The sequence below is a fragment of the Lissotriton vulgaris genome, chromosome 6 (assembly GCF_964263255.1).
Source record: "Lissotriton vulgaris chromosome 6, aLisVul1.2, whole genome shotgun sequence".
NCBI lineage: Eukaryota > Metazoa > Chordata > Amphibia > Caudata > Salamandridae > Lissotriton > Lissotriton vulgaris.
In genome coordinates, this window is record NC_141694.1 from 299,954,354 (window position 1) to 300,098,532 (window position 144,179).

Here is a 144,179-nt window from a genome sequence, read left to right on the forward strand (position 1 = left end):
CATCCTGTGCAAAGTATGAAACCATTAGGGTTTGTTCCTCTCACAGGTTGTGTTCCATCATGTACAGAGAGCCAGCAGGTACTTATGCAGCGCCGGACAAGTGCGATAAACATTAATGTGAAAGTTAACGAACGCGGCAGCCTCTGCAGTTGCTTGCTGATTGTAATCAGAAGCTAGATTCCCCAGGCTTCATGAAAAGGCAAGTGACTTGGCAGTATTGTTTAACTCCTTGGGTTCCGGAGCTGGTTCCTTCCATTATATTCTGTATCCCTCTGACAACACTGTGATCTGTAGATGGGCTTGGAAGGTACAAGGAACACTTCATATTTGTATCTCGTGATACAAGCTACCGCAGAAGTTCTCTTTATATCATTTGCAACTTTCTACTTGAAAGGGAAGGGATTTTTTATATGAACTACAAAATGAAAACATACCCAAAGAATAAAATTGGACTTGTTTGCATGTTCTGTGACAAAGTTCTTCCTGTAAAATGCACTTCTGTTGACAATACTTGCACCAGGGGTGCAGTTCCATGACTGGGTATCAACAGAATGAACCCTATATTATATACAGTTATTGAATGAAATTGATCTATAGGAGTTGCTGGGAATTATAAATGAAGGGGTCGCTTGCTGTTTCTAATCAATGGTCCTTTGGTCACTGATCTGTCCTGTAAAAATGTCTCAAGAGGGCGAAATGGGGACATGTGGTGTGCTCGTCATCTATTACACTTCAGTGTGTCTCGGGCTGTCGCTTAGGAACACAGCATGTTATTTGTTGGTGGTTTCAGTTTTGAGTTAGTTAGCATTTGGACTCAATTTTTAATTCGAGCCTAGTCAGCTAGAAGGAATTTGCAGCCAAACAGAGGGGCATATTATCAAGGACCGGTGTTAAAATTATCGCAGTTTTATCGGCAGAAAACTGCCGATAAAACAGCGATAATGGGCTTGATAATACGCCCTTGTTAATTCCCATAGAAGCCCATGTTCTGATGTTAACATGGGCTTCTATGGGAATTAACAAGGGCGTATTATCAAGCCCATTATTGCCGTTTTATCAGCAGTTTCCTGCCGATGAAACAGCGATAATTTTAACACCGGTCCTTGATAATATGCCCCATAGTTCCTCCTCAACCCCCGAGCCACCAGTATCCCCTCCTTCCAAAGGCCATAAAACACCAACTCCGACATGAACTTGTCAGCGATGCTTGCTGCATAAACCAAGTGGAATCTAAAGTTCATAAGTTAAAATTCTGCCAGGGTAGTTAGTGTTTGCCTTCCATCTTCTGGAACTAAAAAAAAACTATTGCTGGTTTCGCTGGTAATAATACCGGGTGACTAAGTCTGTGAGTGGTGTTATGTTGCTGGTGTGAGCACCGTTGTAAAGCCTTGCTGAGCTGGTAAATCATTGTGCTCGCTCTTTATGCATCTGTGGCCTGCTCCATTCCCTACGAAAACACATAGGTAAAACACATTTACATTTAGCAGCAAAAGCTCCCACTCTCCCAAATGCGAGACCTATTGCATTGAAAATTATTGTTAAAGGCAGCATTGCTTTACGGAGTATCTTTAAAAATAAATTACATGCAAATTCCATTTTGATGGTACGGGGGGTAATCTATCTTATTTTTACATATTGGTCACCCCAAAGGTCTCCCCTAGGTGGCCCAGGGGTGGGGTACTATAAGCGAGTATTTTTAAAAGATGATTTATAAGCCCTGATGAGGAAACATATGCTAATTCCAATTTCACCATTGTAGATTTTTATCTCCATAGGCTAACATTGGAATGTTTTCTTTAAATGTAACTATTGCTGGCAAGGGGCTTAAAATGTCATTCAAAACTTGAAAGATTGCTAATGATAAGTCCAGCTACTTGCCACTGTTGAATTTATCATAACTGGTACAGAAAAAAGTTATAGAACTTTATTTTATGTAAGTCAAATTCTAGGAAAAAAATATGCAGAAGGGCAAGAGGAGTACTGCTGGATATGAGTCACACCAGTGGGTTGGTTTGGCCAGGTCTTATTCTGTTGGAGAGGATTCCTCCTCTTGAGTTTCAAAAGTAAAGTGCTTCCTGGGGCAAGATTATCCCACACTTTGGAGGAAGCTGCCATGCTTTCCGGTGGCACCATGCAACCAACCTGTTGGATTGGGGTGCCCCCCTGCTTGTCGCCACAGATCATTGAATACAAATCTGAGAGCTGCCGTGCAACTCAGCTATGAATTTGAATTACCTGCCTGAAACTACAAAAATAGGCTTGCCTTCTGGAACACTGGTCTGCACCACACATGATTTCTCCCTGACGGACTGCTCCTGTTAGCACACCTGGAACTACAGCCCTGAGGACTTTGCTGTGCTTTAAAAATTATTAAGGAGTGGGCTCCTTGAAAGCAACAAGTTAAAAGAGCTTGCCTTCACCATCTCTTCCAAGAATTCCCCAGCCTGCAGTATGTCCAGTGGACTTTAAAAGGATTTGGCCACGTGCATTGTGGAACTATAGTGAAAACTTGCAAGGACATTTCAGAGCTTCTAGACCCTTGGATTTGTGTTTCGGACACTTTGGGCCCTTAAGAGGAACGGCAGAAAGAAGAGCCAGATGTTTGGATAAGTTTGGAGCATCTTTTGGAAAAAGCTCCATAAGTGGTCCCGCACAGCGATGAGAGTCCTACCTTCAACTGCGCACTGGCCTGGATTTCAGATTCATCCCGCTGAAAGATCTAGAGCTGCAGAGGACCATGATTTGACCGGGACTGTATGAAAATCTAGTTGACAACGCTGCATCGAAATCGGCCTGCTAGGAGGGACCACACAGCGGTGACATAAAATCCTCCTGAAAAATTACTAAGTGGACATGGAGGAAGTCAATGATATAACGATAGGTTAATTATGCTGTGCTAGGTAGCCTGGCACTCATGGACAGTTTTTAGCCTCATGTCCACCACCTTGGTAAGCTGACTCAGGTCAGTTCTTTGGTCATCAAACGTTCCTAAAAATTTCTGTTGTCTATCCAGAATCTGACTTCACGCAAACATGATGGTATTTGAGTAGGCCATGTGTTGGGCTTGCATACAATCAATGCATGAGAGCTCAGTTTATATCAGATGCAAAGGTCACTCATGAGTGCCTATGTTTTTTTGGACTGTTAATGGTGAGGGGAAGACAAATGACCCCCAGAAACAGCTGTGCCTTTTCTCTACATCATCACTCTTTCCTTAGCAATAAAACCAGCAGCCCAACTGTCCTCTTCCACCATGGTCATGATGAGGTTCCTCACAATGTGTAGGGGGCATTAACTTTTGTGTCTTATTCATCCTGTACCCTCTCCTATGTATCCATGAACGTGGTAGTTGCAGCCCACCATGCAGCTGAGGTATTGCACTGTATAGGTGTATTTTTTTCACCTTTCCCTACGTAAATGCTGCCTACTGTTTGAAAACTGAGAATGGAACATTAGTCAACCTGTGACAGATTACATGTGGAGAAATTATTCATAACAAACATGTTAAATGGAATAAGCCAATTTGTGTGACACTCCCAGTTTTTTGCTTTTATGAGAAAGGATTTGCTGGCCCAGTTCGGCTTTGCATTGGGAAACAACTATAAAGTTCGAAACGAATGTGCTCTGACGCATAAATATGGTGAAAGATTGGCTCATTTTAATTGCCACAGTTAAATGATATAAGCAAAGTTACACATGTAAAATGAAACAGTATTTGCCATGTATAAAAGCCTACCTTTGAAATTGACTAAGTCAGCTCTAAGCAGCACCTTGAAGCCCACACGATTTGGGTGCATAATGTACATGCCTAACATTTAGGTTTGTATGTCCCTGCAGTGAAGGGAAACAAATGCTCTTTTCCACTGTATAAGCTATAGTAGCTGTAAACTATGGGGGAAGTCTGCATGTAAATAAAATTAATTTATTTTCATAAGTAAGATCACCTGCACACCGTTATAATAATAATGAAATCATTTGATCATAAACATTTGTTTGTCTCTCATCTGAAGGCCAGGAAAATAACTAGTTACTGCTATTTTAAACCTTTTCAGTAACAATTCTGAGCTTCTTGAGGACATGGGTGGGAAATACCTTACGGAGAAAGAACAAAAGGCCTAGCTCAGATGGCCAAAATGCAGTGAGGAGTAATTACTGGCTAGATAACGTATGAGAGTGGAGAGAGCAGAGCAAAAGATGGTATCTAAATGACCTGGTTGAAACCTTCAAGGTCAGTAGAATAGGTGGCTTAGAAGGTGCTCTGTTATCAGCCAGCTTGCTTCTGCTTGCAAAAGGAGTTAACGGAAGCTCAGAATTAGTCTGGGTTGTTTTCCAGGGAAGATTCCTCATGTTAATATGACAGACTCAAAGTAAAGATTAAGGGCCTGAGGTAGGTCGCCCAATACCGGTCGGTAACGGCAGAAATTACTGAATTTCGGTCGTTACCGACCAGTATTTGGCTTTTGGCTCATGCCACCTACATTTGAGATGGAGGTGGCATGATTCCTGGATTCGGTATTTTACCGAATCGGTAATTTAAGGAATCTGTAAATTACCAAATTCTTAACATACCGATTAGATAAATTACCAAATCCGTATTGTAAGGAGCACTCAAGTTAGTGCATTCCTGAGTTAAGGATTTGTTATCTACCACCAACTACAAGTTTGTGGTAAATATCGAAATCCTTTGTGAAAGCAATTATTTTGCTTTTACCACAGTGTGATGTGGCAGACATACATGCCCTTTGGGCATGTATGTGTGCCACATGTGCACCCATGCACTATTCAGGGGTGCAACAGGGTGTCAATGTGACACCCTGCCACCCTTGAAAATGTTCCCCCTATTACCAATTCGGTATTTACCTGAATCGGTAATACTGAATGGCTTCTCATTCATTGCTATGGCCCTCCAGGCCCATAGGAATGAATGGGAATTACCGAATCGGTAAATACCGATTCTTAATTACCGAATCCTACCGATTCAGTAAATTTACTGAATAATTATCTACATCCTATTTACCTATTCTTAAATACTGAATCGGTAAAATGTGGTATTTAAGAATAGGTAAATTGAGATTACCTACATCTGGCCTTCAGAGATTTGGGGCCCGATGTAGGTAATTCAAATTTACCACTTCTAAAATACTGAATCATATCGATTCGGTATTTAAGAAATGGTAAATTAGAGGGGGGGAAATGTAGGTAAATCAGAATCAGTAAATACCGAATCGGTAAGATTCGGTATTTACCGATTCTGTAAATACCGAATCGATATCCCCCATTGATGCCTATGGGCCTTGAAGCCCATAGGAATCAATGTAGAATACCGAATCGATATTTACCGATTCGGTAAATTCCGAATTTTGCGAGGGTGCAGGGGGTGTCACTTTGACACCCTCTAGCACCCCAATTCCGGACTTGTGTGCCATGTGGCACACAGACATGCCCTAAGGGCATGTCTGTGTGTCACATTGCACAAGTGTGCATGCACAGATGTGCATGCACACCTGTATTCAGTATTTTACCACCCAATAGGATTGGGTGGTAAAATACCGATTCTGACTGGCCTTTGGGACTCAGAAGAGTCCCACCTACATATGGAAGTTACCGAATCGGTAAAAATACTGATTCGGTATTTTACCGATTCGGTAAATTTTCCGATTCGGTAAAATAGGGCCCCTACATCAGGAATGACCATTTACCGGTCGGTAAATGGACACCTACATCGGGCCCTTGATTACTTGTCACAAGGATCATAAATATTGAAAGTTCTCCAGAGAAGGGGTTTCTGTGTTTGTTTGCAATGAAGCTGACAGGAACATCTGCAAAAGAAGGCTAAGTAGATTTTAGACATGCTATTTTTTTGAGTTATGACTTATAACCAATTACTGGCCAGTTGGTGTTATAAAATGGATTTCCCACTAGCAGCTCTATGTAAATTGACAAGGCTTGGTGAAGTCAGAAGACAAAGTATTGCTCTTGAGACTTTTGCCCACTTGTATCCAATGACTGGATCTGATTCTGAAGGCCAGAACATCTGTCTTTCTGTAGTTTAAGAAAACCCAAGGACAAAGATTGTGTTCTGAGTGAGCTGACTAGTTGCAATTGCATGGGACTGTACTGTAGTCCTTTCTGGAGTGAGTGGCTGGTCTTGCCTCCACTGCCATCTGTGGCCTAGTGTCCTAGAAGCCGTTGCTAGCATTCTTGGAGGTTTCAGAGTTACTAGGAGAAAGATTCTGTAAAAGCTTGGTCATAGCCATTTTGACCTTCAAATTACAAGTTTTTTACACAAAGGAAAGGGCTGCTGTTGGACACTAAAGAGAAGGTATCCCATCAGGCTTCAGCATTCAGAGATGTCCTGCTGCAGCATTTCAAGCCCCAACAAAGTGGATAAAATGGAGCCTGAAACCCAACAGCAGGCAAAATACGTCAATGCAAAAAGCCTAGTGCTGAGATGATTTATGATGGCTACATTTTAAAAGTATGTTTCCATCTGGGATTAAGATGCCCCAAAAAAATATATGTTCCTGCTGTGGGGAGAGGGTTCAGAATACAAAACAGTTTTTTAGTCTCTGTGCACACTTGTTTTTAGGATTTATTCCGATACTTAATGATGCTTAGTTTAGCGCTACGCGTTGTCACACGACCTGACCCGAAATGCATTGGGCAGAGTTGTAAGGATATTATGATTACTCAAGGATATGAAATGTCAAATATTCATGAATGAATCAAGAAAAGTATCTGACCAATAAAACTCTAAGCAAAAGAAAGAAAAAATGGAGTCATGAACTTTTGTAAATAATGGTTTAAAACAGGAGAAGAAACAAGTTAAAGTTTCAAGTTGAACCACAGCGCATGGTTAGTGGAGGTTAATCAACCTCCGCACAATTCGCCTGCTGTGGGGAGAACATATTGTTACATGTATTTACCTTTAAAAAACAAATCTGTCTAGTCAGTTTATGCCTCACATCTGTTTGGAGAATTCCCTTACTGCATCTTTGATCAGATTACTTCATTAGTATATACTCACATTTATGGAGAGAAAGATTATAACACAACATCACTGTTAGACCTTTCATCTTTAGGGTGGTCTTCCCAAAACTGTTTGCCTGCTTACCTCCTTGTTTATGTTGTATCTTTTTGTTGTCCTCTGGGCTCTAAGCACCTTCCCACTGCTAACTAGTGCTGAAGTGCATGTGCCTCTCTCCCATTCTTGGCAACATTGGCATATTTAATTTACCTGCAAAACCCTTGCAAACTGGTACACCATTTACCCCGACCTGTACTCTAAATGCAACTAGTGAGCCTGCAGCACTGATTGTGCCACAGACACAAGTAGCCTTTCAAACCTATCTCAGGCCTGCCATTGCAGGACCTGTGTGTGCATCTTAATGCCGCTTCAACTTACTCCTCTTTTAATACATATAGGTCACCCCTAAGGTAGGACCTAGGTAGCCCTAAGGGCAGGCAGCCGTATAAGTAAAAGGTAGAACATATACTTTTAAGTTTTACATGTCTGGGTAGTGACAAACAGCTACATTTGTTTTTCACTACTGTGAAGTCTATTCCTCCTACTTTATAGCATTGGGAATTTCGTAAAACACTTTTAAGCTGTAATCTCTGATTAATGCCACTTTTACAAGTGGACATTTCTCTACTCTGAACTTTCCTCTGTGTGCCTGCAGCCAGTCTCCAATACACGTATGGGGTGGGCGATAGCTATACTTTGTGCATTTCTTCTAGACTGCCACAAATACAGAGGACTCGTCTGCATTCTGATAGCCTTCCTGGGCAGGAAGGGGAGAGGCAGCTCACATGTACATCTGATAATGCTGTGCCCTGGCCCTATACAAAGGACTGACTATTCCCAACAGACAGGGCTGGGATGAAAGGGGACCTGTGCACTTCAAGGGGCTGCTTTGAAGTCACCCCCCACTTCAAAGGGACATTTTTGTATAAGTACTGGGGCTCTGACCCTAACAAATCAGTACACTACTGGACTCTGTTGGAGTAAATACTGCTGTGCTGTTAGGATTGCAACTTTACCTTGAGGACAAGGACTAGACCCATCTCACTTGAACACTGAGTGACTCCAATTGTTTGCTTGCTTCTCACATGTTTTCTGAAGTCTCAGGGAAAGAAAAGACTTCCTGCAATTCTCCTGGTGCTTCTGGACTCAGCCGTCTTTGAGCTCTACCGTTGCCTGAGGTGCCCCCTCCAGTGCTGTGCCTCAGAAATGGGGTCTACAGCTGATTTCCTACAAAACCAATGCATCCCCAGCACTGCGCCACTTGGAAAGAATGCATTGCCCTTCAGCCCAGATGCAGTGCTGATCCAGAGACATCCCTGTTTTAGTCAACCATGGCCCAGCACTGATCTGAGGTTCGATTACAACACAGCACAGATCCGAGGTCCCAACTCTGAGGCTCGAGTTTGAGGCATCGACCAGACAGCGTATATCGGAACCAATGCATCAGACTCTTGATAACAACACTTTGCTCCATCCAATGGTATTGTTTAAGCAGACCCTGCATGGGTCCTGTAGCTGGCCTTCCCTCAATCGTGGTCAGCCTGAACTTAAAATTTTCCCAGTTCCCTCGTGACCTCAAGTGAAATTTTAGCTCAATTTACTTTAAAGCACTGTTTTTGCATTTATTCTTTTTTGTGGTGTATTCATTGTGTTAATGTGTGTGTGTGTATTCAACAAATACATTACAGATTGCCTCTTATGTTATGCTTTCCTGCTCTTTTCCAAGCTACCAGAAGGTGAGCACAGGATCATTTAAAGTCGGTATCTAGCTTACCCTGACTAGGATTCTGTTCCCCACTTGGACAGGGTGCAAATCCTCTGCAAACTACAGATACAGTTTCAAACAACCACCGTGTGATATTTCGTCATTTGACTGTTGCTAGTGCAGTCTATCCTCAGCACTTATATTATTCATTCATTAATCCTGACTGGATCAGCATTGTAAGACATTTTTTAATTATGTGTTAATGGGGAACATGGGCTCTTGCTACCATACATTTGAAAAGTTCTATGTCTTATGCAATGCCGGCAGTTAGTTCTAAGGCTGGCCATAGAAAGAGCGGTTTACTCACTTTGATTAGTGTTACCTCATATGTTACAGTGTTAAAACGTGTTGATATTTGGTACTCATACATTTTTTGATTAATTTCTTTCATAACAACTTTCACTAACACCACTTAGACATGGTGAATTATCTAGCATCATCACTGGATCATTCTATTATGGACTTAAAATGCATTTGTTTTTATTATTTGGGTGACTGATTTTAATGCAGGAACATGTTCTCTTACCAACACTCCTGTATGTGGCATTACATTAAGAACCTCGACAAGGAAGATTTCCAGCATTTTGAGTGTAATCTGTGTGCACATGTTTATAAGTATATAAACTTTTATCTGAATATTTGCACCTGATTTATTGTCATTGGCCCATGCTGCGCATGTAACTTTCACAGGTAGTTGGATGGGTATCATGATAGACTACATCATTGTCTCGGAAGAGGGTGGGTTCCTGTTTTTACATTTTCTTAGAATGCCTGACGGCATGAGTGACCATAGCCTATTGGTACATTCTTAAGCACTGAGCAATGTGTCAACCCTGAACAAACTGACTCTAGTACTTCTTGAGGCCCACAGGAACAAAGGAATATTAGAAAAAATGGGCCACAGTTGACCATCTGCAGTTTTTGTCTACATTGCTGTATCTGAATCTGAGAAAACGTTTAGTCTATTTGGAGTAAGAAGGAGATTAAGTTGAGCTCCTTAGTTATGTTATATTTATTTATCAGACAATTAGGATACTTATGATGATCCCTTCCAGGTCTGGGTACCACAAAAAGGAGGAATGATTTGATGTGGTTTGCTGGCTAGTTTGTTGCCGGCTTATTGCCACCCTCAAGAATACCCTGCATGTTCCTGAGGAAATCAGACTATGTAGGCTTTATATAAAGATGCAATTTTTAAGTGGAAAAACTGTATTAGGCAAGAAGCATGGGAGAAGTTAAGTGATGCCAGTAGCAGGAATTATGCCATTTTGTTTTGGAAGACAGTTTTTTAAAGTTTAAAGTTTAAAGTTTATTTATTATGATAAGGAACTCTTTACGAGGTCCACATAAAACAGCATATACATACAAAACACAAATACTTAAAAAAAGAAAAAAAGATATTTTCATCACAATCACATGAAATATCTTAATACAGGCCCAAGAAACATTTAAAAAAGTTGTACAGTTTAAAAACAAACATTTCATTAGGAGGGTTAATCAGGGCTGCCTTAAACGAAGACGCTGATAATATGTTAAGTTGTAGGCAGATTGATCTTAACCATCTACGCCTGCAAGGCATCAGTGTAGGGCAAACGAACATCACGTGATCTAGATCCTGATCATGTAATTGGCAAAGATCACAGCGTGCCGAACAACCAAACCAGCTGGCTTGTAAAACTTTTAGCGGAAGCAAATTATGTCTTAATAAGTACACCAGGCGTCTCACGCCATGGGAGATGTTCCAGTACATATATGGTTGTGCTTTCCGCAGGGTATAAGATTCAATAACAGGCGTACAACCTTTTTTCGCTAGACAGAAGTCTCTATCAAGGCAAAACCCCAATTCCCAAGAGGCTGACTTCAAAACTGTTTTTAATTGATGAGAGGACAGTAAAAATAAAGTCTCCTCATTCAATTTCAATTGTAACACAGCAAGTCTAAAGTTTTTTACAATTGATGAGAAGTCATTAAAAGAACCTAGTAATTCATTTTTTATAAGGTCTCTTAAGGTATTGGGTTCACCTTTAGATAAAGCTACTACCCAACGTATGATACTAGCAAGACCTTGAACCCTGCTGCTACGTAAACCCAATTCCTGTCGCAAGGAAGCAGTCGAGTTTGCGGTGCCTACAGACATTAAACTCCGAAGAATTTTTCCTTCCGCAGAGTTTAGAAAACTCCATTTTTTTAGATCAACTAATTCAATTCCATATAACAGGGAGGCTGGAACTTTCGCTCTAAAAACATCTAAGAGAATAGAAAAATGCCTTCTACCTGTGGCTTTATATAGGGAAACTAAGCTCTTTCCCTGAGAAATAGCCTTCCGGGAATTATTGTCTATGTGTGATTTGTCACTTAGATTGTGAGTGACAATTTTACCTAAAAAGGTATAGGATTTCACACATTCTAGTTTTTCCCCCCCCACAACCCCCCACAACCCATGGAAAGTTAGAACATTTAGGCTTCTTTCTACCAGAAAAACAAATCACCTTGCTTTTTGCCGTATTTATTGATAAAAAATGACTTTCAGCATATTCAAAAAGTGCATGCAACCGATTATTTAGGCCCTTTGGGGTGAGATCCAAAATTAGGATGTCGTCTGCATGGAAGACAGTGAATACATTCAATTTTAGGGTTTGCCTCAATGAGTACAGATGGGTAACATACCTTTCCTATGTCTATGAATGTTCTGCCAAGGAAGGAAACACTGATCCAACCTCTGCTGTGAGTGCAAGGGAAATCAATGGCAAACAAACTTTCAATTTAGCAGAAGTTAAAACAGCCATTTTATGAAGTCCTTGGAACAAGGTGCCATACCCTGATGGGTCCTTCATTCAAAATTGAAATGTGAGGATTTATATCTCATAGACTGGTGTGTCTTGAACCGCTATAGTCAGAAGCATTGTTGAGCTTCCTTAGATCCTCAAATTCTAACTGAAAGCGTATATAAGGATCATAAGATGGTGTCAGTGTGAATTTCTTTATGCACTCTTGTTGTGTACAGAAATGTTATTTGGACTATAATGATATATAGTGCTTAATTTGTGGTGGTGCTTTCCGTGCTTAGCACCAGTACTTTTTTCTCATCTCCGGGTCTACATACTGATTGAGTCCACATGCAGTATGAATAATAATTTTATTGGCTGCGCGCCTGCACGCTGCTCAGAGTAGGTGCCACTGACTGTCCAGTCTCCTCCCCCCGCCCTCCCATGAAGAGCTGATATCTAACATTAATGCGGGTGCCTTAAACGTTTCAAATTGGATGCAGGGGCTCCGCTGCTGACCTAAATATGAGCCACATACATTACTGCCAGAAATTGAAGATGCATGGGACCCTGCCTCGGCGTAGATCACAAACACCGTCACACCCCATTTCCATTTTGCAATCATTCATTGGTAGCGCCACTCGCCCTAGCATAGTGCACTACCAATAAACGATTGCAAAACATATTAGTAGCCTGCCCAGTCCCTCCTTATCGCATCATCATGTTTGTGCCCCGAATCAGACCAATGAGAAGTGTTTTCACCCGCGGCCCACCCAGCATACTGCGCAGCTGCCGCCTTAATTATTACCCGAAGTCAGAGGCAATCAGCGTGCTTCATCCCTCGCAGGTTAATAAAACAAAAAAGACCGTTCCGCAGTGCCAGTAAGTAGTGCCTTTCACCAGCCTTATATATGTCTGCAATGTTATCTTTGAAATGTATCATTATGCTAAATAACGTTTTATAGTGTGGGACCCGTGGCTGCAGCTCTTCCTCCACTGCTGCTGGCTTTTAACTTTTGCAGCAACATTTCTTTTTAAAGTTAAAGCAAGCTGCAGTGGCGGAAAAGCAGCGGCTGTGGGCCCCACATGATAACATGTTATTTTGCTAAATAAGTAAAGTTGAATGCCTTGTAGATAGATAGGCGTGGGCAAGCAGTCCGTCCGGTGGCCCTGTGTGATGTCAGGGGTTTCTGCAGAGAGGAAGAGGAGCAGCAGGCCGCAGCAGGCCTGGGGGCAAGAGGAGAATCAGAGTTTGCTGTGAGCCCGGTACTGCTCTCACCTTAAAGCAGCGCTGTGCTGCGCTGTTCCTGCCTGTGCTGTCACTGTCCTATCTGTGCTGTCACTGTCCTACCTGTGCTGTCCTCATTAAGCGGTGCCCGAATCATGCTTGATCTTTCTGTGCTGTGCGGCCTGTGCCTATCTATCCTGCACTACACCTTCTGAGTAGGCGCTGTGCCAGCTCTGTCCGTGGTGTCATATTGTTCTGCCTTCACTGTACTTGTCCGGCCAAGGTTGTGCCTGCTCTGTCTGAACTGTGCCTCTAGGGCCAGTGCTGCGCCTGCCCTGCATGCTCTGGGCATATGCCCTGTCTGCTATGTTCCTCTCTTAGCTGCACGTTGCCTCCGTGTGCCCTGCCTGCCCTCTCGATCTGCCCTACATCTGCACTATGCCCAGTGCTTAATTTGTCAAATTAGCGTTTGTTTGGTTCCACGGGCACAGTGATTTTGTGTTTTTTGTTATAGCCACAGAATCAGGACCACTTTTCATATTTTGCGCAAACAGGGGCCTGGAAGCCTTATTTTTACTATGGGTAGCGCTGGTACTTGTGAGCGCTGCACAATTTTGCGCTGCTCTTGCATACTTTTTAATGATAAGTATATCGACACGTTTTGCATTGTTTTTCGCACAGTGACAGCCTGTGCAAAACATAAGTATATACAAGCCCACCCTCAAAGAGCAGTGACTTTGCATACCCTAGAAAAACCAGCACAAGTTCTTTAAATTACAGGGCAAAATTTGGGGAGAATATTTATCACCTTTTGGGAAAACTCTGGACATTGGATTTGTCTTTCCCTGTTAATGGACTGATTATTTCACTGTTCTGATTGAATGTATCTGTTTTTCAAACCACTACCGGTGGAGAAAAAAAATCCACAACAATAGAATTTGCACATTGCCTCTGTGTGCCCTGCCTGCCCTCTCGATCTGCCCTACACCTTCACTATGCCTGCTCACACAGTTTGCCCCACTAACGCTACAAATGTCCGGCCTGCTCTCTGCGGGTGTTAATGCTGCTGCTGTGCCTGCTTAGGCCGTGCTATACCAGTCGTGCCTGTCCTGGCCCACTCTGCTTGTAATATACCTGCCATGCCTGTGCTGTGTCTCCCCTGCCTGATCCTTGCTCTGGATGCTCCCCCTAAAGCTTTTTCAAAGTCTCTACAGAAAGGAAGTATTTTATTAGTTAAAAAAAATGATAATAAAAATGCAGTAGGGCTGGACTTCTAACCAAGCAGTCTAAAGGTGACCCCTGGACTTCTAACCAAGCACTCTACAACTACTGAGATTAGCAGGGTCTCTCAATAACCTGTGGGCTCCTAACAAAGCACATTGTCGCTGATCTAGAGAAGCCGCTCTGTGCACTATGGGCCCGATGTAGGTAGGCAAATACCGGTCGGAAACAGACGAAATTCTGTAATTTTGGCCGTTACCGACCGGTATTTGGAAAATAAGATATAGGGGCATGTTAAATTACAGAATCTGTAATTTTAACGAATCTGTAATTTTTCCGATTCTGTAAAATACCGAATCGGTAAAAGTACCGATTCGGTAATTTTACATGTAGGTAGCACTGTAATCAGTGCTACAAGGGTTTAATAATTCGTTATTTACCACCAACTAGAAGTTGGTGGTAAATAATGAAAACCCTTCAAAAAGCATTTTTTTTGCTTTCAAAAATGTGCCATGTTGCAGACATACATGCCCTGTTGCCATGTTGCAGACATACATGCCATGTTGCAGACATACATGCCCTGTTGCACCCATGCATAATTGAGGGGTGCAACAGGGTGTCAAAGTGACACCTTGTCAACCTTGTAAATTCGGTAATTTTACCGAATCGATATTTACCGATTCGGTAATACGCATTGATTCCTATGGGCCTTGAGCCCTTAGGGCTACCTAGGTCCTAAGGTAGGACCTAGGTAGCCCTAAGGGCAGGGAGCTGTATAAGTAAAAGGTAGAACATATACGTTTAAGTTTTACATGTCTGGGTAGTGACAAACAGCTACATTTGTTTTTCACTACTGTGAAGTCTATTCCTCCTACTTTATAGCTTTGGGAATTTCGTAAAACACTTTTAAGATGTAATTTCTGATTAATGCCACTTTTACAAGTGGACATTTCTCTACTATGAACTTTCCTCTGTGTGCCTGCAGCCAGTCTCCAATATACGTATGGGGTGGGCGATAGCTATACTTTGTGCATTTCTTCTAGACAGCCACAAATACAGAGGACTCGTCTGCATTCTGATAGCCTTCCTGGGCAGGAAGGGGAGAGGCAGCTCACATGTACATCTGATAATGCTGTGTCCTGGCCCTACACAAAGGACTGACTATTCCCCACAGACATGGCTGGGATGAAAGGGGACCTGTGCACTTCAAGGGGCTGCTTTGAAGTCACCCCCCACTTCAAAGGCACATTTTGGTATAAGTACTGGGGCTCTGACCCTAACAAATCAGTACACTACTGGACTCTGCTGGAGTAAATTCTGCTGTGCTGTTAGGATTGCAACTTTACCTTGAGGACAAGGACTGGACCCATCTCACTTGAACCCTGAGTGACTCTAATTGTTTGCTTGCTTCTCTCATGTTTTCTGAAGTCTCGGGGACAGAAAAGACTTTCTGCAATTCTCCTGGTGCTTCTGGACTCAGCCATCTTCGAGCTCTACCGTTGCCTGAGGTGCCCCCTCCAGTGCTGTGCCTCAGAAGTGGGGTCTACAGCTGATTTCCTACAAAACCGATGCATCGCCATCACTGCGCCACTTGGAACGAATGCACTGCCCTTCAGCCCAGACGCAGTGCTGATCCAGAGGCATCCCTGTTTTAGTCAACCATGACCAAGCAATGATCTGAGGTTCGAATCCAACACAGCGCCGATCTGAGGTCCCAACTCTGAGGCTCGACATTGAGGCATCGACCAGACAGGGTATATCGGAACCAATGCATCAGACTCTTGACAACAACACTTTGCTCCATCTAATGGTACTGTTAAACAGACCCTGCATGGGTCTTATAGCTGGCCTTCCCTCAATCGTGGTCAGTGTGAACTTTTAATTTTCCCCGTTCCCTCGTGACCTCAAGTGAACTTTTAGCGCAATTTACTTTAAAGCACTGTTTTTGCATTTATTCTTTAAAAATCATATCTCAGATAAATATTCACTATGATTGTAAACCTGCATGGAGTCTTTTTGTGGTGTATTCATTGTGTTAATGTGTGTGCGTGTATTCAACAAATACATTACAGATTGCCTCTTATGTTATGCTTTCCTGCTCTTTTCCTAGCTACCAGAAGGTGAGCACAGGATCATTTAAAGTGTGTATCTAGCGTACCTTGGCTAGGATTCTGTTCCCTACTTGGACAGGGTGCAATACCTCTGCCAACTACAGATACAGTTTCCAACAACCATCGTGTGATATTTTATCATTTGTCTGTTGCTAGTGCAGTCTATCCACAGCATTATATTATTCATTCATTAATCCTGACTGGATCAGCATTGTAAGACATTTTTTAATTATGTGTTAACGGGGAACATGGGCTCTCGCTACCATACATTTGAAAAGTTCTATGTCTTATGCAATGCCGTTAGTTCTAGGGCCGGCCATAGAAAGAGCGGTTTACTCACTTTGATTAGTGTTACCTCATATGTTACGGTGTTAAAACTTGTTGATATTTGGTACTCATACATTTTTTGATTAATTTCTATCATAACAATTTTCACCAACACTACTTAGACATGGTGAATTATCTAGCATCGTTACTGGATCATTCTATTATGGACTTAAAATGCATTTGTTTTATTATTTAGGTGACTGATTGTAATGCAGGAACATGTTCTCTTACCAACACTCTTGTATGTGGCATTACATTAAGAGCCTCGACAAGGAAGATTTCCAGCATTTTGAGTGTAATCTGTGTGCACATGTTTATAAGTATATAAACTTTTATCTGATTTTTGCACTTGATTTATTGTCATTGCCCCATGCTGCACATGTAACTTTCACAGGTAGTTGGATGGGTATCATGATAGACTACATCATTGTCTCAAAAGAGGGTGGGTTCCTGTTTTTAAATTTTTTTAGAATGCCTGATGGCATGAGTGACCGTAGCCTATTGGTACATTCGTAAGCACTGAGCAATGTGTCAACCCTGAACAAACTGACTCTTGTACTTCTTGAGGCCCACAGGAACAAGGGAATATTAGAAAAAATGGGCCACAGTTGACCATCTGCAGTTTTTGTCTACACTGCTGTATCTGAATCTGAGAAAACATTTAGTCTGTTCGTGGTAAGAAGATGATTAAGTTGAGCTCCTTAGTTATGTTAGATTTAATTATCAGACAATTAGGATACTTATGATTATCCCTTCCAGGTCTGGGTATCTCAAAAAGGAGGAATGATTTGATGTGGTTTGCTGGCTAGTTTGTTGCCGACTTATTGCCACCCTCAAGAATACCCTGCTTGTTCCTTAGGAAATCAGTCCATGTAGGCTTTATATAAAGATTCAATTTCTAAGAGGAAAAACTGTATCAGGCAAGAAGCATGGGAGAAGTTAAGAGATGCCAGTAGCAGAAATTATGCCATTTTGTTTTGGAAGACAGTGAATGCATTCTATTTTAGGGTATGCCTCAATGAGTACAGATGGGTAACATACCTTTCCTATTTTTATGAATGTTCTGCCAAAGAAGGAAACACTGATCCAACCTCTGCTCCAAGTGCAAGTGAAATCAATGACAAACTAACTTTTAATTTAGCAAAAGTTAAAACAGCCATTTTATGAAGTCCTTCATCCAAAATTGAAATGTGATGATTTATATCTCATGGACTGGTATATCTCGGACTGCTATAGTCAGAAGTATTGTTGAGCTTCCTTAGATCCTCAAATTCTAGCTGAAAGCGTATATAAGGATCATAAGGTGGTGTCAGTGTGAATTTCTTTATGCACTGCTGTTATGTACAGAAATGTTATTTGGACTATAATGATATATAGTGCTTAATTTGTGGCGGTGCTTTCCGGTGCTTAGCACTGGTACTTTTTTCTCATCTCCGGGTCTACATACTGGTTGAGTCCAGATGCCTCAGGCTGCCAAGCACGCTCTCTATGATGCAATGGAGGAGACACTCCCATTTCAACCAATAACTCTACCCCTGAGTTGCAGTAGCAGCACCCAAGAGAACAGCTTACCTTTTCCAGGCTGGTGCTTAATGTTGGGCGAGTGCTCTTGACTCTGCTCTGAAGCATGGTTCTAGTCGCCATAGGTCCTGTCTTCTTGGTGTGCATCGGTGTTGGCGTGACCCATGAGTACTGGCGGCAAAAAATTGCCTTGAGTGGCACGTTCAGGTAAACTTGTTTTTCTCTAATCAGCTGTGTGCGAGTGTTCAGTGTTATATTTGTCTACAAAGCATTCAAGTGGCTTATTATTCTAAATAACATGTTATAGTATGGTGTGCTCACGGCTGCAGCTCTTCCTCCACTGCTGCTGTCTTTTAACTTTTGCAGCGAAATACATATTTTTTCAAGTTAAAGGCCGGTAGCAGTGGCGGAAGAACTGCAGCTGTGAGCCCCACACACTATAAAATGTTATTTAGCATACTAAGCCATTTGAATGCATTGTAGACAGATATAACACTGAACAATGGCACGTTCAGGTAGATTTGGTTTTCTTGTGTTTTTTTACATCAGCTGTGTACTAGTGTTCAGTATTATATTTGTCTGCAAAGCATAGAAATGGCTCATTATGTTAAAATACTTTTTATAGCATGGGCCCACGGATGTAGTTATTCCTCATGCTAGTTTTTCAAAGTCTTGAATTGGCTGAAGGTATCATACATTATGGGTCGATTGGCCGCTATTCAGAAAAGCCCACCCACCTAGCTTTACCATAATGCTGCTACATAAACTACACAGGCAGTCGTCACTGGAGTTTCACCTTCCTGCAGAGCAAGCTCGCATCTATTGGTGTGCTTAACTGAGTTTTGTGAGTGGTTTTGGAAGTGGTGAGCTGCCAACTGGGAGTGTCTTGTGCAACTGCTTCCTCTGCCAGTCTTTAATTGTTCGCTAATAGCACTTTGGATTCAGGGAAATAAGTGGGTGGAGCCAGGGGAGGAAATGGGTGGAGCCAGTAGTGGAAGTGGGTGGAGCCGGGGACATGGGTGTGGCCATCACAGCTGTTGCAGCCATCACAGCCACAGCAGGGAGAGCAGGGCACTACATCCCCCACAGCACATCCTGCTCGCTGCCCCCAACGCCCTTGTTTTCATGACCCAAGAGGCGCTTGTAATCAGCTCGGGGCTCCCTCAGTGCAGGAGCCCATCACAGCAGTTGCACCCATCACAGCCACAGCAGGGAGAGTCTGGGACTCCATCCCCATAGCACATTGCGGCCGCTGCCGCCAACGCTGTTGTTTTCGTGCAAGGAGGCACTTGTAATCAGCTGAGGCAGGAGCCCATCACAGCCGTTGCAGCCACCACAGCAGGGAGAGCAGGGAACACCATCCTCCAGAGCACATCGTAGCCGCTGACGCCAATGCCGCTGTTTTCACGCCATGAAGTGCTTGTAATCAGCTTGGGGCTCCTGCAGCGAGGGATGCACGAGAGCACGCCCGGGCGAAGCTCGGGCCACGGGTAGGCCCATCTGCGCCCGTCCACGGGCAGTAGAGGCTGGGTTGTGCCACCCCTCTAAGCTGCTAAATATGAACTCCAGAGCCATGGCAAGACTGAATACAAAGGATATTTAATAGCATTATATACCTTCCTGTTTTGCCTTAGTGGTTTCATCCATTTCCAATCATGGGAAAATGCAAACTTGTAGTTGTTTCATTAGGCAGCCCAAAAAAAAATGCTAGACTAAGCGCCCTCATAATGAACAACTGAAACACCAAAATGGGATTAATTAATAATGAGATTGTTAATGTAGAGGAATGCTTAGCAGCTACAAGGACAGCTCTAACCGCAGTTGCAGAAGAAACTAGATCGGATGCAGTAGCACTGGAGACAGAATTGAACATAATTTTGCCACAAAAGGGCACAGCAGATTTAATGCAAAACATTACTAAAGCACCCTGTGTATCAACCATACCACTAGAAATATCAGTTTTAACCCCTTCGATGCTGATGACGGATGGGAGCCGTCATGGCACACAGTGCTCTTGTTCTGATGACGGCTCCCAGCCGTCATGACCACGCCCGAGATCGGAATGTGCCGCACTGGAGCGGAATTCCGGTCGCGGGCAAGGGGCTAATCGAGAGTATGGACCTGATAAACCCCTGTAAATAAAAGTAAACAAACATCGAAAGTTAAAACAAAAGAACCTCATAAACAGATACAGTTATTGCCTAAGAAAATGAGTAAGGGTACAGGAAGCGCATCAAGCTCTAATCATACCTTTAACCTGGAACTCGTTTTTAAAAGTTTACACAGCAAAATCGACACAATTGAAATGAACTTATTATCAGAAAAAAAAATCAGAACGATGTAGCCCAGATTGCAGAATTAATCACAGAATTAATATTATCTGAGAAACTGTCAAGCAGGGCCGGACTGGCCGTAGCGGGCACCGGGCAATCCCCCGGTGCGCCGCACGGGTGTGAGGCCGGGTTGGGGCCCCTGGGGGGCATTTTTGTTACAGGCCCGTTTTTGCAGCATAACTGCCAAATCGTCCCTCTAACAAAATCGGCCGAAAACCGGCCCTGGCAAAGAGCTCGGCGGCACCCCCAACCCCCCGGGGGGTGGGGGAGGGGGAATGGCCAACACTTTCCCAGGGCCGGTTTTGGTTCCTAGTCCGGCCCTGCTGTTAAGCGCTACCAACTTGAATACTACAATTGGTAGCAAGGTTAGAGGTTATGACCAACTAGCTATGTCGAAAGCTACACTACCAGGTTTAAGAGTACAGAGCGTACAAAAAAGCATTATTGACACTAAGACTAAGACTAATAGGCAATTGGCCCTGTCAACTGCTTCTAGTGAGACAAAATCGATGATCACAAAAAACAAATAAATGGACACATCCCAACCCACCTACCAACTGTTAAGAATTCATCAGAGATCCTTACATATACCACCTGATGCAACACCTTATACCATCATTCTGAAAAAAGTTCCAGAGTTAATGGACGGGGCAAAAGAGGAGTGGGGGTACTTGAAGAATAAGACCGTGCATTGGTTCACTAAAAATTGTTACAATAACTTGAACTCATTGTTCCAAAATATCATCATGGTAAGAAGGGTAAACTGGGTGAGGAAATTTCCAAAGCTCTGTGAAGGGGAATGCATTGTTATAACCTTTCAACATCCAAAAAAGGTCAGAGTACTGGTTGAAGAGTTATGCACTAGAGGGGCAACGTCAACAAGTCCTCAGAATGGAACCATTGCTGCAGTTCCCTTAGGGTTTTTCTACAAACCAAGTATGGAACACTCTAGCCACCCAGTAAATGGAGAGGTACACACCAATCATATTAACCAACAGATTTCTACCCCTCAGAAGATGGAGGGGCATATTACCAAGGGGGGCGATAGGCAATTATGGCCGATTTAGGGGCCGTTTTCGGACGCTAAGCGGCGATAATTCTATCGCCCTATTAGCAAGCTGTAGCTAACTGATGCTAGCGACAGCTTTTAGGCGATAGCGAGCGGTTTGGGGCCTGCTTTGCATGTCAGTGATGTCAGTGATGTTTATTTCTAATGACATGCAAAGTGAGCGTACCCAACCAGTTAGCGACTGAAAGCAGTCGCTAACGTCGCTATCGCCTATTAGCAAGGAAGGCGTAGCATTGGAAATATTTGTGCTAAGCGCGAATATCTCCAAATACTAACACCTGTCCAGACCAGTTCTTAGCCATGTTATCCAATGGGAGGTGGATAACATGGTTAAGAGCATTTTGTCGCTAATGCGTGAATATCGCTGTATTCTCTGCGATATTCACGCATTTCGTCGCTATCGCTGGATATTTTAGCACAATGGAGAAAAACGTTGCTAATAGCATGTTTTCTCCGCTAACAAATCCATCGATAGGCAGCGATAAAAACTTTGTCGCTAAGCCTATTTAGCGATAAATATCGCTACTTTTTGGTAATATGCCCCGTAGTGACTTAAACTGACTTCACCAGTGCAACATGAAACCTGGCATATGGAACCTTTTCATATTGATGGTTTTTCAACAATTGACACAATAGCAACTTCCTCCCAGAATGGAAGGGCTAAAGGAGGTTTAGCTGTTTTATTTTCGGTTACTTCCCCATTAACTCTTAGGAAAGTCTATACTGATTCACCCCATTTTCAATTCTTGTGGTTCTTAACAATTGATCATCAGTGTTTTGTTTCAAGTTTCAAGTTTAAGTTTATTATGTTTTTGGCTCTCAAAAGAGGGCCACATAAAACAAACACATAGTTATACACCACTAATTACAAAAAAATCACAAAGAACAAAAATAAAGGAATCACTTCATAGTCACTGGTCGAACAATTATCAATCAATCAATCAATGACACTTGTAGAGCGCGCTAACAATATCTCTTGGTATCATTAATAAATATCTAAAAACCCTTTAAAAAAGTTAAAAATTTTGAAGCAGAACATTTCGTTTGGTGGACAGTAAAGTGCATGGAAAAAAGTTTTTACATTTAAGATTCCTAATTGTAGACAAATAGGTTTTAACCATTTAGAGCGTAGTGGACGTAATGCAGGACAAATAAACAGCACATGATTTCGGTCCTGCACTGCATTATAACAGAGATTACATACTGGAGATGATCCATACCACTTTGCTAAAAGAGGATTTAGTGGAAGCAAATCATGTCTTAAAAGGTACCCAAACCTACGGACTCTATGAGGAATATTCCAAGTGAGATATTGCTGGGCCTGCTTTGGTGAGTACGTGCTTAACAGTAAATCCCTTCCTTTTTTTCCTTGTTGGGCAATCATATCCAGTTTAAAACAGAGCTCCCAAGATGCACATTTTAGTTGAGACTTTAGTTGAGAAGGAGAAAGTAAAAACAAAGTACTTGCATCCAACTCTAACAGTGTTACCGCTTTTCTAAAGTTTTTTACTAGTAGGGAAAACTCGTTTAAATTGCCCAGAAGTTCATTTTTGATGGATTCCCGTAAGAAACCCGATTTACCTCTGGCCAAACAGGCCACCCACCTTACTAGGGCAATCAACCCCTGTACCCAACAACTCCGGAGTCCAAATTCCAGCCTGCATGATGACACAGAGCAAGCTGTATTAAGGGAAGAGATTCTTCTTAGTACCTTTCCTTCCATTACCTGCAAGAATCCCCAGTGTCTTAACTCCACCAATTCTATTCCGTACAGTAGAGTTGCAGGGATCTTTGCTCTATATACTTCCAAAAATCGTGCAAAGTGTATTTTCCCTGTAGCAGAATACAAGGAACATAACCCCGTACCATGAGCCGATGCTTTGCGCAAATTGTGCTCAATGTGGGGTTTCTCACTTAGGTTTGCTGAAATTATTTTACCTAAGAAGGTGTAAGTTTTAACCACCTCTAGTTTCTGTCCTCCTATAGCCCATCTAAAGTTTTCAGACCTACATTTTTTCCTTCCAAAAATGCACATGATTTTGCTTTTAGAAGTATTGATCTTCATAAAATGTGCTTCTGCAAATAAATGTAATGCTTGCAGGCGGTTAGACAAGCCCTTCGGAGTTAAGTCTAAGATGAGAATATCATCTGCATACATTAAAACCGAAATAGGTGTCCCTCCAATTATCGGGGCAAGCCCACCACAAGCTGCAATGGAAGCAGGTAGGTCTGCAGTATATAATGAAAACAATATAGGGGCCAATATACACCCTTGTTTTAATCCATTCGGAGAAGGGATAGACTGTGAGAGGCCCCTTTCTCCGCCTTGTAATACCTTACACCATGTGTTCGAATGGAGGGATTTTACAAGTTCGAGTAACTGTGGTGGCATACCCAATGCAGCTAGCTTTCTCCACAGTGTTGGATGGTCCACCTTGTCAAACGCTGTGGAGAAGTCTATGAATGCCGCATATATTCCACCTTTTCGAACACGTACATATTTGTCCACAATCACCTGAAGAGCTGTTAAATTATCAAGTGTACCATGCTCTTTACGGAATCCGGTTTGTTCCAAGGGTAAGATTCCATTTGACTCTACCCAATCAGTGATTAATATTAAAAGACATTTAGCAAAAACTTTCCCTATTGAGTCCAATAAAGCTATTAAACGGTAATTCATTGGTTTATCCCGCTCTCCCTTTTTAAATATAGGTATTAGTATACTTCCCTTCCAAGATGTGGGAACTAATCTCGATAAGAAGCATGCATGAAACACTGGAAGGAGAATCCTACTCCATGAGGTGACATCTTGCTTCAGTATTGACATGGGCAACTCGTCTGGACCCATTGCTCCGGATGAGCGCATACTCTTTATCACGGAAGCTATGGTTTTCTCGGACGGGAGCTCTATATTGTGCTCACTATTCACGACAGAGTCACTGTCATCACCCTCTACACCGTTGGATGCGTACAGACTCGATATAAATGAAATCCAGACATCTTCAGCAATAGAGATGGGAATGGGGGAAGTTCTTGCACCACATCCCTTACCAATTATGGACCAGAATTCTCTAGATTTACCAAAGACCGATGCCTCCCTTAAACTAATCCAGAGTGAGTCTTCTTTTTCTCTTTTTAATTTTGTTCTCAGTCTGGCCCTCCTTCTTCTTAGTAAGGCTAACTTATGATCATTTTCCCTGGATCTACATAGGAACTGTTGCCTCACAAGTTTATTTATTTCTTTATTTAAGGGTAATAATATACTAGGAACGAAGTTCAACTTCCTAGGATATCTTGGCTTCTTTGCAGACGAAGTAAGCTTCTTCATAAAGATTTCAAAATGTAAGAATTCCCTACCCTGCCATTCTTCTAATTCAAGTGAAGTTTGTGCAAGGATGTTTTGCACATCCTTCATAGTGGTAGTGTCCCTACAATGAATAGAAACTCCTCTATTACTTAAGGACCAAGAGTCAGTGTCCGGAGGTTGTAATGAGACAGTTATACTGATCACATTATGGTCACTCAAGGAGGATTGAGAAATCATTATGTCTCGAATAAAAGAGAACGTATCATAGTCCGTAATTGCATAATCCAGGATGGATTCACCCCTAGAGGACCTATGAGTGAAATTAGCGGGAATATCAGATGGCATCCTACCATTTACAATTAGCCCCTCTAAATAGCTAAGTTCTTCTAGCAATATCTTTCCTCTTTTATTAGTTTTTATTATATTAGGAAAGATTGATTGGGGTATATTATATGCTTCTTCCTTAGATTTATTTCTAAACAAATCTATGCTTAAGTTAGACACTTTGCTATTTAAGTCACCCATGAGTAAAATATAAGGGGGCTGGTCAAGCTCTAATAATTGTTTAACATAGGAAAACATTCGCTTCAAAACAGCACTAAAAATATCTTCGGGTGGAATGTATGCATTTATAATTACCAGAGAAGACTGGCTACCTACACTCGCTAGATTATTAATAGTTATTGATTGAAAAAGATTACTTGTGTCCACATAATGGGAGAATTGCCATTGTAGTGAATTAGATAAGAGGCAAGCAATTCCACCTTTTGCGTGACCTTTTTTCGAAGGTGTAGCTGCAGCCTCAAGGACAAAATAATCTTTCCCCCCGTATAGGATATTTTTACACCAAGTTACTTGAATACAAATCACGTCTGCATTCAAGGAGAATAAAAAATCGAGCTTCTCTGGACAATTATGTAGCCCTGCTGCATTCCAGGATATGACTTTTAAATGGCTGTTAAAGATGATGAAACAGTCTTGGGTTATTCGATGTATTATTAGATAAAACTCCTGGCAATCAGTTCCACCGATGATTATCTTCTGTTATAGGAATAGTCAAATTCACGGGGATAGGGAGTACCTGGGAAACCATACGTTTACCTCTAGAGACCCAGATTTTTAGGTCTTTATTGTAAGGGGGCGGGTCTTCCTGCCTAAAACCCAACTTTGTGGCCCCTTCTCTAGAGAAAAAACACTTTCCATTATTAAAAAAGGGTAACACATCAATCCCTCTACATTGGAATGCTTCCGCTTGTTGAAGGACAAGATTAGAAATTATTTTAGAACAGAATTTTACCCGAACTGGTTGCCCATTTTCAAATCTTATTAAGGAAACCAAGTCAATATCACTTGACAAAATAAGTTTTAAACTTTCAATATCCTTAAAGTAATTAAGCAACCATGACCTGTTTAAGTTTAGGTCTGAGTCAAATAAGGGTAGAAAGTCCAGTGTCAAGGTATCCACATATGGATTAGGGGCTTTTAAGGGTACAGGGGATAAGTTCGTGGCCACAACAACCGGCAGCCGAAAAATAGGTGCAGATGGATTGAGTGTCCCTGTTACAGCAGGCATAGTTCTTATAACTTCATCCACTGGGGCTGGGGGCACTGATCCATTATCCTCTTAACAAGGGACTCCCCCAACCATGGCGCTGACATCGAGGGGACCTTCGACTACAAGGCTAGTAGTACAAACAACAGCCTCATTAGAAGAAGCGTCCAATAATGAATTATCTGCGATTTCTACAACATCAAGCGCTTCTGTATTTATGTGCTTTTGGAAAATAATTTGCCTCTGTCTTTTCTTCTTATACTTGCGAACAGGTTTCCTATTTTTCCCTTTGTTCTTTCTACTTTTTTCTTTTACTGCTCCCTTTACCACTAGAGTTCCTTCAGGTTCTTTTTTATCCTGGTTGAAGATGGGAAATAATTCATTTCCAGCGTTCTGGTTAACCTCCACCAAACTTTCTTCCTTTAAGGATGGTTCAGATTCCTTCCTGCGATTTGAGGCGAATGGGGTAGGCATCTGTGAGGGCTCATGTATATCAACCTTTATTGGGATCCCCACAGGTAAATTTTTTCTCAGTAAGTTATTGCTGTCTAGGACATTCTGGACAACAGTCTCCATGGGGGAAGTAGTCCCATTCACAGTGTTTTTAGCCAATAGTACTTTCAATATCTCTGTAACTGAGTCCAAGATGCAATCAGAGCTCCCAAAAAATGTGCCTAATAAAAACAGTATGGAAGCCAGTAAATGTTCAAGTGCTATCAGGGAATCAGAAATAGGTTTATCATTTTTAGGGTACCCGGATGCAGTGAGAGAGCAGATACCAGATAAATTAAGTTGTGGAGACCTCGAATCATTCTGCAATGAGGGAATGTCATTAGGAGTTATAGATGGAGTACTAATATATAGCAATAATCCTGATGGCGTAGCTCCGTTTGGTGTTTTACAAGGATCAGGATGTTTCAAAATTCTCTCGTCCATATAGCGACCACATAATTCAAGATCGATACTGGACGGAATAGACTCTTCTTTTATATCCACTTCCTGATTTTCTGCGTCCTTAAGAATGTTAGGCTGAGGGACTTTCGTATCTGCTATCATAATATCAGGGTGGTCTCCTTTTAGTGAACGTACTGGGAGGTTAGCTTCAGTAGTTAGAGACAGAAAAAGCAAGTTTTTTTCCGAAGTCGGCTCGAGATTAAGATCTTTCACTACTTCAGTCTGTGCATCCGTCAATATTATCATCTCGGCATCAGCAACTATCGGGACTGCCATAGACTTATCAACAGGTTTTTCCCATAATTTCAGTAACTGCATCTGTCCCTTCAGTAATACACTATTATCATGTTTATTCCTCAAGGGGTTAGATCTAGTTTTTATACATGACCTCCCCCCTAGGACTCTTCCAGAGCGTAATTTCTTTGCAGTCATGTTGAACAGAAGAGTAACCAACCAAGCAGCGGGCTTTTGCACAGAAAATATATTTAAATTACAATAAATAGTCCATAAAAGTGAATCTACAGAGAAATTGAGATAAATACTCGGCCAGTATACAGAAATATCTCCTTCACAGGTTACACTCCTCCAGTTACTAATAAGGGTTGTGTAGAAAACAAAATACAAATAACGGGGCCCAGCCCGGCCTACCTCGGCCACTGAGGGCCACAGAGGGCCCGCCCTTTGCCCGGGCTTTGCCCGGCGTCCCGCGAGACGGGGGTGACGCTGTATTCCAGCGCCTCCTGGCGCGCAAATGTCGCGGCGGGTGCCGCTAAGGATAGGGGGATTGGTAGTTTTTGGCCCTCGCGCCGCGCTCCACTCGGCGGTCTAACCCCGAGATGGCAAAGGGGTCAGGCGGCGGGAGGCGGGTGGGCAGGGAGCTGGTTTTGGCAATCCTCGTCGAGCAGAGGCGTTTCAAATAGCAACAAGAGTCACAGCAGTGTGAATAGCAAAGTGCTCAAGGATCACTCCCTCGACCGGGGTGACGCTGTATTTCAGCGCCTCCTGGCGCGCAAATGTCGCGGCAGGTGCCGCTAAGGATGCTGGGATTGGTAGTTTTTGGCCCTCGCACCGCGCTCCACTCGGCGGTCTAACCCCGAGATGGCAAAGGGGTCAGGCGGCGGGAGGCGGGTGGGAAGGGAGCTGGTTTTGGCAATCCTCGTCGAGCAGAGGCATTTCAAATAGCAACAAGAGTCACAGCAGTGTGAAAAGCAAAGTGCTCAAGGATCACCCCCTCGACCGGGGTGACGCTGTATTTCAGCGCCTCCTGGCGCGCAAATGTCGCGGCGGGTGCTACTAAGGATGCTGGGATTGGTATTTTTTGGCCCTCGCACCGCGCTCCACTCGGCGGTCTAACCCCGAGATGGCAAAGGGGTCAGGCGGCGGGAGGCGGGTGGGCAGGGAGCTGGTTTTGGCAATCCTCGTCGAGCAGAGGCGTTTCAAATAGCAACAAGAGTCACAGCAGTGTGAAAAGCAAAGTGCTCAAGGATTGTTTTGTAATAATACATTTTTATAATAATGTATTTGATAATACTAGAAATCAAGTTATATTGGCACTCTAAAAGAAGCTAGACTTATTCATCAAATATATTAGAAGCAATTGTTTTTTAATCTGAACCGGGGATTTTAACACCAGGAAATTTACAATTTTAGAAGGGAAATACTGTGGATATGGGGATGAGTCAGGTGAAAATTATTCCCAATTCCCACATAACTTATGTGGTGATTCTATCAATGGGGCAATGTACAAATATAACCTAGTATTATTGGACCACTCGATTGCAGAGGGACAACTGCAGTTATCAACCTATGAAGGTCATAGACAGAGCTCAATTATAGATCATTTAATTTCTGAATCTGGAATAGGACATATTGTGAAAAGGGAGGTAATTTAAAGCTGTTTTAGTGACCACCACCCGTTATTCTTAACAGTTAGACTTAACGAGACCCCACAGTGGGGGCCTTGCTTAGCCCCGTCTATAGCAATGCAAGGAGAGAATGGCATTACCAAATGAGGAAATGCATGACTGCAATTACAATATTGAAATCTGTAATAAGGTGGACTCTTATGACTATCATATCATTGGAGCCTCCTGTTATGTTACCTCTGTAATCTCTGGGGGACTGAAAACTATGAATGAACAGAAAGCCCCTAAAAATGTTAGCTGGTTTGATTGCCAATGCACTGAGGCTAACCAATTTAAAAAAAAGCCTTTAAAGTTAGACTCAGAGATAGTGAATGTATTAAAAAGCAGAGGTGGATACATAAACAGACCCTTACTAGAAGGAAAAGGGAGATACAAGAACAAAGGTGGGAGAAATTAACTCAGGCTGCAGATACAAAGGATGCCCCCTTATGCTGGAAGATCATTATTCACCCTTATTTTAATGATTATTCTGCAGTAAACATTGAGGGGCATATTACCAAGCAATAGCGATAATTATCGCTATTGCTTGGTTAGAGACAAAAATTTACTGCAGCGCTGCGGCGATTTTGTACCGCAAATAAACCTTGGTATTACCAAGGTTTAACGCAAATGCGGTAAAAATCGCCGCAAAGCATGAATATCGCTGAAAAGTCAGCGATATTCATGCATTACTGAGCTAATGCTCTTAGCCATGTTATCCACCTCCCATTGGATAACATGGCTAGGAACTGCTCAGGGCAGGTGTTAGCTTTTGGAGATATTCCCGCTTAGCGCGAATATCTCCAAAAGTTGATAATAGGAGATAGCGATGTTAGCGACTGTTTTCAGTCGCTAACATCTTGGCACGCCCACTTTGCATCTCATTAGTGATAAATATCACTGACATGCAAAGTGGGGCCCAAGATGGTCGCTATCTCCTACTAGCTGTCGCTAACTGGTGTTAGCGGCAGCTAGGTAATAGGGAGATAATTTTATCTCCGCTTTCTTGGCTTTTAAAGCCAAAAAAGCGGAGATAAACCCCCTTGATAATATGCCCCTGAGTTAGGTCCAACCCTTAGAATGGATGAGTTACTTTGGACAGGTTTTTAACTCAGAAAGCAACCCCCCCGCACTAGTAGATAATAGTGTTTTTAATGATATTTTAGCACCACTAAATAATAAAGATGTTATTACTTTTGACTCCCCAAATTTGGCCTTTATATCTTTGAATGAGATTATTCTGACCCTAGAAAGATGTGCTAACTGAAAGGCACCAGGCCCCAATGGGGTTCCAATAGATATTTTTAAAATGGACATGGACCTTTGGGCCCCAATTTTACAGAAAGTGTTCAATGATGTAACAGGTGGCCTTGTGCCGAGAACTTGGACGTAAGGTATTATAGGTCCGATTTTTAAGAAGGGCAATAAAAGTGACGCTTATTGCTACCGCCCTTTTTCTCTTCTGGACACAATGTCAAAATTGATGGGTAGAATTCTTTTGGAGAGATTGGAAATATGGACAGCTGAAAACTCAATACTTACAGAAGCACAGTATGGATTCAGAAGGGAGGTAGGGACCATTGAACACTGTTTTAATCTGCATCTAATAATCAGTAAATATACAATTACAAAAAAGGGCCATCTACACTTTTGTTTTGTTGATCTTACAAGTGCCTGAAACTATGGCAAAATTTGACTCTTATGGGTGCACAAACTGACTTTATTGTATACCTGTCACAAATATATAACTGACTGAGTACAAGAGTCCGCTATGGGACAGAAGGAGAGTACACTACTAGTTTCATAGTTACACAAGGTATAAGGCAGGGATGTGTTCTTGCTCCACTCTTGTTTTCCCCGATATATAAATGGAGTAGATGAAGGTTTGCAAAAGTTAAATGCTGATGTCCCTAGAGTTGATAAGAGTGCTGTCCCCACTCTGCTTTATGCGGACGATTCAGTTATTTTATGCAGAACCGCTAATGGGCTCCAGTATTTAATCAGGAAATTTACAGAATATATGCAGGAAAAGGCCCTGGTACTCAATTTGAAAAAGACATTTACGATGGTTTGTGGCAAACGGAAAGTAAAGACTAAGGCCCACCATGTAAATAGTGTTCTTATTGCAGAAACAAATTCATTTAGATATCTAGGTTTGGTATTCACAGCAAATGAGCATTAGGGAGACCACATTGATTACTGTAAATTAAAATTCACTTGGATTACTTAGGCAATCTTTAGATTTTCAAAGAAAATAGGTAACAGAACCATTAGGTAAATTCTGACATTGTATAAGAGCAAGTGCCTTACTGGAACTTGCTTTGGTGCTGCGCTCTGGGGAGCTGATAATCACTCTTCAGACTCAAGAAAACATTGCTTTAAGAAGATTGCCAGCTGTCCTCAACTCTATCCCTACATACAGCGTACACAAAGAGTTGGCTGCATCTCATATTAATGATTCTATTAGTGTAGCAGGTCTTACTGTCTGGTACGGGATATGGAGTTGGCAAGGGTACAAAATGTACCCCGGAAATTATTACAGACTGCCTAGCCCTTGAGCATGGCAAAAATCCCCTAGCTAATGTATATTACTAATCTTTCAAACGAATGTGCTGAAACATTGATTTTAACAATCCCTTGCAAATACTTGATTATAGTAAAAATTTTCTAAACATGTGTCTATTAAAATCAAGGGAATGGCGAAGGGAAGCTAAGGCTAAATCTAATCCACTGACCAAGGCATACTGCGATAGGGTCATGCTTTCAGGATTCATTCTTATTTCAATCAGGTCACGAATACAAAACACAGATTTTACCTTACATGGTTAAGAAAGGGGACTGCCCACTTTTTAATAGCTTTCTTAACAATGGGCAAGTGAAAACAAAATCTCCCAAAGTGTCCCTGAGATGGAAATTCAGATCAGACAACTTTGCACTTTATTTTATTTAGTGACTTCTATAGAGACATTAGGAAGAGTATTTTTTGTCCATTATTTTTAAAGAACAGATTGTTTACATATAAAATTGCCTTCGAAGATATTTGTAATTTAGTTAACAACAGAGTTTGTAATGTAGTGGCGGTCTACATTCAGAAAACAATTAGAAAAAGAAAAAATAATTCACATCTTGAGACCCTCATATATGAAGAAGATAGGATGCATATGTACTAATGATGCTCAGGGTCAAATTTTTGTTCTCACATTGTATATTTTGCACATGGCATTTTATGTATAAAGTGTCTCTTGGGATTGTTTTTATGTCTTTATGGTATTGTGTTTTCTACTTATACTCATGTATGGTTGACATTTTTTTTTACTTTAATGTCTTTTATTATATACACTGCGATGAAATGTGAATATGATTTTAACTTTAGATGCTTATATGGCTGTATTTTACCCGAATAAAGCTTGATTTGATTGATTGATTGATTGATTGCTATATAATGGATATGATGCTATAGTGATGTAATTTTACAAAAAACTAAATGATGAAATTTTCATAAAAAATTATGTTTTATTGTTTTCGGACTTACGTCATTTATATACATGAATTTTTCATTGATGTTATTGGAACATTTGTCTGACCAGCAAAAAAACTGAAGTTCCCGATTGTGAAGTCAGACGAACAGGAGTCCGTCCGACATCACTCTGGAAATGGAACCGAACGACCTCCTGTCTTCAGTTCCAGCCCAGCTATTTGGATGCGACTCAACCCTGTTCGGTCGCAATCGTATACTTTGCTACGGGAGCATGCATTCCGAATGAAATGCACGCTCTCATAGCAAAGTGCAGACGTGCAGTTCATCCCTGCACCTGGAGGCAGGCACCTCAACGTGCCTGCAACCGGGTGCAGGGATCAACATGGGGCCATCATTTGGTGGCCTGTCACCCAAGGGGGCCATGCTGGAGACCCCCAAAGATAATTTCCAAATGCCTTTCTGTGTCTGCAAGGCCGGCACAAAAAGGCAGTGGGAAACTGCCATCGTAATCCCTCGGCCGGAAAGAGCCAGCAGAGGGATTACTGAAATTATGTTTTATTGTTTTCAGATTTATGTCATTTATATACATGAATGTTTCATTGATGTTATTGGAACATTTGTCTGACCAGCAAAAAAAACTAAGGGCCCAATTGTGAAGTAGGGATTACAGATTACTGATTACTGAAATTATGTTTTATTGTTTTCAGACTTACGTCATTTATATACAATAATGCTTTGTTGATATTATTGGAACATTTGTCTAACCAGCAGAAAAAACTATGGGCCCGATTGTGAAGTCAGACGGACCGGAGTCCATCAGACATCACTCTGGAAATGGAACCAAATGATCTCCTGTCTTCGGTTCCAGCCCAGCTATTTGGATTCAACCAAACCCTGTTTGGTCGCAATCGTATAATTTGCTACGGGAGCATGCATTCCGAATGGAATGCATGCTCTCATAGCAAAGTGCAGACATGCAGTTCATCCCTGCACCCGGTGGCAGGCACCTCAAGGTGCCTGCCACCGGGGTGCAGGGATCAACAGGGGGGCACCACGGGTGCCCCCTAGACCGTCATTGTGGCCTGTCACGCAAGGGGGCCGTGCTGGGGGAATAAGATAATTTCCCAATGCCTTTCTGTGTCGGGAAGGCCGGCACAAAAAGGCAGTGGGAAACTGCCATCGAAATCCCTCGGCCGGAAATAGCCAGCAGAGGGATTACAGAAGGCCTTCCAAATGGCAGATGGGCTCTACGAGCCCAGTTATATGCCATTAAGAACTCCAGTTTGGAATAATTTCTGACCGACTCCATCTAAATGAGCCGGTCAGAAATTATTCCAAAGAGGAGATTACAAATTGGTAAGAATGGCTCCAACTGACGGTCAGAGCCATTCTTACTGCACCGTAATAGGACCCTAAATTGGGTGGAAATAAATGCTCCAGGAACATAGTTGGTTCGGTAGATTACAGTACCCAGTTTCATGGGTGCATATTGGTTTGCCCAGTCCAAATAGATACTTCCAGAAAGTGGGATTTCTCTGCTCTTAAAGCCCTTTGTGCCTGCAACCTGTCTCCAATATACATCTGGGGTAGGTGACAGCTTGGCTTTGTGCAGTCCCGCTAGGCACCACACACAAATGATATTTAGGTGTGTCTGAGTATCGGGGAAGGAGCTGACACTCACACCTGAATAGGCACTGTCCTTTCACAGCACAAAGGCTTGATTGTCCTCTGTAGTAAGTCTGGAGCCAGGGCTTGAAAGTAAGGACCTCTATGCATGTTAAAGACTCTTCTTTGAATTCACCCCCATTTCAAAGGCACAACTAGGTATAAGTACTGGGGAACTGACTACACCAAATCAGACACTTCGGGACCTGTAAAGAACCTCTGTCCGAATAACGGCTGTGTGGCTACAAGGACTGTCACTCTGTTGGACTGCTGCTCTAGAAGAACTGCTTTTCTGCTGTGCTGCCCTGCTGCCTGATGCTCCCAGACCCTGCTAAGGGAGAGCTGGACTCTGCCTTGAACCCAGAGTGACATCCAAGGGCTCGTTTGCTTGCCTCCTGTTACTTGAGACTCAGGGATATGAAAGTCTTATCACCGGCTCCTGTGCCTGGTCCATTAGAAGTGGACCCAGGTGCTCGCTCCAGTGAAATTGATGCATCTCCAGTCTGCTTGTAGCAGAATTGGCGCATCAACCCTTTTGCGGAAGCAGAATCAGTGGATTGCAGTCAGAAAAAGCGCATTGCCCTAATGAACCAACGCCTTGGAACCAACACATCAATGCCACTACAGTCTGGGAAGATCAATGCATCCCCTCACTTATGTGGAGACACATGTGCATCATCTACAGAACCAACACCACCCAGCCCAGCACATTGTCTTCATAACCGACGGATCACCACCACTGAGTAAAGAAAATCAACATATCACCTCGACTGTAGGATTAACACCAACACATCGCTCTGCCTCACCTTGCATCTTGCTGTTGCAGTCAGGATCAAGGTACTGTGTTCAGCAGGCCTGCGTGGCTCTTGCATTCGGCCAATGCTCCATCTTGGTCAGCCTGAACTCTTGACTTTGCCCCGGTCCAGCACAACTAGATAACCCTCATATGACTTATTGCTTCTAAGTGCTATTTTTACTTGTATTCTTTAAAAATACATATCTCAACTTCTACTCATTGGATGTTTGTCACTTTGTTGTTGTTATATTTATGAACATCATATCTATTTCCCTGTAACTTGATGAGGAATTGTTTTGTAGTGTTTTCATTGTATTACTGTGTAATATGTTGTCCAAATAGATAACACATTGCCTCCTAAATTAGGCTTTTCTGCTCAGTGCCAAGCTACCACAGGGTGGCCACAGGATATTTTATGGTGTGTGACTGACTTACCCTGACTAGGACTGTGGTGCCTACTTGGACGGGGTTCATACCTCTGCCAACTAGATACCCAATTTCTAACATTGGTGATCAGCAGTGAGGCTGAAACTCGTGTTTGTGCAGTACCATTCAGTAACTTAGTAAACACCACTACTCCATCCCTAAGACCAATTCAAACCATTTTCAATTCTTTTTGAATTCTTTCTAATTTAACTTTTTGATTTCTTTGCAAAAGCCATGCCTCTGCCTGTAGAAGCAGCATCTGCACCTGCATAGATGTATTTGAACTGGCCAAGCAGGTGACCTACAGGGTGGTCCAGCTCAAAGACTTTTGTAAGGGGGTTGACCTGTCCACTAAACGCTTCACCAGGAAGGGGGAGCTGCAAAAAGGCACTGAGGTCCTCAGCAGAGGCTCACACTGCAGGCGCCTGGGACCCCAAAATAGGAAGAGCATGAGATTGAGGAGGATTAGGACCTGACCCTGTATTTCGAGTTGGATCTTGGACTGCCTGAGAAGAGGCAAGCCTACATCCGGTGAGGAGCAGTGATTGTCTCTAGAGCAGGAGCAGCGCCTCATCAAAGAACCTGACCCAAGTGCAACTGGAGGATAGGAGTGAGGAGAGGAATTTTAAGTAGGAGCTTGCTAAGTTGGAGAAGGAGTAGACTTTGGCTGAGAGGAGGCTAGCTCTAGAGGACAGGAAACGGGCCCATGAACTAAGCTTCTGAGAGCTGGACATCAAAGCACTTCAAGTGGAGTTCAGCAGTAATTGTGGCAGCAATACTACAGTATATGCTGGTGAAGTAAGGGTTTGCATTCAAAAAGACTCGGTGTCCAGTTATGTGGTGAAAGAGGACATACACAAATAGTTGCAACCTATAAAGTGACGCTAAGGGTGCACAAGTTTCCTGAGGAGTCCTGGTGGGGTAGCCTGTGGAGGTGCATGCCTACAGTGGGGAGGGACATATCCTTAACACAGGAGGTGGGGAGATCATATACACTACACTGCACAGCTTCATGATCTGATCACAGACATGGGTGGATTTTTTGGATTATGCCAGCAAGGCATTAAAGGCAGGCCTGGGCGTAGTTTATGGAGTTTTGCTACGCTAAACTCCGCAAAGTTACAAAAAAACTCTGTGAAGTTTTGCGAGTGCAGTGTGAACTGCAGTTTCGGCTGGTATTCTTGCTGCTCAGGTAGAAATTCCACACGAGCGGCAGCTCGCGCTCCCGAACTTAGTGAACTTACCATTCACGATCACGCCCAGGGAAAAAACTCTGCTGCACATCGGGAAGCGGAGTTAACTGTACTCCGCGAACTCCGCGGAGTGCGAAGTGCAGAAAACTCTGCAAACTCGGCGAACATAGCAAAGTTCACCACCCAGGCCTAATTGAAGGGCTGGGTGAGGGGCAGCCAGGTTCATGATTATTGAGGGCTGTACAACTTTATTTTGAGGGAGGACATGCTTGATATTTATTTTCCAGAGCTGCATCAACACATGGTTGATAGCAAGCTTATTGCCCCAGGAAGCTTGCTGAGGAGGCGGCCAGCTGGGTCAGTACCAAAGTGTCCAAGAGCTTATCTGGGGGAGACTCCCAAAAGCATGATCAGGGTCATCATCAGAAGAAAGAGGGGAGAAATAAAAGAAGGAGTTCTCTAAAGGCCACCAAAACAACTCTCACAGGGGTAAGGGCCCAATTTCCAATCACGCCACCAGAAGAAGAGCATTCCTGACCAGAGTCAGCAGCCAAAAACTCCCAGGTGCTATGTGTGTTCTCAGTATGGTCACTACAAGGGGCTTCTCAGGTGCCCAAACAGTTTACAAACTCTGTCACAACACCCTCATGTGCCCTCTGTGTAGTAACCCTAGCACGCAGGGCTCATGTTGTATTACCCCAATGGCATTTAATGGCACGCTATGATACCATGACTGATGTCCTCCAGAGCCCTTGATTCCATTGTGCTTGAAGCCCATGCAAGCATCACCCAGAACCTGTGAACTAATAGAGTACCTAGTACCCGCTGTTAATAGGACCTTTGTGTGGTTTCCCATTGAGTCTCTGCATGCTTCCACCAAAATCCTATTAACCAACAGATTAACTTGCACTCGCAGTTGCTTGTGTCTTGGGGTTGTGTTCCATTATTTATGTCTGAGCAAAAATGATACATTTGTTTCCTGTTATTTGGTTCCAATCTTCAAATTACAACTGCCCTTCATGTAAGATCAATGCAAGTGTACTAACACGTGTTCCCTACAATGGTTCAACACCCTTCCAGACGGCCAAGTGCTCCACGTGCCGCACGCGATCTACCTAAAATCTGTTGAGCTTTCAAGAGGGTATATAAACCCTGCCCAATCCCGAGTCGTGGCGTATTTATTTATTTATTTTAGAGAGCACAGCATTTGCCCAAAGACATCTTGGCGCTAGTGCCTGCTTAGAGGAGGACACCATGGTTAAGAGAGAAATGCAACTAAATGGAACATTGGAAGAGCTATGTTTTGAGCTGTTTTCGAAAGATCAGCAAATGTATGTATTTTCTCAAATGCTCTAAAGGCATTTTCCAAAGCTGGCAGTCGAATGGACAAAGCTTCTTCCACCACATGAGGCGGTGTAAATTCTCTGAACCTGAACTGTTCTGGAGGTGGCAGAGCGTAGGCACCTTCTAGGGACTTACCAAGAGAATGTATTCTTAAAGTAGCCTTGGCAAAAGCCTTGGAGTGCCTTTACAGGGAGCAAATGAAGCTCCACCAAGACCTTAGAAACAGAGTCAACATTTCTGATATTTTTAATCAACCTGACGGCTGCGTTCTGCACCCTCTGCATTTTCTTGAGGGAGTCTTGTTGAATGCCCAAGTTCAGGGCATTGCAGTAATCTAGTCTAGATAAGATTAGAGAAATAACAACACTTTTTCGCAGTTCTGGTGGGACAAAAGGCAAGCTGATAGAAGAAATGTGAGGTGGGCTTGTCTCTCTCTTCAGAAAAGGTAAATTTAGAGTGAAAGATTATACCCATATTTCTCACCTTGGAGACTGGAGTAGGAGGAGAACCTCAATTCTGTGCCCACCATCTGTCACTCCAGAAAGAAATCCCCCTCCCAAAAAGAAGTACTTCAGTTGTATCCAAATTCAACCTGAGACAATGTTTGCTCATCCAGCTGAGCATGGCCTGCATACAGTTATTAAATCTTGGTGCCATCTCCTCAATGTTATTCTTAATATACACAATAATCTTTGTGTCATCGGCATAAGAGATCGCAAAACATACCAAAAGATCCTATAGTTTTTGCAAGAGGTGCAACATAAATAGTAAATAAAGTAGGAACAAAATGACAATACTTGTGTGACGCCACATGGTAAGAAAAAAGGATTGGAGACAAAGTTTCCTAATCTAATCTTTTGCTCTCTTTCATAGAGAAAAATGAGTGGCAGAAATTGTGGGCTAGGCCACCAATTCCAATTTCCTTTAGTCTGTGCAACAGAATCAGGGGACTCACAATGTCAAAGGCTGCAGATAGGTCCAATAAGACCACCGCAGCCTTGTCGCCTTTATCCAAAATATCCCTTATTTTAGTCTGTGGCTACCAGCAGTGCCAATATGGGACTGTGAGCCTTTCGGGAAGCCAAATTAGGCTCTGTCCGGAAACTCATTCTGATTCAGATAATGCTCTGTTCATATGTCTTTCTGAACTTTTTGCAGGAAAGGAATACGAGACATGGGAAGATCGTTTTTCTGCTCATTGCAATCCAACATAGGCTTTTAAACATTGATAAAAAGGAAGTTTTTTTTCCAGTCAGATGGACAAATGCCAGTGTAAATGATAAGATTCAATAAGGTGGTGAGGGGGGAAGACACAGTTCTAGCCATCTCGTGAAATGTTTTAGGTGGGCAGGGAGCTGATGGCGCACCTGATTTGGTCTGTTTAACCCGATCCAGTGTCTCTCACTGGAAAGAGAAGGGAATGCAAGGAGCTTTGAGTGATTAGAGACTTCCAACTCACTGTCTACAAATGGGGAATTAACATTTGTAGTAGTATTGCATTGTAAGTTATTTTTGGCCGGGTGCTATCGAACTACTAGCGGGTGGACATGAAAGAACGGGAACCATTTTAAGTAGTTCTCAAATCATGTTTCATTGTGTTGATTATTTCTGTAAAGAGATTTGGGGGCAGATTTATGAAGGGCTTGCGCCACGTTTACGCCGCCGTTGCGTGACGCAACGGCGCGGAAACGTGGCGCATCCCTGCGCCCTATTTACAACGTGACGCATCTATGAGATGCGTCACGTTGTACAGCACTGCGCCATGAGGAGGCGTTCCTGCGCAGGGGGGGGGGCGTTCCTGCGCAGGAACGCCTCTTGAAAGTGGCTGAGTGAAATCTATGAGATTTCACTCAGTCACTTTCAGGGCAATGCTGCGTCAAAACCCTGCGCCTGCTTGAAGCAGGCGTAAGGCTTGAGGCAGCATTGAAAGAATAGGCCCCCCCAGCTATGCGCCACATTTCCGGCACAGATGCGTGACGCATCTGGGCCGTTTTTGCCCCATGGTGCGCCGCATCATAAATGCGGCACACCATGGGTTGCGTAGCTGTGGCGCACTGTGGCGCATGTTAACTGGCGCATCCCTCGGGATGCGCCAGTTAACATAAATCTGCCCCTTAGTTTTTTTCATTCTTGACCTCATTTTTATAAACCTGGATTAAAGGCTTGTATTTCTCTTTCCTAATTGTGGAGTAATTACTCCTCAAGGCTTCCTCCTGCAATTCCTTTTCGGTTCCCTAAGTTTGGGCGAGAACCAGGGTGCACTAGGACACATTCTAAAGCTTTTAATTGACTTAACTTGAGCAAGCTTATTGATTAATTGATTAATCCATTTGTCGCAGCTGGTGGTAGCGCTGTTGGAATTGCCTCTCAAGGAATTGCCTCTCAAGGATGGCTGGATGAGTCTAAGTTCAAAGTCAACTCCTCCATATTAACTTTGTTCCATGCCCATGCTAGTCTGGCCTGACCTAAGTTTTCAGTCATTGGTCTTGCTCCCTGTGGAAAACACTTCACCCTTTCCACTCACATGAAGAATCGAGCGGAAATTAAGGAGTGCTCCAGTCTCCTTCAACCCAAAGCTTAACCGGGGTTCTTGTGGCTCCAGCTCTCTCGACTGCTCTTTCAGCTGTTCCTCCTGCACAGCTACTCCTGTTCCCCTGCGACTCCCTGAGTCAAAGCTTCAAGACCTTCTTCAAACTTTAGACAAGTGGAAGAACAAGGCTAAGTACTTGATATTAGGTTAGTGTGCACTAATCCTCATATAGTAGTAAGCAGGACCGAGCACCAGTATCTTCAAAGACAATAGGCTTTTCCTCCATGTCCTCTGTGTGATTTTCTCCAGAGCTTATTGAATGTTCATGCTCGGACCCCTCCTTCAACCTTGGAGCTGAAACTGTGATTGAGCAAGATCTAAAGACTTAGCTTCTAGCTTCTCTAATTAACAGTAGTGCCTAGAGAAAGCAATTCAAAACTTTTGATATATGTATGAACCTTGTACCAATCTGTGTTCCGAGTTGAATTTGTGGGAGTTCTATTAACTCCAAACTGTGTTCCAATTTTGATCCTGTGGAGTGCCAGTAATTCCAACCTGTATTCAGTTTAGCCCTAGTAGCGCCAGTAACTCCAATCTGTATTTCAAGTTGATTTCTGGGAGTGCCAAAAACTCCAATCTTGATTGTTCTGTTCTCAAGCTGTGTTTGCTGATGATATCTGTAAGTGTATGTTACTGATGTCCAAGTATGGTCATGGCATGTTGAGCCCTGTTAGGTGATTGATAGTAACAGCCTTCTCTTTTTATTTTTGCAGTGCATTGCATCTTCCCTAAACCATAGGTTTTGGTCCAGTGCACATCTACCTTACAAACACAAAGGTCACCGAGTGACAACTCCTGTTATGCAGTGTTTCATTAGCTACTGAGCAGATCCAGTACCGCAAGTCTCTTTTCTCTTATTTTATACCAATTCCCCCCTCATTGCCCACAGGGGCTGTGCGTGATCTCAGGCGTTCGATCCCATGATCTAGTGTGGGCCCGAACTCCACTGGTGTCTCCTCAGTTGGGACCAGGTGAGTGTATGGCAACTTCCCAATGAAGGAAAAGTCCCAGGGGTGGTGAGTGTGGCGCTGGGGGAGGAGTTTGACCCAGTAAGTGGGAGGGATTTCAGTGAGGCTACCCTAGTGTTCCTGGGTGACAGTGATATGGTTCCTAAATCCATGTGCCATCAAATACTGCACAGTATAAGCAATGGGTTACCATCAATTGGCAAGGTGTTGAGGCTCTCTCATAGGGACAAGTGTGTCAGTATGACTATGGTAAAGAATCAACTGGTGTCCCCAGAGTAGGTGACACCCAATGCATTCCACCAGGTTGTGATGGCTGACAATGGGGAGGGTCACTATCAAGTTGCCCATGTTCCATTTGAGTTGGGGGGGGGGTTCCATTTCTTTTAAAGGTTGCATTGAACCCTGCCATGTTTGTGGACTGTTTGTTAGGTAATGACCTTGAGTTTACTACCTGGAAGGAACTGGAGCTCAAGACACACCTGGAATTATTCGGGTTGTCTGAGTCGATTTGTGCAACAATCAGGTCGATGGCTGCCCAGGATGGGAGTCGAGATGGGATGAAGCCTTGAAAAATGGCCCATGCAGCTGCTAAGAAGGGGAAAGGCAGAAGGTGTAAGAAACCAGCTTTTGAATGTCTGCCAATTGAGGTTGATGCCCACTTTGGAGTTCATTGCTTTGCTTGGTGATCTGCCAGAGCTTGCTGGATGGCAAGTGGAAGTGGTGCACTACAAACAGGTTCAGTTTCCGGAATTACAGTTGCTAAGATCCTGCAAGATCTCGGCAAGTCAAGTAAGCCGCCTTGGGTGTGGCGCACGTAGACTGGGTATTTAAACCCCGCCCTTGGCTCCAATACCCGCTTTCTTGCGTATTCCCCATGGCAGCAGCTCATGCTCCACTGTGAAGAACAAAGAAATTAGAACTTACCTGCTTCATCAAAGCATTGAACTCCAACTCGCCGCTGCATCTGGTAACGCAACTCTCTGCCAAAAAAAGGAAAGAAAGATAAAGGTATTAAAGTACAATAAGGAGGTACTGTCTTGCTCAAATCTTTGCCAAAAATTAAGAGCTATGCGGCATGTATAGGAGCTCAAATTTAAATCGTGCACAGAACTGTTTGAGCAGGGGAACTACGCATGAAATTCGGGTTCTCTATTAAGTGCCATTACCAAAAACACATTCAAGCTTCACTATTGTACGCAAGTACTAAATGCTAGCACAATTCACAAGAAGTGCACTTATCCAGAAAATGCGCAGTAGGATCCAGTAAGTTATAACTGGTATTGTTACGCTCTGAACTTAAATGGCACGTGCAAAGACTATGGACTAAATTTGGCAATGCACTCCAGTGTTCCTTAAGAGCGTGAGTATAACATTCGCTACAGCTGCTGCACGATGTATCCTTATTGTAAATGAAGAGGTTTCTATGACAATATAACAGTGGTGATATCAGATTATTATTCATATGTTTCTCTCCCCATGGTTATTTGGTATACCTTGATGTGTGCATTGTTCTTACATTGAGAATGTGTGTTGTATATCTAGAATCTTCATTTCCTGGACCTATTATGGATCAGTTCATCAGACACTGCATCACACAATAAATCAACAATCAGGCATGCCTTCGTGAGTGCCAGTGTTATTGGAAGGTAGACACTTAGTTGTATTTCAGGGTGAGGTCACAAAAAATTCTTCCCATTTTTTTTAATGATTGATGTTTGATGATTGTTCCTTCATTTCAAGGTGTAATAACTGTACGCATTGAAGGACCTCTACACTGGAAACCCAGGACCTCCTCCCCGTACCCCAGCTTTCTTCTATGTTAAGTTTGATACACACAAGTAAGAGGGTAGGGACTGTGGAGTTGGCCGATACCATGAGCTTAAGGAAAGGGTGGTGGTGAGTCTGACACCTACCAAGGAGCTGTTCTTTAAGGCACAGAGAGAGTGTTCAACCCTGGATGGTATGGGCGACAGGCTGAAGCCCAAGCAGCAGGTGATGCCTCTTGAAGTCATCACATTTCCTGGGAGGGCAACCTCCTTTACAGAGAACCTAAGGCTCCTGTGCATGAGACAACAAGGGCCCTGGGGCTCCCCCAATGCTAATAGGCTATCTTACTGAAGCTGGCTCACAATATAACCCTAGCAAGACTCCCAGGCCAAGACAGGATCTTTACAAGGCTTGTCCCCTTGAGGGATAAAAAATAGATTTCCCATACATAAGGAGTATCTGACCTATAATATGTTAGCATGATGCATCTAATGGTACCCTCTTTTGCTAAAACTATATGTATATATTTTATATGTACTTGTAGGGGGAAAACTTTTATTCGCTCTTTGCGTATCTTTTGCTAACAGAGTAGGCCGAGAACCATATAGACGCCATTTTCCAAACCTATGCTCGAACACGGACTGTGATCACATGTTAGTCTCCGACAGTTGTCAAGCCCCAGTCATCTGAATTACTGGGAGCAGCTGAACGTAGGCTGTTTACTCGACTGTCCTGAGACTCAAGGTCGCATCTGGCTTTGGGTGTGATAAGCGCATCTCTCGGGCACCAAGATGGAAGGGAGTCACCCCTCCTGACCTGTCCAGTAACAAATAGTTAAGCTTTGAACTAATCATGTGTGCCATATATGATCTTTTCCTGGAGCTCGAGAGCCAACTGGTGCTTTTCCTTTAACCGTGATTATATGTCTTGAACTAGAAGTATATAACCTCATGTTTGAATGCGAGCCAACAGTCTTCTCTGTGCACCTGATGTCAGAGGGTTGGATAGGCTCCTCTATAGAGTATTTTTGCTTAATAAATGATTGAACTTTCTTCACTTCCAACGGACTGATTATTTGGTAAATGGGATTGGGGCTATTTGTAGGTATAGCCTTTTATATTATTTTTTTGGTACTTCAGTTGGTGACTCCGGTGGGACTCCGTGATAGGGTCGTCCTCCCGTAACCGGGTAGAAAGGACAAAGAAAGGGGAGCTCTGGTCGAGCGGGTGGACTGACCGAAAAATTTTTACTTACTCAGCTCTCGCGATCAGAGTGCCCCAGCTGCTAGTAACCCTTCGCCGGAGTGCTACGGGCGTAACCCAGGAGCTGACAGTGTTGGTCTTCAGGAGTTGGCAGTGGAGAATACACAATTATACCTGCATGCACCAGGTGAGTGGATTGTTTTTGGTGTCTTTTGGAACGCGCTGTTGAGCAGTGCTTTTGAAGCAGTTAACTGTGTAGGATTTGGTGGTCGGTGTACCACGGAGAATCTTGGGAGTCAGACGGGGCAGCATTGTGGCTGCACGGGTAGATGCTCTACGGACTTGTTTTGTGAACAATAGAGACGCCTATCGGGCGCCCTGGTGTGGCTCGTGTGGTGCACACCTGGCCGGACTGGTCTCGGAAAGGCCTGTGGTTGAACCTGGGAAGCCTTGGGGACATATCTGAAGCGGTGCTAAGGAATCAGGCTTAGTCAGAATAGTTCCAAGGGTGAACCAGGAAGACTGCAGGATGGTCTGTAGGACAGTCTGTGTTTATACCTGTCCAGTGGTCTTTTGGTAGTCTTTGGACTGCTTGAATTTGGTATCTGTTGGTCTGGAATCTGAATTGATTGATTCTCCATGAACAGGAGTTGATGGGCTCTGTTCTTTGTTTGGAAAGACAGAAAAGAGACATGTTGTTTTGAATATCTTTGTATGTACATATATTATTGTTCTGTGTATGTTTGAATAGGAGTGAGGTTGAATATGTTGTGAAGTGAACATTTGAACATGGCCATGTTTGGAAGTATGTTTTTTTATGATTGAATGAGAAATACGTGACAACAATCACTATGCCATGTGTTAGCAAATTGAGTTGTTTTGGATGTTGTTGTCGCCCTAAGGATACGCGATTAGATGAAAGTCAACCTGCCCCGCCTGAGGGCAGCCCGAGTTATGATATGTATGTAAAGCACGGTGTTACACCTATCTTGTTTAACACACTATGGCTTAAATATACGAAGTATAATGTAGAGTTGCAATTGCCTTTAACCGGGTCTTTTGATGAGAAAAAGATCAATTCCTGCAGAATCGATTGTTTTTTAAATGTAGTCGACAGTCAATGTTTGATTCCCTAAACCTATGGCAGAAGGAAGCAAAGCGTAGACGTATGCAGGAGGAGAAATTATGCAGAATGAAGGGAGGTCAGACGATTACGCAGAAACCCATTGCTTATGATAAAGCTCAAACCGAACACGGAATTGACTGTGCAGATAGGCAATTTAAATTGCAAGTGGATAAGACCTATGTGGCTAGGACTGAAGTGGAGGATGGGATGGAGGATTTATTAGATACTCGTCCCCCTCCACCTTATGCCCCACAACATATATACCCCGTTGTTCCCCCAGCTCCAGTAAAGGTCCCTTTAGCCTCTGCACGTGTTGTTTCCTCTTCCCCTGTCTCTCCAGGAACGTCCTCTATTTTATCTTCCTCTGTGTCTGAGACAGCTACCTTATAGTCTGTTACATTGCCATCTTCAGTCATGTTCACAGCTGTTTGTCTCCCCCTACCCTTGCGTGGGCTTCCCATTCCGCAAGCATGACCCCATCCGTAGCTGTTTCAACTCCAGCTCGTGCTCCGTGGGATTTTGACACACAAAAGTTGTTTACTCGTTCGACTGTAGGATTAAACGAGAAACAGATTATTGAAATCAGTGATCCCAGTAGATGCGACAGCCTATTTATACTATAACTGATATATGGAGCAAGCTCCGAGACTTTGAGCCTGTTATGCAGCAACATGCCCTGAAACACATGGCCACATGTTTTCTTACTTTATGGTAACAATGTTTTGCAGGAGGGATGGCCCCATAAGTGATGTATGATATTCGGGACAGGGCTTATAAGTCTGAGCTTAGACCAGAGGAAGTGTACAAAAATGTTGAAGTCTTATTAAGCTATCAAGAGCGGATGCACCAAAAATGTTCCTTATTGGGCTCTCAGCGCCCTATGCGAGAAGTCCATCCTATCTTTCACCCTGATATACCGGAATTAAAAAATTATCGGGATGTAGTGACTAGACCTCGTGTAGAGACATGAGTGCAGGAACAATGGGTTTGCCCCCCCTGGAAGAGGAGTGAAGTCCTCTCGCTAAATTCACATCTACCTGACCCATGTAAGAATCCCACGGTTTATTATAAAGAACTCACAGAAGCGGCTTCCTCAGCTGTTATGACCCTAGCTGACTAGACCATTTTTTTTGCATTGCTTGTCCCTGTTTATGTATGGCGTCAGGTGCATGATCAGGACCATGTTCAGGAGTTGGGCGGAACATGGGAAAAGATAAAAGATTGGGATAAGGAACGTAAGCCTGGTGATAAACCAAAACCCGAACTATTGGCGTTACCTGGCCGTATTATTACTTACATGCATTCCTTAATTCTGCCTCGTAAGATGGATTGGGATAAATTGACAGCATGTAAGCAGAAGAAAGATGAGAGTGTTTTCAATTTCTTCACTAGATTTGAAGGCATGTTCATTGATTTTAGTGGACAGGATTTATCATTGGAAGGCGGTATACGATTATTTGTTAATTGTTTTGTGACCAATTTGTTACCGGAAGTTTCTGTGCGGTACAATCCGCTGAAAGTACTTGGACCACGTCTACGCCCTCGGTAATATTGAGTATGGCCCAATATTACGAGCATAGAGAAAATGAGAGTAACGATAAGGCAGAAAAGAAAACAGAAGATCTTAAGACGCAGGTGTTTTTGCAACAAGTCGTTCGAGGACGAGGCAGAGAGAGAGACGGTGGAGGGATCATGCTGAGGGGGGCTGGAACCAAGGTGGAGGGCCAACTGTTGTTTTGGGACCAAACTAGGCATGGGCGGATTTTGCGGATTCGCAATCCGCAAATTTGCGGATTGCAAAAATCCGCAAAATCCGCAAATTCTCGCGGATTTTGCGGATTTTTTTTTTTGTGTTCGCACGGGTTTCTGCAAGTTCGCGAGGGTTTCGTACAATTTCGCAAATTACGAACTAACTTGTTGTGTCGCCAGTTTTGCGAACTTGTTGTTTCTACGTGCCCAGCCTGTTTGCAAGCCTTTCTTCATCACTGCCACCCTCTGTCACCACTGGCACTCTCTTTGTTCACCCATGCCACCCTCTGGCTCACCCATGTCACCCTCTGTGTCATCACAGCACCCTCTGGTTCACCAGTGTACATTATTGGGGGAAAGCAAAGCACTGCCATCCTCTGTCTACACTGGCACTCTGGTTCACCCATGCCACCCTCTGGCTGGCACACCCATGTCACCCTCGGTGTCATCACAGCACCCTCTGGTTGACCAGTGAGTGTACATTTTTGTGGCAAAGCAAAGCACACCTGCTAAGTGCTTTATGTTTTGCAAAATTAAATTACAACAACACCTGCCCTGCCCCAACTGACATTAATGAAGGCTGGCACCTGTTTGTCTGCTCCCTTTACTTTGTGTTGCAATGTAAAAATTTTTTAACAGGATCTTTGTTGGCAATGGCATACTTGTAACTATTCTGTGGCTGTCAGAGCAGGGTCACACAATAGTTACAAGCAGGCAACCGAATTCTGGAGGGCCCCTTCAGGAAGCACTACAGGGAATGGTTACAAATGATGAGGTTGAACTTTTGCACCTGCTCATTGCTTTTGCTTTTGCAAAAATCGTTTTTCGGTAATTTTGCGCTATTCGCGAGGCGCGGCGTCGTGCGAAATCGACCGTGGAAGCAGCGAACTCGTGCAAATTACCCCAAGGTCGAGTATGGGCGCCGCCATTTTGTTTGCGTGACGTATTTCCGTTTCCGCCCGCTATGTGTAATCTCGCGGAATGAGCGCCTTGCGAATACAAGTTCGCACGAGTTCGCGAGAGAAATCGCGTGCGAACTTACTTACGCGCACGTGATCGGGCCGCCATCTTGTTTTTCATTCATTCCTATGTGTCTGGGCATGGTGTTTCTATCCTCTCTATATCTCTGCCATCCTTTGCTTGTTTTAATATTTTTTGAATCTATTTAAATTATTATCTATCCCTCTAGTTTTCTAGCTATATATTTTTGTGTTTTAGGCTACTTTTTTTTACTTTTCAACTACTTTTTTAAACTTTTATTTTCTTCTTCCCTAGTCTTATTCTTTTTCATTTTTTCTCCTTGTTGCTACCACCTGCCCAGACCATGGTAAAGCCAGCAGTCAAGCTGCCCAAGACGGGCCCCGCAGCCCGTGCCCGGCTCCCGTGTGGCCGTTTGAGGGCGGAAATGGTGGTGCCCAGGGACATCTTCAGCCCTGAGGAGGTGGGCGCACTGGTCTACTATGTACAGCGCCGCCTCCCCAGGACCATCGCGGCAGGCGGCAGGATCGCTGCTGGCTACAACAACCGCCAGGAGCGACGGAAGCGGTGGGAGCAGGTGTGCCGGGCCCTGTTTGACATCTCGGGGGTCCAGCGCACCTACAACCAGGTGACCCACCGCTGTACGGATATCCTGGACAGGGAGCGCGACCTGCTCGACCTGCTGGGAGTGGAGGTCCCCGGACTTGGTGAGTAGTAGTAGCAATTTTTTCATCACTCACTACTCTGTTTTTTCTCCTGCTCTGTGTGTTATATTGCAAATGTTTGTTTGAACTTTTTTCAAAGAGCAATAATGCTGCCGATTACATTGATAGTAGAGGTAAATTAATATTTCAAAATCTTCTGTGCATTTCAGGTGCACTGCTCTCCTTCTCTGTGGCGGTGCCACTGCTTATTTGTTTTCTATTTTGTGTTCATTTAATTGGGCTGAGTAATGTATGAGTGTACTTTACAGAACTGCGTAATGCTAGACACAAAGGGGCAGATTTACAAGCCCCTTGCGCCACGTTTACGCTGCCTTACCTGACGCAACAGCGACGTAAACGTGGCGCCTCCCTGCGAGTCATGTACAACGTGATGCATCTAGGGAGATGGGCCACGTTAAGGCCTGGGCCCGCGCCACAATGGGTGCGTTCCCACGCAGGGGAGGGGGGGGGGGCGGGGCGGTCAGGCAGCTGTGCGCCTCGCAAAAGTGCCTGCGTGAAATCTACGCTGCTACGTCAATTCTTTATGCCTGCTTGCTTGAAGCAGGCGTAAGGACTGATGCGGTATGTTGAGTATTGGGCAGCCCTGAGCATTGCTAGAGTTGCATCGCGCCTGCGACGCGACTCTAGAGATGCGCCCCTCTTTCGTCACAAGATGTGTCACGCATCTGCCTACCCTTGCGCCAGGGTGTGCCGCATTGTAATTGCGGCGCATCTGCCGTGACACAAGGTTAGTTTTGCGTTACGCATTTGTTCTGGCACACCTCTGGAGGTGTGCAGCCCAGAACTTGAATGTATGCCCCTAAGTGTCAGATTTTCAATTACCTGCGCATCCCTGCAAAGTGTGCGGCACGCCAGCACCACCCATGGTGCGCCGCATTTACAATGCGGCACACCATGGTCGCAAAACGTCACCGAAGCGTTACGCATCGGTGCCGTAAAGGCGGCTCATTGATGGAGTTGCGTCACAACAATGGCGCAGCTCCAGCAATGCTGCGTCAAGCCGTACGTCTGCTTCATGCAGGCGCAGGGTTTGAGTGACGCATCATTGTCCTAAATGACTGATTGAAATTTTATATATTCCCCATAGCCACTTTTAGCATGCGTTCCTGCCCTCCCTTGCGCTGGAACGCTCCCTTATGGCGCAGGGCTTTAGAATGGGATGCATCTCCCATATGCGTCACATTGTTAATATACGCCACAACATGGCGCCTCTCTTGTTGTGGCGCTGCGTCACAAAAGTGACGCAAGAACGGAGCAAAAGAGCTGCAAGGGGCTTGTAAATCTGCCCCTAGAGTAGAGGCTCAGGTGCAGTCCTTGCTTTGTAGCCCTCTTTTTGGCTGAAATAGTTGGTTCTTGTTCTTTCTAAATGTTTGATTTGGTTGACAAGGACATCGACAAGCAGCAATCATCAATGTTTTCTGTTCTTTCTTTCATGTTGTACGTCAGGTCCCCCCAGGGGCAAGCGGACGGAACAGGAGGATGCTGTGGCTCCAAAGGAGGAGGATGCAGGCCAGGGCGGCGAGTGCTCCTTTGCTGGCCCAAGTAAGTTTACAATCCATAATACTACTGTTGCAGGGACAATTCTCCACAAACCGAACTATGGACACTAAACACCAGAGTAATAATATTTGAGAGTGGCATGTTTGGCGCACTGTATAAACCTGGTAGTGTCAGAGGCACGGACTCCTCCTTGCAAAAATTGCAAAACTTTCGCTCAGTCACTGTAGTCTGGAGGACCAAAAACCACAGAGTCTATTCAAGTTTAAAAGCTTTATTAAAAGTAAACACATATATTAAAATTAAGTTAGCTGGAAATGGAAAAGTTCTTGGTGCTGAGTTGATGAGTAATGGAACACATTTCTTGTGGTCGAGCCGAGGTTTCACCTGGTTTGACGTTGATGTTGCTCTTGTCCTTAGAAGTCCAGCTTCTGTCTGTTCAGAGAAAAATGGTGTGTGTTAAAATTAAGCAAGCATTCATCAATTGTGACAAAAAAGTGCAGCAAGACAACAGCCTTCCCTGGAAGAAGGGACATTTTTAATTTAGAGTAGACAGTCAATTACTTTTTCTGTTGTTTTCACATTTCTTCATTCCTAGACCAAATACTAGTGAGTGGTGTAATCTAACATTCTTAAATCTACTTTGTAGGTGGAACATCTGGTGGCGGGGCCAGCTCGGATGTGGTGGTGGTGGCCGACTCCGAGGACAACTCTGGGGAGGAGGCGGCGCAAGTGGCACAAGCAGATACTGTGAGGAAGCAGACAGTGGTGGTGGCGGGTAGAGGTAAGCTAAAAATGCCAGAAAAAAACAGGGTCAGTGGGGGAGGGGGGTGGATCTAGAGCAACAAAAAAAACTATGACCACTGAGCCACCAGACCTGGCATACACACATCTTTCTTTCTCTCTCTCTCTGTCTCTCTCCCTCCCTCTCTCTGTCTCCCTCCCTCTCCCTCTGTCTCCCTCCCTCTCTCTCTGTCTCCCTCCCTCTCTCTGTTTCCCTCTCTCTCTCTCTCTCTGTCTCCCTCTTTCTGTCTCCCTGTGTCTCCCTCTACCTCGCTGTCTCTCTCTCTCTGTCTCCCTCCCTCTCCCTCCCTCTGTCACCCTCTGGCTCCCTCCCTCTCTCCCTCTCCTTCTGTCTCCCTCTCCGTCTTCCTCTCTGTCTGTCCCTGTCTCTGCCCCTATCTGTCAGTCTGTCCCTGTCGCTATCTGTCCCTGTTTCCCTCCCTCTGTCTCCCTCTCTGTCTCTCTGTCTGTCTCTGCCTGTCTGCCCCTTTCCCTGTCTCTGCCTCCATCTGTCTCTGTCTGTGTCTCTCTGTCTGTCTCTGTCTCCCTCCCTCCCTCTCTCTGTCTCCCTCCCTCTCTGCCTGTCTCCCTCTCTTGCTCTCTCTTCCCCTCTCTATCTCTCCCTCTGTCTCACTCACTCTGTCCGTCTCCCTCTCTCTTTGTCTCCCTCCGTCTCTGTCTCTCTGTCTTCCTCTGTCTCCGTCTCTCTGTCTCCCTCTCTGTCTCCCTCCCTCTGTCACCCTCAGTCTCAATCCCTCTCTCTCTCTCCCTCTGTGTCCCTCCCCATCTCCCTCTCTATCTCTCTGTCCCTGTCTCTGCCTCTATCTGTCTGTCGGTCCCAGCCTGTTGTAATTACCATATTGTCACTGGATGGACCTGCGATCCAGAGGGGGGCAAGCGCCCCCCCTTGCCCCTCCCTGCGGACGCCCATGATACTGGCCTCAATAGTTTTGTACTGCGCTGGCTAGTTGCTAGTTGTACTGTGACACAACTTTCTGCTGAATCATTTTGTGTTAATCATATTCTTAAAGAGCATTGGTTACAGATTATGTCTTTCTTTCTTCATATAGTTGGTCGTACAAAAACATCCAAACGATCCTGGAGTATTCAGGCTCTACTGGCCCGGCAACGGGGGCAGGATGCCACTGTTGCCGAATATCGGCGGCTGGTGGAACTGGAGTGGGAGGACACGCAGTCCAGTACATCTTCTGGGACACCTGCATCCTCCTCTGCGCCCCCACGTTCTGCCGGTCAGCACAGTGCTCCGGCGGTACGGAGCCGGGCTGGCAGACGCCACCGCCGAGCAGCAAAGGCTGCCCCTCACAGTACTCTCAAGGCTCGCTTGCGCCGTGCAACCCACAGAGTGTCCGACCTGGAGGCGGAGGTCCGCAAGTTGAAGGGAAATCAAAATTTGTTGGAGGGCCTCCGCTTAGACCACGCCATCCTCCGGGAGCAGTACGATGCCCTGGCCCTAAGGCATGATGCCCTGGAGGTCAAAGTCCACAGCATGCATCCCTAGAGTGTCCCTTGCCCCTTTTTTAGAGACTTTTGGGGGGTGGGAATTGGGAGTTGGGGTTTTTGGGGACTTTTGAAGGACTATTTATTTGTTGGGGTTAGGGAGGGTCTTGCGGGACATTATTTTGTTAGGGATATAAAAATATACTTGTTCAAACTTTATCTCAGCATACCTGTTTTTTACTACTTTTGAGCCTGGTGGGTGGTGGTTTTGCAGTAAGTTCGTTTTACTGAACACTATCATCGTGTTGGTTCACGTGTAATTGGCCAAATGTTTTCCAAAGTAAATGCCTGTCACAGAGTAAGTTAATTCAAGAGTCCTAGGACTTTACTAGTACCACTGTCACTCTCTCGCCTCTCCTAATACTCCATTATACTACCTCCCATCCAAACGCTTATCTTACCTGTAATACTAATTTGTGTTTGAGGGCTGGCTCCACCTGGATATCACAGTGTCCTAAAGCGTTCTGCAGCAGGGCCCCAACTGGAGTTTCCCGGCGTGGATTTGCTGCAAAACAAAAGCAATCAACATTAGAAATGTGGCAGCGGTGCTCGCAGACCCCAAAACCCACACCCAAAAACCTAGAAGCCCCACAGACAGCACCCCTAAGACAGGCAAGCGAGCAATAACGCCTAAACGTTCACGTGTAATTGGCCAAATGTATTCCAAAGTAAATGCCTGTCACAGAGTAAGTTAATTCAAGAGTCCTAGGACTTTACTAGTAGCACTGTCACTCTCTCGCCTCTCCTAATACTCTATTATACTACCTCCCATCCAAACACTTATCTTACCTGTAATTTGTGTTTGAGGGCTGGCTCCACCTGGAATTCACAGTGTCCTAAAGCGTTCTGCAGCAGGGCCCCAACTGGAGTTTCCCGACGTGGATTTGCTGCAAAACAAAAACCATCAACATTAGAAATGTGGCAGCGGTGCTCGCAGACCCCAAAACCCACACCCAAAAACCTAGAAGCCCCACAGACAGCAACCCTATGACAGGCAAGCGAGCAATAACGCCTAAACGTTTTCACCTCCCATTTCCTCCTAACCGATTTCAACCCTTATAAGACCTTGCCAGCAATGGCCCAACCAAGACCCGTAAACCCAGACGCAAACAAGTTTGACACCCCCAAACAGCCAAAAAGCAAATCCGTGAAAAAAGCCACATTTAGCAAAATGTATTTAAATGAGGACTCACTACTTCCAGTCCCTCTTTAGGTGACTTGTCAACATAAGTTTCTTCATTGTGCGGAATCCAGGCATCAGCATTACGGGAAATGGATAGGGTGAGTCTGGAGGAGGAGGATAGACTACCAGGACTGAGTTCTTGTCAACCAACTTGTGAACCTGAGGAATGCTGCGGCATCAAAATCAAGACAGTTCTGCTGATGGGCTTTTTGTTGTGAATGGGTGATTACAGTTTTGTTGTGAATGTGATCAAGCACTTGCTAAACAAAGAAAGACAGACACACAGGAATAAAAGTGAATAAGGACGAAAAATAAAGTTAGTGATTCATTGACTCATTTTCAGAACTCGCTGCCAGGGAAGCAGAACTCGTCCTCAAACTCTGCAAATTGAGTCGGTAGTACTTCTGGTAACTGAGGAAAACTTCCCTCAGGTAGGTCGGTGTCCTCTTCTTCCTGCGTGCATTCTCGTACTTTGAAATCTGGTGGTATGAAGTGCTGGTTCATCTTTATCATGGTGAGCCGCTCCACATTTGCGGGCAAGAGGCGGGACCTTTTGGAAGTCACAATGCCACCAGCAGAACTAAAAACACGTTCTGAAGACACGCTTGCAAGTGGGCAAGACAAGTAATTTATAGCCAGGTTGGTGAGCTCTCGCCATATGTTTCTTTTCCCATGCCAATACGCCAATGGGTCCTCAGTAATATTGACCGCTGTTGAGTCATCCAGATAGGCCTGCACCATTGAAACAATGTTCTCCAGGATTCCGGTACTTTGCACTTCTGTGTCCTTTCTGGGACAAGGAAACCCTAGCTGACTTAGCCAATCCTCTTCAGACATATCGCCTAGGCCTGGTGCAGATGATACGGTTGCTGGTGTGGTTAACGGCTCAGAGGAAAAGTCACTCACTTCTGCCACAGGCACAGATGCAGAAGTGCTTTTTTGGGACGCCTGATGGCCTGCTGATTCACTAGTAGTACTGTCTTCTCCTACAGTTTCCTTCCGCTCTCTTTCAAAACGAATGGCTGACTGAGCTAGCCAACCTTTGTACTCTGTCACATCTGATGTTTCAAAAGGAATTAATACTGCCTTGACTTGGTGCTCGAGCTTCAGCAACAATGGGATAGCTTTTCCCAAATTACAGTCCTCCCTGCTGACTTCACGCGTGAAGACCTCAAAAGGACGAAGCATGTCTGTCAGGCTTTTAACTAGCTGCCATTGCTCCACCGCTAGCATCATTTCTGTCGTAGCACCACCCAGGTTGTAGACATACTCATTGACTACTGGAAACAGCTCATGCAGACGCTCAAGCATGTAGAAGGTTGAGTTCCAACGTGTTGCCACCTCCTGGATAAGTGCTTTCACTGGCATTCTACGTTCATTTTGCTTGCGCCTCAGCTCCTTCCTGGCCTTAAAAGAATGGTTGAAATGTGTGCATATTCTTCTGCAGATGGTCAGTATTTTGTCGACTGCAAGTTCTTTTTTCAAGAACTTTTGCACGACCAGGTTTATACAGTGCGCCAAACACGCCACTCTGAAATAGTCACCGTCCTCCATGGCCCTAACTACATTGCTGCCATTATCAGTGGCAACATAACCAACCTTGCATTTTCTTGGGGGCAGCCATTGCGAGACGTTTTTGTTAAAGTCATCCAAAATGTTGTCTGCAGTATGACTTTTCTCCAAGCCAAACATGGCTAATGTTGCATGTTTACGAGCACCCTTAAAAATCTCGACCAAGTCACCACCTGCATTTATCTGTTTTGCAACCCCTGAAAAAGAGACCCAGTGTGCAGTGATGCACATGTAATCAAGGGCTTGGCAACTGGTCCACATGTCTGTTGTCAGGTGTATAGTGTGAACAGCACTCTTCTGCAAAGCTTCCCCAATCAACTCAAGCACCTCTTTATGTAGTGCTGGAACAGCAACCCTGGCAAAATAGAACCGGCTAGGAACCTTCCATTTAGGGGCCAGTGTTGCCACGAGTTCAAGAAAACCCACACCTTCGACAAACGAAAAAGGGAGAAGGTCCACCGCTAGCATTTTAGCCAGCTTAGTGTTATACAGGCGCACAATTGGGTGGTTGCGTTGAAATGGCGCATCTGAGGAGAACATGGCTCTAATGGTGCACTGGACAAATTTACTGGATGATGCTGATGACTTCTTCGACCCAGTTGTGCTCAGTGTTGACATTTTCCGCATTGGTGTGTCTCCCAGACTCTCAGTGTGGCTCCTATGTGTTGCGGAGGGTGTGGTGCTGCCAGGGGTACTGGGTGCAACCGGACAAATGTCTGACGCTTCTTCTACCTCCCCGTCATCTTCAGATGAAACACCTAGTACGGGTATATTTTGGCCACTTGCCCTTTGGGATTGCTTTCCCTTGATGTTTGCTAGGTGCGCAAACCATTCGACAGCGTGCCTTCTTCTAAGATGACCTATCTGGCCTCCGGTACCATAGTTGGTACCAGTCTTACCACGGCTAACTCTAGTCTTACAAATGGAACAAATGGCTATGTAATCATGCTTTGCATGGACACTAAAAAAGTTCCAAACTGGGGACTGGAAACTTCTGGTTTTGCCGCACAAGGTGATACTGCCAATGCCAGATGAAGCAGTGGTGGATGAGCCTTGCAGACATCTACTGGGTTGTGCAATTATTGCAGCAACCCTACTTGAGGGAGTCGAGCTGGATGGAGGTCCCCTCTGGGGAGAAAATATGGGAGCTGTAGGTTTTGTTGAACTTGTTGTACTACTTGACTGCGTTGGTGGTGCTACCAGTGCCACGTCGCCAGGGTCACGCTCAGCATGACGTCGGGATAGGGTATAAATGTCTGTCTGCTGCATGGCCGGTGTGGCTGGAATGACGTGTGTGATGACTAGGTCATTGCTGTCATCCTGTTCATCAACATCAGAATGCACCACTTCATCAAGTCCGACGTTCAGATCCATAAGTATGAGCTTTCAGGGGCCCTTCCTTTTAACATTTGATACCTTTCTCAGCTCATGGTGTGCCTCCCTCTCAGACGTCGGAGATGGTTGCCAATCTTGATCCAGATCATCTGATGGAGCGGGGCTTGAAGAGGAACTTCTACACACCCTCCGTGATCTTTTCCTTGCTGGGGAGCTGGGAGAAAATTAATCAGGAGGAGTGGCTTCGTCTTCCTGACATGATACCCCGGCTCCAAAGTCAATTTCCTCCTGTGCCCCTACTTCTGGAAGAACAACCATTGTGGGCACTTGCACCGCTCCATGCGCCGCTATATGGGCCTCTTCACCGACCTCTACTTGCAACTCTCCATGGACCTCTCCTTCTCGGCCCTCTCCTTCTCGGCCTTCTCCTTCTCGGCCCTCTCCTTCTCGGCCTTCTCCTTCTCGGCCTTCTCCGTCTCGGCCTTCTCCTCCTCGGCCTTCTCCTTCTCGGCCTTCTCCTTCTCGGCCTTCTCCTTCTCGGCCAGCTCCTTCTCGGCCAGCTCCTTCTCGGACAGCTCCTTCTCGGACAGCTCCTTCTCGGACAGCTCCTTGCGCATGTACTTGTGCTTGTACTAGTAGCCCATGCAGTTGTTGTTGCGGCTTTGGTTGTTGAATAGTACTTGTGAGATGAGTTACAACCTGTGTTGATTGTGTGCTGCTACTTTCTTGCGATGAGCCAACATCACTGATCGTTGGTGATTGAACCACTAAACAGGCTACCTGTGCAGCACTCATGGTGGACTTTTCTTTTTTCCACAAAAATTTAGTGGTCGAGGCACCAGTCTCCTTGGTAAGTGGTGCCACTTGCTTCTTCTTCTCCTTAGTAGAGAGATCTTTCTTGCTAGAGGAGCTACGGGCACCTCTTTTTGGAGCCATCTTCTTCAGATGTCGGAACAGCAGGCCGCAGCAGGACTTCTTCCTGGCACTGATGCTCAACGATGATGCGGAGTTCTTGACTTTGTGCACCTAAAAGCAAAAGAAGATAGAGGAACATCAGTTAAATATATGTTGCATATGTAGCGCTTCAATTAATAGTTTGCAAGTAGGCATTTATGAATACACACGTGCACACCACAATATGGAAATATCAAAAATAAGAATTGCTAAATTTTTGGGAAACAGGAATTTAACATTGATCCAAGAGAGCCCACAGAGAGGGTTGTAGTTTCATGTACCACTGACTCCCCCTGGGCACAATGGGTGAAAACAAGGCAAAATGGGTGCAGGCCTATGGCACAAAGCTCACTGCCTGCCTTCAAAATGGCCGCTTCACCCCCATCCACATGGCCAGGACCATGCCTCAAAATGGCCCCCACCAACATAGCCAGCCCCCAACCCCTACTCCAAAAAGTCAAAAAACACAACACAAATCACCACAATCCAATGCCATCCATCAAGTTTTAGAAGGTTTATGCTGCCTGCTGGTGGTTTTCGGGGGCAGAAGTGCAATTTTTGCAATTTCGCGAGTGCAAGATTGTTGCTTCACGACGCGAACGTGGCAAAAGACCCGCAAAATCCGCAAACAGACCGATTCTGGGCCCCCGGGGCATAATGAATGAAATCAGAGCACACTGGGTGCAGGCCTATGGCACAAAGCACACAACCTGGCTTCAAAATGGCCCCTAGACCCCCACCCACACGGGACCAGGCAATAACATGGCCCCCACCCACATAGCAAGCCCCCAACACCACCCCAAAAAGTCGTAAAACACACAAAAATCACAACAATCCAATGCCATCCATGCCCTAGGCAGAATCATGTTAAAAGTCAACAAAACAGTTGTATCATGCACCCATAAAAAATGGACAAAGCAATAGGAGGAACTTGCTGGACAGGAACAGGAAGAACTTGGTGACTGGGGCACTTCCTTCACCCCCCCACCCCCCACCACCCCCACACAAAATGAACTCCTTGCAATTAATTATGAAGCCTGGTGGTGGTTTTCAATTCATGTGCAGAATTGTAATTTTTGCAATTTCGCGAGTGCGAGATTGTTGCTGTGCGGGACGCGAGCAGTGCGAACACAAGCAAAACAATCCGCAGCTCGCGAACTTGCAGATTTTCGGTAAATCCGCGGGAGTTGTAAGCCCCCTGGGCATAAAAATTAATGAAATCAGAGCAGACTGGGTGGGCCTATGGCACAAATCACACTGCCTGACTTCAAAATGGCCGCTTGACCCCACATGGCCTGGACCTGCAGGACCATGCCTCAAAATGGCCCCCCACCAACATAGCCAGCCCCCAACACCACCCCAAAAAGTCAAAAAACACACACAAAAATCACCACAAACAAACAACAACATCAACCTATCAACTTACTTGTGAAATCAAATTTCGAATCCAAAAGTAATCCAAAAGGCCTCAAATCCAAATATCCAGCAGCATCCACAAAAAGTAATCCTTCCCAGTCAAGATCGAATTCAAAGTGGCCAAGAAATGGACTAAGCAATGGGAGGAGCTTGCTGGACAGGAACAGGACGTTGCAGACTGGGGCACTTCCTTCACCCCACCCCAATGGGAGGAGCTTGCTGGACAGGAACAGGAAGATGGAGACTGGGCCACTTCCTTCACCCCTCCCCAATTGTAATTTTTATAATTTCGCGAGTGCGAGATTGTTGCTGCCCGTGCCGCGGGCCGCGAGCAGTGCGAACACAAGCAAAAAATCTGCAGCGCGCGGATTTGCGGATTTTCGGTAAATCCGCCAGAGTTCGCAGATTGCGGATTTGCCGAAAATCCGCAAAATCCGCGAGCGTAACGGATTTTCCGCCCATGCTTAGACCAAACCAGTGTGCTTACTGTAAGGAGTAAGGGCATTGGCGATTTCAGTGTCCATTGTTGCTGGCTCAGAATAGGGCTATAAGAGGAAGAGGTCGAGGTGGTGTGGATCGCAGTGATATGCGACGAGAGGAGGCGACGCACGTCAGATCAAAAAATAATTTTTTCGATAATCTGAGAGGTAGGCAGTACTATAATGAGGACTGTGCGATGGATGCAACCGAAGGGTATGCCTATACATAGGACAGCCAAGGACAGAGTGGGAGCCAGGTGTCAGTACCCGTTGATCAGCAAGGTCCTTATGTAAAAGCGCATTTGATGGGGACATCTGAAAAGTGTTTAGTTGATACAGGTGCGATGAATAGTTCTATTTCTCGTTCTCTGGTCTCAGGGGCTGCTCTATCCGGGCACAATAATGTTTTGGTGAGATTCTCGGGAATTCCGGTGGTAAGCCCCATTTCCAAACCTACTCCGTTTACAATTGGTCCAGTAACGAGGGACTCCCTGTTTCTGTTGACTTCCCATTGTGGTGAAAATGTATTAGACTTGGATTTTTTAAAGAAATTACATGCAAAAATTAATTGTTCACCTGATGGTGTTTATTTGACTGTCAATCCCCTTGGCAAGCATACTTTGTAGTGTTTCACCAAAAATGAACCCCTCCCTCCTGAGTTTGCTGCTATCCCAGCAACTCTGTGGGCCACTGGAGACACAGATGTAGGATTATTAAGGATTCCACCCATTTTCATTACTCTGAAACTAAATGTTTTGCTTCCTCGTATACCTCAGTACAAAATTTCTCTGGCGGGCAAGAAAGCTTTACTCTCCATCATACAAGACTTGATGAAAAAGGGTGTGGTGGAAGAGACAGCTGCTAATATATGCAACAGCCCCATTTTACAGATCTTAAAAAATGCCCCCGTTGGAAGTGATCCTGACTATGTTGATACTTATCGTTTTGTGATTGATTTGCGTGAAATTAATAAAATAGTGGTGCCCCAATACCCTCTGGTTTCTGACATCACTACTATTCTTACTATGATTCCTCCCACTGCAAAATATTTCTCTGTGATCGATTTAAAGAATGCTTTCTTTAGCATTCCGATACATCCTGATAGTCGTCATATTTTCGGCTTCTAATTATCTAGTCTCAGCTTCCGGTTTTGTCGCGCTCCCCAGGGGTACACAGAGAGTCCTAGTATTTAAAGTCCAGCTTTGAAGATGTTGTTGGATGATTTGGTCCTACACCCTGGTAATGTGCTTTTGCAATATGAAGATGATCTGTTAGTGGCCTCTGATACTGAGGAGGGTTGTAAGGAAGCCACTGTGCAATTATTGTCTCATTTGGCGGCTAATGGCAATAAAGTATCTCTTTCTAAATTCCAATATTGTCAACAGGAGGTGACCTATCTAGATCATATACTGTCAAAAGAGGGGAGGAGACTAACCCCTGAGCGTGTGACTACCATTTTTAATATGTCTGTACCTCGTACTCAGTGTGATGTCCATGCATTTCTCTGCATAACTTCTAACTGTCGCCAATGGATCCCTAATTTTTCCCTTCTCACTAAACCTCTCCTGTATTTAACCACTAAAGATGTGCATGAATCTTTACCCTGGACTGATGATTGCCAAACTGCTTTTGACTCTTTGAAATCTGCGCTTTTCTCTGCACCCATTCTTGGTACCTCTGACTACCAAAAACCTTTTGTGCTTCATGTACATGAGGTGGACGGTTGCTCACTTTCTGTGTTAACACAAGGATTTGGTGGTAAGCAGAGACCTTGTGCTTATTTCTCAGCGGTGTTGGATAACGTCGCCAGAGCACTCCCTAACTGTTTAAGGGCTACTGCTGCGTGCGCAGTGGCTATTCGACAGTCAGAAGGGGTCGTTCTGAACACTGATCTCACAGTGATGGTACTGCACACTTTGGATACATTATTGAACAAAATGAAGACCCAGCACCTTACGAGTGCTCGTCTTACAGGTTACGAATTGACTTTATTTGCTCCCCATAATTATGATTAAACAATGTGCCACTCTGAACCCTGCCACGTTACTACCCCTCCCTTCAAAGGAAAAGAACGATGATGTTCATGATTGTATATTTCGTACGGAGGAAGAGACGAAGGGACGGGTAGACCTGACAGATATTCCTCTATATGATCCTCAAGGGGAGTTGTATGTCGATGGCTCTTGTTTCAAATTACCAGATGGCACGACAACTGCTGCATATGCGATAACTACTCTTCACACTGTAGTTGAGGCTTCTCGAGTACCCTATCAATCAGTTCAGGCAGCTGAGTTAGTGGCATTGCTTTGGGCCTGTGGATTGAGAGTAGATATTTACACCGATAGCCGGCACGTCTTCGGCGTGTCTCATAGTTTTGGACGACTTTGGGCCAAAAGAGGTTTTCTCACTTCCAATGGTCAGCGAATACAGCATGGCCCCTTGATTTTGCGATTGCTGACTTGAATGCAGATTCATCAGTCACATTTGTAATGGACTACAGATTAAACAGAAATTCCATGCAGCTCGAGACCCCCGGTCCGCTGGGTTGGTTGAGAAGTATAATGGAATACAGAAGCTCAAATTAGCAAAAATTCAAGAAATTACCGGATTGAAGTGGCCAGATGCTCTGCCGCTGGCATTAATGTGGGTTACCCCACATTCTCGTTCTGGCTTATCTCTGTATGAGGTCGTTTTTGGGCGCCCTGCTGATGTTTGGGGCGTCCCGAGACCCAGAACGTTTCGTGATATAGAGTATCCTATGTTGACAGACTATCTGCATGCTTTGACTAAAGATCTTCGTTCCATTCATCAACAGGTCTCAGCAGTTTTACAGCCCCTGCTGGAGGGTCCAGGACATCGCTTGGAGCCAGGACAGTGGGTTCTGGTCCGTAATTACCAGCGAAAATGCAGCTTGGATCCCCGTTGGTCTGAACCATTTCAAATCTTGTTGGCCACGCGGACAGCGGTAGAGGTGAATGGAAAGCGACACTGGATCTATGTGTCACATCTGAAAAAACTACCCCTCCCACTTCCATATGATCAGCGAATCCAGAAAGGGGTTCTGACCCAGGAAAGTGAGTGAGTTTCTCATTTTGTCCATTTTTCTGATGCCCAGGTAATTGGAGAAGGGCAAGGAGAAGGTGGTTTGGGTTTGGAAGGGGCTTTGCCATCAGCACAAGTGATTTCCCCATATTCTGTTGCCCCTACAGTCGAACAAGAGGCTCGCAGTACCCCTGTTGCACTGCATTCATCATCCTCTGTTTTGTTCTCTGATCAGGAAGTGCCTGGCCATGCTCGATACAACCTGCGGCTCAGAAAATAACGCGGTATCCCAGGTGAATATGGTAGGAGGTAGGGAGAGACTTGAGTGATAGGGTACAGACTTGTTCCACGAATGTCTGTTAGATGCGTTTCTGGGGTACTGAGCGAGACAATGGACTGAACGCGCTGAGAGCTTTGAACATTTGCTTGCTCTGTTCAGAAAGAAAGACACAATTTCTTGTTTGAAGAGGCCCAGGTTGTTTTTTCTTCAAGGGTTGTAGGAGAAGATATCTCCAACGTGAGAGGCTTGCTTTGGTATTATTTGTGATGAATAGGAGCCTGCCTCTGAGGCTCTAAACGGACACAAGAAAGAAGCACCCTCTGGCAAGTTGGACTATATCGCCCAAGTTTATTTTTGGACTTTTGGTTAGCATGTATCCCTTTGCTCGTTTTGTTCCTGAAGAGGAACCTCCTTTTGTACCACGTTATTTCCCTGCATATATGCCTGTATTTTCTAGTTGGACCCAACAAGTTAAAATTGCATTTATAGTTATCCTAGCAATATTATTAATCACATTGATGGGAGTATTCATCTATTTAGAATTTCGCCACTCGATGCATACTATTTTAGGAACAAGTTCCCCACCTCCGGAACACGTGTTTCCCACATAAGGAAAGGCATCGTCAGACGTATGTGAAAAATGTATTTGTTGAAATGCTTCATCAAACACACAGCGCCACCAATGCTTCAAATTGTTGGGTTTGTGGTCTTTTACTATCTGTTATGCACAAGCACGACTTATTCATATCCCTACCCTTGTCTCATCTGGGGAGTTGTGAGGCTTGGTTTAAATTACTTTCAATGATGTATATGCATTATACAGTGGACACTCAAAGGATTACGGTAAAGGATTATGAAATGATTTTAGCATATATTGAGGTTCATCAAGGATTGGACCCCGAGGGGAATAATGGAGAGGGAACCTTAGATCGGAACGCATGTATAAATAGGTACACAACCCATGAAAATACCACTTGGTTGAAAAATGAGATTTGGGATTTTGTTGAGTGTAATTTCACTCAGTATGTTCGACATTTTCAAGACTGCAATGTTACTGAAGATAGGGCTATTCCAGTGCCTATACTAAATAGTACCTCTGCATTCTGTGTTAAGGGAGTAGGGTACATATCAGTAGGATAATGCTGATGTAATTATACTTATCGTTGCATACCTTTAGCAGCCCCCCATTGTTAACCCCTCCTAATGTATATTTTGTTTGTGGAGAAAATGCCCATACTTGGCTTCCACGAGGTTGGGCTGGACGTTGCTACCTGTCCTTCCTGTACACCCCAGTCTATATTGCACCTTCTAATTATTACAAGGATCATCGCTTAGATAAACGAAGTATGCCTGTTAGGAGAAATGAAAGAATGATAGATACTACCAATATAGATCAGACAGTCCTGAACAGCATTTTATCGACATTATAAAAGGAGTATTTCCCATGTGTGGGCCTATAATCACCAGCAAACAAGTACGCCGTTTGTCCAGAGTAGTTGAAGGGGTAATTAACACCACTGCAGGAATATTGACTAATCTGACCGTAGAGCTACAAGAGACCAGGTTCGTTTCGCTTCAAAATCGTATGGTTTTACGCATTATCTTGGCAGATCAAGGAGGAACATGCCGTGTGATCGGCAGTTCTTGCTGTGTTTGTATCCCTGACCCCGCCCCCTCTGTTCATTTGGTTATCCAGAAGCTACATCGTCTGGCTTCCGAAATACATGTAGAGACTGGTACGTGGTCCCTCTCTGTTTGGTTCTGGGGTCTGTTGTCTACTTGGGGACGGAAAATTTTGATAGTGCTGGCAGGTATAGCCGGTATCATATTCACGTGTTGCCTTTGTGTACAATGTGGTCCTGCATGTTGCTCTTATTGCGCAACTAAACTCACCTCCTTCTTGACCGGTCCATCCCCAGCAGCAGTAAAGGCTCAGTTGGTTCAGCAGGAGCTCAAAGATTTAATGCAGATTGATAAAGGACTATTTGAAGATTGAGCTGTTTTAGTTAGCTACATCATGCTAAAAGGGCCGTTCTGAGGGATAAAAAAATAGATTTCCCATACATAAGGAGTATCGGACCTATATTATGTTAGCATGATGCATCTATACGTACCCTCTTTTGCTAAAACTATATGTATATATTTTATATGCACTTGTAGGGGGAAAACGTTTATTCGCTCTTTGCGTATCTATTGCTAACAGAGTAGGCCGAGAACCATACAGATGCCATTTTCGGAACCTATGCTCGAACACGGGCTGTGAACACGTGTTAGTTTCCGACAGTTGTCAAGCCCTAGTTCATCTGAATTACTGGGAGCAGCTGAACATAGGCTGTCTATTCGACTGTCCTGAGACTCAAGGTTCCATCTGGCTTTGGGTGCGATAAGCGCATTCCTGGAGGCACTGTGCCTACACTCCCGGGCACCAAGACGAAAGGGAGTCACCCCTCCTGACCTTCCCAGTAATAAATAGTTAAGCTTTGAACTAATTATGTGTGCCATATATGGTCTTTTCCTGGAGCTCGAGGGCCAACTGGTGTTTTTCCTTTTACAGTGATTATATGTGTTGAACTGAAAGGTACATAACCTCATGTTTGAATGCGAGCCAACAGTCTTCTTCACGCACCTGATGGGTGAGGGTTGGAGAAGTTCCTCTATAGAGTATTTTTGCTTAATAAATGATTGAACTTTCTTCACTTCCAACTGACTGATTATTTGGTAAATGGGATTGGGGCTATTGGTAGGTATAGCCTTTTATATTTTTTTGGTACTTCACCCTACTTTTAATGGCGTAGGATCAAGACTTCCTCAGATTCTTTCTATAGGAGTTGTGTGACGCCCCAGCAGTGGGGATTTTTACCAGAGTGGGTTTCCCCGAGGAAGTGGTGTCTGCCCGGGGCACCAAATTCATGTCTGCCTGTGGAAGGAGTGTGAAATGACTTACAAGTTTTCCATTCCCTACCATCCACACACTAATGGGCTTGTTGAAAACTTCAACATGACCCTAAAGGGCAAGATCAAAAGTCTTACCATGTCCCCTCTTTTCTTACAGAGAGGCACCACAGAAAGGAGTGGGCGTCAGCCCTTTTGAGCTTCTTTATGTACAACCTGTATGAGGAACTCTGAGTTTGGTGAAAGAAGAGTGGAAGCAAGCTCACAGGAAGATTCCCAAGATGTAGTTAGCCACATGCTGGCCTTCAGCATCCAAATGGCTAGGTCGTGGAAGTAACTTCAGACAACTTAGAAGTCAGTCAGGAAGAAATAAAGCAGTGGCATGATCAAAATTCTACCCATGTGGAATTACGACCTGGACAGAAAGTGTTGATGATGAAAACTGTGGAGTCGAGGGCTCCCGTGGACTGCTGGACTGGGCCCTAATAGACTGTTGAGAGGAATGGTGAGGTCACATACCTGATGGACCTCAAGACCCCTGGCACCCCCACAGGGTGCTCCATATCAACCATCTCAAAACCCACTTAAAGAAGTCTGATCTCTCCATGCTATTGGTAACAGATGGAGAGGAGCAAGGGTAGAGTGAGCATCTCCCTGACCTCCTAGCCTCCAAGAGGAAAGATAGGTCAGTGGAAGGAGTGATCCTTTCCCCAAGTCTGATCCCTGAACATCAGTGGGACTATTGGGGCAGTACAGCTAATTTTATTCCCACAAACCTAGGACTACCCATGTGTGAGTGTACATGATTTGCACACAAGAGACAGCCTCTTACAGGATGTCTGACAAGATGAGGGCCAGCATTAAAGATGACGTTTTTTTAAATGCTGGAATAGGGGGTGATGGAACCCTCCAGTAGCCACTGGTACAGTCCTGTGGTACAATTACCAAAAGCTGCCCCAACGGACACCACACTTGAAACCAGGTTATGTGTGGATTACAGGGAGCTCAATTCAGTCACCAAGACTGATGCACATCCCATGCCCCGGGCTGGTGAACCTATCGGCAGGTTAGGGCCTGCCCAGTACTTATATAACTTTCATATTACATCTAGGTACCTGCAGATTGCCCTAACAGAAGGAGGAAAGGAAAAGTCAGCTTTCTCCACTCCCAGTTTAGGATCATGCCCTTTGGACTCAAGAATGCCCCTACCACCTTCAAGAGGTTGGTGATCCATGTACTGGAATGGAGGCCATCATTGCTGCCTACTTGGATGACATTGTGGTCTTCAGTAGCAGCTAGAAGGACCACCTTGTTCACCTCCAGGAAGTGCTGGCAAGCAGAATCGATGCATATTCTCTGCTGAGTAGCACATCCCTGACCAGAACCGGTGAATCTCCTAGGTTAAGCAGTGCATCCTTGAGCAAAACACATGTATCACTGCTGCTGCATAGATAGGACTCATCACAAAGACACATGTCACCCCCACAATGCATTGCTCCTACAGTACTGTGTAGCCACAGACCAGGTCATAGCATTTCTCATTGACGACAGCCTGGATTACACTGTACTCCACATTGCAGCCTCACAGCTCACCAGAACTGATATATTGCTTCTGCTGCACAGCACATCTTCCAAGCAGATCAACAAAATGCTCTGCAACCAGGATTTAGGGCATTTTGTTTCGCTTTTTGGGTCCCTGTATTCGGCCCGTGCTTCATTGTGGTTGACCTGAACTTGTAGCTTTGTCCTGGTCCGGTGGAATCAGATATCCCGGGTTGCCGCTTTGTGCTTTTTAGCGCTATTTTGACCTACAACTTGAAAGTTGAACATCTCCGGTTCTACTGATTGGATTTTTGTAGCTTTGGTCTTATTTTATTTATTTAAGTTTACTTAATTTTTCTAAACCTGGTGTGGAATCTGTTTATGTGGTGTTTTCACTGGTGCACTCTTTTAAGTTTTGCACATCAACTTTACACACTGCCTTTAAATTAAGTCTGACTCATCTGTGGCAAACTAACAGGGAATTGAGCACATGGGCTTGAGCACAATTTAATTTGGGGTTTGCTTGTCTTACCCTGTCTAGGTTTTGTGGCTGCTGCTTGAACAGGGCTCGCACCCCAGTCAACTAGTAACCCAATTTCTAACACTAAGCGTTTTTTATTCATTCATTTCAACACCTAAACTATAACGTTTCAGTCAATGCTGTACAGTTCCACTTAAGTCAGAGTTCCCATAGGAAGAGCATTTTTTTGTTTTGCTAACGTTGGCACAGTTTGAAAAATCTTCAAGAAACTTTAGAAAAGAAATGCAAATCCACCTCAGCTCCATCCTAGAAAGATTTGGACTGATCCCTCTAGTGTGGTCCAAACATGTACCATGTTTATTAAAGCAGCTACAGAAATGGGGCATAATTTTCTTTTTTTATGTTAATCTGCTTAGACGGGATTAAAATGTTAGGTATAAAGGGACAGTTAGTTATTATCAAGAACGGCGATAAAATTATCGCCGCTTTAGCAGCAGGAAAGTAGGGGGCATATTATCAAGGGCCTTATCGTCGCTTTAGCGGGACCTTTTCCCGCTAAAGCGGCGATAATTTCATCGCCCTAATAGCACCTGTCTCTAACAGCAGTTATCGACAATTTGTAGGCGATAGCTTTGCATGTCAGTGATATTTAACGCTAATGACATGCAAAGTGGGCGTACCAAACCTGTTAGAAACTGAAAGAAGTCGCTAACATCGCTATCGCCTATTATCAACGCAGGCACAGCCATAAAAAAAATTGTGCTGAATGAGAATATCGCCAAAAACTAACTCCTGCTCAGACCACTTCTTAACCTGTATATGAAATGGGAGTTGGATATTCAGGTTAAGACCCTATTGGCGTTAATGCCTGAATATCACTGGATTTCCAGCAATATTCACACATTGAGCCGCTATCGCCGGATATTTTATCGCATTTGAGATAAACGTTGCTAATAGCACGTTATTTCTGCGATAAAATCTGGCGATGCGCAGCAATAAAAAAAATATTGCTAAGCTCATTTAGCGATAAATATCGCTAGTTGTTGATAATATGCCCCTAGCTTCCTACCGCTAAATCAGCGATAATGTTATCGCCGTTCTTGATAATATGGCCCAAAGTCTGGAGGGAGTCCCATAGGAAAGTTGAGATAGCTTTTTCTACCGTTGGCCTTTTTCTACCGTCGGTTGTACCAATCAATCTTTGGTACATATTAGTACCAAAGATTTGATTGGCTGACCTCAAATCAGGAAAAATGATGCAGCTGAGATAACAAAATTAGGGAACGTGGTCGGTGCACAGAGGGGGCCTCATTTATGAAAAGTGACGCATCGCTGCGTGAAAACAGCGATGCGTCACTTTTCACTGCGCACCCCTTGCGACACCAATGATGCGTCATATTTAATGTATGACGCATCATGTCGCAAGGACTTACAGATACGTCAGTATTTCTGACGCATCTGTAAGCGCAAAAGTGACGCATTGCTGGAGTGTGTCACAAAAGTGACGCAACTCCAGCAATGCGTCCTTTCACATGGGGAAAGCCCCATGTGAAAGGGCTTGCGTCAGTCTTACGCCTGCTGTGAGGCAGGCGCAAGATTTTGACGCAACAGCATCCTAAAAGTGACGCAGTGAAATCTCATAGATTTCACTGCGTCACTATTACGAGGCTTTTTGCGGGGGAACGCCCCCTCTGCATAAATTATACCTGACGCAGGTATAATGTGGCGCAGGGGTTTAAAAAGTGACGCATCTACCTAGATGCGTCACTTTTTAAATATGGCGCAACAAGGCGTATTTTTTACGCCGCTGGTGCGTCACAAAAAGTGACGCACCGGCGGCGCAAAACTGACGCAAGGCCTCATAAATAAGGGCCAGGGTGTTTGGCTGATCTGTTTGATAATGAGAAGCTGTTTTATAAAAAGAATATATAAATAAAGAAGAAACTTTTTGCATACAAATATCGCTCTCTTTGGACTTTCTTTAATACGTGCACCCTTAACCAAAATTACAAATATGTAAAATGTGTTGAATTGGGAATTAGTGTCAAAATCTCACCACCTTTCATCTGGGATGAAATTGAAAGTCTTTTTAATAGTTTCAACAATCAAAATATATTGAGTATCTATGCGTCAGACTCTAAGCTCAATGATACTTATGATACATCCATTTAAGTTCAAGATATAATAAAAATGCTCTTTTTACAGTGCAATGACACATCTTCCTAGCGTTCCATCTGATGTTAGCTAAGAGGCAAAAAAATACATGTTTTCGCCACTCTGCTACCTCCTATTCAGGTTAATTAGCCTAGAAATAGCAATCACCAGACTGAAGAACATTCTTGAAGAATCATGATATGTAATCATCTTTTCCTTAATATACATTAGCCTTCTATACGTTAGTGTGCGGAAAGGAAAGAGAAGTGTAGCATTTTCAAAAGGGTCCTCTCGCTGGCTGCCCCTTTTCACTTACAGAAGCCTTTCCTTGCGGCGCACGTGCCTGGCGCTGCGTAGATAACATTCACGTCCCACTCCGGAAGCAGGATGATTCATGCCAGTTCACGCAGTCCACTTCGGCAATAATTAATGCTGTTGAAACTCAGGTGTAGCGTATGTGCTTTTACTGTTGGGTACAATGTAATTAAACACAGTTTCCTGTGTTCAAGCAGTCTCTTTGCAACCCACAATTCTCGTATCGTTCTGGGTTATTATATTCACAACGCAGCATTTTCGAATGGAAATGGTTATGCGCGTGATGCTGATAAAGCAAATGTATGTAAATACAATTTACATAACGCCAAGGATCCTTGGTGGAGCAAAGTGTCACTTCTTTTTATTATTATATGCAATGATAAAGGCAGGATATTATTTGTAAAACAAGGGGGCATATTATCAATGGGGTTTATCTCCGCATTTTTGGCTTTAAAAGCCAAGAAAGCGGAGATACAATTATCTCCCCATTACCTAGCTGTCGCTAACACCAGTTAGCGACAGCTAGTAGGAGATAGCGACCATCTTGGGCCCCACTTTGCATGTCAGTGATATTTATCACTAATGACATGCAAAGTGGGCGTGCCAAGATGTTAGCGACTGGAAACAGTCGCTAACATCGCTATCTCCTATTACCAACTTTTGGAGATATTCGCTAAAAGCTAACACCTGCCCTGAGCAGTTCTTAGCCATGTTATCCAATGGGAGGTGGATAACATGGCTAAGAGCATTAGCTCGGTAATGCATGATTATCACTGACTTTTCAGCGATATTCATGCATTGCGGCCGTTTTTTATCGCATTTGCGATAAACCTTGATACCAAGGTTTATCTGCGATAAAAATCGCCGCAGCTCAGTGGTAAATTTTTGCCTCTAACCAAGCAATAGCGATAATTATCGCTAAAGACCCCTCGGGCTCCGGGAGTCCTCTGTTAAACAGCAGAATGTTGATGCTCCGGGCTTCTACTGACCATTAGAACCCCGGAGCACTCCATTGTTTTGAATCGTGCGCTCAACATTCCAATGTTCTAATAATGCATATGTAAGGATGAAGTCGCTGACGACCTTCTCAGTCGTCCCTTCCATCACTAGACAATTTGCTGAGCCCCTGACCTGAAGAGCCCCTCAAACTGGGTAATGGTTCTACTCAGGGTCCATCTAATGGGGGCAGATTTACAATAACTGGCGCATCCCCAGGGATGCGCCAGTTATTGTGCGCCACAGCTCCACCACCCATGGTGAGCCGCATTTATAATGCGGCGCACCATGGGGCAAAAACGGCACAGATGCGTGACGCATCTGTGCCGTAAAGGCGGCGCATTGCTGGAGTTGCGTCGCAAGCGCAACGCAGCTCCAGCAATGCTCTGGGGGGCCCTATCTGTCCAATGCTGCGTCAAGCCTTACGCCTGCTTCAAGCAGGCGCAAGGTTTTGACGCAGCATTGGCCTAAAATTGCCTGCGTGAAATCTTGTAGATTTCACGCAGGCACTTTTGTGAGGCGCACCTGCCCCGGAACGCCCACCCTGCGCCGGAACGCCCACATGTGGTGAAGGGCTTTACAACGTGACGCATCTGCGTGACGCAACGGCGGCTTAAACGTGGCGCAAGTCCGACATAAATCTGCCCCTAGGTGTATATTGAAAGCAAAAAAATTGGCCTCCCTCCCATGTAGTCTCAGTGGCTAACCCAGCTTTGACCTTATCCTCACTATCTCTTATTAATGGCAGCAAATAGATAGTTTTTGGGGTGCACATCTGCACTCAGGAGCGATGATCACTGGCCTCCCCATGTGAAAAAGCAGAGGCTTGAAGGATATATGTTTATTATTTTTTGCATTTGGAATGCTGGCGAACATTAACAGCATACATATTGTAATATTGATTGCAATTATTGGAATGTGGACAAAAGCCTTGCATTTGCCAAGGGGGTTACTGGTAGCTGTTTGTGAACATTTACTTTTGTAAGAATGTTTTGAAAGCACGTTTTATTTGTTGTATTGATATACATGTTGCAATATAGCACCATAACATCAAAACAAGACGCTGTACTTCCCTAGTCCTTCCCCCAACAACCCTTTGAATCCTGCCCCACTCGCTAGTGGTGGGGCGCTCTGCCCATCCTACATCAGTCCCTCTGACCCCCCAAATACAGCTTTGTGTCTCTAACAGGCCCGGACTGGCCGTTGAGGGCACCGGGCAAATCCCCGGTGGGCCGCATGGTTGGGGGCCGGTTTTGGGCCACTGGGGCCGTTTTTGTTACAGGGCTGTTATGCTGCAAAAACGGCCCTGTAACAAAAACGGCCGAAAACCGGCCCTGTCACAGAGCGCGGTCGCACCTCTCCCCCCTCCTCCCCTCTCCTCCGGAAGGGGGGGAGGGGGGCCGGCCGAGCACTTTGCCAGGGCCGGTTCTGGTTCCCAGTCCGGCCCTGGTCTCTAAAGTAGTAATGCGAGTAGCTCTCTGTGTGATGGTGATCCCGCTGTAATGCGCCCACCTCTGCCAGATTTTTAGGTAGTTTTGAGGGCAGACCATGGCCTCATAAGCTGGTTGGTCCGTGGTCTTGCACCAGGTCAGACCTTTCTTCCACTCTTCGATAAAGCGTGGTGCATCAGCTTTCCATTGGCGGGCAATGTCCATTTTAGCCACAGTCAAACCCAACTTCAGCAGGGCCTTCTTATAGTGGTTTTACTCGACATCAGTGGAAATATGCAGAATGATCAATTTATTAATTTGGGGTCATGTGGTGTAGGTTGCCCTAGCATCTGAATTAGAGAGCGCCTTACTCTAATGTGTACATTTTACTACAGACCATACAGTGTGTGAGGCATAGTCTGGTAGCAATCACTCAATGTCTCGGGGATACCCTGGTTTCCACCCAGTCCTTGTCTCTAAGAGACCTCAAGTCCTGCTCCAAGGCAGCGCACACCATGGCACAGATGTCAGGCATGTGGTATATATTTGTTATATTGTGGTGTCCTAGCTCCCCAAGAAGTAGTTTATTTTCCAAGGGATTATATTCAGGTAGTTCCCCCAGTCCTGTTATATATGGGTCAGGGTATGTAGCAGATGGAGGTACCAATAAAGTTGGCTATGTTGTAGGTTGTATTCACTCAGTAGGGCCAAATACCACTTTAGCGTGTTGCCTTCCATTTTAGAGTATTGAAGGTTTTGTAGTTGGTATTGGTATTGGAGCATCAAGACCATTTTGAATATAGCAGAACAGCCTGTGAGAGACTTGGGGAGTGCACACCATGCCTTGATTTCAGCCGCTAGTGTGTCCAGTAGTGGTTGAATATTCATCTTCCAGTTTGCTGAGGACATGGAGTGACATGTACTTCAGAATATTTAAAGCTACAGGTGACCATCTACAAGTTGGATTCCCACTCCAGGTTCTGGGGATATGAAGGAATCGGAAAGACTAAAGACTTTTTTATGTTAATGGAGAGGCCTGATGTCTCGCCAACAATCTGAAGTATCTGAAGTACTGGTGGATCCGAGTTTTCTGGTTCATTCAAAAAGATCAGTGCATCATCCGCATATAAGGTTATCCTATTCGAGATACCCGTTCAGATCCACTTACTGGCGCATCAATGCTACGCCAATCCACCAAAGGCTCTCTAGCTATGGCAAAAAGTAGTGGGCATCCCTGCCAATGGTCTCGCTGAATATTGCAGGGGTCAGTAACCTTGGTTCCTGCTTGGATTTCGGCCGATAAGTTGGTGTATAAAAGTCTTACTTAAGCGATGAACTTGGGTCCAAAGTTAAGCCTCGGAAGGAGGAGAAATAGGTATTTACAGCCCACCAAATTGAATGCTTTTTCTATATCTGCCATCAGCATCGCAATCGGGCCATACAAACAATCTGCTAAAGCCATTACATTGTTCAGTTTTCGGATACTATGCCAGGGCATAAAGCCAGTCTGATTTGGATGGATAGGCGAGGGAACAACCTTAAGTAGACGATCAGCCACAGCCTTGGCTATGATCTTAAGTTTTCTATTTAAGAGCAAACTGGGGCAGCAAGAAGAGCACAGGTCCAGTGGTTTCACCAGCCTAGGAAGCCCACAATCTCTGCCCTTTGGAAGTCAGGGCGTAGATGTCTAAAGTTAACTGCTTCCTTCAGGACCGCATTGAGAGGACATCTAAGCGTACTCATGAATAATTTGAAGAAAGTTACTTGTAAATCCATTTGGGCTTGGGGCTTTCCCCGATCACAGTCGCACATAGCTGCCATTAGCACGTCAGTCATGAGGTCCTCATCTTATGTCTCCCTCTCAGTCCTGGAGAGGGTCTTAAGGGGCAGATCTAATACAAAGTGGATTATATGCAGTTCTGGCAGAGAGTCAAATAGAGCATATAGATCAGTGCAGTAGTGCACAAAGTAGTTTGTGACATTTTTAGTTACCAGTTATTTTAGATTCAGTTGCATCTGGTAGAAACATGTAAATGCCATTTGTAAAGCGTACAGCTACCTCCAACGGAGTGTCCCGGCGCTGTCTGTGTACCGCTTAGGAACACTTCCTGGTTTTTCCCTGTGGAATGTCCACTCCTGGGCACCCCCAAGGTGAAGCCAGGCGTCCCAGCGCTGTTGGGGCCATTGTGGAGATTAAGCAAGCTATTGCCGAGAGTTGCAGAGTGGGACCAATGATTAGAATAGGCACTGAGGCGAGAATTATCAGGTCCGAGGAAATTGAGCCCAAGACCCTCCGAGGCGGGTATTGTAGCCTGGTCCCGGACTAGACCTCTGCATCAGGGTCTGCCGCTCTAACCATTTGAGTCACACTTCTCCAAATGATTAGGACTTGTTGTCTAATGCTTTTACAGAGGTAATGTAGAAGTCTAGTCACTTTGTTTCCTCAATGAAAGGCATGACTGAGAGGTGAGCCAAATGTTCTTTGCCTTATCAAGTAGCATGTGCTGTAACTGTGACTGGGCATAGAGTATCTCCCTATGTATCTCTGGTTCAGGGTTGTTGGTGTGGCATGATTCCAGAGTTAGAATTTGTGCCTTATCAAGTAGCATGTGCTGTAACTGTGACTGGGCATGGAGTATCTCCCTATGTATCTCTGGTTCAGGGTTGTTGGTGTGGCATGATTCCAGAGTTTGAATTTGTGTTTCTAGTTCATGTACAGATTGACATCATTCACATCTTTTTAGGACCATTGTCCAATATATATATATATATATATATATATATATATATATATATATATATATCTCAGCTCCTTTTTCTCCGTATTCCCCAAAGAAAACAAGCACTCGCGGGAGGAGGATCAATCGGTTTTATTACTGACCCATCTGGTGCTCAGAGGGTCAGTAATAAAACCGATTGATCCTCCTCCCGCGAGTGCTTGTTTTCTTTGGGGAATATGGAGAAAAAGGAGCTGAGATATGAGCGAGGTTCGCCCCTCGCAACAAGGCACCCGTGCTTGAGTGCGGGACCTGGCGAAAAGAGGGAGCAATAATATATATATATATATATATATATATATATATATATATATATATATATATATATATATATATATATATATATATATATATAGGCGTCATGCATCGTACATTACTACTTGTGAAGAAATAGATAGCATTCTCGACTATTCCACTATTGCCGCAATTACGAACAACAGGGATAATATCTATTATATGTAAGCTCTATGCAACGTACATTACTCTTTATGAAGAAATAGATACCATTCTTGACTATTCCAATATGGCCACCATTACGAGCTATAGGAGTTAGTAACTGGAAGTAATTTTACATCCCATGCCTTCATTAGTCACCAATTGGTCGACCAAACATCTGTGGATCACGGCCAGTGATTTGAAATTTGCGCCTTCACAGAGCATGAAAAAACAGCTATGTTAGCATATTAGCTTATCTACCAAGTGTCTGCTACTTATCGTGGTCCCTCACTAGGTGTCGGATTCCACTCAACGTCTACCTCCCGCATGAAAATGGGATTTAGTATTCGAATGTCGAGATACATGGAATAAACTCTTGCAGACACTCAACCTGATATAGATCATTGCAGAATTATGGAACATCACTATTTCTATTATTCAGACAAGATACATTGTGTATTAGGAGACAAGAGGAACATGGTATTGACGGTAACCACAGAAATGTCTTATATTAATGGGGGCTCTACTTTAATCTTTTAGGAGCACTGCCGACAGCAACATACAGAATTACATTGAAATCGTATTCTGGTTTAGATATATTTTTTAAGGGTGAGTGTGACACTACTAATGTCAAGAAACACTGTGAAGTGTATCGATAGCGAGTGCACTTCGGTAATTCTCCCACTTTTTCTTAAACGGAAATATATTTTTTCTGCCCTGATTATAGAATTTATCCTATATTCTTTGGAACCTTTTGCTGAGAACGTTTACTCATAGATCCATTAGTTCTTTTATATTAAATTTACAGGAATCCCCTTTTCCCCCCCACATTTTACTACTAGGAGATCTAAATGGTAAAATATCTAATTATGCCCTTGAGATATTTAGGAATAAGATAAGAGAGGAAGCATTTATGATACCTAAAGCTATCTTTCCGGAGAGCATTAAAATAAATAAAAGAGGGAAATTAATATTAGAGAGTTTATCCGAGGTAGACTGCATTATAATTAATGGAAGGTTCCCTTCGGATATTCCCGCCCATTTCACTCACAAATTAGGAAATGGTGGTTCTATCCTCGACTATATGATAGTTGATAGTACCTTCTTTTGTTTCTTAGATGATTTTTCCGTTCTAGTTACTGATCTTAGTGATCATAATGTTCTACTTTTAACACTAAATATAACACCATCTCAAAGGGATTCATGGAAAATTGGTAATGATTTATTGAACATTAATAATAAAGGGAAATGTTATTGGAATTTAGGGTCCATTAGAAGTTTGTCTAATATATTAGAACACACAGCTGAGAATTTAAGTTCATGGGAAGGTAGAGAGCTAATTTATTTTGCGTCTCTTTTACAAACTTTAAAAACTAAAGTTCGAAAGCCACAATCAAGAAAGCCAATTCCTAAAATCCCTCCTGACCTTCGTTACCTAAATAAAGAAATAAATAAATTAGTCAGGGCTCAATATCTTTCCTTTATTCCTGAACGTAGGCAGAGAATTTCTCTTCTGAGAAGAAGAAGAAATAGGTTAAAGGTTAGATTAAAACGGGAGAAAGAAGATGCTCTCTGGGTTAAGCTTCATGAGGCATCTAAGAATGGGCAGGTAAAGTCTTTCTGGTCATTAATTGGAGAAGGATGTGGGGTGCGATCCAGACCCTCTCCTATATCCATTAACGAGCAGACATGGGTTGATTTTATACAACAACTATATAATAGCAATGATGAGAAGTTCTGTCCTGATAAACTGCAGGAGGATTCAACCCCATATGACCCTCCTTCTGAATTAGAAATAGTTGCAGCAATCAAAGCTTTACGCTCATCTGGTGCACTAGGCCCAGATGAAATCCCAATTTCCGTGCTAAAATTCTATAGCACGTTATGGGGAAAAATCTTATACCCAGTCTTTAAACTTTGCTTTATTAATGGCACGGTTCCACATTCTTGGAAGGGGAGTTTACTAATCCCGCTCCATAAAAAGGGGGCTAGAGACTTACCTCAAAATTATAGACAAATAGCCCTCTTAGATGCCATAGGCAAAGTTTTTTCTAAATGTTTATTGAATAGTTTAAATGATTGGGTAACGAAATCTGCAATACTCCCGTTGGAACAGACTGGATTTAGGAAACAGCATGGTACTTTGGATAATCTTACTGCTCTTCAAATCCTGGTGGAAAAATATGTTTCAGTTCGTAGAGGGGGTGTATTTGGGGCTTTCATTGACTTCTCTACGGCTTTTGATAAAGTGGATAGGCCCATGCTGTGGAGTAAGTTAACCAAATTAGAGATACCATCTAGTTTATTAAAATTAGTTATCGCACTACATACAGATACTTGGTGCAGAGTTTTAATGGGTGGCGAGCGAGGACTGTCTAGGGTTATACCCACAGATAATGGTCTGAAACAGGGCTGTCTATTGGCTCCCCTGTTATTCTCCCTATATATCGCCGACCTCCCCAAAGCTATTTTATTAACGAGTAATGGTATTGCTCCACTTTTGGGGAGAGCTCCAATAGCGTGCTTAATGTACGCAGATGATATCTTAATCTTGGACCTCACCCCAAAAGGTTTGAATAACCGCTTACAAGCCCTGTCCTCCTACGCTAAGGCTCACTTTTTAAAAATCAATATCTCAAAGAGTAAAATAATGTGCTTTCAGAGAAAGAGAAATTCCAAATATGAAAATTACTACTGGTCCATTGGGGGTGAAAGATTGGAAGTAGTGAAATCTTATCCCTTCCTTGGTAAGATTGTCATGAACAATCTTAGTGAAAAAGCCCACACGGAGAATAACAACAGAAAAGCCCTAGTTCAAGGGAAGAGTCTTATTTCCCTCTACAAAGCGACTGGCAGAAGGCATTTTTCCATATTGCTCGAGGTTTTCCGAGCAAAAATCCCTGCATCCCTAATCTATGGATTAGAAATAGTGGACATGGCATGCTGGAATTTTTTAGATTCTACTGAAGGAAAAATATTACGCAATTTAGCCTCTGTCAGTACCGCAAATTCTACCTCCTCTTTAAGACGAGAATTTGGATTGCGCAGCTCTCGGGCTCAGGCATCTGCGAGTGTGGTGCGTTGGGTCTATAACATTGCAAGAGGAATGCCTGGCACATTGAGATACCTAATAAAAAATGAGTTGTTGGGTTCCTTTAACGCTCATTCCTCCATTGTGAGGAATTTCCGACAGGCTGTTGCGCTACTACAGCTAGACGAACAAAGTCTTTTCACATTATCTGACACCCAACTGAAGTTATCTTTAAAATCTGCCTCTTGGGAGCTGAGCTTTAGAGTTGATAGTGGGACCAGTAAAGCGGTGAGTGGAATGTTCCCTATTGGTAAATTTTGTAAAATAAAAACTCCCCAACCATACATATGCTGGAATCTTCCTCATGGAATTAGGCGATTTATGCTGCTGTTAAGGTATAATTTGCTCCCGTTAAATTGCCTTCTGTCCAAATGGTATGGTAGATCAGATATCTGTAATCATTGTAACCTTAATACCCAGGATATGTACCATGTTGTTTTCGTTTGTCTGGCCCTTATGGCATTTAGACGTAAATGGCTAAGACCTATGTGCCTCCAACTGGGCATTCGTACTGCTTATGATTTCATTGAAGCAATGCTTAATCCCCCCGATGAAATGTTTTGTTTTAAATTATTTTATTTCTTTAAATGCTTTTTAACATTATATTGATTACTTAATACTATGTATATTTTCTTTGTACTTTTTATGGAATTTTGTTGTATGACTTTATGAATTCTTATGTGGATCTCTTTTGAGTTCCGTTATCATAATAAATAAATTTGAAATTTGAATTCATAGATCCATCCACACAGAATAGGTGAATCCTAGGTGTATTATTTCATACAAGTCATATGTCACATTAGGTATTGGTTTGGTGATTTCATTGCTACTTCTACTGTTTAAAGGGCCATACAACATCCACTAGGACTATCTAAACCAACTACAAACTGACTTCTAATTCTTCTTATATATGAGCCTACTTAAGGCCCTAGGAGACCAATGCTAATACATTTGTGTCCTTGGCTCCTGACTCTTTTTACGCTATCCGGGAGCATGGCATCTTATCCACTTATAATTTTCACTACACAAGTTTGGGTTATAAGCTTGCACTTCTGGAACTGGGCATATAGACTAAATATTAATAGCTATTTAAAAATTTAAGAGGGCATTTCCCCAGACATCGACTCAAATATGTGTTATATGTGTTCTTATAGTACTTTTTCAATTGTACATGACTTCCTGATGAAGGCTGTTTAGCCGAAATGCGTATAGGAGATGAAAATACACGGCCATGATGTTTGACAAAAGATTCATTCTTACAGTCTTCGCAAAATACCGAGCTTTATTTAAAAATTGCAAAAAACAACGTTACAAAAAACACATGATGAAAAAGCCAGTTCACTGAAAATATAATGTCATGGACTTCCATGTAAAGATAAGAAATGTTTAATGTCAATAGATCAATGAAGGAATAACATGTTAATTGTGTTATACTATACTATAAATGATTCTTGATAGGATGAATGAGTATGTCTGAATGGTTTTGATTTACTATCAGTAATGATAGGATATTTTTATACTGAAAATTTATGATAAAATTATAAATATTTACTCATTATTTCTCTATTTTTGATACAATAAACATACAAAACTTAGTTTAGTATTTGGGTAATTTCTGATCATCAAGTTTTGAAGCCCCTCTTTGTTTATCAGAACTTTTAAAATGTATAGTTGCCTAAGCATCTTTTAAGACATTTGCCAGATTTACATTTCCTACACTTGTTCCCCACAGAGTAGTTTATGATTTCTCCCTAGAGTATCGGATTGAGGGCTTCCCACAGAATGTGAGTAGATTGCACAGAGTGTTAGTTATGTACAAAGTAGGTATCTATTGTCTCTCCCACATTTTGAGTAACGTGTTTAGTAAGTCTTGTAATGACCAGGCAGCTAGTCACCATCTGAGAGGTGATCTGGCCCGAGCAGAGCTCAGGCGGATCATTATCGGAGAATAGTCTGAGAGCCTGCGAGGCAAGATCTATGCATCAATCACCTTGTGCATCTCTTTCCTATGAAGGAGAAAATATAAATAATCAAGATAGGATAGAATGTGTAACCCTTCTTCCCCTGGTGGAACCCACAGCTGACATCCGACAACCTCATTGCTTCCATTAATGGTTTCCATAGGGAGCAGCTTTGCCCTGACTCAGCCCTCCCTTAGATTCTTTTCGGTCATCCTTAGCCAGCCCAATCTAATCTGCCCCCAGTATTAAGGGTCTCACCAGGAGTTCCCCAATGAGTCTCATGATCACCTCAAAGAAAGCAATATTTAGTGGGGCATAGATATTTAGCAATGTCAGTAGTTTCTCATATAAGTGTCTCATGACAGCTATATACCTGCTCTACTGATCAGTCCAGGTTTGCTTTATCACAAAGGGGATATGAACTTTGATCAGGATCATCACACTTCTGGAGCCTCTCACAAACCCTAAATGAAGGGACTGAGTGTAACTATAGCTCACCAGAAAGGGAACCTTGTTCCCCAGCAAGTCGGTTTCTTGGAGCACAGGATGTCAGCCTGTCGTTTCCTGGTGGTCCGAAGAACTGCAGCTCTCTTGATCTTGTCTGGGACAAGATCAAGAGGTCAAGAAGGATCTTGTCATTGTCCGTCGTCATATGTGCGGGGAGTGAATCTTGTGGTGGCATCTGGGTCAGGGTCTGCTAGGTAGGGCCAACAACCTGAGAAAGAACCCAACCTATACGCCAAGAACAAGAAGTATTTGTCATTGTATAGATCAACCCCTGGTGCCAACAGGGCATCGGTACTGCCATGCCCTGAACATATCTGACCCCAAGCAAGCTAGTTCAAGGGTCAGGCATCTGGCCCCAGTTTGCACAATTGTGAACTGCATTCACTTATGGGGTGAGTCCGTCACTGGGTGGGCAGTCACCTATCATCCAGAAAACAGAATTTGGAGCACACCGCTGACCTCTTAGGCCTATCATACAGTGCCCACATCTTGCAACTTCAAGTAGGAGTTGATGTAGTGCCTCCAAATATATTGCATTTGTGTAACCTGCAGTGCATGATAACCAAGTTGGCGGGGTGCTACCCGGTCCGCATGAGATCTTCGATGCCCAATGTCCACTCTGTCCTGCTTCTTCTCAGGAGTATTCAAGTGGTCATGAGATCCAGTGGGGCAGGTTCATTTGTTACCTTATCCCTTATATAAGGTATGGGTGCTGTCTCTTTCTGGGCTATTCCTGGCCCTTCTGGAATTTTGGACCTGTCACACCAGTACAAGTGCAATCAGTTCCTGTTGCACGCCTGGATCTTGGTTAGTACGGAGGAGTCTTCATTTAAGGGAGGTGGAGTGTGCGGCTGAGGCTGGAAATGTCTATCTGCCTTCCACTATTCCATCACTGCTTCCTCCCCTATTTCCGCACATTTCAGCGCCGCATCATGCAGAGGCTGGGGCGCATGTAAGCCAGGGAGGAACGGTTGGAGGGGCACATGAAGAAACTCCTAGCCCGCCATAAGTGCCCTCTTCTACCCCTTTTTTAATTCTTTTTTGGGAGGTAGGAATTGTTGTGGGGAGATGGTGGGAATGTGGGAGTTGTGACATTTTAATTTTTTTAATGGACAGTTTCATTTTGGGACTTTCATCAGTTACTTTGGACACCACCTTCTTTTGGGACATTGGTTGGGGACAGGGAGAGAGGTAAGCAAGTTGTTGGTTCAGTTTATATTGTTAGTGGAATAAATATTTAATAGTTTTACATTATGATTTACATCTGTTTTGTGATGTTACTGTTTTCTTGGCACTGCTGCCCTTGCCACAGCCTATTTTTAAAATCTGCTGATAGTGTATAACAAAAAAAAAAAGTTATGTGGTACCCTCACCTGTGCCTTCCCTTGTCTCACTACTCTCCTCGTAGTCTCTTCAGTCTGCAACTATATTGACTCCTTAAGGAGTGTGGGGGGGTGGTTTTCCATTGTCTATATATTGCAGTACAACAATGATCCACACAGTTCTCTTAGCAGAATAGTTGAAGCAAGGGCTTCATGGTTTCCCAAGGTGCCATAGTCATGGTAGTACCTCCTGAACTTAAACTGTAGGATAAGTACTCTTCACCAAAGGGAACTAACTAAATTGAAATAAAAACTGAGTTAATGATGGTTATATATTATTATTTTAATGGTTTAAAAAGAATTGAGACAGTCAGCAGACTGGATTACTAGTACAGAAGAAGAGAGATAATAGAGAAAATGTAATAAGCAATGCTAAATCAAATTATTCAGAACAATGGTGAGCTATTAAGAGTTACGTAATGAAGTGGACTCGAACTTCGAAGTGGACAAAGTTCAGCTTTGACTCAACACAGTACCTGGGACAATTAATCAATCAATCAATCAATCAATATCTCAGTACTTGTTAAGCGCTACTACTCACCCATGACGGTTTCAAGGCACTGGGAGGAGGAGGGAGTGGGGAAATGCAGGTCCAACTTGGCGCTGTGGTCCATTTGAAGAGGCAGGTCTTGCTATCCATCCTGAATTGTGTCAGAGACAGAGAGAGCCTTTGGTGGAGAGGCATGGCATTCAAGGATTTGGCAGGGAGGAAGGAAAAGGATCATCCTCCACTCCTGGTCTTGTAGATCCGAGGGACGGTGGCGAGGGCCTGTTGGGCAAAGCTGAGGTGTTTGGTGGGTGCATGTAATGAGAGGCGGAGGATCAGATATGCTGGTCCAGCATTTTGGAGGGCTTTGTAGGCTTGTGTGAGGAGCCTGAAGATGACTCATTTGTTGACTGGGAACCAGTGGACTTATAGCTGTTCAGAGATGTGGCTGCAGTGGGGGAGGTTGAGGTTCCGTCTGGCTGCAGGGTTCTGCATGTTCTGATGTTTTCGGAGGAGTTTCTGGTTGGTGTCTGCATCGAGTACATTTCCGTAGTCGAGTCTGCTGCTGATGAGTGTGTGGATGACTGTTTTCCTGGACTCAGTGGAGATCCATCCAAAGGTTTAAGAAGCAGGAGAAGAGTGTGGAAGCATGATGAGGTGACGACGTTGATCTGGTGGTTCACGGAGAGCAAGAGTCCAGTATGATGCTGAGCTCTAATGCGTGGTCAGTGGGTGTGGGGGTTCTTAGCTAAGGGGCCACCCGGAGTCATCTCAAGTGGAGGTGTTGGGCCCCAAAATGAGGACATCGGACATGTCTGAGTTGAGCTTGAGGCAGCTGTCTCTCATCCAGGTGGCGACATCTTCATCCCATTATGAAAGTTGATTCTGGTGGTGGTGGGCTACTTGGTGAGGGAGAGAATCAGCTGGATGTAATCGGCATAGGAAATTATGTTGAGCCCGTGTCTCCTGACGGTGGCTGTAAGCAGTCCACATAGATGTTGAAAACTGTGGGGCTCTTGGAGGAGTCCTGAGGCACTCTGCAGCTGATCTCTGTGGGTTACAAGAGGAACAGGGGAAGTCTGACTCACTGTGTTCTACCGGTGAGTAAGGAACGGATCCAGCCAATGGCCTTTTCATGGATGCCAGTTCTGGGGAGTAAAGGAGGACTAGGGCTGCTGATTCTCCCCTGTAGAGGAGGGAGTGGATGTCATCGGTGGTGGAGAGGAGGGCGTTCTCAGTGCTGTGGTTGCTTCAGAAGCCAGATTGAGAGGATTCCAGGACATGGCTGGCTTCGATGAACTTGGAGAGTTGGGAGTTGATGGCCTTCTCAATGACCTTGACTAGGAAGGGGAGCAGGGAGATGGGACTGAAGATCTTGAAAGTCTGCCGGGTCAGCAGAAGATTTCTTCAGCACGGGGTGGATCTTGGCATGTTTCCAGTCATAGGTAACAGTGACAGTCTTGATGGAGCAGTTGATGGTGCAGCATAGTTCGGGGGCGAAGGTGGTGGAGGCTCTGTGAAAGATGTGGTGCGGGCAGAGGTCTGAGGGGGCACCTGAGTGAATGCTCCTCATGGTCTTGAGAATTTCGTCTGTGGTGAGCTGAGTCTAGTTGAGCAGATTCTCTTGAGGGGCGTCATTGTCTTGTGATGTTGTGGTGGGGTGATGGTCGGGTCTTGGGTGTCAAAGCTGTCGTAGAGCTTTTTTTTTAGAGCTTGAGCCCTGGAGGAGTGTGCCTCTAATGCCCGGCTGTTCTTTTTTTAGCTCACTGGCTTGCACAGCTATCAGCTATCCAAGTTTTGTATTTTGCAACATCCCGTCTGAAAAATAAATTAAAGTGGACAGTACAGGTTTGTACCTTGGATGAAGAATTGTGGCACAGATGTAATGTTTGGATGGCACAATGTCACCCTTGCAAAACATATAAGCAAAGGACTAAGCTTTTCACCAACTCATATGCATCTTTATTTTTCTCCACACCTCTGTACATTGCAGACACTTCCTTTAGCTGTTCCTCTAGCATGTACAACAACAGGATAGCTTGGCCCATTTTACTATCCTCCTTGCTGACTTCACGTGTAAATACCTCAAAAAGAAGCAGCATCTCTGTCAGGCATTTGACTAGGCCCCATTGGTCCAACTCAATTTTTTTTATTTTTTTATTTTGAAGGTCTTATATAGCACGAACAAGATCCTTGCGGATATCAGAGCGCTTTACATTTAATCAGGCTGGGTATACAAACGAATAACTGTAGGCACATCTAGAATACAAAACACATAGTGCAAAGTGAGGCATAAGAGTACAGGAACAACATAAAATTGTTGAGTTAGGTCGCGGCCAAAGTGCATACCTAGAAAGTCAGGAGATCCCTTGTCAAAGCAGGTGTTAATGGTAAGGGGGTGCTTGAGCCCCGCGATGCCTTGGATTATGGGTAGGTGAGTTTCGCCATGAGGAACTCTTCCACTTCCTTTTTGAATGAAACGGTAGAGGCATTTAGTCTGGTTTCTAGGGGAAGTGAGTTCCAAATCCTGAGCGCCATCCCAGAGAAGGTTCATTTACATGTTTTTTCCTGTTGAATCTTTGGGGTTTCAGTAGCAGGTTTTCAGTGTTTCTTGAAGCTCTTGTCCCACCCGAGACCGTCAACTTCTGTGCAAGGTAACTGGGTGCTTTGTGGTGTAGGGCCTTCTGAGTCATTTTGAAGGCATTTTTTAGGTGAATTCTAGCTTCAAACGGTAGCCAGTTCAAGGCTTTTAAATCTGGGGAAATATGGGAGCTTCTCTTTGAACCAGTGATGAGTCTCGCTGCTGCATTAATTGAGGCTCTTAGGGGTGCTGTTGTCGCTTTATGGAGGCCACACAAAGATACACTTCCGTACTCCACTCTCGGGATAACTAGCGCTCGAACTGACAACTTGAAATCGTTTGCTGACAAAAATGGTTTCAGCTTCCTTAGTGTGTTTATCTGGAAGTTTTCTCACTTTGTTGCATTACTAATGTGGTTCTGAATGGTTAGGTTGCTGTCAAGAGTTATTCCCAAGGATTTAGCTTAGTCTACAATGTTAGGTTGGACGTTGAATGCAGTAATATGTTTGACCAGGTCTTGCATCATGGGGACTTTGGCGGGTGGGGCTATAAGGAGGAATTTGGTTTTTTGGGTGTTCAATTTGAGATGGTGTTCTGCCAACCAAATCTGGGTGTTCCTGAGTGTTGTGTTGAACACTTTAATGACTTCTAAGGAATGAGTCTTGAGATAGAGTTGTGTGTTGTCCACATACATATGAAGCAATTCAGTAAGGGGTTCCAGGAAGAGGTTAAACAATGTCGGAGATAGTGAGGAGCCTTGTGGGACTCCCAACGTGACTGGTACTGGATGGGAGAGAATGCTGTTGACCTTGTATTTTTGCGTTCGGTTACAGAGGAAGGAGGTGAACCAGTTTAGTACTGATCCAGATAGCCCTATTCTATGTTTTTAAATATTTATCAGATTTTCATGTTTAACCGTATCAAAGGCTGAGGATAGGTCTAGCAGGATGAGAAAACATGCTTCGTTCTGATCCAGGATTTGAAGCGCATCATTATTAATGTGTGTCATGGCTGATTGGGCAGGTCGAAGTGATCAATATGTTTAGTGAGTTGGTGATGAACGCATTTTTCCAATAGTTTGGCCAGGGTAGGAACATTGGAGATAGGACGATAGTTGTTTAGTATGGGAGAAACCTGTCCAATTTTTAGGGTATCTGGAATGCAGCCTTGTTGTAGAGAACTGTTAATAATTTTGGTCTAGAGGGGCAAAAGCCATGGGGTCAAGTCTTTGGAAGAATTTTCCGGGAGAGGGTCGGAGGAGTGATTGGACGGCTTTAGTGTAGTAAGAATTTTGCCTAAAGCTTCTTCCAAATATGTATCGAAGGATAACCAAGCTGCGTTGTTTTTTAAGTGAAGCTTGGAAGTGATTTGGTGTGGTGCTGAAGGGGGTGGAAGTGAGATGTTCACCAGTGGTCTGGCGTGTAGTACTAGGTCATTTAGAAGCTCCTTCTTGATGTTGTCAGTTTTCTGACTGATGATCATGCCTTTCACAGTTGCATCCCCTCTTTGCATGACGTTTCCACTGATCCTAATGTACTGCTCAAACAGACATTCAAGCATGTATTAAGCCGTGTTCCAACCTGTTGGCACCTCCTGTATGAGTGCTTTAACTGGCATTCTATTATCATGCCAAATGACTCTCAGCTGTTGCAGGGATTTAAATGATAGACTAAAATGAGTACAGATTCTTCTACAGGTGGACAGTAAGGGCCAGATGTAGGTAACTCTAATTTACTGACTCATAAATACTGAATTTTACCGATTCGGTATTTATTAATCAGTAAATTAGGAGGAGGGAGATGTAGCAATTTTTAAATTTAGAATTACCGATTTGTTAACATTCGGTATTTACCGATTCCGTAAATACCGAATCGGTATTGCCCATTGATTCCTATGGGCCTTGAAGCCCATAGGAATCAATCACTGTTGTAAAAATGTTGGTTGCAAGCTAAAACGGTAATCTGTTGCCAAATTGTAAATTGGGTTTAGTGCACTCCAAAAAGCCAATTAGTGGTCGCAAACCCTGTGATTTATTAAATCGCAGGGTTTACAAGCGCTAATTGACTTCGTAATATGACCCCTATATTATCCCCTGCAGAACGGTTGTTAGTCTTTTTGTTCAACCAGCGGTCCACAAACACAAATAGAAAGTTGAAAGTGTCCAATGATGGCAGTATCAGGCACCTCCGGGCACTCATTATTCAAGTGGGCCCAATTCCTCTTGCAGTGGCAAATAGAATCTGTCAACAGCTACATATCATCTGGTTGCATGAAGGGGTATCAAGCCTGATCAGCATCCACCACAGCAAATTTAGACTTATCTTTCTAGATGAGGCTCTCTTTGGGAAAATCATCCTGCCCTCTCACCATGATCCTTGTAGCATTCTCAACCTCTAGGTCTATCCACTCTTAGGGGTGCCTGCAAAGCTTCCTTCTCACAAGCCTAGTGAAACCTATGAATCCATGTAGATACTGCTCCCCACTGTACTAATAGGCTGTCACACTCATATCCCTTGTTGGAATAAAGGTCTATTGACCCCTGGACATTCCACTTCTTGAGATAAAGGAAAAAGACCCTGGACGTTTGTCCATATAGGCATGGTCTGGCAAGTTAAGCATAAAGGGCCTGATTCAGAAAGGTAAACTTAGACTTCAGGTCTAAACTTAGACTTCAGTTCTGAAGTTAGACCTTAGGTCCAAACTTTAGGCTTTAGGTATAAACTAAGGGCCAGATTTATGGGAATTGTGGTGCAGGGCTGCGCAGCAAGTCACCTTGCTGTGCTGCCCTACATCACAGGGAAAAGGAAGGAATGCACTTCATTTATCCAATACAGTGCATTCCAGTCCTTTCCCCCTGTGCTGGCGCTGTGTTGTCAGACTAGCGCCAACGCAGGCAACCTTGCACAATAGCGCAAGGGTGCCTCTGTGGTAAGCAGTGTGGTAAATAAAGTATTACCCTGTCATAATTTCTATACTTAAACAAAGGGTCATTAAATGGGAGGCAGAGTCCGTGGTGTCCGATTCAAAAGGGCTTTATTTCAATAACTCGAGTTAGGGGAGAATCGGTTCCATCACCACTAAGGTTCAGGAAGGGTCTTCTAAACTTTATTCACAGAGTACAATATTTATACATTCAATCTCGTACATAGGGAGGAGCGCTCCAGGCAGAGCAAGAGAAAGAGAGAGATAAGAGCATGTGGGCGTTCACTTGAGGAGTCATAGGTGAGTCATAGGTGGGTGGGTGCATAGAGGGGGGTTGCATGGCCAGCTTGAACTTCACCCTACTAGTGTGCGCGACTTGGTCATGACGTGTAATTGACGTGTAACTGGGGGGAAACTGACTTTCGGTCTAGTAGGGAGGCCTTCAGTGTCAGGACGACGAGCACGTCTGGTATTATCTGATATCTTATGTCCGGGGATGTATTATCTGAAGCAAAGGTCGCTCATCACCAAGAGCCAGTGTGAGCATATATTTCTTCGTTCATTTGCGTGGGGGCTTTGAGTTTTCTATGGATGTGAGCTCTGCAAATCCTTTAAACGGAGACAGAAAGGCTAGGCCCTATCACTGCAGACGGGTTCTGTTTACCTTCTTCACCAAGCAGGAATGTGATTCTGTAGAGCAAGCAGATAACTGTGTGCAAAATACTGTCTTGGCACCCTGTGCTGGGCCCCTCTCGGCTTAGACAAAAGTATGCAAAGGTCAGGGATACGTAGCTGCAGCCCTCAGATTGTCTGGAGGCATGAAACCTTAATTCGGGTCCTGGCTCAGGCTGAGCCACAAAATGGGTTCATCTCGATATATTAAACGTGCACAATGCAAACACATGGGCCACATGGGCCTCAGTGCAGAATTAACGTTTCTTTTATGAAAGACTTGGTAACTGGCATCCTAATGTGGGACGCAAATGCAGAGGCCTCATTATTCAGGCCACAGAGGGAAAATGCATGGGTGACATGCATATACACTAAACGTTGGGGTACAAGCAGGGGACACATTGGCCATGTAAAATTTCTATTTCCTCATTCCCTCCTTGTACCCTACTTTACCCTTCAGGACACATCTATTTTCATGAGACCGTACATTTGATCATACAGCATCATTTGTTCATCTTTGATCCTTTGTATACGTGGGTGTGGAACACAGGCAGTCGCACACAGGCCGCAAATGGCCGTGCCACACTGCAGACAGAGACAGCAGCCGAATATCATAAGCAATATCATTCCTAGGAACGACAACACTTTCCATCCCCATGCCGATATTACACCCCAGAGCCAACTGGACCAAGTCCATGTGCCTGGGTCTTGATGTATATCATGAGCAATTTTGTGGAGCCTTGTTATTGCTGCGTACACAGATGGCGCGTTATTTGGAATGAAAACGCAGCAACTGGAGCCGATCACTCTACAAGCCCCGCCCCTATCTGCCAGGATGACGTCAAGAACAAGACGGTTCTGAAGAACAACAAGTCTCATGGCAGACTGTTCCTGGGTCAAGTTCGCCAGGGCAGATGCAGTCTCATTCACTACTGCTTCTAGAGTTCTTGTTAACCTGCGTATGAGTTTACTGTTTTGGACGGGACCTATGAAGAAAAAGAATCCTCTGTTGAAATCTGTATATTGCTCCCAGGCTGTCTCAGTCTGATCAATCACTGAGGAATCGGTCGCCCTTCTGTGTCTAACATGCTCTAGTCGTGAATCTCGATGATAATGGGATGGGGCCAGAAAGACGGGTGGCAGCAGGAACGCTATATAGCATGTCCCACTCCAGTCTAGGGGCAGATGTACATAGGCTGTCTGACCGCAAATGAAATAGGTATGGCGAGATGCTTTGAAAGAGGACTTTCCTTTATCATTAAACTCTACTACAGCATTACACTCGCTGTGTCCCATATGTACTGATCCTTTCTTTCTAACGCACAAATCACCTTTTACTGGTAAGACTGAAATAATCGGTGGACCCGCATTTTGCATGGTCTGAACATTTAGCATTATACAACTAAGGGAAGCATTTCCTTGCTCGTACTCTTCATTTTCTAGATCGGTCCCCTTCCTTTGGGGGAGGCCGTCTTTGTCTGGAAAACATACCTCATTCATTACTTTATTCAAGTTTCCCCATATCCAGTCACCCTTGTAAACTGTGGACTTTCTGTCTAATGATGACATTAAGGCAAACCATGCTCCGCACGAACCATTGTGGGAGAACGGAAAAGGGACGAGGGGCAGAACTCCCTTCGTTTTCTGATAAGGTGGGAGTCGGCCACATACCCAGCAATCTGTTGCATTGCTGGTCTGATGAGAACGGTGCAACATCCGAATAAAAGTATTGTTGCGCAGGGCTAGTCGATATGATAGTTCATGGGGTGGCAGATCACTAAATGTATGCTCTACGGTGTCATTAAGGGAAGAGTGTATATGTGAGGCAATAGGAGGAAAGAAAACATGTAGTATTAAGCTGATACAGATTGTAGTGATGCACAGAAGTGACAGAAAAATCAGTGATACTATACATCTACTTCGTAATATCTTGCAGTATTTCTCTTTCATTTTGCTCTTTTTACTATTCTGGTCTACGATCTTGTACATGTCAGAAATCTAGTCTAACCGATTCACCACCTAGTGGACTTAAACAATTAAACGCTATCTGACTTTTTAGATCGTAATTTGGACCTGTACTCTTGCTGCGGAGTCCTTTCTAGCAAAGGGGGCTCAAAGTCTGTAATGTCTTTTGTCTTTACCAAAGTTCCAGAATCTCCAAAGTACTTTTTGCAATGATGGGCATGGAGCCAACCTTTTCTTCCTTCGACCTTGATGGCTGTCCTCGTGGTAAGTAACACTAATTTCGGCGTCTTCCAGCGCGGCTCAAGGGGGCTTGATCGATCAAAGTTCCGGACGAGGACGTGGTTGCCTGGGACTATGGCGTGATCCTTGACCTGGGTGTTGTCAGGGAAGGCGGCGGCAACCTGTGAATGACAAGAGAGTAGTGCAGACATCAAGGAAGCCAGGTAATCTGTAAGCATGTTACTGTTAACATCAGTTATTTTCTTAGGCATAGGCGTACCCCACATGTTCGGCGGTCTACCGAAAACCACTTCATATGGTGATAGGCCTGTTCTGGAATGGGCTACCATACGCATGTAAAAGAGGGCAACCGGGAAGGCTACCATCCAATCCACGCCTTTTTCTGCACAGATCTTTGCTAATTTCGTCTTTATTGTCTGATTATGCCTTTCGACAAGGCCTGCTGCCTCAGAAGTGACACTTGTTTCATTAATTCAGAAGAAAAAGGCTGACCATTGTCTGAGTACACGACACGGGGCAATCCGTATCTAGGAAAGAATTCTCGCACCAATTGCCTGGCGGTTGTCACAGCAGTGTAATCTGGGACTGGATACGCTTCTGTCCATCTAGATAGTGCACACACAACTACCAGGACATACTTGTAACCTCTACATCTGTCCATTTGGATATAATCCATCTGGAGGACCTCAAAAGGGTGGTCAGGAGGATGAAACCCGCCTTGTTCCACCGGAATGCCTTTACCTGGATTGAACTGGCAGCAGATCATACATGTTCTTACTTTTTGTTTCGCTGCTGCACGCAGGTGCTTGTTAAACCAGATATTCTGTAAGCTGTCTATCATTGCCTTCTCTCCCAAGTGTGCTGGACTATGTGCTGTGTTTATGATCACTTGTACCATGGAATCTGGAAGGAACCATGTTGCTTTGCCTTTAGTCATCCAACCTTGGTCAGTCTGGACCCCTCCTTGTTCAGTCCATTTCTTTATTTCATCTGAAGTGGCATGTGTCTGTATGTCGAGTACATCTTGAAAAGGATCCTTGACTGTCATACTTTTTGTCAGCAATGGTACCTCTGCTTTTGTCGAGTCTGTTGGTGTTTGGGCTGTATGTTTAGCAGTTCGGTCTGCCAGGTCATTACCCTGGGAAATGGTGTCTGTAACTTTGGTGTGTGCTTTGCATTTCAGGATAGCTATGGCTGCAGGTAAATGTATTGCTTCTAACAGGGCTTGAATAAGCGGGCCGTGCTGAATTTTGGCCCCATGAGAGGTCAAAAAACCTCTATCCCTCCGAAGTCATGAACAACGCCAAAAGCATACTGTGAATCTGTATAAATGTTCACTTTCAAGTGCTTAGCTCTTATGCAGGCTTATGTCAGAGCGATGAGCTCAGCTGCTTGTGCTGACAGTATGTCTATTCTTTGTGTCTCTATGACTTCAGTGTCCGTGGTCATGGCATATGCTGCCACTAACTCTCCTGCACTCATTCTCATGCATGATCCATCTACATAGAGTGTTAGGTCAGGGTCTGTGAGTGCAATGTCTGTCAGGTCTTGTCTTGGTTTCGTCACTATATTCATGATTTCCACACAGTCATGTGGTGCGGTGTCTACTGTACTTGAGGGCAAAAGTGTAGCAGGATTGAGAATGTTACAACGTCTGATCTCTATGTGTGGCTGAAATAACGTCAGTTCATATCCTGTCAGTCTCGCTACGGTCAAGTGTTGTGTCTGTGTCCTGTTCAAGAGAACTTCCACTGCATGCGGTACCTGTACTGTCAGGGGGTGTCCCAGCACTATAGAGTCACTTTGTCTTATGGCTAGGGCTGTTGCTGCAACTGATTTCAGGCACGCAGGCAGAGCCTGGGCCACTGGGTTGAGTGTACTAGAAAAATAAGCACAAGGCTTGTGCTTTCCTGCTTGATCTTGTGTGAGTACAGATAATGCTGTTCCATCTCGTTCAGTTACGAAAAGCGTAAAGGGTTTGCTGTAACAAGGAGTCGCTAAAACTGGCGCCTGACATAAGGCTCTTTTTAATTCTTCAAATGCCAAGGTGTGTTCTTGTGTCCAAGGGAGGACAGTCGAAGACGCTGCCTCCTGTGTTGTCAACTGTATGAGTGGTTTGGCTAGATAGGCATACTGGGGAATCCACTGCCTACAGTATGAAGTGAGGCCAATGAAGGCCCGTACTTCCTTTTGTGTCTTGGGCTGCGAAAGGTTAGAAATTAACTGAATACGTTCTTGTGTCAGCTGACTACCCCTCTTGGACAGCAAGTGTCCAAGGTACACCACTTGCTGTGCACAGAATTGTAACTTTGAAGGGGACACTTTGTGCCCCTTATCTGCCAGAAAGTGTAAAACCGTCAGAGATGCATGTTCGCAGTCTGTTTCTGATCGTGCTGTAATTAGGATGTCGTCCACATACTGGAGCAGTGCAGTGTTGGTAGGCATATTAATACTGTCCAGCTGTCTTTTTAATGCTTGACTGTAAATGCTAGGACTCTCTGTAAAACCTTGTGGTGCTCTCGTAAATTTAAAACTGCTTCCTTTTAAACTGAATCCGAAGAGTTACTGGCTATCTGGATGAATTGGAACGCTGAAAAATGCATTCTTCAAGTCAATGACAGTAAAGAACGTTGCCTCAGAATCAATAGCAGTCAGCAATGAGGAAATGTCTGGGACTACTGGGTACTGTGGAAAATATATATTTGTTCAATTCTTGAAGGTCAACAACTAGTCTATAAACTGGTGGTGCATTAGGGTCTGATCGTTTAAGGATAGGAATAACAGGCGAGTTACATACATTCGAGTCAGTCTCCACTACCACCCTTTGTGCAATGAGTTCGTCAACAATTTTTAATAAGGCCACTTCGGCCTCATGTGGTATTCTGTATTGTCGTATACGTGGTAGTACTACTCCAGCTTTGAGAGTGACACGGTGTGGTGTTATGTCCATGTTATCTACGTCAGTCGGACCTTGTGCCCATAGGTGCTGTGGCACATTCTGGAGTCTGTGGTCAAAATCTGTCAACACATAATGTCCTTTAAAATCGCGTAAGAACAGTCTCACTCCTTCCGGAGAACAACAGATAACTGCTCCTAGTTCTTTTAATATCTTTATACCAAGTAAGTTTTCTGGACACGATTTAGTAAGTAGCAAGTCTGTGGTACGTGAAAATGGACCAACCCCCAGGGAGAATGGTTTCGATACTTAATTAACAATAGGCTTTCCTGAAAATCCCAGGGAAACATTCTGTGAGCCCGAGAGGGGTGCCCCTGGAACCTCGACATGGCTGATGGTAGTTCTGCTCGCCCCTGTGTCAATCAGAAATTTTCTGTCCTGTCCCAATACACGACTATGTACATAGGGACCCTCTTGATCTACAGGAACCTCAATAAGGGGCAAGCCAACTTCCCTCTCAAGGCTGTTTCATGAGTACGATTGGTATTCTGGATAGTCTGACTGTGTGTACTGATACATTTGTGGTGTGGCATGAACAGGCGGTGGTGGGGGTGGAAAAGTCGCTACTGTCTGTTGTGAACTCTGTTGGGTGCTATTTTGCCTAGGAACATGTGGTTGCTCTTTTGTTTTGCCTATAGCTATATTGTGTTTCAGGACAGCACATTCATTTACATAGTGACCTGGTTGCTTGCAATAATTACAGCTCCCCTTAACAGGTGTCGCGCCATTTTTGACATTTTTGTTCGTGTTTGCCGGTACCGTTTGGGCAACCAGCACCTTCATTTTTGTCTCTTTCATGCGTCTCTTTTCCTTATCCTGCTCTTCTCTAATCCTGTTCTGGTGATATTGTAGCATTTGTAACATTTGCGAAGGGCTGTTTGCTTGCCAAGTACTCTCAACCTTCAGTACTCTATTCTTGATCTGGGGTAAGGAATTCTCTACTAATTTGCTCACGAAAAGATGTGGATATGACTCGCTACTGGGCTTAAGGCCACTATTAATAGCAAAGCATTTCTCAAATCTAGAATAGAAGTCACTTGTGTCCTCGTCTGGTTTATGTTTACAGGCTGAAATAGCATCCCAGTCTTCCTTTTTAGTAGTCAATAGTCTCGGCAAAACCTGTATTAGGAGTTCAGGTAGTTCTCTAGCTTGTCTCCAAGACCAACCCCCGGGCCTCTGTCTTTATCCTCTGTTTCCAATTCTGCCCAACTTAACTTTTTCTCTCCCACCTCCCAGTCTTTTTCCTTAAGCTTTTCATAAATACCTGCAGGCAATAGTACTTTCAATAGTTTCAGAATGTCAGCGTACGTATAATCTCCGATGCAGAGAATGTCTTTTAATTCTCGGTGAAACCCACCCGGGTCTTTATCATGGCAGGGCAGCATCTTTTTCATTTCCAGTATTTCTAATTTCGTTAAGGGGGTGTAAACATACACTCGTTGAAGCTCATTGTTTGTATTTTTGACGGGATGTACCTCTCGTAGGGGATTCTGTCTGTCTATGTATAGGCGCTTTCTGTCGTGGTGTGGGGTGGGAAGCATGCATGTGGTCAGAGAATTTAAGTACTTATGTCGTTGATCCAGGATCACATTAATTAAGTCAGTACCCAGGCCTGTCCATCTGCCTAGAAGTATGTCGTCCAGTAATTTATACAATTGACCGGGATCAGAATATTGATGCTCATACAACGTTATTAAATGTTGGACCATGTAAATACCGGCCAAACGCTGTTCGTTCGGCGGAAGGCTCAAGAAAGTTTGAGCCACTATATCATTGCTATATATATTAGAATTGGACACCCACTGGGTGGCTGACCGGGCCAATTCCATTTCGTGTGGGGTGTGAGATTGCTCGCTCTCTATCCGTTGTTTCAGTGCTTTTTTAGTAGCCTGGAATAGATTTTCAAGGGAATATCTTTCCTTTATAGCAGGCCCCTGTTTACGGTAGTCGAGGCACTTGGGCCTGTCAAACTGTCGTGCCTTGCCTACATAATTTATCTTGTCCTTCGCCTCGTCTGACTCTTCCGTTGATGACTCACCCTTCTCGTCAGACTCTACTTTGTGTGTTGCTAATATTTCCTTTCGTATTTTCTTCGTCATGCTGTCTGTCTGTCCCTGTTTATCATGCCGACCGGCATCTATGTTATCACTCCATTCTATCAGACCAGGCTTTACATCCCCGTCTCCTTCGTCTTGTTCCCTGATCAGGCAGTTAATAATAAAACGGAGGATGTGGTTCTTAACCCCTACCTTTCTGGTTTTTCATGGCCTCTGCTATACTCTCGGGTCCCTGTCCCGTTCTAATGAAACGGTACATTTTATCTAGGTGGTCTTTCATATCTGGTAGTTTGTCCAAATAATCGACGGCCTGTCTTAGTCTTAGTGAAATCACGAGCATTGAGCCCTTTCCTGGTTCTGGATCGTATATACAGTGAGGGATTGTTACATCTACAGTCGGCCCCCCTCCCCCTACGGCCCCTGGCCCTACGTCGTCTTTCACGGTCTGCTGGAGCTGTTCGAGCTGATCTGTTGGTGGGGGCGGAGTGAAATCTGCGTTTACGTAATCCGGTGTGGGCTCCTCTAGATAGGAGAAAATAAACGCCTCAGATGCTGTTGGCTTTATTCTACGTACTCTATAGGGTACAGGTGGTGGCGTTCGCGACCTACGGGGTGTTTCTGAGGGGGTCACTTTAGCTAGTTCTTCTGAGAGGACGGGATAAATACCAGTAACTACGGCATTTCTTTCTCTATCAGCCTGTTCTGCCTTGACCCGTTCCCCCTCCTCCTGCAGTTCTTTTTCTTTGGCTTTTTCCGCTGCTTGTTTACTTCTCTCTGCTTGGTGGAATTCTTTCTCTGATCTCCTATGTGACTCTTTGCGCCATAACTCAATGGCATCTTTCTGAGAGGGTCTTGCTTTCTTTTTCCATAGCGCTTCCTCTACTCTCATAATGCATTCAGAATCCCACGTTCCCGAGATAGGCCATCTGTACTTCTCCTCTAAATCCTTCGTGTAATCTACCCATAGTTCTAAATACAATACGGCATCTAGTCCGTGCTTATTATACATATAATGACCTGGTGTGTCTCTAGGCGGGATGTTAACTGGCTCTTCTAGTATGCCTTTTCTGGTCCCTATCTGACGTAATTTCGAAAACAGTGGCATGTTGAAACCAACTTAATGAAAAACACAATAAACACAAAAATACTCTGACTGAAACTATCATTCACACTACAACACTAAAACATTAAAACAGATACAGATTAACCTGATACATGGAGCTAAACATGTACTTGAAAACAGTTAACTTTATGCACTGGAATACAGCACAACCATACCGGTCTCTTAAAGAGACACGTCTTTACCGTGTCCACGTTTACCGTGAACCCGTCTTTACCGTGTTCGTGTGAACGGACACGTCTTTACCGAGTTCATATAAATGAACCCGTCTTGAACTTTATGCGTTCCCAATAGCGGTACTCACCGGGAAGCAGAACTTTAATGCCTCGGAAACTTGATACTGCGCATGCGCCGCGGAACAGGTGGACCTCTGGAAACCTCGGACCTTGCTCTCTCACGGGTTGGGCTCTGGTTGGGATGATCCGCGATCCTCACCGCCTCGTGTGGATGCCTGGTCGCAGTCCGTCTCCTCCGTGGGCCTGAGGGAGTAAGCAGGAAGTCCAGCTGGCGTGCACTTTGAAGTCCGTCACGGCTGTAGAAGGGGGCAAGGGCTGGACCTACATCTCCGGCGCGTGGGGAAGGGGATTTGTCCCTATTCGGGCGCCAGATTTATGTGGTAAATAAAGTATTACCCTGTCATAATTTCTATACTTAAACAAAGGGTCATTAAATGAGAGGCAGAGTCCGTGGTGTCCGATTCAAAAGGGCTTTATTTCAATAACTCGAGTTAGGGGAGAATCAGTTCCATCACCACTAAGGTTCAGGAAGGGTCTTCTAAACTTTATTCACAGAGTACAATATTTATACATTCAATCTCGTACATAGGGAGGAGCGCTCCAGGCAGAGCAAGAGAAAGAGAGAGATAAGAGCATGTGGGCGTGCATGAGGGCGTACATGTGGGCGTTCACTTGGGGAGTCATAGGTGAGTCATAGGTGGGTGGGTGCATAGAGGGGGGTTGCATGGCCAGCTTGAACTTCACCCTACTAGTGTGCGCGACTTGGTCATGACGTGTAATTGACGTGTAACTGGGGGGAAACTGACTTTCGGTCTAGTAGGGAGGCCTTTAGTATCAGGACAACCAGCACCTCTGGTATTATCTGATATCTTATGTCCGGGGATGTATTATCTGAAGCAAAGGTCGCTCATCACCAAGAGCCAGTGTGAGCATATATTTCTTCGTTCATTTGCGTGGGGGCTTTGAGTTTTCTATGGATGTGAGCTCTGCAAATCATTTAAACGGAGACAGAAAGGCTAGGCCCTATCTCCGCAGACGGGTTCTGTTTGCCTTCTTCACCAGGCAGGAATGTGATTCTGTAGAGCAAGCAGATAACTGTGTGCAAAATACTGTCTTGGCACCCTGTGCTGGGCCCCTCTCGGCCCAGACAAAAGTATGCAAAGGTCAGGGATACGTAGCTGCAGCCCTCAGAGTGTCTGGAGGCATGAAACCTTAATTCGGGTCCTGGCTCAGGCTGAGCCACAAAATGGGTTCATCTCGATATATTAAACGTGCACAATGCAAACACATGGGCCACATGGGCCTCAGTGCAGAATTAACGTTTCTTTTATGAAAGACTTGGTAACTGGCATCCTAATGTGGGACGCAAATGCAGAGGCCTCATTATTCAGGCCACAGAGGGAAAATGCATGGGTGACATGCATATACACTAAACGTTGGGGTACAAGCAGGGGACACATTGGCCATGTAAAATTTCTATTTCCTCAGCAGGATTGTTTTTGTGTAGGGAGTTACACCTTCCTGCACTAAAGCAAACAATAGTAAGAGGAAAAACAAGGAGAAATAAAGATATTCCTCCTAGTTATGTCTCACCTGGGGAAGCATATCCTTTTGGTGCATTTTCAGGTTTACCAGGTTTGGAAAAGTCTGGAAATGCGATTTGTATGGAAACATCCAGCACAATGCCCATGGAAAGACTCCCTTGTGCAGAGTAATTTAACCCTTTCCATGCTCATGTTGAGCTCAGCTCGTCATGATGCACGGTTGAGCTGTGCTGGTGACGAGCTGAGCTCATCATGAAAGTATGGAAATAATCAAAAGTCAGCACAGGAGGGGAAAACACCTAGCAGCCAAGGTGTTAACCCAGCAATTTGCACTGTGCTGCATTACACCATATTTATAAAGCCATTCAAAGCCAAGGAAAATAGCTTGCATGGCTTCATAAATATGACTTGGCGGTTTGCATTGTGCATGATGGCTGAACATACACATACACCCTAGACACATGGATTAGGACCTGCATAGTAGGAGTATGCCGGATTGTTATAGTATTTCAAATGGTTGCATATATACTTTGTTTCAGCATAATGGTGAAACGTTTGTTCTGTTCACTGTCCTGACACTTATAACATTTATCTGCTTCTGTCTATTAATCATTGCAGCAAATATATTCTATATTAAAGAATCACTTGGGTTCAATAAATATTGAAAACGTCCCTCTGCGTTTTCTTTGTATATTTCTCTGATCAAAAGAGAGCACGAATGAGTGAAAGGTTCTAGGTCTCTCACCACGGTTCCTGAGGGAACAGGGTTATCATGTTGAGTGGTTGCCAGAACAGTTCGCTCCCTGTCTAGGTTAGAGGGGCTTATGTTGGCACTATGAGCTAACTGGCCTGTGGGGCAACATAGCCTGCGGGTGCAAGAAATCAATCTGGCACCATCGCAAAGTTTATGTCATCCACAAATGCGCAGTTCCTACTGATTAGTGGAATCTACACAACATGGCATTGTTTTTGTACCATGTTGCTTTGTGTAAGCATGATGCAAGCCCCTCATAAATATGCCCTTAGACTTCAGGTCTATAGTTAGATGTCAGGTCTAAACTTGCACTTTAGTTCTGAACTTAGACGTCAGACCTAAATTTAGACTACGTTTACCATTGTGAATTCGGCCCTTAGTTTATTTAACAAAGGACAACCATCAAATGAAATGTAGAAGAAGAGATGTGAATGAAACACAATTTGAGGTAGTAAACATTGTCAAGTGACGCATGCTGGGTGAAATTGGCCAAAAGCAGCAGCAACCCCCCATCCCTCCCCCCCAACCCTCCCCTGGGAAGAGGAGGCATTCTTTGAAGGTATGCATAAAAGAAAAAGAAGAGGGCAGAGCATGAGAGTATCCCCAGAGAAATGCCTGCCCATCAAAAGCACTTGAACCATGAATATAATAAAGAAACTCAATGAAAACGAATCCAAAAGCTGGATTTAAAAGTGAAACAAAGGTATGAATGAAATATCCTTGAAAGCAATTTTCTGCAGCAGATAACAATCTGACTTAACAAAGAAAAGCTAAAGGAAAGACTTCTGTTTGCTTTTCGAATATGAATCTGCAGCTAATAACTGAGTTGAAACACAAAGGTAAACAAATTATTGATCCCAGCTAAACATGTGAAATGTATTATGTGGACTGAATTGCCCCTATTATTGGCCAAATATATCAACAGGCAGTTTGCAAACAGTGTGTGCACACTGCACACTGACTTGTTGTAGCTGCCTTTAGTTTTGCAATGTGTACAAATTGAAAGCATCTAAAAATATTGATTTGACATGCCTAATAAATATGAAAACAGCAGATTACTATTTGTGTCTCTCTGCGATTGGCTCTGAACACAGGGATAGTTGCCTGTAAGGAACAGCAGACCACCGTTCCAGGACTGTGTGTTTCCGAATGAGAAACCTTTCAAAGGTATCCCCCTTCCATTAAGGAACCTATGAAATATTTCCCATTTGGGAAGATTTTGAGGGGGCAGGCAATTGCCATCTAGATTGCTGCCTGAATCCCGAAAGGCAAACGGAAAGCTGTCCAATGAGGACACATACTACTTTGTGAATGAGTAGATCGTGCCTTTTACTAGGAAGAATTGGTTGTTATGGTGAAATAAAACACCTCAAATGTGTATAAATAATTTGCTTTGTAAATGGAGCTTAGTCTTTAGCAAACAAAATAGGATCGACTGGTTTGACATTTATCGATGTACCACACCTTCTGTAGTTGAAAGTTTATTAGGTAGGGCACTTTTAATTATTCTAGTGGACCTGATGAAGCACTATAAAAATGCGAAACATGTTGGCCTTGCTTTGGTTTTTTACAAAAATTGATTGACAGTTACAATAATTAACCTGGAATAAAATAATATTGTGACCCTGGAAATATTTAAAATTGAGTTGTATGGTGCGTTTACAACTAAGAAGAACAGTAAACATATGACAGCAAAATTCACAATTTCTAATCTCAGTCCTCGAACATTGCCTTTTTAATTTTTGTGGCTGAGTGATCACCTTGCCTTGAGATGTCAGTATATATCCAATTTCAACAGCAATCGAAGTCACAAGTCATTGATACATCTCATAGTGAATCACAATTTGGCCACAAAATACTTAAGAATACTGGACCCAACCTCAGGGCATATTATCAAGAACGGCGTTAAAATTATCGCCGTTTTAGCGGCAGGAAACTGCCACTAAAGCAGCGATAATGGGCTTGATAATATGCCCTTGAGAATTCCAATAGAAGCCCATTTTCTGGTATGAACCTGGGCTTCTATTTGACTTCTCAAGGGCATAATATTAAGCCCATTATCGTCGCTTAGGCTGCAGTTTCCTGCCGCTAAAACGGCGATAATTTTAACGCCGTTCTTGATAATATGCCCCCAAGTCCCCGAAACATAGGGGCATATTAGTAAGGCCCATATCGCTGCTTTAGCAGCAATTTTGCAGCTAAACCTGTGATATTTTATTGTCCTATCAGCAAGCTGTTGCTCAGAGCAGTTAGCGACAGCTTTCAGGCGATAGCGGCTGGTTTGGGGCTCGCTTTGCATGTCAGCGAAATGTATCCCTAATGACATGCAAAGTGGGCGTACCCCAACTGTTAGCGACTGAAAGCAGTCGCTAACACAGCTATCGGCTATTAGCAAGGCAGGCAAAGCGATAACAAAAATTGCGCTAAGCGCGATTATCGCTATAATCTAACACCTGCTAAAAACATGACTTACCTGTTTATCCAATGGGAGGTGGATTGTCAGGATAAGTCCCCATTGGCGTTAATGCGTGAATATCGCTGGAGTTCCAGCGATATTAACGCATTTCACCGCTATCACTGGATATTTTAGCACAATGGAGAAAAACATTGCTAATAGCATGTTTTCTCCGCTAACATATCCAGCGATAGGCAGCGATGAAAAAAAATGAGCTAAGCGCATTTTGCGATAAATATAGCTATTCCTTGCTAATATGCCCCATAGTACCTGTCGTGAATAATAAAGCATGAAGCAGGCTAATGCACTTTAATAGTAAAAGAGGATTTGCTGCAGGCAGAGGGAATATTTTCCTGAAGTAACCAAAAGATGTGGAGCTGTTCCTGAGAAAAGAAATGAGGTGAAAAAAGTGTCTATGAAGCCACAGGGTATATAGCCCTTTGCCAAGAACCAAATAGAGATTTAGAGTGTGCTTTTGGCTGCTACCCAGTATTCTTTATGGCTGCGCAGAAGGAAGTTATTTTCGGATTTGGGAAAGAAAAAATCAGGTGTCCGGTGCAGTGCAGCGAAGTGAAGAATGCAGTAAAATAACAAACAGGATTCTACGCTCAAGAAACAGTAAAACAAGGAGCCATATCCTTGGCTGCTTGTGGATTATTCTGCTACATGGCCATGTCTGTATGAGGAGATCACCTCTCCAGTAATTACCCAAAAAACAAAGCCTTTCAATTTAAATATAGAAAACACCAACCAACGCTCTCATCGCTCACTTTTATGCATGCACCCCATTACTCCAAGAAAATACCAGTGCTACTAGTTTCCGGAAGGCACTATTCACATGATAATGGCAACGATGAAAAAACTGTAGCTTTGAAGGCAGTCCTTGTATTTGCATGGACAATTTTTTTAAATACAAATATATGGCTTTTGAGTCTTGTACTTTTTTCACAACTGGTAAGACAGTGGTATATACGAGAACAACATATTATTGTGATTATGTCATAGCTTTTCTGAGCGATATAAAAGCTCCTTGAGCCCCTAGTGCGTCACTTTCTTCCATGTTAAAAGTGACGTACCGGCGGCGCGAGGGTCTTGTAAATAAGACCCATAGTTTCTGTGTTGTTTGTTGTGAGTGCTGAAAAACTATGCAATTAGAGTTTCATCTTCAATTCCTCTGCATGCCCCGGGGCTCATTAAGCTGTTGTGTCAGAACATGTATGAGAGATCAATGCTCGGGGAAAAGTCACCTTATTTGGAGATCTATATTTGAAAGGTAAAATTAATCTCTGTGTCTTAATTGTATATTTTCTCTTTACATATTCTATAGAAATTACATTTTTACATTTTACTCACTAATGGTGGTACATGGGATATTTGTAAAAATATTGCCAAACTAAATACATAGGCCCTTATTTATGAGGCCATGTGTCAGTTTTGCGCCGCCGGTGCGTCACTTTTTGTGACGCACCAGCGGCGTAAAATATGCGCCATGTTGCGCCATATTTAAAAAGTGACGCATCTATGTAGATGCGTCACTTTTTAAACCCCTGCGCCACATTATACCTGCGTCAGGTATAATGTATGCAGAGGGGGCGTTCCCCCGCAAAAAGCCTCGTAATAGTGACGCAGTGAAATCTATGAGATTTCACTGCGTCACTTTTAGGATGCTGTTGCGTCAAAATCTTGCGCCTGCCTCACAGCAGGCGTAAGACTGACGCAAGCCCTTTCACATGGGGCTTTCCCCATGTGAAAGGACGCATTGCTGGAGTTGCATCACTTTTGTGACACACTCCAGCAATGCGTCACTTTTGCGCTTACAGATGCGTCAGAAATACTGACGTATCTGTAAGTCCTTGCGACATGATGCGTCATACATTAAATGTGACGCATCATTGGTGTCGCAAGGAGTGCACAGTGAAAAGTGATGCATCGCTGTTTTCACGCAGCAATGCGTCACTTTTCATAAATGAGGCCCATAGGGCCTTATTTATGGACTTTTGCCGTAGCGCAGCGCCGCAGCCTGCGGCGCTGCCTTACTACAATAGGAAAGGGCAGGAATGCACTGTATCGATGTGGTACGGTGCATTCCTGTCCTTTTCCTCTGCGCTGGCCCACAATATACTGCCATGCGCCTATGCTGGCACCTTTTCACCATTGTGCAAGGGTGCCTGCATTACGGGGCTGATTGATTTTGTGCAGGAAGCACACCTTCTTCCACAAAATCATTCAGTTCAGGTGCTTTCCTTTTTCTATGTCTGCTGCAAAATGCAGCACACAATAAAAAATGAAAGCACGAGAAGTAATGGTTTCATCTCTCTTTGTTGCGCCTCCTTTGTGCTACACCTGGTGTGGCGCTAGGTTCTGATGCATTCCCAGGTTTACAATTGCTCGTAAATTTGGGAATGAATCAGGTTCCATGGGTGTTGCGCAGGAACACCCAGAGCAACACCCATGGAACACCCCTTTCAGGCAGTTTTCTGGGGAACATATTTAAAAGGCCATGACAAACCATGTAAAGTGGCTTTATGTAGTGTTATAAATATGCGGTGGCATGTTGCGCCACCGGAACTTCAGAAAAGTGACGTTCCGGGGGTGCAAAAGTGCTGGTCGGGCCTCATAAATGAGCCTCAATGTCTGAACATTGTTGTCCATCAAAATGTATATTACTAATAAAGTGACTTCTGTTCAATCAGTGACTCACAGCCTAAAATGGAGGGCTTCTCGTTGGTTATCTAATTACTGTATTGCTACGTTTGATGTCGGTTTGTGTTATTGTGATCATTGATTAAAGTTGCCACATACTTTTATATCAGAGGCCTTCTTTCGAAAGTTCTAAAAAAACACAACAACAATATACTTGGATTTCATTACAGTTTTTCACTTTCCAAGGTAATGCCCTGAGTCCTTTGATGGAAAAAGCATTAGTGAAGAATGCGGTCAGCTTAATATTGTTTGTTGTTTTTTGCTTGTTCTCCTTAACACACCCATTGCAGTTTTTTTTATTTCGGTACGTATTATTTTTGTAGTTTGTTTCTAATATAATTCTTTGTGATGAATTTAAAGGTATTTTCAGAGTCTACAAAGTAAAGTAGCTGATATGGTCCAGGCTGAATAACAGCTAATATGATTAAGTGTCTTCCACTGCTTGAAATTTGTACTTAGTTGCAGCTTGTTGCCTTTCATTCAACTTAATGTGCCATACTACCATTCTTTTCAAAGCGAATTACTACCTTATGAAGATTGATTTAAGGATGCTGAAGGCCTTCATCATTTTCTAAAGTGCATGTTCACAATTCTGAAAATAGCGAACTAGTAGAGAAGTTTCAGAAGTTGTACTAAAAATGTTTGAATAGATAAATATCTCTAATGTAAAATTAAATATTTCTGAAACATTGAACTCTAACTCTGAAGCATATGCAAGATTCTTGATACACGTGTGTATAGTGGAACAGCCATCCGAAAAGTAGAAAGAAGTAGAAAATAGTACTGATTCTCCACAGAAAATGTCTGCTGCCATCACAAACTTTACTACCTAACTGCAACAATTAAATGCGTGTTTCTTTTTTCTTTTGCCGACGCGTTTCAGGGCATCAAGCCCCTTCTTCCTGGGCATATTAAACAGCACACACGAGCCCTGCAGGTTCTTTTTCCGGTTTTATTTAGCCATATCTGCCCACCATGGGCGTGTCGGTTTTACGCTATCCCTTGGTGCATCATGGGACATGGTGTTCTTCCTGCAGGTAAGAAATCATCTTTTAGTAAGTTTGTGCGTTTGTTTACAACATTAATTGTCCATTAAAACTCTAAGTGAGTCACACATTTCAAAGCTTGCTCAATTAGCATATGGAACATCGTGCCGATTTCAATCCTGACAAGTTCAGAATACCGGCCTCAATCAGCTGGTACCATCGGTGAGTCCAAACTGACCCACCGGTCTCACCACTAGCTGTTCTTCCAGTTTACTGACCTTCCCAAAAGATGTATTCTGCCTAGCCTGGGCCTGGGCCCAGCTTTTCATCTGGATATACTTAATTCTGGAAAGGCCAGTCCCCACTCTCTCCCGTAGATCTTCCCAGGAGAGTGGAGATCCCCCTTCCATCAAGTCTCCCCATATTGAAATCCCAGAATCTCTCACTGGTTTAATCAAGCTATCCTGGAAGCATGCGGGTGTACCTGGGGAGTCCCACAGTGGTGCTAGTTTGAAAAGTAGCTAAGCCCCACTTTTCTTCTTATTGTTGTCCAGTTTCTTACTATCGACTGGAAAACTTTTAATGTAACTTTTTAAAAATAAATTTGGTACCCAAACTTAAACAAAAACCTTCCTCCTGTAACCCTGCTCCCCTGAACATAGCCCGAAATATCACACCTCCCACTTTACTAGTGGGCACTTTCAACAGCATTCTTGAATGTGAGAGCTGGAATGCCCAAGCATAATATTGCAAATCCAGCATTGCCAGTCCACCTTTATCCCTCTTCCGCCTAAGCTTCTTCCATGCCAACCTAGTTGCTCTATACTTCCAAATAAAATAATTTAATTCTCGTTGGCATTTCTCTATCTGATTCTTATCAAGCGACAGTGGAATGGAGTTGAAAAGGAATGTAAGTTTAGGCAAGATCGACATTTTTACTAGATTGATCCTCCCCAAGATGGATAAGGGGAGGTGAGCCCAAGATTTCAACTGCTTTTGACAGTCTTTAAAGTATCGGTCAAGATTATATTCAGAATTTTTTTCGACCTCCTGTATGATTCTAATCCCCAGATATCGCATTGTAGACCCGATTTGGAGTTGTGCGTCTTTTATAATCCATGCCATTATTTCGGTCTTATTAGCATTAATTTCATACCCCAAAACTTGGCCAAATTCCTTCGCACATTTAATGACTGTGGAAAAGGCTGAATCCAGGTCGGCTGTTAAAATGAGGATGTCATCTGCATGCAGGGCCACCCTCCCTTCCCACTCTCCAAATTTAAAAGAAGTGATGTTATGGTCTTCCCTAAGTGCCTGTGCGAATGGTTCAATGTACAGGTTGAAAAGCAGGGGGGAGAGCGGGCAGCCCTGTCTCATACCCCTGGTGATCTTGAATATATCTGTCAGGGTTACGTTGACTAGTAGTCTAGTTGTTGGCGCCTTGTTAACAGTTCTATAGCGCAGCAGAATTTTCCTCCCAGATAAAATTTCCTCATTACCTCAGACAGGTATGCCCAGTTTACCCTATCAAAGGCTTTGGTTGCGGCCAAAGGGAGTGTGAAAGTAGAGGCAACATCAATTGCGCCTACCAAATCGTAGGTGAGATCCGCTAATTGGCGCCCTTTAGCAAAGATCTTATGATCTGGGTGAGTGATACTATCAGCTACCCCCCCAACCTATTTAACAAGATGGCAGCAAATAATTTATGGTCATTATTGAGGAGTGAGTTGGGCGGTAGGACCCACAATCAGTTGGGTCTTTATCAGGTTTCAAGATCAATACGACTGTAGCCTCACTCCACGAACCAGGGGGGTCTTCTCACTTCAAGAGTATGTTATTATAGACTTTCACAAGTACTGGAATGATGATCTCTTTAAGAGAATGATATAGCTCCCTTGGAAGACCATCTAGGCCGGCCGCCTTCCCTCTTTTAGACTGGTCAATGACCCTTCTAACTTCCTCTCCTGTAACTTCCTGTTCCAGACCTAGTTTTTGATCATCCTTGATGTTAGGTAGGGTGATCTTCTCCAACCACCTTTTCCTTTTATCGCAATCATCAATGATATCTTCATTGTATATGTCTTGGAAGAAGTCACGGAAAGCCAACCCAATATCTAGGTTGGAGGAGCGAGGTGATAGCTCGTCTTCTACCGTAATCTCTTTTATGTGATTGCGCACCTGGTCTGATTTTATTTTCCTGGCAAGTAATTTGCCGGCCCCTTCGCCAAATTCGAAATGGGAAATTTTGCTTGCTTCCCATCTGCAAGTAATCCTCTCTTGGAGAAAAGACTCCAGCTGTTTTTCAAGTGAGTCTATTTTTTTTCCAGATCTTCCAGATCTTTCCGCGGATCGGTTTATATCGGCTATATTTTGATCATTTCTGCTTCTAAGCCCATGGTAGCTTCCCTAAAATAATTTTTTTAAAGGTTGATCTATTAGTGATGCAACCTCTCCAGAAAGCTTTCAGGGCATCCCAGACAACAGAAATATTAGTTGAGTCTAACTTTATTTCGAGAAACTGTTTAGTCTCAAGGAGGAGAAAATTGATTTAATCTTCCTCCAGGAAAATAGTTCGATCAAAGGACCAAGATCTAGTCTGCTGTTGCTGCGTAAAAATTAGACTAAAGGAGATTGCAGAGTGGTCCGTAAGATGAGACGTCAAGTATTCAATATCTTTAACTAAGTCTTTAAGGGTATAGCTGATCAAGGCATAGTCGATTCTAGACTTATGTTTATATTTCAGATTTCTAAACGAGACTCCCAATTTATCCCCCGCCCGTTCCCTCCATATATCAGAAAGTCCAAACTGGTCCAATATTGTCAAAAGCAGTTGCCGGGATTAGGAGTGGACTGCAGCCCTAGAGTCGGTGATTTATCCTGCTTAGGATTCAACACTTTGTTGAAATCGCCTACCCAGATTACAGGATCAGGGAAGTCGATAAGATGTTGGCGGATCGTATCTAAGCAGGAGGGATTGTCCTGATTCGGACCATAGTAACCCAGCAAAGATAAAAAGATACCTCCTAAAGAGATCCTCAAAATAAGTCATCTACCACTATGATCTTCCCTATGTTCCAATATTTGGGCTTTGGCTTGTTTTTTAAATAGGAACAGCACCCCCCTAATGTTTGCCGGATCACCCATTTCTGATTTTTTTTAATTTCTTTTGTCTCTGATTTCAGAAGATGGGTTTCCTGGATGGCAATGACCTGCGCCAGAGAGTCTCTTAAGTATTGAAGAATTCTAGCTCTTCTACCCTTCGTGCGCAGGTCATTGACATTCCAGGACAAACACTGCAATGAGGTCATGGTGTTTCTTTCTTCACTTCAACAGGTGCCATCCAACAGCCACAGTCTGATCCTAACCCTTTCTGAACCCAAGCGAGCACATAGACTCCTTCTCTAAAACCCCTGCTAAACTTTTGGGATACATAATGCTGACAGGGTGTCAGAAAATGAGGAATTTTTACCCTTGAACCCCCTGTGGCCCCCACCCTATGGGAAACCCATCCCTTATTACTCTGGCTTGATGAATGACCAGGTTTACGTCCTACAGCCACTCTCCCCACCCCTTCCCCCTGTATTGTGTTGAAATTATGCTGAGTCTAAACTAATGAGTTAAAAAAAGAGCCAACCCACCTCACCTCATTGTGTAAAAATATATATAATGTCTAAAATTGTAAACTTTCCCTATAGAAATATATTTTTCCATATTGTAATTATTGTCTATTTTTTTTTCTTCCCATTCTCCTTCTTCATTATTATTTTCTTTTATCTCTTTTTTATTATTGTTTTTTCGTTTTTTTTTAAAAGCATTTAACCTTCCACTTTCCACCTTTCTACCCTTCATTTGGCACAATACTACCATAATAGTACCTCATAGCAACAGACCGATGAGCCATCAACGAACCATCAGACCAAATTAGTGCCTGCTTTCCAATAAGTGTTTTGCTTGCTCCAATGCCATTCCCGAAACGTGCAGAAACCTACAAAACAAGTTAGGTGGTGAAAGTGGATTAAAAGAAAGGATTCACAAGCATCTCTCACCTCAAAATCAGGCCTCAAAACAGAGCAGACCAACCCTACCGAACGTAAGTCATTCTTTCCCCAGAGATACATTATTTAGGGATTCTAGTAGTTAGTCTGCCTCATATCGAGATCTGATGGTATACATTTTGTTGTTGTACATAATCTTCAGGAAAGCGGGAAATATCAATTGCACTGTAGTACCCAATTCCCTAAATGTATCCATGCTTTGTCCCAGTTCCCACTGGCGCTCTAATGTAACTTTAGATAAGTCCGAGCGCACCTCAAAGTAGATGTCAGAGCCACCTAAAGGTTTAGACTTCAGGGCCACATTAAAAAGCTTCTCTTTAACCGTATAGGTAAGGAAATTGATAAACATCTTTCTAGGTTTTGACCTGCTGGGATTTAAGCGAAAAGGGTCTCTATGGATCCTCTGGATATCCTTCTCCAAAAAAAACACCGACTCCTCGAGATTTAAAGGGACCTTAAGCAGTGCAACTACTAAGGTCGTAATGTTTGCCCCTTCCTTGCCCTCTGGAATCTTCAAAAGACGAAGATTATTTCTACGCAAGATGTTCTCAAGTGTCTCCATTCTATCCCGTAGGGCATCTCCATCTCTACGTAGAGTTTGAATTTTTTTCTCTGCGGACCCCAGATTCGCCTTAAGCTCCTTGACCGAACTCTCCAAGGATTCAATCCTTGAATTTAGTAAGTCGACTTTTTTTTCCAAAATTTCACATGCTGCTCTGATCTTGGACTGGTTATCTGCTGACACTGCAAAACCTTGTTTTATATCTTCTTTTAAAGAAGCAAAGAGAACCTCTATCGAGCTCCCAACTAAACTCTCTGCTCCCCCTATTTCACTCTGACCCTGTTGCTTAGTCTGTTGTTCCAGGGTTGTCCCAAAGACCTCCAGGGATCTGGGTACTGAGGGTAATGCTGGGGATGGCGTAGGGGCTTCAGGAGTAATAGAGTGGGTACTGGAGTCCCTAGACGTAGGCATAGACATATTACTAGCGTTTTCAGGGGGACCTTTAGAATCCATAGTGACAGTGTTTTTGACAAAATTAATGGGGCCGTGTGGTCGAGTGGGTGCCTCCTGATTTCAGGATCTGGGGCTGTACCCTGAAGAATGAACGTAGGGAAGGAGTAACTCTAACAGTATTAGTTTTGGAAGGACCTTTAGTAGAGGCTTTACTCCTGACTCCCTGTATGCTTCTCCCCTTCACTTGGTAACTCTGAAAGGCAGTGTAGTGACCAGAGTGAGTGTCTTCCTGTTGTTGATGCCCTACTATCTCCTTTGCCAGTGTTGTAACTGTCCCAACTTTCGGGATACACTGCTTCTCAACCTCCCCCTCAAGACTGCCTGCCTGTGCAACTTGTCTGGGTGTGTTCTTCCCCTGCTTCCCTTTCCTCTTACCACCCTTCATACTCATGCTGATATTTAGTATGGGGGGGCCTAACTCTGACACCTGCTCCTGAACAGCTGTGCGAGACCCCTCTTGTAAAGAGGGGATCTCGCTCTTACCACCTCCACCGCCGCCGTCGCCACCACTAATCTCTTCACTGGCCTTGATGTGCTCCTTATCTTCAGAGCTGCTTGCCTATCCGCTGATCCCTCGCGAAAAAAAACACCAATGCCACCACTAGTGCTAGCTCTGGCACTGCCGCAATTCACCCGGAGGAGACCGCAGGCCGCCGCTCTGCGACCGCGTCTCAAATCCAGGGCAGATGCAGACCAGCGCGGGAGAAGGGAGAACCTGAGGGCTCCTCAGAGACGCTGACACACATCAGGAGGGGCTCCAGAAGTTCAAACAGGGAAAAGAAGGTGAGGCGGAAGTTTTTTTTGGAGGTTCAGCACATAACAGAAAACGTCTCTCAACCAGGGGAGGTAGAGCGCTAGGCCAGGACGAGCGCTACCGCTCAACAGCGGGCGCCATGTTTCCCCCACCTGCAACAATGAATATTGTTGGACTTGGTGGTCTCTGCAGGGTCACCCCCAAACGTTTTTGTCTTACCACTCCTATATTTGCTCAGTTCATTGCTGTTGGCATTAGGACTCTGTGCACTTTACCACTGCTAACTATTGCTAATGTGCTTGTGCTCAATCCCACAAACATGGTAAAATAGTGTTACACTCCTTGAAATATTTCATTTATTTCTAAGTCCCTAGTAAAGTGGCATTCCATATACCAGGGCCTATAAATTAAATGTGACTAGTGGATCTGAAGCACTTACTGTGCCACCCACTTTAATATCCCTTAAAGCATGTCTCAGGCTGGCCATGTCTGCCAGAGTGCAGTTTTACCCTATAAGCCTATCGCCAAACCTTAAAAGCCCCTTTTGTTATATATAAGTCACCCCTAAGGTAGGCCCTAGATAACCCATATGTTAATGCGTAGTGCACTCAATTAGTTGGACATGCACTTTTCAGTTTTACATGTCGCGGTAATGAAAAAAAAACTCCTTCATTTGTTTTTCACTACTGTGAGGCCTACCTCTCTCATAGGATAACATTTGGTTTTCTTATTACATTTAACAAGTGCTAAAATTCTGATTGGTAACAGGTAAACATTACATGTCTGGTGTTTGAGAAATAATGATTAAAAATCCTCTTCAATGGCAAAAGTCAGATGTTAAGATACAATTTTGAAAATTTCACTTTTATAAAGTTGTCGTTTTTAATTGCCCTATTACTGCTATCAGGCCGTTCCTGTGTTCTTTGTCTGTGTGTAATTACAGTTACACTTTGTTTATTGTTCCTAGACAGCCACACAATGCAGGGTTTAGGTGTGCCTGGTTGGGCCATTAGTGGCAGGAGGGGGGCGTAGCTGGTCTCAGCCTCACTTGCATCTGAATAGACTGTGCCCTGCTTTTACACAAAGGACTTCTCACCACTGCATCGTTCATGTAGCCAGCCAGGAGCTACAGCAGAAGAAGGAAGAAACTTCAAGAACTTCAAAGGTAATTCTCCTAGAAACTTCTCCTACTTCAAAGAAGGCACCATTTTTTTTTGTAACATCGTTTTTATTGCAGTACCAAACATTTTGCATAGACATTACAACAATGGATAATAAATCAATACAGCGTGATGGCATACATTCGGACCTCTACCATTAGCATGCTGCCCGTGCCCCCAACCAGAAAGCTGAGCTGTGGCGATAATATGTCCATCTCCTGCATCCTCTCCCAATGTCCATTTCTCGAAAGCACAGGAGGACGTGGACCGCTTTTAAGGTTTTCACCCCTCCCCCTCCCCCTATCAACCGCCCCCCGAACTCCCCAACATCCCCCCCCCCCCGTGGCAGCGCTGTAGTGGGATCTTAGAAAAACGTAAGGTCTGGTATGTGCAAGAAAGAATGAAACATTCGCTAATGGTCTGCTCCTGGAGCGTTAGTGGGGTCAACTATATCTTCTCCTTCCTCCTCCCCAGCTCCATCCCGGAGTGCTTGCACTATCATCCCCCACGCTGTTGCCCTCTCCAAAGCTTTCTCATCCGCAGCCCTTCTAGCCATCTGATATCGCAGAGTGCTTTCACATGCCGCCCAAAAACGCTCATAGAGGCTGTGAACTGCCCCTGTACCAACTGTTCTGCTTCAAAGAAGGCACCATGTATACAAATAGAACCTTCAACCCCACTCTTCAGTTCACTTCCTTGATCTACAAAAGCACTCTCAGAGATCTGCCTGTAGCTGTGGCCTCTTGTGTACTCCACAAGACTGCACCTGGAAGGACTGCTTTGTTGACTGGAACCTGTAGTGAACCCTCAGAGGCATACCCTGCTGCTTTAGCACTTTTCCACTGCTTGAACTCAGGACTTCCAGAGTTTCTCCAAGGCCTAGTTGGCTGGCTTCCTAATCAGAGCCTTAGGGACTAAAAAAGGCTGTAACCATGTTTAACCTGCACCTGGAACCAGCTTGAGTGAGTCCTAACCACCCCACATCGAGCCCCTTCATCCATAAACCCTTGGTGGTGGTATTAAATGTGCTCAGGTAGCCAACTGGGGACTTAAAACGTTTTTGGCTAAAAACTGCTCTGAGGACTGAGAGAAGACCAGGACCACTCTGCTTGTCATTCTGACCAAGGTCCATCGCCGCTCATCCTGACTTTGCTGCAGCTTCCATTGATTTCAGAAACAGCACATTCTGTTCAGCGGTCTGTCACCAAAGGATTATCTGGCCTCGTGCAACATTTGTTGGCTACATCCTCTAGCTCGTCCCAGTGGAGATTTTCAACTTTAAAAAAATGACAACTTCCGAACAAAGACTTCATCCAGCGACCCTCGATGACAACCATCTCTCTTTGGAAACCACCTGCTTTCATGCCCCGCAAAAATTTGCTGGGTCCAATCCACTCTTTGTATCTGACCCAAGCTCAATCACTGTCAGCCACATTTTTTTACCCTGGCCCCCTCCTGCCTGACTAGATGTTTGTGGTTTTACTTCAAGTTTAAAATTTCATAACTCCAGTTCTACTGATTGGATTTTGCCATTTTAGTGTCATATAATGTATTCAACTTTTTTTATATTTCTAAATTGGTGTGGAGTTTTTCGTGTTGTGTTTTCACTTCATTAGTGATTGTGTGCTGCATACATAGTTTACACACAGCCTCTACATTAATCCTGCCTGCTTTTGTGCCAAGCTACCCAAGGATCAAGAATGGGTTAATTTAGTGACTTTTGTGGTTAACCCTGACAGGGATTGTGGTTGTTGTTTGAGCGGGGTTAACACCCCACTCAACTAACAACACACTTTCTCCCATTGGTGATCAGTGTTGAGGTCAGGTTCTTGTGTTTGTGCAGTGCAATACAGTGGATTGTGTAACACAAAAATCGCATATAAATATAAATAGTGTGACACCATAGTAGACATCTTTTTAAATTCTTCCTAGTTTTCCATTGGCTGTATGTTTTTAAATTTTAGTTCCCTGACTCTCTTTTTTCTTGTACCATGGAGATGGATCTGATCAACTTCAACAACCATACCAGGGTGAAACTCCAGAGGCTCTGCAAATACAGGGGGCTGAAGACCAGCTAGAGGGCTGCCACGGTGGATCTCCAGAGCTTAAGAGAAAGTACAGAGGTGGCAGTCCACCCCAGAGGATGACCCTGAGAAGAAGGGAGAAAACTTGAATGATGATGAGAAGGAGGACTCAAACCTGAGTTCTGAGCAGCAGAGGATGCCCAGGATGGGGTAGGAAGCAGTGTGTTTAACCAGGGCCTGTCCCCAAGTAAGCTGGAGGACAGGAAGGTGGAGAGGAAGCTCAGACTGCAGCTGGCCAAGATGAAGCTGCTAGCAACACAAAATAGGCATTTAGGTAAACAAATAAAGAGAGATACCAGCAAAACACATTTGGCTACAAAAGCATAATTTCACAAATTATTTATGAAATTTGGTGATTATCAGTAGATTTTATTTTTGCAATTTCTCACAGTCATATTTTAGACGTTGAGGTGGAGAGATTTTGAAGATAGGCATCCCTAACCAATTGAAAGATGCCACATCATCCCACCCCCCTAACTGGCACCCCTGGGAGCAGTCAACAGGCTAGCCTAACCAGCTGCACAATATTTGGGGATTTTTCCATGTTGCAGAAACAAGTTATGGTCTGGAATACCTCTTCTCCAAGCCTTATTCTGCCACTAAGAGAGATTGCCGAACTCATGGCTTCCCTCCAAGACTTCAAAAGAGACCCCTAGTGGAACTGGTACCAGACTTCTGATTTGTAGGTCAGAGCCCACTTTGTCACAGGAGCTGATTTAAAAGGCTACTCTTTCTCTTTACTACTTCTTATTGTGTTTTCTTGAAGAATTGATTACATGAGGTCCACAGGTATTTAAAGTTGCCTGTAGCCAGTAAAGACAAACATGACTTTTATTGATGCAAAGATCTTTGCATTGAATGGAATGTTTTCATGCACACTTTAATTGTTATTTTGTACCTTTCTGTACTGTGTTCTGCAGTTTTATTGTTACACTTAAACAATGGTACACTATTAAGTGATACTATGCACTGCTCTGGTAGGCTATGCTATGCTATGGTATGCTATACTGTGATATGTTATTCTGTATTGGACTATATGATGCTATGGTGAAGTGAGTCATGTTGTGTTTTTCAGTGATGTACAGTACTATATTATGATATTGGATGGTATGATGTATCATACTATGCAATGCAGTCTTATGTTATGGATTGTTTTGTTCGGTTGTGCTAAGATGTGTTATGTTAGGTTTGCGGTGTTGTGTTGTGTCATACTGGGATGTGCTGTGCCATACTGGACTGTGCTATGTTATGCTATTTATGTTGCGTAATGCTGTGCCTTGCACATTTTTGCTGTGTTATTTTATAGAGAGTTATGTTATGTTGTATCATGCTGTGCTACACTGTGCAGTGTTAAGGAGAGTTATGCTGTTTTTGCTATTCTGTTACTTTATTGTATATTTTGTTAGATTATGTCATGCTCTTATGTACTGTGTTAGGGTATGCTATGTTGCATCATGTTGTGATATTCTGTTTAAAGTTAGCCTGTATTGTGTTGGCTTGTACTGAGCTGTGACATATTGTTTTAGTGTGTATTATGTTTTTTCTTTCTGTGTAATGCTGGTATGTTAGACTTTTTTATGTTCTACTGTGCTGTGCTATGTTGTTATGGAATGTTGTGCTTTGTTATTAAGATGTTACGTTATGTCATGTTATAAAAGACTTATATCGTGCTCAAATACTTAATAGTGTCCTGGCGCGTGAATGATCTGTGGCAGAGAGGACAAAGAGTATTTGATAGGCTTATTAAAAAGATGAGTTTTTAGGTGTTTTTTTAAAAAGTCGGAAGTCCTAGATATGCTGTAGATCCGTGGGGGGAGCATTCCAGGCAGTTGCTGCTTTGACAGAGAGGTACTGACCCCTCAACCGTGTCCTGCGAAACCAAGGGATTACCATCCAGCGTTGAGTGGCTGATCGCAAGGATTGGCTGGGAACCCACAAAGCAAAGCGCTTCCTGATATAAGATGGCCCTAGGCCATGGAGGGCTCTGTGAGATAAGGTAAGGGCTTTGAATTGCACCCGCTGGGCCACAGGTAGCCAGTGAAAATCCCATAAATGCTGCCGGACACTGGATCCCCTAGAGATGTTGAACAGAAGTCTACTACGGCTTTCTGATGTATTATGTTGAGTCATGCAGTGCTATGTGGAATTAAGTTCTCACAGTGTGTCATGTTACAGCATGTTATGCTATGAAGTGTTTTGGATGTGTCATTTCTGGTCTTGTACTATGCTATACTATGTTATGCTTTTGTTACTTTAAGTCATAATGTTGTTTTGGGCTGTATCATGTGTTGCTCTTCCATTTAAAGTTACTGCATGGTGCGTTATGCTGCTATACTAGGATGGTTTTAAGATATTCTGTGCTGTCCTATGTTGTGTTATGTTTTTGTTGTTGTTATGTAGTTTTGTGGTGTGATGCTTCCTTTTATGTTTTGCGTGTTGTTTTAGATGTATTGTGCTGTGCTATGCTGTGTTATGGTAGGTTGTGTTATGAGGAGTTGTGCTATGTTATGATGTGCCATGCAGTGCTATGCTATATTATGTTATGGTGTGTTATGATCTGCTGCATCATACTGTGCTATGTAAGGCTTTCTTATGTTGTGTACATTCTCTGCTATGTATAGAATGATGTAGTCTGTATTTTGTGTCATGCAGTGCTATGCTGTGTTATGTTATGGTGTGTTGAGGTATGCATATTATGCTGTGCCATTAAGTTATAATATGATGTGTTGTGCTTTGTCATGTTGTATTGTGTTATGCTGTGCTATTCTGTTTCCCGAGTAAAGACAATAAAGAATAGTGGGGCATATTATCAAGGGGGTTTATCTCCGCTTTTTTGGCTTTAAAAGCCAAGAAAGCGGAGATAAAATTATCTCCCTATTACCTAGCTGTCGCTAACACCAGTTAGCGACAGCTAGTAGGAGATAGTGACCATCTTGGGCCCCACTTTGCATGTCAGTGATATTTATCACTAATGACATGCAAAGTGGGCGTGCCAAGATGTTAGAGACTGAAAACAGTTGCTAACATCGCTATCTCCTATTACCAACTTTTGGAGATATTCGCGCTAAGCGCGAATATCTCCAAAAGCTAACACCTGCCCTGAGCAATTCTTAGCCATGTTATCCAATGGGAGTTGGATAACATGGCTAAGAGCATTAGCTCGGTAATGCATGAATATCGCTGACTTTTCAGCGATATTCATGCATTGCGGCAATTTTTATCGCATTTGCGATAAACCTTGGTAATACCAAGGTTTATTTGCGGTAGAAATCGCCGCAGCTCAGCGGTAAATTTATGTCTCTAACCAAGCAATAGCGATAATTATCGCTATTGCTTGGTAATATGCCCCAGTGACTCTTTATTTAAAGTATCTCACATCCGATAATAATGAACAGATTATTTGGTTCCACATCGCCAAAGCCAAAAGCATTATTAATGGGACAATAACCATCACCAAAATGCCATATGCTTCACGGTAGTCCATCTAAGAATTGGCAAAATATGAAAACCACATGAAACACAACCTCTACATGCTTATTTCTACTGTACTGTACATGATTTCTTTAAGGCAGCTAAATCTCTCTGCAGTCGGATCAAAAAACTGCAGTTTTTGTTCATGCTGCCTATTTTCTGTGTATCAATAGCAATGTCTAAATGATTTGATAAGAAATATAACTATCTGAGATCTGTTTCAAAGGAATTGTTAAATGATCGTCATCAAAACTGTTTATTTCAGCCCATAAAATAAGACAAGCAATTTTAAAAAACATCTCACAAATCATTAGATAACTTTATCATAGGTATTACACACTGTTGGACTTGGCCTTTCCCCCCAAAATTTTTTCGCTTTTGACCCCCTTATCTAGGATGTCTCCCCCATGGGATTAAACCTGTATAGGCCATGAGTGGTGTGAGACACCTTGTTGAAAATGTAATTACATGTAATAATGTGAGCACTTGTAAATTTCCCCATTTTAGAACTGCACCTGACTAAAATGTACTGAGTCTTAAAATGGATGCCATGGCCCTGGGTAGTGCCACCTGACTGCGTTAGGTCAGCGGTCTAGATAATATTACCCAGCTACCCCTAGTTTTTGGAGGGAAGCCTGGTACCCAGGGTGCTCAACCCCTCCCCTTGAGCCAGAGTGAACCAGTTTTCCCCAACATTCCGGAAGGTGCTGGCTCTGTGAGGGAAGAGAGTTTAAGTAGGGAGAAGTGCCACCAGGAAGTCAGTCAGCGCTGGGACAAAGAAGAGAGGGGACCTGCTGTGAGGTGCTACCGCCACATGGGCCTGTGAGCTGGGCCCTGCACCCCTATAAACCCCCCCCCTCTGTTGTCCCCATGGGCCCCTGACAAGGGAGGGCCCCTATCCAGGTCACTGACGCTATTTGACCGGGTACCACGCCAGCGCTGTGTGAAGAAGCGCCCAGGAGGTGAGGAGTATGCCCCTGAGGAGGACTGTGGGACTGTTCACCCCCCCCTATGAGGTGTGCTGCCAGATGCTGTGCTGCATTAGCGCTGTTTTGGGGAGGTTGATGCCCCCAAGGAAGCTGGGACCCTTTGGAAGCGCTGGGCTGTGAGGTGCCTATGGTGAAGGGCTGTGGACAGCTGTCTGGCGTAAACTGCAGTATCGCCCCCTAAGCGCTGGGTGTCTAAAGACTGTTGCTGCCTGTGGAGCTGCCTGGGGAGGATTGTGCCCCCAAGGGACTGTGCCCTGTGATTGGTGTGGCCCCCGAAGTGCTGTTGGCCCTGAGGAATTGCTGTGGGACTGTCTGCCCCTTTGAAGCACCATGGGGAAGATTGTGCCCCCAAAAGAAATGCTGCTGGCTGAGGTGCTGTGAGGCCCTGTGAAGGCGCTGGGCCCTGGGACTGTTGTGGCCCCCTAGTGCTGTAAAGCCTGCCTGTCAGGCGCGATAATTGCGAAGCGCTGAGGAAGTGCTAGATTTCTGCCCCCTCTGCGTGGTCTGAGGAAGGAGCTGAGGTTGTGGGCAGAGGGAGGAGCAGTGCGCTGTGAATAGCGCCGTCTTCTGAGGAGCAGTGCGCTGTGAATAGCGCAGTTTTCACTGTCATGAGGAGGGGGCATCGAGGCATGGGTTCGGTGCCTGCCCCAGTCCCTGCCTCAGAAGCCCGGTGAAGCGATGCTGCTGGCGGGGCTCTCCTGAGCTGTAGAGAGCCCCACGCACCCAAGTTGGCCGCATTGAATCCCCTGGGCCCCCGTGAGGAGGAGAGGTCCGGGTGATGCAGAGAGAAGGGGGAGGCCTCGAGGCACATTGCGGTGCCTGGCCCCTCCTCTGGAAAGGAGTCCTTCGACTCGAGGCACATTGTCGGTGCCTGGTGACCCCCCCCCCCTGCAGAGGAGACCCCAAAGAACGCCTGCAGGACCTACTGAGCCCCGCAAGAGCCATCGAGGAGAGTCCGGTGAGTGGGGCCTGTCTTAAGCTGGTGGAGGGGGGGCAACGGGGTACATTGCCGGTGCCCGCCCCCTGGGACTGTGTTACCCTGTCAGGCGGCCCGTATGGCAGAGGACATCTGTGACTTGGGCTCCAGATTTATTGAACTGCCCTGACTTTCCTGCAACTAACTGCCCTACTAGACAACTCTGGAGCAAGCTGGTTGCCTTTATTGCATATTTTGGGGTAGAGAGTCTTATCCCCCCCTCATTGCAAATTTAGGTCCCTACTGTCTGGGTTGCCCTGAGATCCCCAGTTATTAAGGAAGCCTGAGGGAGGAACGGTCTAAGGGAGTCTAGAAGTAAAGAGGGTTGACTCCTGTGTACACCCTGATGTTTGATACCCCTAGTTTGATGGTAGAGGGAGCCTAGTTGATTCCTGACAGGTGTTCCTGTATGTTGGGATTTACTGTGATGCCCTGAAGTTTCCTTTACAGGGGTTGGGTTGGCGTTGTCACGCATGAGGTGTAATTATGCTAATATGCAATTTACAATTTCAGCCAACCTCCCAAGGATGAAGGCCTGAGTAGGCCCTGCCTGATGCGTATTTCCCTAGAGGGAGGGGGGAAGAAACCTGATGTTTTATTACAGGTACTCCTGTCTAATATTAAAGGTTCTGTGATGTTCTGTTTTCCCTTACAGAGGTGGGGTTTGGCGTAATAACGCATAAAGTGTATTAATGCATAATATTAGAGTTTGCAATTACAGCCTACCCCTAAGGATGAGACCCTGAGTTGGCCCCGCCAGATTGGCCCCAGGTCTAATGTTCATTTAACCAACCATTTTTATTACAGCATGGACTTTGGACTCAACCCTTTTTGTCCCATGTAAATAATTCCCCAGGATGTACTTGGCTCTGGCGCCAGTTGGCGCCTTGTTGTGATTACCAGTGTATTTTTCCATTTTGCCTTGCAGGTTGGAGATACTAAACTGCTTAATTTTCCAACTCAAATTGGTGTCCTGCCTCTTTTGTAGTGTGCCTGGTGTGTTGACTGAGGGTACTGCGTGAATGCTTCACATGTCCTCCAAGTTTGGCCTGCCCGCTTGATGCCATGCTACCCCCTTTGAGACTTGGGCAACCCCCATTTCCAACATTTGGTGGCAGAGCGGTGGGATAGGACTTGTGTTTGCGCAGTACCACAGCGGCCACGGGTTACACTGCAAATAGAGCTTGGAGGTAATCTGAGCCTTGTTGTGGGGATTATTGTTTTTTGATTGCTTCCTCCAGAAGAGTGTTTTGAATTGTCCCCTTGTTCCACTGGGAGGGTGTGTCCCGGGTGTACCTCGCCACGATGGGGTTGATCTACCAGGAAGTGGAACTGATGGAGTACACCGAACAGGAGGTGATAGACTTCCTCCTGGAGAGACGGATACCCCCAGTAGGGAACATTAGGAGGAACCTGTTTCTCTATGAGGCCCTCAAGAGGGGAGAGCCCTTAGAGATTGATGGGGACTTGTCTGACTACCCCCCCGAGGTTTTGAAGGGTCAGTGGGTTAGAGACCAGAGAGAGGGCTCCCCATCCAGAACCCTGGGAGGTAATTACTCTGATGAGGAGGAGGAAGAGTTTGAGAGGGCGGAGACGCCAGTAGCTGTGGAGGACACCGAAGATAGGGAGTCTCGCACTGGGTCCAGTCCCGGGGCCACTGCCCCATCCCTTTCCCTGTCCCCAGAAGAATGGGTAGATAGGAGGGAAGAGAGGGAGTATCAGCTGGCGCTGGCAAAGCTCAGGCATGCCGAGGGCTTAGCGCAGCTGAGGGTAGAAGAGCAGCGACTAGAGACTGAAAGAGTCCTAGCGCTGGAGAGGATGGCGGAGGCGGAGAGGGCCTTCGCCAGGGAGAGATCAGCTCAGGTGGGTAGGTTGACCCCTGAGAGTGGTTTCAGGAGTCTGGATTCACCGAGGAGGGTGGGATCCAGTGGTGGCAGCGAGTGTAGGTCCAGTGCAAGGAGTCCCACTCCCGAAGCTCAGGAGACTGTGCCTGATTCCCCGGAAGAGGAGGACGGGTTAGTGTTCAGGGGCAGGGGAAAGCTGTCCCATCAGTCCTGGGGAGAGTTTGAGGAGGAGTGTTGGACTGTACTGGAGGATTGGGTGGTGAGGAGAGCAGTGGAGGATTGGGAAGGGCTGTGCCATGCCGTTATCCGGGAGCACATGCTGAGGAGTTGTTTCCCAAGACTGCGTCACCATCTGTTGCAGTGCGGGTTCTCAGACCCCAGGGAACTTGCACAGGAGGCAGACCTCTGGGTAAGTGCCAGAGCGTCTGGGAAGGCTGAGGGGAGTGATCCCGAAGGGAGTGAGACGGGGAGGTGTCCCAAGGTACCCCAGCTGCGGCCACCAGGCCTGGAGTGTTCTTTAAGAGAACCCCAGCTTGGGAGGCTAGGCTGCCCCGATGTGTCATCCAGAGGGAGGGATCCCCTTATGTCAGGAGAACCCGGAGCATCATTAATCAGAGCTCCAGGGGTTCGGGGGACTGACCAGTCACAGGGTCTAGATCTTGGACTGGGGTTCCGGGTTCAGGAGTTGCCTGGCCTGGAGGGTGGGGTTCCTGTAAAGCAGGTCCCTACCAAGTTGACTCCCAGGGGTACCACTTCCAGTGGGAGGGTGCGGAACCCTGGGAGGGGGTGCAGAGGGAGGAAGGTCTCTTCTCTGTCACCAGCTCAGCCACAGGGCGCAGATCCCGGGTTGGGTGGCCAGGGACAGGAGTTGCCTGCCCTGGTGGGAGGGACATCTGTAATCAGAGTCCCCCCGGAAGTGACTCCCAGGGGTACTTCTCCGGGTAGGAGGGTGCAGAATTCTGGGAGGGGGTGCAGGGGGAGGGAGGACTCGCCCCTGTCACCAGGTCAGCCTGTGAGTTTCGATTCCAGGTTGGGGAGAGAGTTGTGTGAGGGTGTCCCCAGGCGTAGGAGATGGAGGAACCCTAGGAAGAGAAGTAGGGGGAGGAGAGCCTCGCCCCTAAGGGCTGGTCAGTCTGAGGGTGTAGACCCCAGGTGGGTGGACCAGTGGCAATTTGGAGAGAAGAGAGTGGTCCAGGAGAATTACAAGCCTGAGGCTAGAGCCTCCCACTCTAAGAAGGAAAAACATCCCACTAGGGAACACCAGTGGGGTGGTTTTGTTGGTGAAGGGAGGGTTGCGAAAGAGAACCATTGGGTTCCAGAGTGGAGGAGAGACTGCAGGTGTTCCTGTAGTTGCAGGCCTGCGTCCACCTTTTTCCGCCCCAAGCAGGGAAGCCCATCAAGGCATTGATATGTCTACCCTGGCTTTTGGCTGGGGGGGAGTTGTGTTGGACTTGGCCTTTCCCCCCAAAATTTTTTCGCTTTTGACCCCCTTATCTAGGATGTCTCCCCCATGGGATTAAACCTGTATAGGCCATGAGTGGTGTGAGACACCTTGTTGAAAATGTAATTACATGTAATAATGTGAGCACTTGTAAATTTCCCCATTTTAGAACTGCACCTGACTAAAATGTACTGAGTCTTAAAATGGATGCCATGGCCCTGGGTAGTGCCACCTGACTGCGTTAGGTCAGCGGTCTAGATAATATTACCCAGCTACCCCTAGTTTTTGGAGGGAAGCCTGGTACCCAGGGTGCTCAACCCCTCCCCTTGAGCCAGAGTGAACCAGTTTTCCCCAACATTCCGGAAGGTGCTGGCTCTGTGAGGGAAGAGAGTTTAAGTAGGGAGAAGTGCCACCAGGAAGTCAGTCAGCGCTGGGACAAAGAAGAGAGGGGACCTGCTGTGAGGTGCTACCGCCACATGGGCCTGTGAGCTGGGCCCTGCACCCCTATAAACCCCCCCCCTCTGTTGTCCCCATGGGCCCCTGACAAGGGAGGGCCCCTATCCAGGTCACTGACGCTATTTGACCGGGTACCACGCCAGCGCTGTGTGAAGAAGCGCCCAGGAGGTGAGGAGTATGCCCCTGAGGAGGACTGTGGGACTGTTCACCCCCCCCTGTGAGGTGTGCTGCCAGATGCTGTGCTGCATTAGCGCTGTTTTGGGGAGGTTGATGCCCCCAAGGAAGCTGGGACCCTTTGGAAGCGCTGGGCTGTGAGGTGCCTATGGTGAAGGGCTGTGGACAGCTGTCTGGCGTAAACTGCAGTATCGCCCCCTAAGCGCTGGGTGTCTAAAGACTGTTGCTGCCTGTGGAGCTGCCTGGGGAGGATTGTGCCCCCAAGGGACTGTGCCCTGTGATTGGTGTGGCCCCCGAAGTGCTGTTGGCCCTGAGGAATTGCTGTGGGACTGTCTGCCCCTTTGAAGCACCATGGGGAAGATTGTGCCCCCAAAAGAAATGCTGCTGGCTGAGGTGCTGTGAGGCCCTGTGAAGGCGCTGGGCCCTGGGACTGTTGTGGCCCCCTAGTGCTGTAAAGCCTGCCTGTCAGGCGCGATAATTGCGAAGCGCTGAGGAAGTGCTAGATTTCTGCCCCCTCTGCGTGGTCTGAGGAAGGAGCTGAGGTTGTGGGCAGAGGGAGGAGCAGTGCGCTGTGAATAGCGCCGTCTTCTGAGGAGCAGTGCGCTGTGAATAGCGCAGTTTTCACTGTCATGAGGAGGGGGCATCGAGGCATGGGTTCGGTGCCTGCCCCAGTCCCTGCCTCAGAAGCCCGGTGAAGCGATGCTGCTGGCGGGGCTCTCCTGAGCTGTAGAGAGCCCCACGCACCCAAGTTGGCCGCATTGAATCCCCTGGGCCCCCGTGAGGAGGAGAGGTCCGGGTGATGCAGAGAGAAGGGGGAGGCCTCGAGGCACATTGCGGTGCCTGGCCCCTCCTCTGGAAAGGAGTCCTTCGACTCGAGGCACATTGTCGGTGCCTGGTGACCCCCCCCCCCTGCAGAGGAGACCCCAAAGAACGCCTGCAGGACCTACTGAGCCCCGCAAGAGCCATCGAGGAGAGTCCGGTGAGTGGGGCCTGTCTTAAGCTGGTGGAGGGGGGGCAACGGGGTACATTGCCGGTGCCCGCCCCCTGGGACTGTGTTACCCTGTCAGGCGGCCCGTATGGCAGAGGACATCTGTGACTTGGGCTCCAGATTTATTGAACTGCCCTGACTTTCCTGCAACTAACTGCCCTACTAGACAACTCTGGAGCAAGCTGGTTGCCTTTATTGCATATTTTGGGGTAGAGAGTCTTATCCCCCCCTCATTGCAAATTTAGGTCCCTACTGTCTGGGTTGCCCTGAGATCCCCAGTTATTAAGGAAGCCTGAGGGAGGAACGGTCTAAGGGAGTCTAGAAGTAAAGAGGGTTGACTCCTGTGTACACCCTGATGTTTGATACCCCTAGTTTGATGGTAGAGGGAGCCTAGTTGATTCCTGACAGGTGTTCCTGTATGTTGGGATTTACTGTGATGCCCTGAAGTTTCCTTTACAGGGGTTGGGTTGGCGTTGTCACGCATGAGGTGTAATTATGCTAATATGCAATTTACAATTTCAGCCAACCTCCCAAGGATGAAGGCCTGAGTAGGCCCTGCCTGATGCGTATTTCCCTAGAGGGAGGGGGGAAGAAACCTGATGTTTTATTACAGGTACTCCTGTCTAATATTAAAGGTTCTGTGATGTTCTGTTTTCCCTTACAGAGGTGGGGTTTGGCGTAATAACGCATAAAGTGTATTAATGCATAATATTAGAGTTTGCAATTACAGCCTACCCCTAAGGATGAGACCCTGAGTTGGCCCCGCCAGATTGGCCCCAGGTCTAATGTTCATTTAACCAACCATTTTTATTACAGCATGGACTTTGGACTCAACCCTTTTTGTCCCATGTAAATAATTCCCCAGGATGTACTTGGCTCTGGCGCCAGTTGGCGCCTTGTTGTGATTACCAGTGTATTTTTCCATTTTGCCTTGCAGGTTGGAGATACTAAACTGCTTAATTTTCCAACTCAAATTGGTGTCCTGCCTCTTTTGTAGTGTGCCTGGTGTGTTGACTGAGGGTACTGCGTGAATGCTTCACATGTCCTCCAAGTTTGGCCTGCCCGCTTGATGCCATGCTACCCCCTTTGAGACTTGGGCAACCCCCATTTCCAACACACACAAAAACAGTCTAGACTAAAACATTCTCAAAGTGATAATCATTGATAAATACTGTTTAAAAAATGGAGACTAGCAGCATGAAAATAAATCGGTGAGTGGATTGGGATAAGTGCAGATGTTACAGTACTCAATGCTCCCATATAATTAATTACACAGTCAGGTGAGTACATGAAGCAATTATAAAAGTGGAGAAAAAACATAGCGACGATGTATATAAACATATTGTTTAGGAATAATGGGGCATATTACCAAGCAATAGCGATAATTATCGCTATTGCTTGGTTAGAAACAAAAAGTTACCGCTGAGCTGCGGCGATTTTTATCGCAGATAAACCTTGGTATTACCAAGGTTTATCGCAAATGCGATAAAAAACGGCCGCAATGCAGGAATATCACTGAAAAGTCAGCGATATTCATGCATTACCGAGCTAATGCTCTTAGCCATGTTATCCACCTCCCATTGGATAACATGGCTAAGAACTGCTCAGGGCAGGTGTTAGCTTTTGGAGATATTCGCGCTTAGCACAAATATCTCCAAAAGTTGGTAATAGGAGATAGCGATGTTAGCGACTGTTTCCAGTCGCTAACATCTTGGCACGCCCACTTTGCATGTCCTTAGTGATAAATATCAGTGACATGCTGTTCTGACCGACTTTTTCGGCCCTCCTTTGAGGGAGGATGATTGGAAGTGACTCCAGTCTATTATCATTCTAGTGCAAGGATTAGAACCATAGACAGGGCCTATTCATAGGGCACAGTAATGCACTTTCGTACCCTTTTCCTTAGATCAGGGCTTATAAACTTATGTTAGGGGATATATTCATTAGTATTAGTGATAATCCGTCCTTTTGCAAGAGTATTAGTATACCTTCTATGGAGTTATGCTTATTTCGGGCCTTGTAGGCCTCAAACGGGAGAGACTCCATCTTGCTTTCTGCCCCGGCAGCTTGAGATGCTTCTAGGTCAAGTGTAATGTTTTAGTTTCGAAGTGTTGTTCGCTTGGAGAGAACCGGCTCAGGCTGGCCCTTATGGAAAGACTGTATTTTTCTCCACTCCGAAGACACAACATCAGGCCGGCCGGCTGGGAACGTCTCCTTGGTACGGGGAGGTACAAGAATTTGGTGGGCGGCAGGTTACTGGCCGTAACTTTCCATGAAAGGACAAGCTTCCATATTAGCGAAAGCATGAGGCAGTGAGTTAGTCAGTCTGTAGGCGGCAGCTAGCCGTTAGCATCAATGCCATTAATTATTTCCAGGCAGACAGTCGCCATTTTGAAGTCAGAGAAAGATCAAGAAGCTGACACTCTCTTAGGAAGATTGAAGTTATTTTAGTTGGAGCAGCTGGCGAGCTTTGACCTATAAGATCAGAGCATTCCGAATGAAGCAGTTAGTCAGGAGAACGAATTCCAGAGTGGCTGAAACTGAGTTATAAGATCGAAGCCGAGAAGTGAAGACTGTCCGTGATTGAGAGGAGAGAGGAGTAGCGCAGAACAGCCAGAGAGGAAGCAGCTAATGAAAGGAAGGTTCCAGTGACTTGGAGGGAAGCAGAGAAGACAGAGCATAGCGGTGCAGACGTGTACCCGTGACTGCTGAAGGGAGACTTTAAGACGAGCCAAGGCACAGACGAGAAGGGAACCTAGATGACTGCTGAATCCAGACTTCACGTTAATCAGGTGACGTCGACCTTTTTCCCATAGTGTGCACATTCTAACCTTTCACTTTCCTTTGCAGAATATATGTCATAGTGTAGTATTGTGTTTTTATGATCATTGTAATAAAGTACCCCAGTTCTTAGTGAACCAGCATGTGCCTCGCATTCTTGTTCAATCAGGGTAACCTGTTCTTCTAGTCAGGCATTGTTTTCATGAATGGATGTAATTCCCGGTCAGGTAAGAAGTGACTGAGCAATGAGGGAGAGAGGGACCCCTTGATGTGAAGAATAGATTGTACATCCTCTAATTCGGTAAGTTGTTGTGTAATCCATAATATTGTAGTATCACATCCCGAGTAGCCACTGAAAGATTCCTTCCAAAGGTATTCATAGGAAAGTGATCGTCGTTGGTAAGCGGCGTTAATGAGAACACCAGGCGGGATACTGGTGCCTAGATCTGCCGGATTGTGGATCGGAATGTGAGTGAGAGAACACCAGGGAGGATACTGGTGCCTAGATCTGCCGGATTGTGGATCGGAATGTGAGTGAGAGAACACCAGGGAGGAGACTGGTGCCTAGACACGCAGGATTGCGGTTTGTCGAGCGAGCACTGACTGTGGTCAGTGTGTAATGGTAACTAATCAGAACTGCCCTAGGGTAGACTAGTCTGGGCCTAAGTTGCCGCGAGACTAACTGGTATGAGTGGGATATTGTAGAAAACCTATGCATGTATATTGCTAATTCCCCATCCTTAGGTACAAGGCATATACATACCTATTGTAAATATGTCCTAAGGAGGGAGGTGATTACGTTCCGGCTGGGTTGGAGGTGCTCTGAGGAGCTGATCCTATCTGGTCCGAGAATCCGGCCGTTACACATGCAAAGTGGGGCCCAAGATGGTCGCTATCTCCTACTAGCTGTCGCTAACTGGTGTTAGCGACAGCTAGGTAATAGGGAGATAATTTTATCTCCGCTTTCTTGGCTTTTAAAGCCAAAAAAGCGGAGGTAAACCCCCTTGATAATATGCCCCAATATACCCACTCTCTTCCTGAGTATCCACACTGCATATAAGTATCGGCAAATGTAGAATACCATGTACTGGCTGGTGTCAGACCGTAGGATACGATAGTCCTCCTTGTATTTTCTGATACCAGTAGAAATTCAGAGTAGGTGAAGCCAAGACCGCCTGCGTCTTTGATATGCAGGACAAACAAATAGTACATGTTCAACATCCTCAATCCTATAGTTACAAAATGCACAATAGGTTTTCCGTCTATTTGTGAATTTGATTACTAATAATATTCCCAGCCCACATTTAGTAAACAACGTGCGAGCCAAAGGTGGTCGAATCATGTCCATGTATAGTTCTATTACAGGTGTTGCCTTAAAAGATTTTTAAAAAAACACCATCATATACCCAAATATGACCTTATAGTTTTACAATGTTGACCAGTGATATTACTCTTTCAGTGGGCATCTTTTATAATAGTCTTAGTGCTGGGGGTGATTAATGAAGTCTTGTTCCAATAATCACTCAGGCCTAGGTCATAAAGATGGACTTTTGCGTGTTGGAACCAAAATTGGAGATTTTGTTTATTCCATTCCAACACTTCCTCTGGTGCTAACCTATTGTGAAGACCGTTCTGGGATAGACCACAGCCTGGCCCAATATAGGAGGGGTTTCAACACCACCAAGTCACCCACCCTTTTGAGGCCTGTGTTAAAACATAAAGGGTTCGTTGAAGTACCCTGAGGTAAACTAAATAGGGATCTCAAGAAACTATTTTCCTTTGTTGTTATACATTGGGAGTTTATAAAACCCCAAATGTCTGCCTCATACAGTGCAGCAGCCTGGGCTTTGGCACTATAAACTTCAATAGCTGGGGAGACAGATTTGGGGATGGTCGCCTTGAACCTCTTGATGATTGCAGACGCAGTGCGTAGCAGTGTTCATACACTTTTTGCAATTGTGAATTCCATTTTTCAGATTTGTCATTTCTAATCCCTAGAAAATCAATTTTTTTAACAACCTGCATAATGGTTCCGTTTATTGAGAACCCACCTCTGCAGGATTTATGGGGATTGAATGCCATTATCTTAGTTTTTTTCGTACTCACATCCAATCCAATCCATGAAGATCACAGTATTCCGTTGATTTGTTCAGCAGGTTTTGTAGCAACGATGGGGTTTGTGAAAGCAGGAGAGTGTCATCTTCAAAAAGCAGCACAGGAGTGGAACACCTTCCTAATCTTATGGAATCGTGACAGCAGTGACATAGGTGCTTCACCACATCATTTATATACAACAAGAATAGTGTTGTTGCAAGTGAACACCCTGGATGCACCCCTTGCTCTACAGATATGCAGTCAGTAAGTTTGTTACCCAGTCCCCACCTGACTTTGGCAAACGTATACTCGTGCAATCTTATAAGGATTTCTAAGAGTCCATGATCTATCAGAAGATATATGGGCACAAGATCAAAGGCTACCCTGAGATCCCCAAAAGCCATATATAGATTGGCCTTGTAGAGCCTAAGATATTTTGAGACAATAAGGTAAAAGAGGAAAATTTGATCTATCGTGCTCACCTAGGTTAAAAAACCTGCCTATAATGGAGACAGGATGGAGGAATCATCAACTTACTCCAGAAGTCTAGCCAGGACCTAGCAACAAAAGATCTTCTGGAGGTTATCAATGAGGCTAGTGGGACAATAATTACTAGGGACACTCCTGTCACCCTTTTTGTATGCTGTGACGATCTGGGCACCATGCCAGGACACGAGAACCACCCCACCTGCAAGTATCCCATTAGACAGAGCATTAATATATGGTCCCCATATAATAGACTCAGAGCAAAACAGGTCACCAGGGACTTCGCCTGAATAGCACTAAGAGTTTCAGAGAGGGTGAAGTGAGTAGAGCCATTTGTAGTAATGGCTCCTGGGCTGCTGGCCATTTTATTTATAAAAGCTGCTTCCTCTGCTATGGTTTGGACATAAATGTTTTTTTAAACCAGATTTTATTGGATTTTCAAAAGCCATAGCACACATTAATTTCCATCAACGTTATGCATATACAATTAGGTTTACACTCTCTGGTGCACTCGAACCTTGACACTAATAAACTCCCCTCCTCGCCCCTCCCTCCCTTAAGTTGCATTAGGTTCCAAATAAATGTCTCTTCAGTCATTGCGTGCGTGGTATGGACTTTGTCTCAATTCTGGGTGTTATAGTGCACATATCGTTATCATGGCATTAACTAGTTCACTTGTCCCTGGTCTGCCAATTCGCTTTCCCCCTCTTCTCGGTCTGGTGCTACTGGCTGCGGGGATTCCACTCTGCTGGATCCATGCTTGTTAGCTGTTAATTCTTCCACTAGGCACTCACATGCTCTTGCTCGGTGTGTGTTACCCATACCCCACCTCGCTTCTCTAAGTAAGAGTCTACCTTCCACCCCCAATCATTCCTTTTTCCATGACCCACGCTGGGTACCCCTGGAGTTTTCAAGTTTCTAGCTATCTCTCCTTTGGCCAGGACATACCCAAGGTTTTGAAATTTCCTGGTCCTTTTATTTTTGGCCGTGTGCGGGAACCACCCTAGCATGTAATGGTCTGGGTTTTGTGGCTTCTCCTTGTCTACGGCATCCCCTATTATGCGTCGTACCTTCTCCCAAAATGTGTGCAAGGTAGGGCAGTCCCAAAACATGTGTAGAATGTGGGCTCCTCTCTCCCCGCACCTAGGGAATACTGCTGATTCTACTCCAAAATATAGCCTTATTCGGGACGGGGTAAGATATACTCGGTGGAGCACATAGTAGTTTATTAATTTGAACCGCACATTCCTGGACGCCTTCGGGGTTCTCTCCACTATTGTATCCCAGTCTTTCTCCGGTATCTGTCTCCCCAGGTCCTCCTCCCATTGCACTCACAAGCAGTCTAACATTTTCTATATGTCCTGTTTGATCGCCTTGTCAAGGCAGGAAACCGTTTTGATCAGTTCCGCTGAGAGTGCCACGTACCAGCATCCTGCAAGTGCTCGGGGTTCTGCGCTGCCCATGCCCCAGTGCTTCCTTATCCTCCACATGAGGGCTCTATGCTTTAGGAACTGGCCTCTGGGCAAGTCGTATTCCATTCAGAGCTCTTCGCAAAGGGAGGAGTTCTGAGTACCAGTAAAAATACCCCATCACTTTCAGACCTGCCTCTTCCCAATCCTCCTGCCCGGCCCAGTGTTCCATCTGTGGGAGACTGAGCAGAGCTATGGGTAGGTCTGGAAAATAGGGTATTCTAGCACACACTCACCTCAGGTGCCGAGCCCAGCAACGCATCACCACCGTTGGTTTTGGCTGTGTCACCCTACGAGTTCCTCTGTACCCTCAGTAGTATTTTCACAAGTGTTGGGGCAGTCAGCGCAAAATGGTACCACTCTCTATCCGGGTTCCTTCAAGCCACAGCCACTGGATGATCCAGTACAGTTGAGCTGCTATGTAGTATCATTTGAAGTCCGGGACTGCTAAACCTCCCTCAGTCGTGAGCGCTGCAACGTGGCCAGCGCTATCCTCCTGGGTCCCATCCACCAAATGAAGGACACAATCATGTGTCAAGGTCCCTAAATGGCGCTCTCGGTATCCACACCGGAAGGGTTCTGAAAAAGTACAGCAGTGTTGGAAGTGCCGCCATCTTCAGGACAGCTATTTGTCCAGCCACCCAGGGCGGTAATGTCCTCCAGAAATCTAGATACACAATCCCGCTAACAACGATATGGTGGAAAGGTTCAACTGTGTAATCTAAGTGTTATACAATTGGCCATGAAGAGCAAGGAGAATTGGGTACTACAATTGAACAAGATGGTTTGGGAATATTCAGTTACTTTAAATGAAACCATTGGTTTCAGCTTGTCAGGAGGTTATCGAAGAACCAGCGGTTGAAATGGGAAGAGTTTTGGTGACTGTTGAGAATGAAGTAGTGAATGGTGAGTGAATTGTTTGTGAAAAGGATCAAGCACTTCGAGAAGTATTGGACAGTGAGAGTTCTTTTGCACAGAATGTGGAAGGTGTAATAGGAAAAAAGACAAAGAAACCACTCAAATGGTTGGAGGATTATATTCATAGCAATGTTTAGACTTTATATCATTTTTTAGTATTCCACGTATTTTTGATATAGTTTTGTGTTATAGTAATTTCATAGTTTTTTATTTGTTTCTGTATATAAATGTATTTGTTTTTATATATAAAAAAGGGGGATGGTTTGTGGTGGAATCATAATGTCATCAGATTTCCGATTGTGTATCAAAAGGACATCGAGGGTCCTAGGGTTCATATGGTGCAGAGCAGAGAACGGGTGTAACAGGTGGAGAACTGAGGTGCAAAGTGTTGCTGACCTCCAGGCAAGATTAGATTAAAACACTTTGAGAAGGTCTGACTTTGTACTTTGTAAAAAGGGACACAGCACAAGCCAGCCACAGTAGAAAAAGGCTTCTTTTTAAACATTCAAGCACCATTTGATACCTTGTACATGGTGCATGGATGTTTGGGGGGTACCACACGCTGAGGGAAACGGACATCGTAATACCTATGGTTATGCCTGTACAGGCACCGCCACCATTGCAGGGATTACAGCCCTACTGCCACCCTGACAGGTTCCTTGAGCCTGTCAGAGGCAGCTGTCTTTCCCCCGGTGCTCCGACCACTGGTATTGTAATCCGGCAGTCAGACCACTGCCCTGGGTGTTGGGCAGACCGCTACAGACTGCCTGTTGGTGGTGGTCTGCCCAACATAATCAAATGTTGGACTAATGTTACACAGATCTGTGACTTGACGCCTGGGGCAGTGGGGCTTTCTAACCGATTTCCATCCAATTTGAGACTAATGGTGTTATGGTCACCATCAAATCTGTTTAAGATTTCAAAATCAATGGCCATTTGTCAAATATCCAGGTCTAGAAATACATAATCAATACTGCTTTTACAGGCTTCCCTGGAAAAGGTATAGGCACAATATATATCAGGCTGGAACCTTCCATTACATGCCCTCATACAATGATTCAGGGTGATTGACCAAAGATGAATGGCAGGAGCTGGCCATGACAGTAAGGGTTTACTTTCCTGTAAGGGTATACTTCAAGCTTCATCTTCAAGACCAATTTCTAACTCTAGGCCTACTAACGGCTCACAAGTAGAATTAAAGTCTCCAGCAATTATAATTGGAGTGCTATCGGGTCTGGCAGAAATTTGATTGGCAAGTATTTGTAATGTAGGAGCCTCTTTATTATGTTGAACTGAGTAATTATAGACATTATACAGGTCAATTCCAATGCTATTCCTGCCCCTTAAAGACAGACCTTGAATATCAGTGTTTCAATATCTAATTTTGTTATGGATACATAGGACATGTTTAACTCAGATTAGGAGGCCACCAGAAGGATGCCCAGCCTTAGAGGGTACTGCATCAATGCCGAAGTTCAATGAGCCAGGCCTAAACATTATTTCCATAGCCCAGGAATCCTGCAGAATTATTATATCATGTTGATCTATAAAATGATCCGAATCTGGGTCAATAACTTTCCCTCAGAGACACCCAATGTTCCAGGACCACACAAAAGGTGGGGCAGGGATTCGTTACCAAAGTACCTGAAGAAGGTAGGGGACAGCACAGAGGTGACTGCTCAGAAATGCAGGGGGCGCGGTTATGTGTGTGAAGGTTCTGAGGATGAGTGGGAGGGAAGTGCATAATATATGGCTACGTCAATAGATTAAGAGGATTATTTGAACTAGTAAAGGTGCTTATGGAATTAAGATCTATACACAGGGAAATTATGTTCACTCTGTCTCCCTCCCCACATGACTGAAGCTCCTAGTATGGTGAACTTGGATGGAGCGACCCGTTACCCCACAAGGTAGGTCGATCCCCCTCCACACAGCACCGCCTGAGTCTCCCTGCCCCAGCTGCCACTGCTGAGGAAGTTCGAGGCCCTGCACCACCCGCAGGCTACCATCTGCACCTCATCCCTGGTGGCCAATGGTAGGCCGTACATAGGTTTGTTCATCCTCCGCTTTATTATTTTTATTGTATTGCCAGTATTTTCATTGTCGTGTCTGTGACTGCTGTTGTCTGTCTTTTCCCGCTGCCTGTACATGGTCTGTGCCCCTTTTTCTTCCCTCTGTTCCCCTTGCTGTCCCCGTGCTCTCTCTGCCCGGTCTTTCCTTCTGTACCCCTCGCTGCCCCCGTGTTTCAGCCTGGTTTTCCCTTCTGTTCACCTCACAGCCCCCATGTTTCTGCCCGGTTTTCCCTTCTGTTCCCCTCGCTTCCCCCGTGCCTCTCTGCCCGTTCTGCCTTCTGTTCGTAGCTGCCCCTGTATTTCTGTGTTCTGTATTTTGCCTCTGTGCCACTCATTTTTCTGGTATTTCTGTGCCCTTTTGGCTTCTGTGCCACTCGTTTTTCCTTTTTTTTTGTGCCCTTCTGCCCTTTGTTCCACTTGTTTTTTTGTGCCCTTCTGCCCTCTGTGCCACTTGTTTTTCCCTTGTTTATGTGCCTCTCTTGCCTTCTGTTCCACTCGTTTTTTGTGCCCTTCTGCCCTCTGTTCCTTTCGTTTTTTGTGCCCGTCTGCCCTCTGTGCCACTCGTTTTTCCCTCGTTTCTGTGCCCCTTTTGCCTTCTGTTCCACTCGTTTTGTGTGTTCTTTTGCCTTCTTTCCCCTTCGTTTTTCGGCGGAAGAGAAATCGCCATGGTCCACAAGAACAGCATCAGGGTCTCAACTAGCACCGATGACGCGTTCAGCACTGCCGAACACATGCATTTCCAGATCCACACAGATCCTAACTCCACCCTCAGAGGCACCCTTGTCTACCGCCCCCCGGAACCCCGCCCCCAGTTTCGCAACTCCATCGCCGACTTGATCAGGCCCTGACCTCCACCGACTACATCATCCTCGGAGACCTGAACTTTCACCTTGAGAACAACAAAGACAACAACTCCACAACCCTAATCGATAACCTCACCAACCTCGGACTGAAGCAACTCTTCACAACGCCATCCCACTCCGCCGGCCACACTCCCAACCCCGTCTTCTCCTCAAGCATGCACGCCTCCGTCAGCCACACCACCGAACTCCTCTGGACCGACCACCGCTGCATCCACTTTGCCTTCCAGAAGCCCACCGCACCTAACAGATCCCCCGCCGCTGCAGGAGCAAAATCACCGAAGACCAACTACACGCAAACCTCGCTATCAGCCCACCCACCGAACCCTCCAACACCGACGACGCTGCTCACAGCCTCAGACGCTGGATCAAGGTCTGCGCAACCACCCTAGGCCCGCTGAAGAAACCCCCCAACAGAGACACCAGCAAAAGGGGCCAACTGTTCACCCTCGAACTCCTAGCCTCCAAGCAAGCCTGCCGGAAATAGAGAAGAAAAGGCACAGTGAGCAAACTCCAGATAGCCATGCTGCACACATAGACGCAACCACCACCACCTCATCAGGGGGGCTAGGAGGACCTCCTTCAAAGACCGCCTCGACAACAACACACACAATAGCAAGGAGCTCTTCAACATCCTGAAGGAACTCTCCAACCCCAGCTCCAACACCAACGACATCCCGCCGTCACAAGCCCTGTGCAACTCCCTCTCCACCTTCTTCCAATGCAAGATAGCAGACATCCACGACAGCTTCAACACCCAGACAGCCCCAACAGACAGCAACACAACAGACCCTCTGCACACATCGATCACGACCCTCTGCTAGCCTGGGCCAGCGTGAGCATCGATGACACCATCAAGACCATACGCACAATCCACTCCGGATCTCCGTCAGACCCATTCCCGCACCATGTCAAGCTGCTCCATCGCACCCCACCTGCGCAAAATCATCAATCTCTCCCTCGAGACCGCGACCTTCCCAGAAATCTGGAAAAACGCCGAGATCAACGTCCTACTCAAACAACCTAAGGCAGACCCAAGAGACCTCAAGAACGTTCGGCCCAACCCTCTGCTCCCCTTTCCAAAAAAGGTCATTGAGAAAACCGTCAACAGACAGCTAACACAATACCTCGAAGAAAACAGAATCTTGGACCCTTCTCAGTCAGGGTTCCGCACCAACCACAGCACCTAGACTGCCCTCATCGCCGACACCGATGACATCAGGACCACAGCACTCATCCTCCTAGACCTCTCTGCCGCCTTCAACACCATCTGCCACCGCACATTACACGCACGCCTCCACGCCGCTGGGATCCGAGACAAGGCTCTGGACTGGACCACCTCCTTCCTCTCAGGCAGTACCCAGAGCGTCTGCCTCCCCCCATTCCGTTCCAAAGCCCCTGAGATCATCTGCGGCATTTCCAGGGAACCTCCTTCAGCCCGATGCTGCTCAACATTTACATGGCCCTGCTCTCACACATAGCCCGACAGCACGACCTCAACAAAATCTCCCACACCGACGACACTCAGCTGATCGTCTCCCTCACAAAGGACCCCATCACCACCAAAGCCAATCTCCACGAAGGAATGAAGGCCGTCGCCGACTGGATGAAGACCAGTCGTCTGAAGCTGAACTCGGACAAGACGGAGGTCCTCATCCTCAGCTCCAGCCCTTCAACCTGGGATGACTCCTGGTAGCCGACGGCACTGGGGGCAGCCCCGACCCCTACCGACCATGCACGCAACCTGGGAATCATCCTCGACTCAACGCTCTCAATGACCAAGCAAGTCAACGCCATCTCCTCCTCCTTCTTCAACACCCTCTGCATGCTCCGCAAGATCCACAGATGGATCCCGGCAGATACAAGAAAGTCACCCAAGCCCTTGTCAGCAGCAGACTCGACTATGGAAATGCCCTCTATGCGGGAGCTCGACCAAGCTCATCAAACGACTACAACGCACCCATAACGCCTCGGCACAACTGATCCTCGACGTACCACGCCACGGCCACATCACCCCCATCTGAGAAACCTGCACTGGCTCCCCGTCAACAAGAGGATATTCTTGAAGCTCCTCACCCAGGCACACAAGGCAATCCACAAGACCGGCCCAGCCTACCTCAACAGACGGCTCTCCTTCTACATCCCCAACTGCCAGCTACGCACCGCTGACCTCTCACTCGCCACCGTCCCGCGCATCCGAAGAACAACCACCGGTGGGAGATCCTTCTCCCACCTCGTCGCCAAGACATGGAACACCCTCCCACTGAGCCTACGACAGACCCAAGACCTGCTGACCTTCAGGAGGATACTCAAGACCTGGAAGTTCGATCAATCAATCAATCAAGACATTTATAGAGCGCACTACTTACTCGTAGGGTCTCAAGGCGCTTAGGGGGGGGGGGTGCCGTTACTGCTCGAACAGCCAGGTCTTGAGCTTCTTCCTGAAGGAGAGGTGGTCTTGGGTCAGGCGCAGGTCGGTCGGGAGGGAGTTCCAGGTCTTGGCGGCCAGGTAGGAGAAGGACCTTCCTCCTCTTGTCGCTCTTCGGATGCGTGGGACGGCGGCGAGGGCGTGGCTGGCTGATCGGAGGTGGCGTTTGGGAGCGTAGAAGTTGATTCGGTTGTTGAGGTAGCTCGGGCCTTGATCGTGTAGGGCTTTGTGTGCGTGGGTGAGGAGATGGAAGGTGATTCTTTTGTTGACGGGGAGCCAATGCAGGTCTCTCAGGTGTCCGGAGATGTGGCTGTTTCGTGGGATGTCGAGGATGAGTCTGGCTGAGGCGTTCTGGATCCGCTGAAGTCTCTTCTGGAGCTTGGCGGTGGTTCCGGCGTAGAGGGCGTTGCCGTAGTCCAGTCGGGTGGTGACGAGGGCCTGGGTGACGGTCTTCCTGGTCTCCGTGGGGATCCACCAGAAGATCTTCCGTAGCATGCGCAGGATGTTGAAGCACGCAGAGGAGACGGCGTTGACTTGTCTGGTCATGGAGAGGGAGGAGTCCACGATCAGTAGCACCCCCCCAGCTCCTTGAGACCCTCGCGGGTATGTAATGCACTTTACGAATGATTGATTGATTGAGCCTATGCCCTTTCCCATACCTTAGTCAATTTTACTGAGTTATCAAAACTTCTGAGTTCTCATATGCAACAACATATGAATGTGGTGATTGACAGTGGCAAAAGTCTAGAAATCAACTACTGCTAGACTGACATTTTTCCCCAACAAATTGTAACTGCAATTTTTATGTTTATATTTTATAGATATTTGCTAATTCAAGTCCAAAATCAATTTTCAATAACTCTCAATCACAGTTATTTTATTATTGGCCTGATTTAAATGTTGGCAGAGAGGGAACTTGTGACAGCAAGAACGGAGTTCCCATCCCACCAATAGTATGGTCTGCGTATCCAATTTAGATTTGGTGGATGTAGGTTTGACGATGGTGGAGACTACTTCATCTCTGCTGTGGCACACCCCTCTGAAGTAAAGCCCATCAGAGATATGGCTGGTTGTCTGCCCACCTAATTGAGATGGGTAGATATACGGCCAATTTTCAATGCCCCTTACTACCAAGAAAAAACTGGTGGTAAGGGGCATTGAAAGTGTTCAATAGTAGTTGCTGCTACCGGAACCAGGTGGTGGGCCGGGGAAGGGACAGGTGGGTGTTGTGGGACTGAATTTGTTATTTTTCTTTAAACATTTGTCTGTGACAGCCGGTCAGACACCGCCTCTTGTTCACCCTCTTCTTCCTGACTCTGGTCTCGGAGCAGGATGAAGGAAGCAGCAGGAAACGCCTGGGTCCCATCCTTCCGATAGCCAATCACAACCCTGCAATGCAGCATTGTGATTGGTCTAAGTGCCGTGTTCTCCATGCAGGCTGTAATGTAGCCTACATGGAGAAGATGGAAAGTGCAGCAGCCCCGCCCCAAATGCAAAGCTGCAGCAGAAGGAAACATAAAATGATAATAATGTGAGTTATTTTATTTTATGTTTCCCTTACTTCACTGCTGCTTACCAGTGGGGCAATGCTCCTCCGCTTTAGCGGAGGAGCTGCCACTGGTGTTCAATGCCCCCTCCCAATTGGAGGAAAATCTCACGGACGGGAGGACATCATTTTTTTAATTTTCAAAAAGAAAATCCCTCTGTGCGATTTATTTTTATTTTTTTTTGAAAAAAGTTGTAAGTTTGCCAACATGACAGAGCTGTGTGTCAAACTCTCAAAGCATTGACAGCAACCTTCATGATGGTGGTCCAGCAGACATTTCTAACTTTGGCAAGCACCTCTGCCAGGACAACAGAGAAATTTACTGCGTCGTCTGGCAGAGAAATGGTCTGCCAACCAATATATAAATCAGGCTTTAGGTCTTAGATGAAATGTAAGATATTTATTAGAATTTTGTATCTTTTATTGTGGCTCTGAAAGGTAAGGTAAAATTAAATATCATATACATAGGACTGCACATAGATCACTAAGTAAGGGAGGTATGTCATTACAAAGCATACTTTTACAACGCATACCTTTACAACGCATTTTTTACACCGCAACATCCATTACAACGCATTCCATTACAACGCATGCCATTACAACAAAATCTTTGAAACTACCTTTACAACACATTCCACTACAACGCATACTACATTTACAACGCATACCATTACAACGCATACTATTACATTGCATGTATGGTAAGTATTGGATAGTGTAGGGGTAAAAATTACTATTCTAACTCCAGGGAGGGCAACAGTAGGGTAAGTGTTGGATAGTGTAGGGGTTAAAATTACTATTCTAACTCCAGGGGGTGCAACAGTAGGGTAAGTATTGGATAGTGTAGGGGTACAAATTACTATTCTAACTCCAGGGGGTGCAACAGTAGGGTAGGTGTTGGATAGTGTAGGTATGCGTTGTAATGGAATGCGTTGTAATGACTGCGATGTAAAGGTATGCGTTGTAGTGGTATGCGTTGTAGTGACATGCGTTGTAATGGTTGCATTGTAATGGCATGCGTTGTAATGGATGTTGGGGTGTAAAAGTTTAGTTGTAAAGGTAGTGTGTTGTAAAAGTTGCGTTGTAAGTGTTGTTTCCCCTAAGTAAGAGAAGATTATAAAGTAAACGTTAAAGTGAATGCTGGCAGCGTGGTCTATGGAGTAATACTTTGTTGCTGTGATATCTTTCAAAATGCCTAGAATTGCATGTTTAGACACTGGTAAGAAACTATTGAAAGCAGTTTGTAGGAGTGGCTTATGTTCTCATATTTTCTGTTAACTTGGCTTGCAGGTTCTAATAGAGGCTTTAATGACCCAGGCTTCTCATCAATGGAAATGAAGCTGCACACATATACAGCTACAAAACAATACAATAAGCAGACAAGTCTGCTGAGGCATACTGTACCAGACTCACCAGACTCGTAACAATGACCCCAGTGATATTATGTGCTGCTGCAGCTGGGCATTGGTACAGCATGCAGCCGCCAGGCTTGTGCTAAAGTGGCCTAGGAAATCTTCTGCTTCAGTTGCTTTGGATACTCTTCATTGGCTACCAATTCACAAACTGGTTCTGTTCAAAGTCCTAGTGATTACCTTTAGGGCTTTTCACTCACTAGGGCCAAAGTATCTACAAAAGATGTTCTTGCGTTACCACCCATCACGTAATCTTAGATCTTCAAATGCGAATTTGCTGGCCATCCCTACCTTTTGACTCATCTCAAAGGGAGGGAAATCCTTGGCTGCCTTAGGATCAAAAGCTTGGAACAAACTCCCCCTCCATCTCTGCTCTATTGTTTCGGAATCAGTGTTCAGGAAATCACTGAAGTCTTTAGTCTTCCTGATATTTGCTGCAAAGCTTTAATATGAGTATCCTGGATTACTGATAAAAGCAGTCTGACCAGTTTTTTCCATCTGTCTGGTCTCTAGCGCCAATATGCTCCTTGGAGTGATAGCTGCACTCTATAAAAACTCACTTACATTACATTACATTACATTATGAAACTTAACTACAGAAAAACCATCCCAGAAGAAGCTGGGGATATGTGCACTCTTCTGACCCCCGGCACTAGCACTCTCCATTCCCGACAAAAGGCCTCCTGGAAGTCACTATCTTAAAAGGAAAATGCTTCTAAAACAGAATTCCACATTCCTTAATGGAAAGCAGTACCTGCCACAAGGACTACATTGGAGAGTTGCATTCCATTCACAGGCACAGTAAGCTTGACATTAATGGCTTTTAGAGTACACTAGTGTCAAAAATACAGCTACTGCTTTCACTGGTAAATATGTGCTTTCTACATCAGCACACATCAGCACCATCCATTTGCATTTTTGAACCGGTCATGAGATTTATTCAAGCTTCGGCTAATAAACATGGGCCAATAATTTTGAATTGGGGAGGGAGGCAGGCGGTTTTACTAATTGCCCATTATAAAACATACTGGAGTTCTGACGCATTGTGTATCCCATCACTCTAGGAAATCAGTTTTTTTTTGGCATGGACTTTCATTTGATTGAGTCACCGCTTAGAACCTCACCCATGTCTCCCATTCTCTTCCCTCATGGGACAAATTACAATCCACACTCTTCCATTCATGTGCTATTAATGATGTATCCTCTTGCTTGACTATCTGAAAGCACTTTAACGTCTAATCAGTGGTTTATAGTGGTATTTACATGGTATAATACAGTACAAGGTGACAAGTTTGGATAATAGCAAAGTCTGCAATTTGTAGTAATCGAGTCAAATAATTTAAGCACAAAATTAATTAACATAGTAAGTGTTAGAAATGGGGGTCTCTAGTTGGCCAGGGTTTGCACCTTTGTCCAAGTAGGGACCATTCCTTCTCGTCAGGATAAGGTAGTTACACTCCTAAAATAACCCCATTGGTAGCTTGTCACGAGCAGTCAGGCTTATCTTAAAGGCAGTGTCTAAAGCATGTGCATGTAGCCAACAGTAGTACAGTGAAGGCACTATGAAAGGACACCACACCAGTTTAGAAAAATATCGAATATTTTATATAGCCAAAACAAGACCAAAAACGAAAAAGATCCACCAGTTCTCAGAAATTTTTAATAATCAAAATAAGACTTGAAATACAGTTCCTTGAAGTCAATAGGTCCATCTGGACTATCAGGGCGTCGTGCTCAACAAATCCATACAGTTCTGGCTGACTGCGGTATCACAGGCAAGCTACCGTGTCAGGAAGGCCCGTAAAACAGTACCTTTAGAAATGCAGGACGTTGGTGACCTCTTGATGAGCCCCGAAGAGCTGGCGTCCACAGGCGTCAGTTTTGGAGATCAGTGCAGGAGTCGTCAGGGCCCTGG